Below are 144,179 nucleotides of genomic sequence, written 5' to 3'. Positions count from 1 at the left end.
AAAGGCCAACTGCTGGGCAAGGTCAGGTGACAGAAGTAGGCAAAGGTAGCAGTCTCTGGATATCTTTAGCAACAACTCCAGAGTATCTTTGGGCTTTCAGATGCCAGTGGCCTGCCCTATCCATTTCAGGACAAGTCAGCTACCAGACAGTATTAGCCCCTTCCCAGAACCCCAGTGGGCAATGACTATGATACACCTGGGCCTAACTGACCGGCATTCCCCTAAGAATGCCCAGTCACCACTTGGCAAGTTATATTCCCAGATTCAGGATGCACTCAGCCAGTGGACAGCATGATGTAGATTTATAACACCTACTTCAAAAATCTACAGAGATCCACAATCAATAGAGAGATTCCACTCCAGTGGGAGGAAGGAGAAGCTGGAGAGAAATTCCAAAGAGCTAGTGAAGACTAGAAATTTCCAAAGAGCTTCGAAAGGCAGCAAGAAGAGAGGATAGGATAGTGCCTGTTAACTTTAAAGAAGGTACTTCTCTCTTCCTCGTGGTGACACTGGCACTCATTCCATCCTTGGTCTTCTGCTCCACCATCCATCCCTGTTCAGCTCTCCCATTTTTCTGGTCTTCATGACCTATCAGGGAAAGTAAAGGAGGATTCATACGCTGGAAAAATGTTCAAGTAGAGGACCCCCGAGGCCCTTCTAGCTCTCAGACTCTCTAGTCTATACATATTTTCATAATCTTCTCTTGTGTCTCTATACAGACTTTTTCTCTTAGGATCCTTTCCCACTACATAGAAGCTTCAGATTGCTTTCATTGTTCCACTCCCCTGCTCAAAGCCAGCAAGTGTCCTCCCAGCCTGCCTCTACCCTGCTGACTGCAAGTCTGCACACCTTAGACAGCCTTTCATGACCCTTACAACTGTGGCCTAAACCTTCCTCTTCTGCCTTACTGTTCCCTTGCCTGGAAACACTACCACCTTCTGAATTATGCCCATCTTTTGACAACCAGTCCAAGGGACTTCTGTCTAATTACTCCAATGCATGGGAGTATTTCCATTTCAGTTTTCTGAAGTCCTGTGGAATGTAAAGAGGCTCCATACGCTCAGTTTTCCATGCCTTGCTGGAGCCATGGGTTAACTCTATATGTAGGCCACATAGTAGCTCTTAAATGTCTTGGAACTTGAAGGGGACACCTGTAGTGAGAAGAGAACTGAGATAGAGTCAGAGGCCCAAGCCTAAGGGACCACTTGGCTATTTGACAGCTCTGTGGCCTCGCAACACAGTGTGGGAAAGGGTGGGTACACGACTCAGTAAGACATGCCAGAAACCTGGGATTTCAGATTATTTTAACTATATATCCAATATTGTAACTTTGTGTTTGGAAACACAAATTATTTCTGTAACAACAATTGTAGAAGGTAGGGTTTAACCAAATCTCAGCTGCTGAGTGCCTTCAGAAATAGACTCCATTTTTAAAGTATTCTTGATTCTATTTTATTTTAAAGATTTCATTTATTTATTTACTTAAAGAGCTTGTGAGCAGGGGGAGGGGCAGAGGAAAAGAGGGAGAGAGAGAGAGAAGCAGACTCCCCGCCGAGCTGAGAGACCAATGTAGGGCTTGATCTCACGACCCTGAGATCATGACCTGAGCTGAAATCAAGAGTTGGATGCTTAACCAACTGAGCCACTCAGGCACCCCTAAAGTATTCATGATTCTTAATCAAAAGTGAAAGGCTTGCCCCCCGCTTAAGGGATGGGGTAGATCAGAATTTCTGGGAAACATGAGATTTTTGTGGTTATTAATAAAGTTAAGAGGTTAAGAATCCTGGCAACTTACTCTATCTTAAACACTATTTTACATAATATGGAGAAAAAAATCCATTAACGATAGGGTTCTTCTGAAAGTTAAATGAGACAAGATCTATGAAAGTATTTGCAAACAGTGAAGTTCTGTTTCAACATAACATGTAAACAGATAGGAGAGGCTCTCATTATCTGAGGTTAATTAGTACCAGAAGAGGCTTAAACTGAATCCATTTAAAACAGGGACAAAGGTGGACATAGTAAATGGTGGGAAATTTGAAAATTTAAAGTAAAAATTGTGAAAAATATTATGAAGAAAACGTAATTACCTTCTACTTGATAAACTTTAGATTATCGTTATAGCCATGTGCTCCATCTTAGGACAAAGAATTAATGTTGGGGATTTGGGGCATAATTTATCTAATAAAACTGTATCATAGCACAATACAATTAATTTTACTTCATGTTTGGATTTCTCAACATGCCCACAGAGAGGATTAATTTTGCAAGAGCATTAAAAGATTTGTCAGTTCTCCAAGGACTGTTTTCTCCCTGGAAGGCCCATCATGTCATCACCTTTGTCAATGTTCTCTTCTTCAATAATTGACTGATAAAACCCTGCTAGATTTTAATTTGTCCAGAGCTTTCTACCTGATTGACTATACCTTCAATGTCAATTGAGATGATGTTATAAAATCCTGAATATTTTCTAACTGTGTAATTTGGCACTTTTTTTTTGCATTGTTTTCCCAGTGTATTTTCAACTAGTCATCAAAAACTATTAGACTACGGCACTGGTATTATGAGTGGAGGTAGATATTTGAATTAAAGAGGAATGTCTAAATGGGTCAGTTCACTTTGTGAATGGTCAGTTTATTTGTTTTTTTGTGTTATGATGACTTGCTTCCCTGCATAACCTTGTATCAACAAGGCTTTGGATGATGAAGTCTTAGGTTACAAGAACTCTGTCTCATATTTGTATTTCTGATAATACCTCTCACATCGCCTTACTGAAATAGGTGCTTGGTTACTTTTGACTGAATGTGTAGTTGATTAATCGGGTGAATAAATGAATGAAGGAACTGTAGGAAGAAACGAACATCCAGAAGCTCTAGGCCCATACTGCAAAATTTACATTTCAGTAAGAAAGCCACAAAGAATAGCTAATCTCAGTGAAATGGGATAAACACAACACCAGAGACAAAAAGGGATTGAGACTTAGACCCGATTTCTCCATCTATAAAACAGAGCCAGTTTGTTCAGGGTTCATGATGAAAATGTACATGTACTCACCAGGTCCGTCCCTTGGCAGAGCTATAAAATACTACTATTTTTAAAAAATAATAATTGTAATAAATACTGGCATTTGCCCTGTGTTGAGGAACCACTTTGTACCAGAGGCCTTCCATACATTGTTCAAGAGTCTCACATCAGGGAGTCTCAAGGGATCTATGGAGCTGTGGGATGAACATAGTTAGTCATCTCAAGACAAAATTTTACTTAAAGATTTGCAGAGAAGAATTCTATTTTGAGTAGAATACAAACGAGGCATACAGTTTATAACAAAACTTGCTTTCTGGGAAATTATACTTTTGCAGGAGGTCTCGGGGCTACATCTGTAGGAAGCACCCTACCACCCTCCCTTTAGGTGCCCCCCACTTCAGTGGAAAATTTTAGAAAGTCCTCTGTCCTGTCATGTCATCCTCTCAACAACTCTAGGACATGTGCATCGTTATTATTATTTTGCATATGAGAAACTGAGCTACGGAGAACTGTGAACAAAAGCTTGCAAACATCTTAGTGACAGAATCCTGCTTTTCCCTAAAGACATTGTCCCGTGGGCAAGGGATTTCTTCCTGTCCCTGTGACTTTGCCCCTTCTACTCTTTTCTTTCCCTTTGACTGCACCTCCTCTCCAGATGCCCAGTCTCTGCAATAGCTCCTTCCCTAGATTTCTAGAGGAAAACAATCTAAGGATTTGTCTTCACACTTCAGAGTTCTCAGGTGGTTATATAATTCAGAGTGGTTGCATTTCAGAATTAGAGTGCTGGGATAGGGTCATGCTCACCCAAGAGAACTGATTTACTTTTAGTGGAATTTCTCCATTCCCTTGGACTGGTTGGGACAATACAATGGGTGTCGGTGCCCTTTGCTCAAATGATGTTGAATGCACTATTTCAGGTGTATCAGGCCCCTTCTTTTTTTAGAAGGATGACCAAAAAGATACCCAACAAGTATGGTCACAGCCCACCTTCCCATCTTTCCAAGTGGAGGTGGTAAGTGGAAAGTGGAGACAGGTAAGGGGTTTCCTAGAGAGTGGAAGGCAACAAATCCTCAGACACTCTTCTAAGGACCAGAGTGAAAAACCATGAATGCGCACAGAGATGAAAAAGGAGGGATATCCTTAAATAGCTCTAGGGAAGGTCTTTGCCCTGAGTGGGAACTGAGATTCATTTCAGGAACTTGTGGTGGTCTGTTGTCACAGCATCCTAGCAAACTGGAAAAACAGTCCTGCTTCAACATCTCTGCAGCACAGAAAGTAGAACCATTATCTTAGGAAGTTGGTCTGTCTGTCACCAGAAGAGTCCATTGGCTCTTCTAAAATACAGGAATTTCTGGGTTGAAAACATCCTTAGAATCCCCAGGCTTGGCCCAGCAGTGCAGCTTGTGGATACACCACAACAGGACATAATATTCTTTCCTCCTAAGCTCCTATATAATTCTGGTTTGAATACGTCCATACTTGTGGTTTCTATTTCTGCCCTAGTTCTGCTTCCTAACCTTCAGAAAGTCTGGTTCTCACTCTTGAACCTTGTCTGTCTCTCTCTCCCCCACCCCTCCGCATACACACAGATATTATTTCTTTTAATAAGTTTTCTTCTTAGCTGACAGTTGAAAGACTGTAGAAACAAGGGGCCAGAGGTCTTTCCTGACCAGTTCATCAGGCCCTTTGAAGGGAAATAGGATAGAATTTAGTTATCTGGAGGTCTGTCAAAAACAAACATACAGGAGCCTAGCCTAAGGTGATTGGAAGAAGAATACATTACTGTTCGTAACAGGAACTGTGAGGGGAGGGCAGGTGGATAATAGCAAGCATTCATGTGGTTCTCACTGTACGACCTTCCCTCATACTGTAAAGAATCCTCCCACCAAGCCCACGCAATGGAGAACTGTTGATATTCCAACCATACAGATGAGTAAGTTGAGGCACAGAGAAATTACTCACTGAACACACAACTACTTAACGGTAGAGGCAGAATTTGAACCCGGCATTTCCGCTGCCAAGTGTACGTTCTTCACTGCCCTTCAGGGCTGCGTTTCTAGTTAACGGTGGGACTTTATGTACTCATCCAGCGTAGTCTGAACCCTCTAGTTTCTTTCATTATTCCTTTTCCCCTCCTTCTTTCTTTCTGTTTTTTTCTTTCTATCTCCTGATTTGCCCCCATATAAAACCAGTCCTTTCTTAAAGCCTCTGCTGTACCTACGGTGACATCGTTGTTCATCATCCACTCAGCAGATCAGAAGACACTTCCCCTGAAGACACCTGAAGATAGAAACAGAATTTGCTTATTTAAAGCACACACAGTAGGGGCGCCTGGGTGGCTCAGTTGGTGGAGCGTCGGCCTTCGACTCAAGTCATGATCTCAGGGTCCTGGGGTCGAGCCCGGTGTCACTCTGGTGTCAATCCCCGTGTCAGGCTCCCTGCTCAGCGGGGAGTCTGCTTCTCCCTCTCCCTCTGCCCTCCCCCCTGCTCATTTTCTCTCTCTCTCTCTCAAATAAATAAATAAATAAATAAATAAATAAATAAATAAATTCTTAAAAAGAAAGCGCAAACAGCAAACAGATCTTTCTTTTATGTGTCTTAGAAGGTTTTCTCCTGAAGTTTCGTGAAAACCTCCTTCCTTTGCTCTTACGGTCTAGGTGGCAGTGATACCCTTGAGATTTTTCTCTTTATCCATCTGCAACATTTGAGGGGCTTGAATCTAATCCATACAGGCTGGTTCCTGGCTGCACTCAATTCAGCAGAAACTCTGTGACGCACAAGTCGTCCATTAAACGGTAATCGTTTCTAGGGTAATTTTCTTATTTCTGTGGTATTTTGGGGGGGTTGTTTTTTTGGTTTTGGGGGTTTTTTTTGACTGTTGAGTTTCCCATCAAAGCAAAACCAGATTTATCTTTTCCATTCTAGCCCATTCTGTTCTTTAGAGGTGAAGGTCAGCTGTGAGGTGGGGCTGGAGAGTGTCAGTGGCGGGAAGGAGAGACCAGTGATGGCACCTTTGCCCTCGGTGCCTGACGACGCCGGGCGCGGAGCCAGTGCTTAGTAATTGCGAGCTAAATGAACGAAATAACGAATCCAGGAATCCTTTCTGCTATATTGACCATCTTCCTACTTGAAACTTACTCAGTTACCCTTTCGTTTAGTCAAGAATTGTTTTTCTGTGTCTGTGCCATCATTAAATTAGTAGAATCCTGACATGAGAATGGGTAGATGATGTAAGCCATACAGCGCCTTACACTTTAAGATATCATCTGACAGGGGTGCCTGGGTGGCTCAGTCGGTTAAGCGGCTGCCTTTGGCTCAAATCATGATCCCAGGGTCCTGGGATCGAGCCCCACGTCGGGCTCCTTGCTCAGTGGAGAGCCTACTTCTCCCTCTCCCTCTGCCTGCCTCTGCCTACTTGTGCTCTCTCTCTGTGTCAAATAAATAAATAAAACCTTTAAAAAAAAAAAAAGATATCATCTGACAAACTACTGAATCCCAACCCTGTCCCAAAATGATGCTAACTGATGCTATGCGAAGGTTTATATATTATTTTCTCCACTTTTATGAGTTCAAAATTTCCCATAACTTTTTTTAAAAAAATTTTTGAGAGAGAGAGAGCAGAAGCAGCGGAGTAGGGGCAGAGGGAGAGAAGAAAGAGAATCTTAAGCAGGTTCCACACTCACCACCCTGAGATCATGACCTGAGCCAAAATCATGAGTGGGACACTTAACTGACTGAGCCACCCAGGTGCCACCATAACTTTCATTTTTAATCTGCCTACAAGAAATGTTATATTTAAATCAAGACAATAGCAATTTTAAAGGGAGTGGTTAGTACAAAGGAGTCCACTCAAGTCTGCTAGGTGTAATTGCACAAAAAGCGATTTCTATTTCTTTCACCCATATTGGAGTACTGATTTAAAAGCAATTTAGTTAAAGGGAGATTCTGAAAACATTTTAGTTTAAAACTGGACGAGTTCTTTGACAATATTTGTTCTTTATCTTCCTTATAGAATGCAGTGTCTGGGCAACGATTTTGACACAAAGTGATCTATCAGTTTTAAGATGCTCAAGGAATCTATGTTGTAATGCTGCCATTTTCTGAGGATTTAAATGGTACCATATAAAATGGTACTGGTGAAACTATAAAATGGAAACTTTGAATATATATGATGATTCTGTGTATATGCATGTGTGTGGATATAAGTTAGACAAATATTTACAGCAAGAGATCTTTCCGCTTAAAAGAAATGAAAAAAGTGTTGGCTATAGCCATTAAAATTTCAAACATTGTCAGTTCAGAAATGTTGAAACAGCAGGTTCCTCTTTACCACCCTGTGATCAGACTTTTCTACTCTACACTTGTGTTCATTGAATAACAGCATGAGAATACCCTTCTCTATGTTAACATGTCCACTTCAAACTGGACAATGGCTTTTTATGGTAATATCCATCCTCTGTTTACTGGAATTTAAAAAAATAAGTAACTTACATAAAGACAAGAAATAAACTCAAGCTGGAACTACTTATTGTTTGTGATTTTAAGAATGCACTCTGGTGCATAAGAAGAAAGTGGGATCCAGAGTTTTTATTATGCATAAACTCTGGTGCATAAGAAGAAAGTGGGATCCAGGCTGCATAGATGAGGCTAGGACCAGTGACTCCTTATACACTGCTTGCTCCCATTGTACACGTTTCTGCAGGTCTCTGGTCTCTGATTTCCCCACTTTGTTTAATGTGTAGAGATCATTCATTTTAGAATTGAAACCCATCAATTTAGAAATTTAGAAATACAAAGATTGTTCATATATTTCCCTTTGGGGTTTTTCCTCAAATACGCAATATCTGAAGAAATTTGTCCAAACCCCTTGAGAAAAACTTATTCCTATTTGACATGTATCCTTTTTGTTGTTGTTGTCGTCGAGAAGTCTGGTCTGTGTTTGATAGCTTTCTGTTACCATATGAATTCCTTTAGTATTGTGGTTGAAGAAGTTTCTGGAATTCAGTTATGAGCAAGGAAACATGTATACCTACCTAGCTATGAAGACAGTGGCGTCAGAGGAGATGTGAACACATCTCTAAATTAAATGGCCGAGTCTTAGTCGAGTGAAAGCTTGCAGAGGTGCTGGTGAGACTGAGTGCTACTGCGTGTAGGACCGGGTCCCTAACGGAGATGCCCAGGAGGAGGCCACAGCCATGTTCAAGGACAAACAGCTTCGACTCTTCCGGAATCGGAGATTGTCAGAATTCTGGGCCAGGCAGAAGCAATGAGAGTAGCTAATTTTCAGACTTGGTGCATAGCGTATCTGATCTGAATTGGTTCAGTATGGTTTCTCCAGAAGAGTTTAAAAACTGAGTAAATATTAAGCTAATCTTACTGCATGAGCCAAACCCAATTAATTTTGGTCAGTGTAATCCTAACAAACTAAGATGATGCAAATGGAACATTTTGAGTTCCCCTGACCCACTTCAAATGAAAGTATATGTAATTCCAGCCAATGCATGACTAGTTGGGCATAGTCAGAATTATTTGTTTTAATGTTACTTTACTACATGTTAAGCATATGCCTGGCTGCCTTCGGCCAACCAGTCTGAAAGCTCTAATATCCTGAAGTAGATCATTCAACTGTTGGTCCTTGAGGGAGTACAACCTTTGATCACAAGTCCTTTGGCCATCCACTCTATGTTACCAGATCAAAAATAGGGACATTTATTTCATTTGGCATGGATTAGAGAATTAAATCAACACATCACCAAACACAAGCTCCAGAAGATGTGGCTCAGACAAGGATCCTAATGCAGTCCCAGAGAAACAATTTTTATGGCACATAAAGTTTTTATTATGCATAAACTCTAAATTTATTTTTAATTTTTTTTCAAGGCTGTCAGTGGGAGGACTGCTGGCCTATAGCAAATTGCAGATTGTAAAAATCTTTCCACAATGAGGCAACATCTTTTTCCACAGTGACTGTGGTCCAGGTTCTCACAGCAATGTTCTTACCACACTGGGTCATGGCCAGGTACCTTGGAAGTTAGACAAATACAGCTAGCTAAGGAAATCCTAAATGATAGTTGTGTCACAATGTCCTTGCCCATCTCCCTCCCAGACCCCAAACCACTGGCTTCCTTGCCACTGGGCCAGTACATCCTTCCCTCCTGCCCCACTTCTTCACACAATGGCCAGCATTCTGCACAGTTCTTGGCCCATGGTTTGGCCCAGGCTCACAGGGCCTTGGAATTCATCTAGCAGTGAGACTCTCATAACTCAAACTTCCTGTGCAGACTTCAAACACACACACACACACACACACACACACACACTGGGACCAGCTCTCATCGAGCAAGAAAACAACACAAAATACACAAACCGTCTCCTCAAACCTACCAGCAACATCCCAATAAATCCTCCCTTGTTGCCCTGGGTGGAAGAAAGACTTCTGGGATCCCTTCTTCTCTATTTGCAGGAGGGAGCATCCTCCAAACCCCAAAAATGTAGCCTAGATTCTTTGTAGGCTGTCTCTCTAGTGAGCTCCAGATAGTTTCTGAAATAAAAGGTCACTCTCTGAATATATTAAGATTCTCTTTTTTTAAGCACTCAGTTTTCATTCTTCCCAAATCTGTTTTCTGCAAAAGCTTCCACTCTGGGAGAGAGAATATATTGACACACAAGTAATTATAAGACTTCTATGCACCAGAAAAGGAATACATAGGACTCAGGTCTTTCCTAGCAAAGACTTTAAACAACTGCAATTAGATTTTCTGCTCAAGGGTGCAAGAGCTTCCTGGAGAAAGTGACGTTTGACTTTAACCCTAAAAGGACAGCTTCAGCCATGATAGCCTCAAGAGAATCTCCTCCTCTCCCCTATCACACTTGAGGAGAAACTGAGATTCATCTAGTAAGTACTTTGCAAAGCCAGTGCTTGAGTGACCAAGACTTGACTGTACCCATTCTTCTCCCTTCTTCCCTACATACCTTTTAGCACCAGTTTTGAATTCCTTAGGCAGAAGTTCTATTGAGTAGATCTAGTCCAGGCTTTAGGCAAGGGAGGCCAAATAGCAGTCTTCATTTTCCTTTGTCCAGTTCATGGCCTCTGTTCAAGATGTCTGGAATGACAAGTCAAGGGAAATGTTATGACTTCTCTTTGCCTCCCCTGCCCCCCACCTAAGGTCAAGGATTTCTTCATCTTGTTTTGGCTTGGCGGGGGGAGACAGTGTCTCACCAAAGACACTCAAAGATGTCTCCTCTGAACCTTTCTTGTGGCTATCATGAAATTCTTCCTCTTTCTCTAGAATTGAAACTCTTGATATTACAAAAAATCCTCTCTGGCAAAAGTAAACATGCTTTCTATTTATGGACTAAATGGCAGAAAAAGCCATTAGAACCCAAGAGCTCCTGAGAAAATTAAGATCCTTGGGTAGCAGGATCTCAAAACAACACAGTCTGAAGCAAACCACCATGAGTCATATTTTCCATCAATAAAAAGTTCTTAAAACTAGTGTGTACAGTAATTGGACAAAGATCTTACAACTCCAGACAATTAGAAGAGCACTGGCTCCCAGACCCTAAGGATAACTGTAATAAGAAGAATCCGTTCGAGCAAGTTTCTAAGAAGTGTGGTACCACGCACGGCTAGCAATTGGGTGGGGCCTAAGGCAACGCAGAGCAAGAGTGTGCCTTGCTTGCTCAGGACCAGAGGCCTCTCACAAGTCTTCTCAGGTAGGATGATTTGAGAAGACCAGATAAAAGCCCTTTATGCTTCTACCAGGATGGATAAAATTCCTGCCAGTAGATGTTCATTATTCGAGGGTTTTGGTTGTCCATTCTTTTTTTTTTTTTTTTTTTTTTAAGAAATGGAGATGCTCCTGGAAGAGGCAGTATGGCATTAAAAACCAATTGGAATGACCGATGAGCAACTTTCCTGGACAGTGAGAGAATGAATCAGAGGTTATAAATTCTGGTGGAAAGATTATTTTTGCACTGTGTCAGAAAGGGGCTCAACAGAGTTAAAACTGTGAGCACGTAAATCAGATCAAGAGGAATCCTGGATAGCCAAAATTTTAAGGCATAGTAACAGAAGCTCTAATGACACGATTTCTTCTTTTCCTCACATTACAATACCTAGGACTCAGCTCTCTTCCATCAAAGGCTGTAGGTAATTGCAAATTATTTTTTAAGATAGATAGGTAGATACAAAATTCTATGGTTTTATTTATTTATAGATATATAGATATATAGATATATAGATATCTATATCTATATATATATATATATATATATATATATCTCCACACACACATATATATGGTTCTCTCTCTCTATCTCTTTTCATGGCATGCAAGCCTGTTGTCTTCCCCTTTAAACAGGATATTTCCATCCTATTGCATCCTAGCCAATGGATAAGATAACCAACCAACCAGCTGTGCTGGAGGCACCTCAGGCTTTACAGACCTGCTAGTAACAGCTGCCCAGACTCCTGCTTTCATCGCCAGTCTCGCTCTTGGTTCTTGTTCCTACTTGCAACTTTCTTCCAGTTCTGCTCAGCCCTTGCTGGCCATGTGTCTACTTTTACCTTCCGGATTCTGAAAGTTGAGTTTTGTTTCTCGGTTACGTTTCAGACCTAGCTTGAGCTCAGCAGCTGACAATTTTGCTTCCTGAGCACTGGGTGAAATCCCCACATAACATAGTTTGGCTCCAGTGTTCCCCTGAGGGGTTTTGGGGGGGCAGGGTTTGAGGGGTCCAGACTGATGCCCTTCTGATGCTGTGGTCATTAGGTTCCCTGCAACGCATGCTCATGACAGTTTCTTCCCTTAGAGAAGCAGTGATAGAAATGTGGGTCCCCAGCTACTGTGAGTCGTGAGAAGCTTAGAGAATTTTATAGCAAAGAAGGGTATAGTAACATTTTAGTGGCATTTATTTGTCTTTTTTTTTTTTTTACCCTAATTAAAAAATAACATGTTACTATAGAAAATTTGGGGAAAAATACAAAAAAAAGATGATTTAAAATTATTAATAATTCTACTACATGACCATAATCCCTATTAACATTTTGGTTTATAATCTTCCAATATTATTCCTTATATATAGTATATGTTTCCGTAGCAAAATTAGAGTCACACCAGTTATTCTATTTTGTTTTTTACTTAATTTTACTTATTATATACAGTGAATATTGTCTTTAGTTAAATTATATTTTAAAAGTCTTCTAATAAAAAACTCTGTGAATTCAACACAATGGGAAGCTGGCTATGAAATATGTGACAGACATTAATAAATAAGTAGGTCAACTAGAGAGAGCTGTAAAGCACAATCTAAACATGACTTGGTGATCTAGACTTACTCCCTTTGAGACAGCATCACTTAAAAGAAGTGAGTTCCAACAGCTAAACCCAGACCACAAGACAGAGACAGATCTTCACTCTAGAGCACTGGACTTGGGGTCAAATATTCGAGCTGTAATTGAAATCAGTGGCAAGTTCTTCAAAAAAAATCCCTGGGCTTTTCTCCGACTGTGTACTAGTCTATGAAATGAAACTCTTCACCATTACAATGTGGGGTCATTGTAAGGATAAATGAGATAATGCTTTGTGAACTGGGAAGTGCTAAGTGATTGCAATGGTTCTTTGTTATTGAAAAATCAGGTTGGTTCAGAGTTCTGGCATTTCCTTTCTATGAAGTTCACCTCATTGCCTGAATGAGGTAGTAGTGAAAGGTTTCCAAGAAAATCTCTAGGAGGCTTCAATTTTCTTTCCTAATGTCAGCAGGGTGAATACTTCTGATTGTCTCCCTTTTAAGATCAGCAGAATGGACATTTCCTAGCCTTGCCTTCCTTCTTCAAAGTCACCTCTCTAAGAAAAACAAAAATCAAAACAAATAAACAAAAAGCTCACTAGTTGAAAAATCATATATGCTTCCACTGACTTAAGTCAGGATGTTAAATATAAAACTCTCTACCTGAAAGCTTAAAATAAAATTTTATTATAAGACAAATTTTAGAAAATGACCTAAAAATTCGTGCTCCCCCACCAGTAACATCAAACACTAGCCTCTTGATTGCCACGTATGTGTGCAGGGGGAGGGGAAGAATATAGAAACCCAGGAAATAAGCCATACTGAGAGACCTGTGACTCTCTGTTCTGCCCACAAGACTATAAAACAGATGTAAGTGGGATTTCATATTGTATCTCATAAACGAAAACAAATGCATTTATAGTGACCAATCACCTGTGATCTTATGTTCTCTGGTTCATGCATATTAATTTGCATCCTAATTCTCAACTAGATAAAGAGCCCAGTGAGGGCAGGATACACCTAGTACACTCTGTGGCCTCACTACTCTTGTCACAGCAGGAGGAGCTCATTAAGACCTACTAATCCAAAATATACCAAAAACTCTTCAAAGTCAACAATAAGGAAACAACCCAGTTAAAAAATGGGCAGAAGATTTGGACACCTCACCAAAAGGATATACAGATGGCAAAAAAAGCATATTAAAAGTTGTTCCACATCATATGTCATTAGGGAAATGCAAATTAAAACAGCATTGAGATACTTCTTCACACCTGTTAGAATGGCCCAAATCCAGAACACTGACAACAACAAATGCTGACGAGGATGTGGAGCAACAGGAACTCTCATTCATTGCTGGTGGGAATGCAAACTGGTACAGCCACTTTGGAAGACAGTTTGGCAGTTTCTTACAGCTAAACATACTCTTACCATATGATCTAGCACTTGCACACCTTGATATTTACCTAAGTGAATTGAAAAGATGGTCATGTGAAAAAAAAAAAAAGCACACAAATGTTTATAGTAGCTTTACTCATAATTGCCAAAACTTGGAATCAACCAAAATGTCCTTCAGTAGGTGAGTAGGTAAACAAACTGTGGTACATCCACACAATGGAACATTGTTCGGGTGTAAAAAGAAATGAGTTATCAACCCACAAAAGACCTGCAGGAAACTTAAATGCATTCAGCTAAGTGAAAGAAGCCTGTTTAAAAAGACTGCATACTGTATAATTCCAAGTATCTAACATTCTGGAAATGGTAAATCAAAAGAGACAGTAAAATCGGTTGTCAAGGCTCATCAGGGAGGGAAGGAGAGGGGTAAAACAGATGAAGCATGGAGATTTTAGGGCAGTAAAACTACTTGGTACAAGACTGTAGTGGTGGACACATGTCATCATACATTTGTCAAAAGCCATAGAGTGTAAAACACCAAGAGTGAACCCTAATGCAAATTATGGACTTTAGTTAATATAATGTACCAGTAGCCATTCATCAGCTGAAACAAATACACCACACTCCTGCATGTGAATAGGGAAAACTGAAGGGCAGAGCAGGGAAGATAACAGTGCACTCTGTACTTTCTTCTCAATTTTTCTATAAAGGCAAAACTGCTCCAAAAAAAAGTCTAGGGGCAACTGGGTAGCTCATTCGGTTAAGTGTCTGCCTTCGGCTCAGGTCATGATCTCAGGGTCCTATAATTGAGCCCCGCATAGAGCTCCCTGCTCTGCCAGGGGTCTGCTTGTCCCTCTCCCTCTGCGCCTCTCCCTGCTAGTGCTCTCCCTCTCTCAAATAAATAAAACCTTTTTAAAAAATTTAAAAATTAAGTTTATTAATTAATTTTTTAAAAAATCCTATTGATTGTTTGGTTCCCTGTAATGATGAGAAATGGATCCTCTGAGGGTCTAGCTACTTTTTCCTAACAGGAAATGCAACTGACAAGGAGAACTCTAAGAGCTTCCCACTGAGTATGAAGTACAAAGACAATATGGCGTATAAGTTTATGGGGTAGTCTGCCAGTTGAGCTCCTTTCTTCCTCAGAACCTTGATCTTTCCTAAAATAAAAGTGCTGGAAATTTCACATGCATCGGAAGCAGACTGGCTCCTCCCCACAGTCTCATGAGGGAAGTGCCCTTGTGGCCTTGAGCATAAACACAGACAGGGAAAGGCAGATTAAATGGATCCCTTGCTCTTCTCCTGGGAGTGTCTGACTTGTACAGAATCATGTGTAACTTCCCAGCCAGATGAAAAGGCCTTTCTACTAAGCCAAGGGCATTTTAATGTATTTGCCTTATTAATCTTTGAACTCTCGTTAAATGAGATGTGCATTAAATGGACCGGAGATTTGGGAGCCGAGAAAAGAATATTCTGGGTTGTATAGAGTTACCCCCTGGGAAAAAAAAAAAATAAAGGAGGTAGAGGGAGAAAAGAGATAGAGAGAGAGAGAGGATGTATGTGTGTGTGTGTGTGTGTTTGGGGGGGAGGGCAGGAAGAGAGAGAGAGATGCTATCTTTCCAAAATCTTAAAGCATGGGTGTTTAAATAGACCCACATGAAATATGAACACATGGGTGTTTAAGTAGACTTGAATTCTGAATTTACATGTGGGAGCATCGGGCTGCCTGCATGTACAGTAGGAGATATATTATGGGAAGAACTGAGGCATGATCCCATGCTCTACACGTTCTCTTATTTTTGCTCTATTGCTCACCCATCTTCCCCAAGCTAGTATATTTTCATAGTATTTTTCTCTGTGGTCACCGTAAGATTCTAATTAACTGGGAACCTCCTTCTCTCCTCTAAACCCTTTCTCAGAGCTCACATTTTCCATAAAAACTTTCCAAAGAAGGACAAATTCCTATTTGACTCATTGTGATATTTAAGGTATCCTGATAGTGTAACTAATTGGCATTAGGCATCTAAAGAAGAGTTAGAGATTCAGAACAAATAAGAATGTTAAAGCTAGAAGGAATTTAAAGGTCCTGGAGACTAGTTTCCTTTTTTTTTTTTTAAACATAGGAAGAAACTCAAACCTTGCAAAGTAGCTTCCTCGGTGTCACATAGCAGATCTCGGACTCAAACTCACGTTTCTCAGAATCCGTTTTCTCTCATCTTCATGGCAGTATCCTTCAAGCTGAAAGCAAATTTTGTCTCAATTTCTTTTTTTAGTTTTAAAAAAACATTAATTTAAATTACAAAGCACCATTTCTTTCTTTGTCCATTCATTTGTTCCAGAGATATGTTTGAAGGCACACTTGGTCCCAGCCCTGCCAGCCCTGGCAGTACGGGGAGGGGTGGGACAGATGGGACACTGCCTGGTCTATCACACAGCACTTTCAGCATAAAACGGGGGAGAGGTGGACAAAAACTTCAGCTTGGCTCAGATCCTGTCCTCAGGGATCCTCTGCTAGTATTGGTTAATGACTCGTCTGCTTTGAGCCCTTTAATGGCTTTTCATGTCTATAAGGCTTTTTTCAAAATGTATTTTCCAGGGCGCCTGGGTGGCTCAGTTAGTTGGGTGACTGCCTTCGGCTCCAGTCATGATGCTGGGGTCCTGGGATCGAGCCCCGCATCGGGCTCCCTGCTCAGCGGGGAGTCTGCTTCTCCCTCTCCCTCTGCTTGCTGCTCCCCCTGCTTGCTCTCTCTCTCTCTCTCTGTCAAATAAATAAGTAAAATCTTTAAAAACAAAACAAAACAAAATGTATTTTCCATAGAATAGCATTTAAGAGCCTCTGCCCTCCCTCTCTTTCCCACCTCCTATTTTCCCACCTATTCTTCTCCAGGCTTGCAACTTACGTACCAAGCTGCTTGCTCCTAAATATGATGGGTCTTTTCACTGACACCGCTTTGTTCATATTTCTCTCTGCTTAGAAAAGCCTCTTTCCCAGTCTGTGTGGGACATACCTACTCATTAGTATTTGGTTCACCTCAGAAAGACTCATTGCTCTAAAAGACTTTCCTAAACTTCCCTCCGCCCCCCATATTCCTTCCTTCAGTCCCATTTTTGCCTTGTGCAGATTTTGTAATGGTCACTGGAGCACATCATTGTACTGCTAGGGCTATAAATCTGTCTCCTTTAAAGCAGGCCCTTTGCCTTATTTATCTCTGTATCCTCAGAGCCTACGGTATGCACATAGTAGATGCTTAATCACAGCGATCTCAAAGAGCTCCCATTTGTTGATCATCTGTATATGCCTCGTTTGCAGGTGTTCCTTAGCCGTCTGTGTCTACACGTACATCTATGCATATAGATGAGTGTATGTGTGCACAGGTGTATATGTGTAATATGTGTGTGGCAGGTGTTATTATTCCCTTACAGATAAGGAAGCTATTGTAGCTTGGGGAGGTTATGTAAGTTGCCTAAGGACATAAAGCAAGAAAGTGACAGAGCTAGAATTTGAACCCATGTGTGGGGTTCTTCAAAGAGAAGAGGAAGAATGGAGGTCAGATAGAAAGAAGAAATATAGAATTTCAAATGAATGGATAGAAATACTCTACCTGAGCCAGAGGAGTTAAATCGCCCCATCAAAAGATGCACAGTGTATCTTGCAAAAGAAGATGGCCAGACTGGGGGGTATCTCTCTTGGAGGCCCAACTGGCGGTACCATCTTTTGGGAAAACCCAAAGCAAACATGCCACTGCCCCAGGACCATCTGTACAATTCCACTGCCAGAAATAAAGTAGACAGGAAGAGAAAGGAGACCTTAAAACCACAGTCCTTCCTCGGGAACTGACTGTCACTCTCTCTCAACACATAAAAAATAAAAATCTGTATAGCAACCTAGAACTACTAAAGTCATTCCTTATCCCTAAAAAAAAAACCAGCTTGCCCTAGACCTTGTAAACAGCCTACTTAAATTATTCTGGTTTGAGTTCGCCGTGTGTTTCCTGGGGGACTCGGGCTGCTACGGAGAGGAACATGGAATTCCCAAGAGAAGAAATCTAAATGGACAACAACAACGACAACAGAAACCCAAACCATATGGATATGCAAATGCACATTAAAACAACAATGGGATGAGTTTGATAGTACCCAGTTTAACAAGAATCTGGAGAGGAGTCAGCAACTCTTGTTGAGAGCATTGTTTGGTACTCTTTCTTTGAAGGGCCATTTGGCAATACACAGTGAAGTTGAAGCTTTTGCTCCCCTCTGTCCTAGAAATCCCACCTCCACCTCCGTGCTCTAGGGAAATTCTTCCACAGGCGCACGGGAAGACATGCACAAAATGGTCAGAGAAGTATCGTTTGTTATAAGTTGAAAATGGAAATTACCTGAAGTGTCTACCCATTGGTGAATAACTGAAGAAGCGATAGGATATCTACGCTGTGAAATTCTATATGACCGTTGAATGAATTAGAGCTACAACATGTATATTGGAGCATCAATATGGATAAGCCTCAAAATTATACATTTTAGGGGCAAAAAGCAAGTTGCAGATTCATAGAAACAGTTTGATACTATTTATGTAAATTTTTTTAAAGATTTTATTTATTTATTTATTTATTTATTTATTTATTTATTTATTTGAGAGACAGAAAGAGAGAAAAAGCATGAGCAGGGAGAGGGGCAGAGGGAGAAGCAGGCTCCCCCCTGAGCAGGGAGCCCAATTTGGGGCTCCATTCCAGGACCTGAGGATCATGACTTGAGCCGAAGGCAGCCACTTAACTGACGAGCCTCCCAGGCGCCCCTATGTAAATTTTTAAAACACAGGAAAAAACATTCTCCTTCACTGAGTACATCTGCGGGTAATTAGCACATTATAACATGGACAGAATTAATACTCACCAACCTCAACATAGCAGTTACCTCTGAGGAGTGGATAAAAAAGTATAATATTTATTTCTTAAAAATCTGAAACAAACATTGCAAAATGTTAGTATTTGTTAATTTCGGGTGATAAGTACCTAGAGTTTTGCTACATTAATATCTGTTATGCTCAGTTTGTTTGAAATTTTCTAAGTAGAAGTATGTTTTTAAAAAATCTAATACATGAACCCAATCCTCTAGGAAATCACATCTAGACATCTGTGTTAATAGCTGCAAAATGAAGAGGAGGGTGTGTCGTGAATGCATGATAGAGGAGTTCAGGGGTGCTACTGGTATCCCACACTCACTGAATAGGAATGGTAGAAACTGGATGATCTGCCTAAACGCACATCCTATTGAAGAACACGTTGAGGCCCCCAGAGGTGATGGACTATTAGTTAAGGACAGAGCAGGGACCTGGGTCATGTTAAATTATACAAGGAAGCCATTAGCCTGAGTTGGCTGTCATAACGTGGCTGCCTACGTAAGCAAACCAAGATCTAGGCCTATGAGTGCCCCAAAGTTCTGAAATGGAAACCTAAGGAAAAGCAGTCCTCAGCAGTCCATCAATAATTTTCTCACTTAGCTTCTGCACTTTCTCTGTATGAGTCTGTCCATGAGCTGCTGGCTGGTGGAGAGCTCCTAACCACTTCCAGTTCGCTACTGTTCAATTCAAGTCAACTTTTGCTTAAATAGAACCTTAAAATTTAGCTCAGTTTAGCTCTTAACAGTCCTATGACTCCTACTTCATTGTTCTTCTATCATATCATGTCCCTTCTCAAAATCAAAAACAGGGAAACAAAAACACTTTGTGCTTGCCTGGTGAAAGCACCTGGTGTTTTCCTCTTGTCCCCTATGAATGTTATCATTTCTTGTTTATTAATTACTTTGTAATATTTATAGCAGAAAATGGGAAGGAATAAATTGAAATAAAGTCATCATCCTGTTATCTGAAGGGGGAATAAGATAAATCATTTTGTAGAAAGGATTTCTAAACTGAACAACAAATCCCAACCCCAAAATCACCTTACCTTTTGCATTTCTTCCTAGCTGACTCTGGAGGGAAAATGGTTTGTAAAGCAGTTGGGCCACTAAAAGTCATTTTTAAAAAATCTATCTATCCATATATACACATATTTTTATTGAAGTATAATTGACACACAATGTTACATTAGTTAAAGGTGTGTGGCATAGTGATTTGACAAGTCTCTGCATTATCCTATGCTCACTGTGTTTATAGCTACCATCTGTCACCATACAATGCTATTACAATACCATTGACTATATTTGGGTCACTAAAAGTCATTTTCTGAGAGTTCTATCACTGGTTTAATTTCACACACAAAAATTAAGGGTGCTGATGCAGACCGAGGGTCACAGTTTCTCCCCACCACACACCTGGCTACACCTGATCGCCCCAGCTTCCGGCAACAATCATGACCAGCTCCCTTCCTCCTCCCACGTCTGCTCTGTAGTCTCCTCTCCCTGCATGTTCTTACTGGCAGGTGTTGGGTTTTGCCCCACCCCCTTCTGTGTCCATAATTTCATCAGTTTCACAAAATGGGGTTGTGTCCCAAAATGTAAGCGGAATAGGAGTGCCCTAGGCCAACTCTTGGTGGTCACTGCTTCATAAGAGAGTGACCTGGAAGGCCAACTAGAAAGGCTTCACATCCCTGCCATGGGAGGAGACGCATGCTGTGAGTCATGCTAGGTCCTGGGAGAAAGGCAAGAAGAGGTGGGGCCCTCTAGGTGAGAAGGCAGTGTCCAAAGGGGAGTGTCAAACTCTGACGGCATCAGGACTAATGACACATGGACAGTTGGCCAGAGATGGACAGGGCAGGGCTGTGAGTCTAGAAGATCCATCCATTTTGAAGCAGGACAACAGCCCATGGTTGGAATATCGGGGATGAGTGTAGTCTCTCACAGAATTAAAGAATGAAAAGTTCATCATGGCTTGGATACACATACACAACATGACAAAACTCAAGAAAGAAAACAGAGTGAGTGCAACTCAGGAAGCCAAGGCAGCTGTATAAACTGGGACTTGGTTTGTACTGAGAGGTAGATTGCAGAGTGATGGCTGTGCGGTGCCCAGGCTCGTCCCTGGCTCATGGACTCTGGGCTCACAGAAGTCAGGCTATTTCCGGACTCCACCCATGAAGAGGCGGAGCCAACTGCTTGCCTGGGTCAGGAATTGTTCAGCCACTGTGTAGGGCTGAGCATCCAGGTAAAGATTCTTGGGGCTGTAGCAGCTCAAGAGGCTAGGGAGGGCAAGTGCTGACCATTACGATGTTTCCAAGCACAGGAGATTGAAAAATAAATCTATTCTCAGTGGAGATATGCCTGTTCTAGATAAATATAACAATGACCTTAGATGACCTTACACTGTAAAAGGTACATAAGACAGTCTGCTTCCCTGGTAATTTTGAGTTGGATCTATGAAATTACCATTTTTGCATGTTAAAAAATAGTCATATATCTGTTATTTCATATGATTCAACCTTAGCCAATGTCCTGCAAGTCTTGCACAATGTGAACTGTTTCAGTGGGAAACATGGTAACCATTGCAGTCATCAGTAAGTGAACTTTCCCAGCTGACTCACTTCCTCCATTATAAAATGGAGATAGTGATCCACACTGCTGAGCCTTAAGCAGAGTTGCTTTAAAACATAATAATGATAATAATCATCAATCACTGAAAGAGAACACGAGATCAAGTTACCATCATGTTACTATTATACATTGAATATTCTAACACTTATGGGTGTCATCATAATTAATATTAGTGTAATGAGGCAAGGCATCAAAACCATGTCACTTCACCCCTTTTCCCAGAAGGTCACTACCTGAGTATCCAGGTATCCTCCCTCCCAGGGTCAGGCCAAACATTTTGGGACAGAGGTTATTCAGAAGCAGACTGTATCCCTAGGGTATACTGGGTGTCTTGTGTCTAGATGTGCTGGGGAGCCTTATCTCACCTTTCTGAATCACAAGGATATAGGTATCAAAGGGGGAAAAGGTGAGATCTGAAAAGAAACCACTCAAGCTTACCAGCCTGAAAGAATCTCCCTTCCAAGCAAAATGAAACTCGTTTGTCTTCTCTGTTCTCTACCTAAGCATCCTTAGGTCTTCCTGAAAGCCTTAGACCTGTGGCTGTGTGGGGGTTGTTCTTTCCATTGGCATTACCCATGAAAGCTCCCAAGCCCAGCAGAGGAAGAAGAGCAGGCAGGACAATGTGTCCACAGATGACCCCTTCCCTGCCCATTGCCTTTTCCACTTTCCACACGGAGCCCAACAGCTGCATTAGGGGCTGCTATAAACTTTCAGTTAAATGGCAGCTCAGTTAGGGGCGGGTGCTTGGGTGGTTCAGTTGGTTAAGCATCCAACTCTTGATTTTGGCTCAGGTCATGATCTCAGGGTCGTTAGATCAAGTCCTGCGTAGGGCCTCATGCTCAGCAAGGAGTCTGCTTGAGATCCTCTCCCTCTGCCCCTCCCCACACTCACGTGCTCTCTCTCTCAAATAAATAAATAAAATAAATCTTAATAATCTATAATAAATAAATACATGGCAGCTTAGTTGTAATGACGACAAAGTTGCAGTTGTCCCAAATGCGGATGGAACATGTGAGCATTTCCTTTGGTCTGCCAGAAACAACAGGGTTTTCATGTGTAGAATTTACTGGAATCCCAGCAGGCAGTGACCAGCACTTGCTGGGCAGCCGTTCTCCCATCCTCCCATTCTCCCATCCCTGAGTCACTGCCACACACAAGAGCAGGGAACTGGCCCAGCCTGGGTAGAAGAGGTGGAGGTTCAGGCAAGAAGAGCAGGAAGACATTTAGATGAAGAGGAAGGCTAGGTAATGCAGCACCTACCTCACCACTGCCCCATGCACACAGACTTGTACTCATCCATATGTCCCCCCCATGCACACAGACTCGTGCTCATCCATATGCTTGTCATCCATGCTCAGTGCCGGGTGATTAAAGGCATCCCAAGATTCAAACAAATAAGCAGTGAAATGGACTGGGATGAATGTGGAACAAAGAGAATCTCTAACCTGTGTCCCCAGGACCTATAAAGAAAATCCAGATTTCCCAGAGTAGCCCAACCTCCCTTCCCTATACTCTGTCCCCGCTCTCCTAGTTTAGCACTTTTCCCTCTCCAGCCACAGTCCCATTCCTTCCTTCTGACCTTTATTTTTGCCATTCCTCCCAACCTTCTAGAAAATACGTAGCCTCTCTCTCCAAATCTGTTCCTGAATTCATGCCATGAAGATTTATTGAGTATTGAGCAGCCATCGATCGCATGCCAGGCATCATGCTGGGCTCTGGGAAAACAGCAGTGTGCAAAAGAGGCAGGAGCCCTGCCCCCACCACTTCTTGCCTTAGCGACATTTCCTGTCTTTACTGCGACGTCATCTATTTCTTAACTCACAGCAAAATGTCTCATACCATTTATTTAACGGTTAATGCTCTGCTTTATTTTTTCTTATTCTCTTGTATTGTTAGTTAACATTGTATAGATATCTACATGTTCTCACTAAAGGAATTCTATAAGATCCATGAGGATGAACACCTCATTTAAATTTTTCTCTCTGCTTAAAATGTATTTTGGGGAGCATAGTGAAAATGGAGACGGGTAACAAGATAACTAGACTGGAGGTCTCATCATTCCTTATTTTACTATTTAAGACCTACCCAGAGTTTCTCAACCTCCACACTATTGACGTATCATATGGACATATAGATAATTCTTTGTTGAGGGCGTTTTTCCTAAGTATTATCACAGGATGGTTAGCAGCATCCCTGGCCTCTATCTATTAGATGCCAGAAGCACCCCTGTCCCAGTTGTGACAACCAAAAATGCCTCCAAATATTGCCAGATGTCCCCAGTGGGTGGGGATAAGGAGATGGGGATAAAACTGAACTCCTGGAACCAAATCTCTGAAGTGTCTTGTTTTCTTATTGTTATGTCATTAAATTCACACATGTGTATGATGTTGACATTAAAAAGATACATATTTTAAAAATAAATAAATAAAATAAAAAGATACATATTTAACTTCATGTGGGACCTAGTTTCCCAAAGCACTAAAAAGTGTTTGAGTAAAAGCTCAGTGCACTAAAAGCCAGTCCCCAGGGCCTACAAGGGAGGAAGGCAGAGCCCAAAGGGTAGTATTTGCTCCCAATGTCTATTTTGTGTCCATAGAGAATTTTTCTAATATTTTAACAGCTCTAAGTGAGTAAAGCCCTCAAGACAATCTCCTGGGATAGTTGATGCCTGCTTATCTGACTAGGGCTAGCTGGAATTCATGGTCAAATTCCCAGGGTCCACATCCTTCTTGCAGTTCATAGTTCTGGATTCCCATCCCCATGTGAATCCAGTAGTGCAGCCTGCCCCCCATGCAAACATTGAGTAGACTGGGACCAAGAAGTCAGTGGAATTTCACCTTTCTCTTTTTTGTGGGTATGCCAGAGAAGCACAAAGTCTCAGATCAGGTTGGGGTTGAATAATCTGCCTCTGAATGTGTGTGGAATGTGCCTTAGGAATCCTTTTTTTTTTTTTTTTTTTTTGGGGGAAAAAAGGGGTGGAGCGGGGGGGGGGGGGCGGGGGGGTCTGTCAAAGGGAGAGGGAGACAGAGAATCCCAAGCAGACTCCCCGCTAAGTGCAGAGCAGAACATAGGCTCCATCTCACGACCCTAAGATCATGACCTGAGCCAAAATTAAGAGTCGGACGCTTAAGTGACTGAGCCACCCAGGTGCCCCAGGAATCATTCTTAAATAATCTAAAATTACAGAATATATCTATCCCTGGCATCATGACTTCCTTCTGGATTAAATAAAAGTAAGAATGAAGTAACAATTCACTTGGATCTAGAAATATATACAATCTTACAGGGAAGCTCCTGGGTTCATGAGGGAGCATGGATGGGGGCCTTGGTTCTTGTGAAGCCCACTTAACTGTAAGCTCCCTGAAGGCAGGGAGCCACAACATCCTGCCCCTCAAAGTACCTCCAGCCCTTAGCACAATAAACATCTACTGATTAAATAACTCAGAAAACATTTTCCCTTAATTTTTGACTCTACTTTGAGATGGGATTTAATAAAAATAAATTTACATTCTAATTTATAAATTGTAATACATTATATTTTATAATATATATTTACATTATGTAAAATGAATTTGTATAAGAAATGTAAATTAACTTATATTTAATTATATAATCGAATATAAAAGGAAAAAATCAACATTGAGCGTACTATCTATCAAGCACTCTACTAAGTTCTTACACATAATTCATCTCATTTAGTTGACATTTCTGTATTTGTTCCCTCCTAAGTCCTGAAGATACATAATAATAGCTACTATTTATGCCACAAAGGGTGATACAAAGAATTTAAAAAATCAGTGATTATTATTAAGCATCTATTCTTTAAACAACTCACTTTTTTTTATTCATTTGAAAGCCAAATGCTTATTGAATACATACTGTCTTTAAGCCCATTATTAAGACCTGGAGATATAAGGAAGAATAAGATATAGCCCCTGCCCTCCAGAAGCTGACAAGTCTAGTGTAAAAGGCAGAAACTGGGGTGGATAATGAGAATGCACTGTGGGAAGAGTATGAGTGTCCATGGGGCATTGTAGATGGACCAGAGCAACTAAGCAAGCCGGGTTCGGGAGAGAAGATGACAGGTTGCTGGCCAAAAAGGCAACCGAGTGAGTAGTTAAGATATAAAGGAAATTTGACAAGTAATGGGAAAGGGACTACGAGGGTGTGTGGGCCTCAGGCTGACGTGACTGTGGAAAATACAGGCACAGACTCAAAAAAAATCCATTCAGGAAATTGCAAAGAGTCTGGAACTTCTGGGGCATTAAGTGTCACTCAGGATATGATGAAAGGTGAGGATGAAGAGCAAGGAAAAACAGGCAAGGGTGGTATGTTTGCTAGTTCCCTTGCTGGTGGTGGGCGGGGGAGAACCAGGCCTGCCTGGGGGCAGAAAAGCAGGGGCAGCTGGGAAGGGGCACCTTTGGAAGGGATGGAGAGGACAAAGTAGGGTCAAGGATACATTTGACATCAGGGTCATTAACCTAGTCTGTGAAAGCCCATGAAATCACCTCTAGGAATCCATGAATCCCCCTGACTTCGAAGCATGTGTGTGTGTTTCTGAGGAAGGAGACCAGCACTTCAACAGATTCTCAAGATTTTCACTTATAAGCAGATTCTAGGACATGATTTTGCCTCCTATACAAAGCTTCTGATTCTCGTCATTAAACGGGACCTTCATTCTGACTAGCCACAGGTGTGTCTGCTGGTGGGCAGTGGTTAAGATTGGGCTAATGGCAGAAGGTTGATTTTAATTTGGCCGAGGAAAATAACCCTCTTCAGTAATGGTGCAGAGCCTAATAACTGAAGTTAGGATTAGTGAACTGAATAATTATTACTACTCTTGGCTCATTCCTTCTGTCTTTACAATGGGGATGCATGAGTTTCATCAGAGAAAAAAGTCCGATCACGTATGCCATTAACCTCACCTGCATCATCAGACCCATATTAGAAATGTTATTTGTGCTTTGTTTTCCATTGTTTTTCATACAGACACCCATTCTCAGTGGGAAATGATCATCTGCTTAATTTTGAATTTTTTCAGTGAGTTCTAGTCCATTAACTGAGTTAGTTGTACGGCCCAGTATATTAGCTCTAACTCTTATGATGTCCATTATGGCAGATACTGATGGACAGATAAGGGTAGTGAGGCATTTCAAAAGGAGCTTTTGGGAAGAAATATAAGGGTATAACTTTTAGCTAATCTGCTAATAATAATCTAATGAATCTGATTTCTGCTCTAAGAAGAAAGCCCACTTGTCTTTTCACTTCTGTTTTCCATGACAGTGTTTCTGTACCTAGTTACACTAATGAATGCCCAACTGTGATAACGCACCCAGATCAATAAACACACAGCTGTATAGAATCAGGTCATTCTAATGGAGATAGCCCACCCACTCTTGAGAAAGCACACTGCTGACTGAGTCTGTGTTCTGTAGTCTGTTCTGGGAGAGAGGGAAAGACAAAAGTCAAACAACTCTCCGATCTAACACGTTCATGATCAAGATGACACAGTGGTATGTCTCTTTTATCTGTCTTTAGTCAGAAATATATACATTCTAGGGAGTATAATTATATAAAAATGAAGGACTAGTAAACATGGACCTCCGGTTTTCTGCTAACTCTTCCATATGTAATCTCCTGTAGACTGGTTATACGTCACAGGAAGGAAATATGAGCCAGGACCAAGAGCCAAGGGATACCAATTTGTTATTCCTGGCCACATTATGTTGTGTGACCTTTGGCAGGGGATATGATGAAGATGGAAACACTTGTTTAGAAAGTAACTTTATGGTCATACCTTCTTGGCACCCAGTATCTACATTATATTGGACTCAGTCTTACCCTAAATGTTCGCTCAGGTTATTCCATATGCTTTCTCTGTTGACCTGCATTGGCAAAAATAGTGGGAAATGGCCATTGTCCAACCTGTTGTTTTCTGCACAAGATAGCAAATGTCTTATAAATCCTGAGTGTCTTACAAATCCCATGTCTTACAAATCCTGAGTGCAGAGAGAGAGAGTTTGTGTGCAATTTTCAATTTATTGGAGAATCATCTTTAATTTCCCACAACACGTAATGAATGACTCTACCTCCAGGTTAGGAGTATTGCAAAAATATTTTTTCGTAGAGTTGTTGTTAGAAAGCAGGAAATTTTTGTAATGCTGAGAATGGTGTATGTTTTTGTATATTATGTGTTTATGTATCTATATGTATATAGAGCTGCATGTATATGTATGTGTATACATCTACATATGTACTGTATACATATACATATATACACACACATATATATATATATATGACATATGTGTGTGTATAATTCTCCACTGCACCACACTATCTCCTTTAGAAGTTGTACTATAGCAATTTACTAAAATACCTTACTGACTCCATCTGAGAGCTGATCCAAAGAGAAAAGCTCTGATTCTCTTTTACCCCGTGCTTAAGGATCTCCTTGAGAGCAAATTAGAAACTTAGTTGCTTTACCTTTTTAGGCAGTAATAAGACCTTAGTGATCTTAGATAAAAGAGCATGAATTCTCAAGTATCATATTCCCTCTCTGCATATACAAAACAGAAAACCAAATGCATGTACCTGGCCAGGTGCCCCAAAATTACAACAAAATTCCTTTGGAATATGTGATCATTGGGCTGAACCGCAGTTTACCCTTGAATCTTCTAGAAAATTAGGACATCTTTAACCAATTAATTTTTTATATTACTATATATGTCATATTTTATTATTACACATTAATATAAATTAAAGTTTAGGGATGTTATGATAGAGACAGAATTTATAGTTACCAGATCTGGTTTGCAACCCACTTCTGCATGTTGGGAATATGGAAGACCCAACTCCCCTCTGAGCATGGTTTTGATGGTGGGATGAGCTAATGAAGAAGTACCTACTGTTAACAGCCTGAATTATGCCCGCCCCCCAAATTCATATGTTGAAGCCCAACCCGCCAATACCTAAGAATGTGACTGTTTGGAAATATGACCTTTAAAGGCATTTAAGGTAAAATGAGGTCATACAGGTGGGCCCTGATCCAATATGACTGATGTTCTTATAAGAAGAGATTAGGACACAGACACAAGCCAGAGGAAAACTGTGTGAAGACAAAGGCAGAAGACAGCCAACTACAAACCAAGCAGAGAGACCTCAGAAAGAGAACAAACCTGCGGACATTTGATCTCAGACTTCTAGCCTCGAGAACTGTGGAAAGATAATTTGCTGTTGTTGAAGCCAGCCCTTCTGTGGTATTTTGTTCTGGTAACCCTCACAAACTAAATATCAACTAAACTATAAAACTGTGACAGCTGGGTCATGAGTTTCCTACCTCTGAAAACAAATTGTTGTTGAGGGTTTTGCTTCTATATAAATATATACGTCTAAATTCCAATTATAACAATTCACATCTCTCCATTTTATTTTATTTTTTTTAATTTAATTTTATTGTTATGTTAGTCACCATACAGTACATCATTAGTTTTTGATGTAGTGTTCCATGATTCATTGTTTGCGTATAGCACCCAGTGCTCCATGCAGTACGTGCCCTCCTTAATACCCATCACCAGGCTAACCCATCCCCCCACCCCCCTCCCCTCTAAAACCCTCAGTTTGTTTCTCAGAGTCCATAGTCTCTCATGGTTCATCTCCCCCTCCGATTTCCCCCCCTTCATTTTTCTCTTCCTTCTCCTAATGTCCTCCATGCTATTCCTTATGTTCCACAAATAAGTGAAACCATATGATAATTGACTTTCTCTGTTTGACTTATTTCACTTAGCATAATCTCCTCCAGTCCCATCGATGTTGATGTAAAAGTTGGGTATTCATCCTTTCTGATGGCTGAGTAATATTCCATTGTATCTATGGACCACATCTTCTTTATCCATTCATCTGCTGAAGGGCATCTCGGCTCTTTCCACAGTTTGGCTATTGCGGACATTGCTGCTATGAACATTGGGGTGCATGTGCCCCTTCTTTTCACGACATCTGTGTCTTTGGGGTAAATACCCAGTAGTGCAATTGCTGGGTCATAGGGTAGCTCTATTTTTAGTTTTTTGAGGAACCTCCACACTGTTTTCCAAGGTGGCTATACCAACTTGCATTCCCACCAACAGTATAAGAGGGTTCCCCTTTCTCCACCACCTCTCCGACATTTGTTGTTTCTTGCCTTGTCAATTTTTGCCATTCTAACTGGTATAAGGTGTTATCTCAATGTGGTTTTGATTTGAATTTCCCTGATGGCTAATGATGATGAACATTTTTTCATGTGTCTGTTAGCCATCTGTATGTCTTCTTTGGAGAAGTGTCTGTTCATGTCTTCTGCCCATTTTTTGACTTGATTATTTGTTTTTGGGGTGTTGAGTTTGAGAAGTTCTTTATAGATCTTGGATGTCAGCCCTTTGTCTGTAGTGTCATTTGCAAATATCTTCTCCCATTCTGTGGGTTGCCTCTTTGTTTTGTTGACTGTTTCCTTTGCTGTGCAGAAGCTTTTTATCTTGATGAAGTCCCAAAAGTTCATTTTCCCTTTTGTTTCATTTGCCTTTGGAGATGTATCTTGAAAGAAGTTGCTGTGGCCAATGTTGAAGAGGTTACTGCCCATGCTCTCCTCTAGGATTTTGATGGATTCCTGTCTCACATTGAGGTCTTTCCTCTTCATTTTATTTCTTTAAAGATCTTATTTATTTATTTGAGAGAGAGAGCACAAGTTGAGGGGGAGAGACAGAGGGAGAGGGCAAAGCAGACTCCCCGCTGAGCGGGGAGCCCAACATGGGGCTCAATCCCAGGACCCTGAGATCATGACCTTGAGCTGAGGGCAGACACTTAACTGACTGAGCCACCCAGGTGCCCCCACATCTCTTCATTTTTTAAAAGCAGCTCTGGGGGCACCTGGGTGGCTCAGTCATTAAGCGTCTGCCTTCAGCTCAGGTCATGATCCCAGGGTCCTGGGATCGAGCCCTGCATCGGGCTCCCTGCTCCGCAGGAAGCCTGCTTCTCCCTCTCCCACTCCCCCTGCTGTGTTCCCTCTCTCGCTGTGTCTCTCTCTGTCAAATAAACAAAATCTTTAAAAAAATAAAATAAATAAAATAAAAGCAGCTCTGATCAGTCCCTCTGGCTTACAACAATTTTAGCTATTACTAAATTTTCTTTGGACTTCACAATAATGACGTTTAATTTAATTTAAACTTTTCAGTGATTAACTCCAGAATTCCGTCTAATTTGTCTAAATTATTTTTGTTTTATGTGTCTTGTATATTAAAGACAATGGAAATTGTGAACTTATAAAAATACCGTATAAATATCCAAAGTTGTGGTTGGTGAGAACTCTTGAGTTCTTGTCTGTTTATTGCATCAGGCTCTCTCTGTGTATTTGGAACCATTTATTTTTTTTAATTTGATGCACAAAGTCAATTTTACTGTGTGTCAGTTTAAAAAAATTTTAAGGTATACAACACTTACAATATATGATGTCGTTAAAGAATAAGTCACAAGGGGAAAAAATATTCACAGTCACTGATATTTGGAAATAAACCAACTTATGAATTTGACCCAAAAAAAAGGAACGTATAAAATATGGTTTGGAAAGATAGACGAAAGTGTCATCAATCTCGAGAATAGAAGATAGCCATGAACAAGGGGAGGAGGCAGAAGTCAGAATGGATCTGTATTAGTCGGATCTGTATTAGGGCTGTCATAACAAAATACCACAGGCTGGGTAGCTTCAATAACAGAAATCTCTTTTCTCACAGCTCTGGAGGCTGGAAGTTCACTCCCATAGTGCAGTCAGGGTTGGTTTCTGCTGAGTCTTCTCTTGCTGGCTAGCAGATGGCCACCTTCCCACTATGTCCTCATGCGGCCTTTCTCTGTGTGCGCATGCAAAGAGAGCTCTCTAGTATCTCTTCCTCTTCTTGAAAGGATTAACGTCCTCTCAGATTGAGCCCCCCACCCTTACAACCTCACTTCATCTTAAAACCTCCTTATAGGCCCTATCTCCAAATACAGTAAAATTTGGGGGGGTGGAGCACAAGTCAGCCCATAACATAATCTGTCTAGCAACCCCTCTCCCCCCACAAATTCATGTCCTTCTCCCAGGAATGCATTCACCCCATCATTCACCAAACAGCCCCAAAAGACTTAACCCACTCCAGCTTCATTTCCAAGTCAATTCTCACTACATGTCATCTGACTCAGATATGAGTGAAACTTAAGGTACAATTCACCCTGAGGCAAAATTCCTCTCCAGCTCTGACCCTGTGAAATCAAACCAGTTTATGCTTTCAAAATGTAGTGGATGGGCATAAGATAGATACTCTCATTCCAAAAGGAAGAAATCTGAAGAAGAAAGGGGTGACAGGTTGCAAGCAAATTCAAAACTTAGCAAGGCAAATTCCATTAGAACTTAAAGCCCAGGAATAATCCTCCTTGGCTCAATGCTTTGCCGTCTGGGCCCATGGTGGTGGCAGCTGGGGCAGGGGGCAGCATCATTTCCACAGCCCTGGATGGCATCCCCCCACCCCCATCTTTGCAGTGCCCTACCCCTGCAGCACTGAGAGGCGGTAGCCTTGGCCACAGAGAGAAGGTGGCCCCACCCTCTGAAACCAGGGAGGAGACAGCCCTGCCCCCGACAACCACCTGTACACTCCAGGCCTGTAGTAGGAATGGCGGCTCTGCTGATCTCCAAATCCTCATTGGTGTCATTCTTTCCTTTTCTTGAAGGATACAGACTGTTTGCAGCTAGATCACGCTACTGTCCTGTCCTATAGATTCCCAGAAGTCTGAAAGCTTTCCTTTGTTTCATCCTGTCTCCATCTCATTTTATTCAAACTGGCAGTGTTTCTTATCCTATCTCTATTCCTGGCTTCTGCTGAGGTGGCTGATTAAAATCATGGATAATCTCTTTATGGGAAAGTGTTTTCCAACCACACCTTCAGTGTTCTCTCTAGAACGTGCTTGCTCATTTTTTTTCTTTTTTTTTGTAACATGGATAGGCTGAGAATTTTCCAAATTTTCAAGTTCTGGTGGCATTGTGGCCTAAGAGTTTCTTCAGTTTATCTCTCTCCTTTCCATTTTACCATAAGCAGTAGAGACCAGGCAGCACTTTCAAACATTTGCTTAGAAATCCCCTCAGCTTAATATCTAATTTCATCACTCACCAGCTCTGCCTTGCACAGAACATGAGAACACCCGTCAACCAAATTCTTAGCCACATCATAACAAGAATCACCTTTCCTCCAGAGACCAATAACAAATTCTTCATTTCCACTGAGATCTCACCAGAATCACCATTAATGCTCATATTTCTACCCCATTCTGTTCATGATGATATATGTATTCCCTGAGACAATGGAAGCTTTCTCTCTGGCTCTTCTCTTTTCTTTCTGAACCTTCACCAGAACTGGTTTTAACATCCATATTTCTACCAACCATCCTTCAGGGCCATCTAGGCTTTCTCTAGCATGCTCTTCAAAGCCCTTCCAGGCTCTACCCATTACCCAGTTTCAAAGCCACATCCACATTTTTATGTATTTGTTACAGCAGCACCCCACTTCACTGCACCGAAATCTGTATTGGGTTGCTTGGAATGTGAACAAAATACCACAGACTGGCTTGTTTAAACAACACAAATTTATTTTCTCACAGTTCTCTAGGCTGTAGGTCCAAGATCAAAGTGCTATCAGGGTAGGTTTCTGGTAAGACTTCTCTTCCTGATTTGTAGACAGCTGCCTTCTTACCTTATCCCCTGACTTGTTCTTTTCTCTCTTCATGCACAGACAGAACTGTCTGGTATTTCTTTCTCTGCTTATAAAGATATCAGTCATATCATACCCCTTTATGACCTCATTCAACCTTAATTACCCCCTTAAAGGCTCTCTCTCAGAACACAGTCACACTAGATGTTAGGGTTTCAACATATGAATTCAGTCTATAATAGAACCTAAGGAATCCATTTAAGAGCTTTGGTTTGGTTTACAGAGAGACGAAGAATGAGGCAGAAGTGGGACTGGAATCCTCCAGGAATATTCTCGATCTATAGAGAACTTTAAGAAGTCATATCTTAACATTTAGCTTCAGGAAATGAATGTCCAGCTAACCTAGAAGAGATAAGTTTTTGTTTTCTTTTCAATACTCCTGAGTCTAGAGACCCTCCAACCACATTAGTCTTTCTAAATCAAGGATTCCTTGATGCTAAACAAAATCTCTCTCTTTTCATCTTCTACAATCACTGAGAATGATCTGCACATCATACATTCAACAGGAATTCATGTCATTTGCTTCACATAGTGGAGGATGACATAGAAAGGAAAGTTGAGTTTCCTACTCTAAAGAAATGTAAGGCAGTAGTTGAGGGAATAGGAATAATCACATGGATAAATTCATCCAAAGACCTCTGACATCAAATCACCCCTTTTACCTTAGTGGAACTGCATTAGATTGGAAGTCAGAAGACGGCTCTGGTCCCAGCTCGACCACTACTTAGTTATGTAGACATGGGGATGAATTTAACCTTTCTGTATTTCTGTTTCCTTATCTGTAAAATGATGGTGGTAGGAATAAGTGGTTGAACTAAAAAAATCTCTAAATGCCCTTCAGTTCTTTCTAATACTCCACAATTGTCTATTGAATAGATATGTATTAAATATATATATGTACAGATATATATTGTTATTGTTTATCATTTTTTGGTGCAATTGTAAATGGGATTTTTTTTTAATTCCTCTTTCTGCTATTTCATTATTTGTGTATAGAAATGCGACAGATTTCTGTGTAATGATTTTGTATTCTGTGACTTTACTGAATTCATTTATCACTTCTAGTAGTTTTTTTGGTGGAGTCTTTAGGGTCTTCTACATATAGTATCATGTCATCTGCAAACAAAGTTTTACTTCTTCCTTACCAATTTGGATGGCTTTATTTCTTTTTCTTGTCTGATTGATATGGCTGGCTGATTGCTATGGTGAGAGTGGACATCCTTGTTTTGTTTGTGATCTTAGTGGAAAAGCTCTCAGTTTTTTACCATTGTTAAAACTTCCCTGACATAGCCTTATGGGCTAAGTTGTCCAACACTTCATTTATTTTTTGTGTTTCATGTTACCATGGAAACTATATTTTACTAAAATGTTAATGCTGAATATAGCAAAAGAATTATTCCTGGGCCTTGAATATCATTCTTCTTTTATGATTTCTCCATATCATGTCTCTCTTTTCTCACAATGGAAGTTAGGCTGAGAATTTTGTAACCAAAAATAAGGTTGAATACGATAGCCCATAAAGACATGAGGAAACCAGTGGAAGACTCAGTAATGTTTTCAACCAGTCCAAAAATAAAAATTATTATTTCTAAAAGAAGGAAATTAACTGAATAATTGACAATACACCTTTCCCTTATTTTCTATGGAGGCAGTGTTTCATTTACAAGGAATTAGATGCTTTGCTGTATTTGGGGGAGGAATGAGACACAGTGTAATTTATGACCATGACAATGATCTTAATCTTTTTTCCCATTGACTCTGGTGTCAGACACAGCTCAAGTGGAGAGGCCTGTCATTTAGAGTATAACCTTTCAGAGTGATTGTGCATTCCTGCATGTCTAAGGTTAAACCTGTTTGACATGGTACCTGGGCCTATAATGTCTTGAAATTTGATTCCAAAAGTTTACATACTAAATAATACTATTTTTTAAGGTAGGGATTGTCTTTGTTTATAAATAGTAGTTCCTTAATAGAAAGATCTTCAGATGATGTCATTGCTATATATTGCCCTGCAATTTGAGAGGATCAGGTTCAAGTCTCAAATTCTCAGACACTGGGTAAGGAGAAGCTAAGAATGTGACAAAATGATAAGCATGGTCTCCTGTAAAAAGAATTCACCCATCTTACTTTTCAGCACCTTTTGTTGGTGGATTTTATCCCTTTAATCTGAGAATCAAAAAAGCCACCTTCCTCTCAAAAGACTGACCATGGAAAATGAAAAGGAAATCCTAAGTGTTTGAAAATGATAATTACCTGATACATAAATACTATTGAGTAATTCATTTTGAGGAGTAAATGTACATTTATTCTCTCTGCATAGGATACATGCAGGGCAGAACTGCATGAAATGGTAAAAGGATTCAAGGTTGAGTACTGAAAATCTTGGTGAAATGGATATTAGTCTTAAGCACAATATTTCAGAACACAAATTAGACAGTAGGAAAATAAAGTGTGACTGAGAAGGCAAGAGATTCAAGAACACTTTGCAAAACTTGACAGGAAAAGCTACCAATTTCTTATTTTTATCCTCATAAAGCAGAATTCCTCACAGGGGCTCCACATTCCTCAGGCTCAGACATGATTAAACACCATACCTTTTAAAATGTTTTACTATTCCAAGCTGAGGAATATATAAATAACCCCTTTCCAGCTACCACTCCTTAGCCTGGAATTTAAGCCAAGTGCCTTCTGGGCTTTAGTCTGCTCTGACCAGACTCCACATAAGAAAGACAGAAAATCTGCCTTGTGAGCAGCCTGGGAGTCTGGATGTAGGAGAAATGGAAGTGGACAGGAACAGCCTGTGGAGGTGGTGGGAGGAGCAGTCAGCAAAATGGAGCCCATGTTGTTTCTTGCCTTGGCGTATTTTAAGAAATAATGATGAAGTTGCAGCCATGTGCTGGTCTGAAGGAAGTCTGAACCAACTCAGATCTAGGACAAAAGTTCTAAAGTCCGGCCAAGTGACTGGTACTGATAGGGACACAGGGCTTTTCCGAGCAAGCAGATGTGAACATGTGTATGTGTTGGAGTTGCAGTGTGTCAGAATTCACACCTACATAATAAATATGCCACCCTCACTGTGATCTGTACAAAGAAGTTCATATGCCAGGGGGCCCTGATGCAGGCAGGGCCAGCTCTTGTCTTGCCTGATCCAGCCCTGACCTGCCTCTCTAATCTCTCTTCCCAGTACTACCCTGTACACCAGCCAAACTGAATACTCTTCTTGCCCCCAAAATGGCATCTTGATTCCTACTTCCATGCTTTTTCTCACACAATGAAGGCCCTGTGCCCTTTCCTCTCTCTCTCTCTCTTTCTCCCTCCCTCTCTCTTTCTCTCTGTGTCCTCTCTCTCCCATTAAACCCTGGTTCAAGTGTCAATTGCTTCCAAAACCATTTACCTGTAAATTGTGAACCACTATTTTTAAAACCATGGTCCTCAAACTACCTGCCTCAAAACAAAATGCCAGTTTCTGAGCCCCTGCTCCAGACTCAGAACAAGGCTTAGAGGTGGTGAAGCCAGGAGCCTGCTTTTCACGCAGCAGCCCAGGTCTTCTGTGCTCTGCACCATATGAGGATACAGTAAGAAGTCAGTGGTCTACAACCTGGAAGAAGGCCCTCACCAGAATCAGACCATCATCACCTCAGACTTCCAGCCTCCAGAACTGTGAGAAATACATTTCTGCTGTTACGCAGCCCAAACAGACTAAGACACATGCTCTATGAGCCAGTAATTCCATCTCCAGGAGTTCTTCCTATAGAAGCAAATTGCTTAAGACTATACATACAAAGACATCCATTGCATTGTCTATAATAACAAAGGACTGCAAGCAAATTAAATGTCCATAAATTGAAAACTAGTCGAATGCATAAATATACACATGTATACATGCTTGCATACGCACAGAACACTTATAGAAGCATATGCATGAAACTAAGGATAGCTATTGCCTCTGAGAAAAGAGACTAGAATGAAGCTGGGGTTGGGTGAAAGAATCACTTTTTCCTTTATATTGTTTGACATTGTGTGAATTTTTAGGTTGATTAATTGGTTGATTGATTTTTACCACATGTAACATTTTTTCAATAACAAAATTAAATTACAATTTTAAAACATACTAGAGCTTGCTCAGAACCTCTTATTTGTGGAAGGCTGAAAAATAGCTCCTCCACCAAAAAAAAAAAAAAAAAAAATCAGGTACTAATATCTGAGAGATTTAAAGAACTCAAAGACTGACTGCATTGATGCAGCCACAAGCCAAGAAAGGTTGGCAGCCACCAAAAGCTGGAAGAGGCGAGGCATATATTCTTCCTTAAAGCCTCCAGAGAGAGCATGGCCCCATGACACCTGGATTCTGCCCATTGAGACTGATTGTAGACCTCTGGCCTCAACTGTGAGAGAAGAAATTTCTATTGTTTTAAGCCACTAAGTTTGTGGCAATTGGTTATAGCAGCAACAAGAAATTAATATACCTCTTGATTAATTGAATGTGATGCAAATATTATTTAAGATCACTGATCTAGAAATTGAGAGGAGAATAGAGAGTGTGGCCAGGTCATGGGAACAGAGATGCCAGTCAGGTTATTTGTGGCAAAGGGGCCATAGTGAGGAATTGTGCTTGTGAAAATACAGAGGAGGAAAGAGTCCAAGAATCACCGTGAATAAATATTTGAAAGAATATTCCAAAGAAGGTCTGTAAGAGACACTGATAGGAGAGATGAGTTTTTTAACAAGTGGTACTGTATAGCCATTAAGAAAAAAATGAACTTTGACCCTTATATCATATCATAGACAAAAATCAATTCCAGATAGATTACAGATTTTAAAATGAAAGGTACAATAATAAAACTTTCAGAGGAAAACACCTTTGTGACCTTGCAGTAAGCAAAACTTTCTAAAGCAGGTCATAAAAAGGGATAATCATAAAATTAAAAAATGATAATCAAAAGACACCAAAGAGAGTGAAAAAGAAACTCACATAGTAGAAGATAGTCATAGTACACATGTCTGACAAATGGGTCATATGCTGCATATACAAAGAATTCCTATTAATAATAAATGAGCAAAAAAACTTGAGCAGACACTCCACAAGACAGATGTCTAAAGGGTCAAAAAAAAAAAAAAAAGAAAAGGTATTCATTTTCATTAGTTATTATGAAATGTAGATTTAAATCACAATGAGATAATATTACACAACCACAGAGTGGGTGAAATATAAGTAAGATGGGAATTTTTCAAGTATTTCTGAGGATGTGGAGAAACTATAACTTTCATATACTCCTGGTTAAAATATAAATAGGGAGAACCACTTTAGAAATTATTAAGATTTGCCAATACCTACTAAAGTTGAATATATGCATGATCTATGACCTAACATTCTGTTCCCCAAGCCCAATAAAACTTAATACATTTGGGGGCACCTGGGTGGTTCAGTCACTTAAGCATCTGCCTGGGTCCTGGGTGAGAGCCCTGCATGGGGCTCCCTGGTCAGCAGGGAGTCTGCTTGTCCCTCCCCCCAGCTTGTGCTCTCTCTCTCAAATAAATAAATAAAATCTTTAAAAGTAAATAAATAAACAAACTTAATACATATGTTCATCAGTAGACATATACTAGAATGTCCAAAGCAATTCTCTTCAGTATACTCCATTATAGTCCACTGGAAATTACCCAAACACTCATTAATAATAGAGTGGATAAATATGTTCTATCCACACAATGGGATACACTGTACACTAATGAGAATGAATTATCTACCACTAACCTACACAAATATCTATTTATTTTTATTTTATATATTCTGGCATTGTTTGATTTTTGGTTTTTGGTTTTACCACATGTATTACTTTTTCAACCACAAAAATAAATTTTAAAGATTGCGTTAGGGCTTGAGGGGCACCTGGGTGGCTCAGTCAGTTAAGCGTCCAACTCTTGATTTCAGCTCAGGTTGTGATCTCAGGATTGTGAGATTGAGCCCCACATCAGGCTCCGTGCTCAGCAGAGAGTCTGCTTGTCCCTCTCCCTCTGCTTCTCCCACCCCACTCATGCTCTCTCTCTCTCTCTAAAATAAGTAAATAAAATCTTAGAAAATAATAAAGTATAAAGAGATTGTGTTAGGGCTTGATTTTTCTCAGAAACATGAAAGAAGCTAGACATAGAAGAATATAATGTGTGATTCCGTTTACATTAAAGAGGGAAAAAAGCAAAAATCTATATGCTGTCAGAAGACTGGATTGTGGTTTCGCTAGAGGGGAGAGGTAGCTTGAGATAACATGATGGGGACTCTGAGGACTTACTCCTTTGTCAGGGTACTGAGTACATAAGTGTGTTCCATTTCTGAAAATTCAAGATGTACACTTATATGTGCAATTCTCTTATGTATTACATTAAAAATTTCTGGAAAACCCAGAGGTCTAATAAAAGACACAGATACATGCATGTAAAAATGTTGATATGTGGGGCATCTGGGTAGCTCAGTCGGTTCAGTGTCCAACTCTTGATTTTTGGTTCAGGTCATGATCTCTGGGTCCTAGGATCGAGGCCCGGGTCTGGCTCCATGCTCAGCAGGGAGTCTACTTGAGATTCTCTCTACATCTCCCTCTGCTCCTCCCCCTGCCCATGCTCTCTCTTTCTCTCAAATAAATAAATAAATCTTTAAAAAAAGAATGTTGATATGTGTCCCTACATACTACTGGTGCATAGAACACTGCTTTACAGAGGGTTTAGTAAGCTTAGTAAAAGCATTCTGAAGCTGAGCACTGAAATTCCTTGTGTCCCTTGTGCTGACTTGCCCTTTCTCATAATTTTATTTGAAGTCACACAAAGTTTGGCATTTAGGCATTTCAGCACATTTCTCTTCTCCCAGTGGAGGAAAAAAAGGAAATATCACATGAAGACTTCTATACCTCAGATGCAATTCTGCAAAATGTTCTTAATCATCCTATTTTCATCTTGAAGCCAGTCTTCTTGACTTAGCAGGCTTATTTTTAGATAGCTGTGCAGTTGATAGTTTAGAACAGCCTATCCACCCACCTCCTCCTCTTTCTCTGCCAGACCCTATTCGGTTGGGAATTTACATTTTCAACTGTCCCAGAAGAATTATGATAATGTTGGGAATGAACCCATGTGGAAAGGGCAACCATACAATTGGACAAAAACTCATGTTTGTAATGGAACATTCACAAACTAAAGTAATGACCATTTAGTTTAAAACTGGGGCTTCAAGAACCAGAAATGAGCTATGAAACATTCACATTCAGGTCCCAGGGTCATATTACAGTTCTAACCCATAAGACATATAGCCCTAAGTTAAATATCAGTTTTTAAAAATGAAGCACCTAACCATATACTCAGTGGCTCTCCAAGTGGGGTCCCCAGCCCAACAGCATCAGCATCCCCTGAGGACTTGGCAGAAATGCACATTTCCAGGCCTGCCCTAGAGGTACCGAATCGGAGGCTCTGGGAATAGGGTCCACAAACCTGTGTTTTCACAAGCCCCCCAGGTGATGATGATGCAGGTGCAAGTGTGAGAACCACTGGTATAAATGAGGATTCTTCCACAAAGAGTTCAAACATAACCATTGTACTGCATCATGCAAATGTATTTTTCACATATTTCAGTAAGTATGATAGAAAATTCATTAGCATTTTTTTTACTTTCCTGATAAGCCAGAAATAGTAAAGGAATATCTGGCAACACAATCTCTCTCTCTGCAGAGAGACACGGATGTGAGGGGGTATGTGTGTGCATCTGCATGCAGAAGCCTGACCTGTATTGGGCCAATGAGGCCACAGCTGTCTGCCTCTGGGCATGCTACTGTTGACTCTAACCTGCAATTATTTCATTTGCTTGGTTTGAATATTTCTTTAATTTTCCAAGCTCTGCCCACCACTTAGTGTGAGAACACCCAAACATAAGCCTCCAAGTCCTTCAGTACAGCTCAGTTAAATTTAAGGGAGCAGGTGAAAGTTGAAATTTTCTCTCGGGGAATTATGAATGCCAGAAAAAATCTCCCAGATAGGGTTTTGGAAATAACTTGACAGAATGCCATCGAAGCAAACCAACTTGAGCTAAAAGGACAGGATCTTTGGACTCAAGTTCCCATGGGAAGTCTCCATCGTTTAAGTTGGAAATGTTTCTTTAAGTTTAATAAATGTTCATTGAACATCCATCATATATAAGACCCTGTGGACATGTTCTACACAACATGAAGATCGCAGTCTTCTGATGGGGTGGCATATCCCCACCTCTCTCCAAATAGAATTCCTTCTAACAGGAGGGCTGTATGGCAAGTGACAGCCAACCTGAATTAGCTTAAGCAAGAAAAAAGGAAAGGAAAGGAGGGAGAGGAAAGCTTTGGGATTTTATTGGCGTATCCATCCAAACTTTGGAAAGAGCAAGTATGGAATATGCAGAGTCTAGAAGCAGTGACTCAAACACCATCTGGAAACTCCGTGTGCATCTCTTGTCTCTGCTTCTGTTTTTGTTACCCTCTCTCTGGTGCTCTCTCTGTCCCTCTCCTTCCCTCCCTCAGCTGCTCTCTCTCCTAACTGCTGTATTGAGATATCAGTCACATGGCATGAAAGTGACCCATTTAAAGTGTACGATTCAATGACTCTTAGTGTGTTCACAGAGTGGTACATCCATCTTCATAATACATTTTAGAATATGTTTATTATCTCAAAAAGAGACCTTGTACCTCTTAGCCATCACCCTCCTCCCAACCTCCCCATCACCCCCCAGCACTAAAAAACTATGAATCTACCTTCAGTCTCAATCGATGGGTCTTTTCTGGGTATTTCATATAAATGGATTCATACAATATGTGGTCCTTTGCGACTAACTTCTTTCACTTAGGATGTTGTCGAGGGTCACCTTTGTTATAGCCTGTATCCGAACTTCATTTCTTTTTATGGCTGAACAATATTCCATTTATGGAGACACCACACTTTACCCATTCATCAGTTGACAGACATTTGGGTTGTTTCCACTTTTTTGGCTGTTATGAATAATGCCAGCAGCATATGCTTAGCTGTTTTCTCCAGGTGGTGGGAATCTAGCCATCGCCAGCTCTGTGTTCAGTCCTAGTCCCTAATAACTTCACAATCAGAGAGGGGTAGAATCCTCCCTACATATTTTCAATTAAAAAAAAAAAAAGGAGGTGTGTGACTCCTACTCAGTACAACTCCCAACCAATTGAAAGCACCAGGAAGATGGAGGTATCTAACAAGATGGCCCCTAGTACCCAGGCCACTTGTCTAGAGCAGGTGAATGAAATGTTTCCTAAAAAACAAAAGGTAGTATAAACATGCATACTGTGGAACTTTAGTTGTGCAGCCTGTTCTCTCCTTTTGTCCTCTGTTGTCTAGTTTAGCTCTTTTCTACATCTTCCCTGAACCTAGGCATCTGAAGTCAGGCGATCTGACATCGTTAGTTGTGACACCATGAAGCTACCAGCTCTGCGGTCCTTCAGAAGCTCCTGGAGATCCTCAAGAACAAACCGACATAGGGTGGGCGCAGATTCCAAAGCAAGGAGACTGGGCAATATGAGAGGAATTCCCCCGTTCAGTCAACCATCGGATACTAATTACATACCTACTATGAGTCAGACGCCATACTCCGTAGCAGAGCAAAATGACTTGGGGACCACAGTGATCTTTCTCTAAGGCTTTCTTTTCTTTTTTTACTCTTGATTCTGCTCTTTTTAAGCTCAGGGTGGCCTGTGAGGATCCAGGCTTAGCACAGTGTGCCCCAGGGTTTCAGATTTGTAGATTTGTTTCACTGTCAGTGATCCAAGTTTGCCGTGCACCAAAATGCAACGAGCTCTTCAAGACTAGGCTTTGGACCAAGGAGAGAGAACAAAGAACTCTCAAGTCTGGAACAAATCCATGCTGAAAAACCACGAAAAGTTTACCAGACACTAGGGTTTTGGTTTTATTTTCTTTTTAGCAAAGATGAGGATTGAACCTAGTAAGGACGAATTCTAAGGATCATACCCTTGCATTATGTGGTCCTGACTCAATTCTCTTCAGATTTCTCCTTTCCCTTGGGGCTCTCTCACCAACACATTATATTATTGTCCTGAGAGGAGGTCCCCTTTAAACGTTTGGTTAAGCTCTGTTAAAACCCTTAACAAAACTGAGACAGGGCTAGAGTTGCCAAACCCTTTTGCGGAACAGTAAGAAAATAAGTATATGTAGCAGAAATATTGTCTGTGAGACTCATCAAAAGTGTTCTATAACTGGGGTGCCTGGATGGTTCAGTAGGTTAAGTGTCTCTTGATTTTGGCTCAGGTCATGATCTCAGGGTCGTGAGGTTGAGCCCCACATCGGGCTCCCCCCTGAGCGTGGAGACTGCTTAAGATTCTCTCTCCCTCTCCCTTTGTCCCTCCCTGCCCCAGCTCACATGTGTGTGTGCATGCACTCTCTCAAGAAAAAAAAAAAGTGTTCTATAACTTCCTATCTGTGGGACCCTGAAAAAGCCACTTACATTCTTTTAGCCTCTTTTTCCTCTTCTGGAAAATGAAATTAATAATGCCCATCTTGTAGATTTATACTGAGGGATAAATAAGATTTATTCTCTTGACAAATATATACTGAGTGCCTATTAGGTGTAAGACACTGATTTAGATAAACAGTGACATACACACTAACACAAATCATGCCCTGGTGGAACCTACATTCTAAGAAGGGAAGATAGATAATGAGCAAATCAATTAGTAGCAGGGTTGCAGACTGGGGCCTCAGAAGGAAACAGCCAGTAGCTGGTTCCTGTGACGAAGCTTAGTTCATTGCCAGGAGTGGAAACATGTAGTGTGTGGTCTGAATTTTCCATCTTGGCATTGTAATTGCCCTATATTATTCTCAAGCCATTTGTAAACTTTTATCATACATTAAAACTAGGTGGTATTTGTGCTTTCTGGGAAAAAGAGAAAAGCTGTTGCACACTCTGGGGTGCCTCAGGGTAGAGAGAAGACAGCAAGAAGTTGGTAGAAGGCAAGAGGAGTGGGGAGAAGTGCTTAGAGGTGAAGTCCAGTAAGAGATGATGAAGGTCAGAGTAGAGGACCGTGGGTGCATTTTTTGGCAAGTCTCAGACTTATCAAGAAAGGAGAAACGCACAAAGATGAGATTGTGTGGGATGGAGCCCCAGGTCACATTTGCTGAGCACTCAAGGGAAGCCCCCAAATCAGGAGAATTTGGGAACTTTATGAATGCCTATGTGACATTCCAGACACATAGCAAATGATAAATGTTCCTTCGCTTCATCCTTCTTTTTTTATTTCTATAATAAAATAATAGGGAAAAAATCAAAGATGTGAGAAACTGTTGACCCAACAAGGCATGTGTTATAGAGCTATGAGAGATAATTTTTCTACTAGGCAATATTGATGCAAGATGCTTATACATCTTTTCAAGGCTCCCAGATTCTGGCCTGTTGTCACATGACAGATCCTATCTTTCTTTTTGTTACAAAGAGTTGGTGCTCAAGTGGCCTTGGCTTCATTCCTATTGAGGCTTAAGAGAATTTTCACTGGACTTCAAGACCCCAGCTCAGTCCTGGTTGCTAGTTATAAATGCCTTTCTCACCCCACACACATAATTGAGAGACGTGTTACATTTGATAACATGCATGGTCTCCTCTCTAACTAGTCTTATTCCCTAAATACATGGTGACCTGACTATATGACCTCTACTCGAAGAATACTTCGATAGACAAACCATAGAGTTAATATGCCAAAAACACTATTACCAGGATGGTTGAAAGAGTGTAGTGATAATTATCTGTTCTTTCCTGGTGCCTCTCTTTTCTCTTCCTTCTGCATTTAGATGTTTCTCATCAAAGCAGCATGAGTTCATTTTTCCTCTCTTCTCCAGTATTTTTTTCTGACCCCTTTGCTTGAGAGTTACTTTTTACAGGTAAGCTTGGAGATGGAGTTTGGTTATAGCTACACAATTTCATCCGTTTAGCCTCATCGTGAGGCATGCTGGAAAGATGTTAAGGTTGGTTAACATTTTGTAGGCCAGTAAACACCTTGTGGGCACTTTACTTTATAGCTTTTTTCCAAGGCTGGTGTATGTCTGCAGTGAAAGAGTCAGCCCTTCCTTTAAGTGACGGAAGTAAGCCATTCTCAAGTGGAAGGAACACATATTTAAAGTTATGACAGCTGAACTTGGCTGAATCTTGTTCTACTTTGAGCTTGGCAGCCCACTCTCATATTTCTGCGTGGTCTGTAGATGAGATATCTCTTGTATTTTCCTTCATTGGGATCTTAAAAGCTAAAGAATGTAGTTTCCATTTGAGACTTTAATAACATATACAGTGGTTATGTCAACAGTTGGGCTTTGCCCAGCCTGGAAAACCAGCAAATAGAATGTATTTACAGCATGTTTGTGTTTCACTGTCATGACACTATGATGTGTGGGCAACAGCTTTCTTTATCCAGAGGTGGATTTACAGTCAGATCTTAACAGCACATTATTCTACTCTAAACTACCTATTCAATTGGTTTAGCATGGAAATCTAATTTTAATAGAAATTACATTTTTTAAAATATTTTGACTCATATTTTTGAAAATACAGCCTCATGGTGCCAATGATCTAGTTTAAAATCGCGTTACCACACTTCTTTGGCTCAAACCCATATCATGAGTCCTGGGGCAGTGTGGTGGCTGACACCAGTCTTTCCTTCCATCCATCACCTTGGGTTCAGCCATACTCACAAGTATGTTGTCACGACAGATCAGAAGGAAATTTTCTTAAAAGAAATGCACAGGTCTTCAGTGTTTGGAAACATCTCAAGAGAGCACTGCTTTTCAGACTTCAATTCATTTAATGAGTAATTATTAAACATATATTATATGCCAGATTCTGGGAATATATTTATAGCAGTAAATCAAAAGACACATCTTCTATAGTCATGAGGCATTCCAGTGCAGGAGAGTGGCATGTGGAGGGTAGAAGACCATAACCAGATGACTACATAATATGAGGTTGGCTAGTGGTAAGTGCCAAGAAAAAAAAGTTAATTTTCATAAGAATCCAACTTGTTGAAAAAGCAGATTCCTTGGTCCACCCACACTGAACTAGAGTATTATAAAGCTTTCATTGTACCCCAAGAAAGTGTGTCCAATGCCACTTAAAGTCCGTGGGGAAGTCTGATCTGCTGAGAGGACCCACTTTGCCCTCTACGGCTCTGGCAGGGTGACAGACAGATGGTGAATATTTGCCTTTGCCCTCCGCATGGCCACCGATGCCTAGTGAGCCATCATTGGTCAAACGTAACAGACTTGCTACCAGACCCAGGCAGCTGCAGCTTTGGCTGGGAGCGCACATGCCTCTCAGGTCTGCCGTGCTGTCGGCTCTCTGACCAGGATGCTGTAGGCAGGGGCACATTAAAGAGAAGAAAGCAAGTGTTAGAGAAAAGTATTTATTATTGGGGGAAGGGGTCAGTTCAGTTTTCTTCCTAATAATGACCCAGATGTCTCAGACATTAGACCTTTCCCACTCAAATGATGGGGTTTCCTAAAAAGAAGACTAAACAGCTCATTCCTTTATGAGAGCCTCAAATGGGAGGCATGCACACGCATGCGTGTGTGTTTGTGTGTGTGCATCGTGAGCCAGTGAGAGTCCACTACAGAGCCTCTTTAAGAAAGGGCAGCCTGTTGCCCTGGCAGGACCACTGGCCTCAGTGAAGGTATGTATGCTTTTGTAATTTACATATTTACAGATGAAAATGGTATCTGTAATTTCAGAGATGATCAGTCCAGGAGGGAACCTTAACCAGCATGCACCCAGTTTATAGGTGAGAAAAGCGAGGACTAGCAAAGTAAACAATGTCCCCAAAGGTTCATGGCAACGTGGGGGTCATGCCAGTCCAGTGTGTGGGTCCTGGTCCTAGTCTTGTTACCTGTTGAAAGCAAATTCTGCAACGTGACTCCCACAGGCTAACTCAATATCATCCTTTTCTTTAAGCCAAGTTAAATCTGCCTTCTGTTATCTTTCTGCAGTTAGCAACCTCCCATGAGGATTCCCTGCCCAGGTTTCCCCTCTACCGGTTTGTGAGCAGGGACTCACGTTATTCCCCTCTGTAAATTACCCCGGAGCTGGCTGTTTGCTTTGCCTTCATAGGAGTGCAAAAAGTTATTTACTGAGTGGGATATAGAAGTACACTTAAAGGCTTAAGATGCTAAGGCTAGGAATTTCAGCTCTCCCTAACTAGGACTGCAGGGAAGTATTTCCAAATTCAAAATCTCATGTCCTGAGCCCTGAATTAGAAAACCCTCTCTTGTTCACAAGGCCTTATTCAATCCTCACATCCTTAAATAGCACGTAACTCTCATGCCTGTAAACCCTCCACACCACCCACCATTCCCTACGCCACGTTCTCTTTCCTTTGGCCTCTCTTCTCTTTTTGTCCATTATTGCTTTTCACCTCCTATTTGGACTATTGTGTATCAGAGAGACTGAGAACACAGACTTGGCTGTCAGATAGATCGGAGTTCAAATCCTAAACTGCCACTGATCCATCATGTGCCCTTGCTATTAGCAACCTCCTTAAGTCTGTTTTCCTATCTGTGAAATGGGAAAATAATAATACCTGCCCCATCAGGGGTTTATAACAATCAGTGATGAAAAAGGAAAGCACCTAGCTTAAATCCTCACATGTAGTATGCATGGAAATAAACATTGGTTCTTATTTGTACTATTACTAACTAATGAATAGATGCCAGGTTGTTAGACATTTTTAAAAAAATGAGTCCCTTTGAATATTTGATTTAAAACCCTTGACATTGTCACCTCAAAAAATACACAAAAATTTCTCACATATAATTTCAGAGGCAGCCTTTCATCTCAGTTAGGGTGCCTAGTGTAGAGTGTACCTCTGCTTCCAAAAAGAATATATGATTAAAAAAAGAATATATGATTTTTAAGGGTTGAACTCATGTCTTCCAATTTTTCTATTTCCCATAACACCTATAATGATACCTTGTACTTGGCAAACACTCTAGAAACATTTGAAGATTTGTTGAGGCCAAATTTTCATCCTCCGCTGAATGTTGGAATTAGTCACTGAATATCTGGACTTCATTTTCTTTATTGACGGAGGGGAAAAATGAGTTTTACTTTCATACACTTAAGAGGACTCAATGTTAGCAGTGCTTTTGCCCAAAGCATGAGTTATCAATCCCAAATGGGACTCTCAGTTTCCAAAGTTCTGTGGCCAGTTCCAAAAAAGGACCTTCAGGCCCCTAAGCCAAATCACACTAGCTGGGAGGGGAGTGTGTTCTCAGCTAGCACCTGAAGCAAAAGTTCCTTACATCTGTGCTGACAACCAGATGTCATGGCGGCCTCGTGCAGCAGCTTACAGTAGATCGAGTTTGTGGCGTGTTAATTTACAGCAAGCCTAACTTTTGCTAAATAGGCTAGACATTGAGCCAAAAACTCAGTAAGAGCTCTGACAATAATTAACTCCTCTTGCCGAACACCTTTGTTAAGGTAGACACACTTAAGAACACATGTTCCTTTATCTAAGAGTTGATAAAAGGGATGTTTGTCAAGGTGCAAATGTAGTCATGTGACACAACCTATACTTTATGTGACTTCCTCCCTTTTCCCTTCCTTTCAGGATTTGGTTTCCCTTCCTCTCTGCTCACCTCCTCTTAATAGCTGTGGCCCGTTAAGGGGGAAGCAGATACTGACTGCAAAAAGCAAATCTTTGTTTGTTGTGGTATTGAAATCGGTTTCTGCCTTTCTTAAAGTCATCTCTTAATCATGCACTCTAACACTTAATAATACATATGAAAATGCAGTAATCATTGCTAAGGAAAATGAAAAGTGAAGTCTTTTCAGAATGAAACCTTAGACTTCACCCTTCTTGTTCCCTTTTCTTTTCCCAACACACGCATGACAGATTCTAGCTTTTCTCAGAGCCTCCATGTTCTTCAAACTAAACACCTCAGCTACCGTGTGCACACGGATGCAAAGCAGGCTTGTGAGCAAGCATTGACTTGACCTGTTGACTTGCTAAGAACATTAGGAGGGAAGATTGGAGCAATTGTGAGTAGATTTTTCTAATTCGGACACTCTGTTCTGCATGATCTTTTAGTTTAGGTGGAAGGAAGTACAAAGTCATGTTTCATGGGCTTCCATGGCAAGGGGGGAAATAACAAGCTAACACACACGTCTCATATTGATCTCAACATGCAGAAATGAGTAAAAGGCAAACTTCCCGTTCCCCATAGGGCATGCCTGTGCACATGCAACATCCCATACATGCATCCAGACACTTCACAACCTGAAAGAAAACATCTACATACACAGTATATATGAAAACATACTTTATCATAAGAAAATTCTTGAGGTTCCATATTTCATCTCTGCACTCCCACCAACAAGTGAATTCCCTGTATCCTCTCTCTTCTGCACTCCTGTCTTGAGCAGAAATCCGAGGAGAGCCTTGGGCTCTGGCTTTCTCTGTGAATGACACTAGCGCTTGGGCATTGCTCAGTTGCCCTGAGTCTTTCTTCCTGTGGCCCTGTGCACACCCTTCCTCCTTGAGGAATGCCTGCAAGAACACCACTGCTTTCTCCAGGTTCTCCTTTCCTCCAGACTTGTAGTGACTCCGGATGCCTGCTCTAGTCACTAGTGAGTTAAACTTTCAGCCTTCCTGCCCAACCCTACCCCTTAGTAATCTTACTAATATATAACTTATCTTTGGAGCCAGAGATAAAAAGACCCAATCAGTAAAACCTTGTGTTTAGAACAAAGCTTTGACTTAATAACTAGAACCAGGAGCAAGTTAGATGAAATGGGGAATTTGACTGAGGCCAAAGTCTGGAGCCCCTACTGGGGCAACATGGGTGGGTTTATGTGTAGGAAATCAGCCCTGCTCTGACTCCCATTAGGAGAGTTGGATTCTCCTGCATTCCTTGAATAGCTCCAGTAAGCAACCTGAAGCTTGGCCAGAAGCCAGCAGGACCTGGAACACCCAGCAAATCAAAATTCAATTTTTCCTGTTTCGCACTATCTCTAAGTTTCTAAATATGAACTTCCCTTCCTCCAAACCATGAGAATCAAATTTTCAAAGCAATAAAATCTTTAAGAGAGCAGTGTGAACAAAGCCACACCTAGCTTGGTTCTGTCCATCTTGGTACTGGGTGGCCTTCCCACCGGCTGTCCAGCTAGCACAGGGACACTGTGCAGTGGCCAGCCTGTTGTAGGTTTAGGTGCAGCAGCCCAGAGAATTTGGACTCAGGTACCCAGATCTCTGCTGCCTACCTGGGAGCTCAGATGACCAGACCAAATCACTACCAGGGCGTCGCTCTCTTTCCTGCCAGTTTCAAGGATTCCACAAATCAATGGGAGCTAGATTCACACAAGGAATATGTTTTCACTTTGGAAAAAATATATATTTTTATATTTGCTAACTGCCAACATCCAAAAAGCCTGATCATGAAAGCAAAAATATGATTTGAATGGAACTGATGAGGTACATGGTCATCAGATCTTAAATTCCCAAAACCATGTTGTCTTCTTTGATGTAGACTCTTCAGTTGGTCAGATGTTTAATACTTTAAGAGGCCATGACAGTTTTGTTTTTTAATATCCTCAGTGGTGGTACATCTTTACCTTTTGAGGATGGATTTTTTTTTTTTAAGAGAACAAAAAGTCATTTGGACTTAAATATGAAGACTATAGTTGGTTATCAAGTTGATTATCTATGGCAGGCAGCTAAATGGCCCATGGTAATCCCTGCCTCCTGGTTTTTGTTACACAGCAATAGATAACTGGTACAGATTTGTTAGGATTAAACAAGGATGTGTCCACTCAGTGAGAAGAATGTTTTTCTTCTGTACCTCAAAACTGACCCCTCTAAATTAATTCTCATCCTGTCTTAACAAGCATGTTATCTCTGAGAGCACCTATCCTCAGTGGTGCAGTTATGATGCCTCCCCTCCCCTGCCTGCCTGGGACCTTCCAAGTGGACTCATGGCCTTTTCACTGCTTATATATCTGTTTGACTGTGTATGTAGAGTATGGACCAGTGTAACATAGCTATCTCCCAGGCAGCTCTGAGCAGAAAGCTAGCCAGTAGGGTCCTTAAGGAATACCTCTTGGACCTATTCATCTCCTGTCTTCCTCACATAACCACCCTGTCCTGCTGTCATGGTGAGGACAGGGAAACAATGTCTAAGAACACCTTTTGGGACAAGGGTAGTTCCATCAAAGTAATAAGCAGATCAGTTCTGGGTGAATGATGGAGAATTGTATCCTGGTGATGCTAAGCAAATGCTCCCTCCCCACACCCATATTTAAGTGAACACCGCTACCTGACCCTACCCTTGTTATCTCCACTCCTTACAACCAAACTTTTCCCCAGTCAGCCTTCTTTGGAACTATATTAGAGACAGAAGGCCATTCCGGTGGCTCAACAGGAACATCTTCACATATTTAGCCTTGGTTCCCCTGCCTCTGGGAAGATGTTCTGAAGTTCATGGCACTCTTCAGTGGCTGGAATGAGGGGAAAATGAAAAGCAAGAGAGAGAAAGAAGGGAAAGTGATGGAGGAACAGAGATGAAATGAGGAGATGAAAGAAATGGGGGAGTAGGGAGCAGACAGCCACTCACTTGCCCTGACCCTGGAGCACCTTGGTTTCTCAAGGGTAGAGTTGAGTTGCTTCTTTTCCAAATAAAAGACTGGCAGACACATGCCTGGTTTGCTTGTCCCTCCATTTAATATTGCATATTGCATCATTCAGTCAAGAGAGTTGAAACTGCTCCGAAGTGTGGTCACAATAGATATTCATTTCTACTTTTGTCATCAAGCTCCTTTTAAAGGTAATGGCCTACTCTTCAGTGTCTCTGCGTTTTTTGAATAGGAAAAAAAATAAAGACTTTTAAAATGTGGAATCACTGTTCTCTCAACTCAAAAGAACACTGTTAAAAAAAAAATAATAACATACTGTAATTTCCATGGCAATCTACCACCCCTCCCCGCCCCCATCAGGAGGCCAATGCTAACTTCCTATCTTAGGTCCTGAATGTATATTGCTGATTTCCTAATGATAATATAAATGGTTAATGAGCTCAAGATTTTATGGGAATAAATTAGGTTTTGTGTCCCTTTTTCATGAGAGTTGGATAGCTATGGGGAAAAAGGTGCATAAAAATCTTTCAATGTAAATTTTCTCTTCCCTAATTTTAAGAACACTTGCTGTCCAACTTTTTCTACCTTTTCATACCACCAGCACGCTTCTTATCCAGAGCCTTCCTTTTACAGCCTGGCACCAGACACATGAAAAGCCTCTGCTAAGCTGCCTTGTAGCTGAAAGGACATCTGAGAGAACCACCAAGTTGTTCTCCCTGGGCTGACGGAGGCTGTTATCTAGAAGTCAAAAAAATCCCAAGGCACTCCTGAGACAGAAGGTTTTCCTTCTTCCTGACCCCAGGGAATGCATGGTGATTTCCACTGGGGATCAGAAAAGTGATGTGTGCCTGTTTCTCTCCTTGTGGCAATGACAAAATTTTCAATGGAGAAGAAGCTTTTCTGATTTCATCTTTCTCTTTCTTCATCACTCTTTGGAGTCAGTAATGCTATGTCTATAACAAGAAATCATGTATCTAGAATTTGTTTGGGATCTCTGACTTTGTGAAGAGGGGATAGATTTCGAGAATTCCAGTGTATGTATTGGAGGATCGTGAAGGTGTCTGCCTGGGGAGATACCTTTCAGCCTTCAGCCTTCCAGAAAGGAATAGTAGTAGCATTTTAGATATTAGCATCAGGTCTACCAAGAGATTTATTGGCAAAGATCTTCAAATCCTGTCACCATCCTACTCTTGACACCTTTGGCAGCACTTCCAATATGGCAGCACAGTCCAGATGATGCTTGCACAACCCCTTGCCATGGGTACCCAGGGGACACATACAAGTGTGAATTCTAAGGTATAATCCTCCCCCCATCAAGAAAGCATAATGTCGGTAAGTTAAGATGGTGTTTATAAAAGAAAGCCAACATCTGCTATCACTTATTGTTTTTTAAGTTACATATTTTACTTAAAAAATAAATAAATCATTTACACATGTCAGTATTTTCAAGTATGCCTAGTAGCCAGTTGCCTGCCACACATCCCAACAGATGATGGAAGATATCATAGTGAGTGTGTAGGCTCTCGGTGTCTGCCAGTCCTTTATTGTATAACTTGGTCAATTTGCTTACCCTCTGAATCTTGGTTTCTTTTGCAAAATGAAGATGATACTTCATAATTCATGAGGCCATTGAGGGATTGTAAAATGCACCATTACATGTAAACTTTTTGGCATAATATTAACTGTTAGGAAAGCTATAATATGAGTAGTTATGGCAAAAATTTTGAAAGTGTTCCATGTATGACTAAGAGTTCTAGAATATTGCCCACCCCGCCTATTTTTCTCTTTGACAGTATTCTTAGTCACCTAAGATCAAGCCCATTTGTCTAGCCCAGGGGTGGACACATTACAGCCCATGGGCCAAATTCAGCTTACCTGTTTTTGCAAATGAAGTGTATAAAACTCACTAGCTTACATACTATCTATAGCCGCTCTCTAGCTAGAGTAGCCAAGTTGAGTACTTAATGGCAAGAGACTGGCCCACAAAACCTAAAATGTTTACTTTCTGGTCCTTTACAAAAAAAATTTGCCAGCCATTGGTCCAACCTGCTGTAAGACACGAATGATATCCCCACTGAACATGTACAGCTTTTATGCAGGACTAACTACATAATTTGTGGAACCCACTGCAAAACAAAAATGCAGCACCCTTTGTTCCAAAATTATTGAGAATTTCAAGACATACTGAATGTCTTTAATGATATGCTTCAATGAACATTAAATCAGGTACCTCTTTAAATCAGGCACAGGGACTTTCTGAGTGTGGAGTCCTGTGCAGCTGTCGAGGTGACATACCAGGAAGTCAGCCATGCTTTTATGTTCTCTAGATGTCACTCCTTAGTATAAATTCCATTTTCATTTTCACTCCCAAAGGACTTGTGAAGCAAAATGTGGAACAAAAAAGGGAAGCATTACCGAAGTTATGCCACAAAATAATTCCATAAAATACCCATGCTATCCAAAGCAATATACAGATTCAATGCAATCCCTGTCAAAATAACAATGACGTTTTTCACAGAAATAGAACACACAGTCCTAAAATTTTTATGGAACCTAAAAAGACCCTGAATAGCCAAAGCAACTTTGAGAAAGAAGAACAAAGCTTGAGGCATCATGCGCTCTGATTTCAAACTGTATTACAAAGCTATAGTAATTAAAACAGTATGGTATTGGCATGAAAACAGACACATAGATCAATGAAACAGAATAGAGAGCCTAGAAATAAATCCACATATTTATAGTCAATTAACTTATGACAAGCCAAAAATATACAATGGAGAAGGACAGTCTTTTCAATCAGTATTGTTGGGAAACTTGGACAGCCCCATGCAAAAGAGTGAAACTGGACCACTATCTTACACCATACACAAAAATTAACTCAAAATGGATTAAAGACTTGAAGCTAAGACATGAAATCATAAAACCTCTAGAAAAAAAGACAGGTGATAAGTTTCTGGACACAGGTCTTGGCAATGATTTTTTTTTTTTTTTTTTTGAAACTGACACCAAAAGCAAAGCAACAAAAGCAAAAATAAATGAGACTACATCAGTCTGAAAAGCTTCTGCACAGCAAAGGAAACCATCAACAAAATGAAAAGGAACCTACTGAATGGGAGAAAATATTTGCAAATCATATGTATGTGACAAGAGGCCAATATCCAAAACACATAATGAACCCATACAACTCAACAGCAAAAAACAAACATTTTGATTTTAAAAATAGGCAGAGGATCTGAATAGACAGTTTTTCAGAGAATAAATACACATGGCCAACAGGTACATGAAGAGACGGTCAACATCACTAATCAGGGAAATGCACACCAAAACCACAATGAGATAGCACCTCACACCTGGAGGAATGGCTGTTATCAAAAGGACTAGAAATACCACATGTTGGCAAAGATGTGGAGAAAAGGGACCCCTTATGTGCTGTTGGTGGGAATGCAAACTGGTGCAGCCACTGTGGAAGACAGTATGGAGGTTCCTCAAAAAATTAAAAATAGAACTACCCTATTTTTGTGTATCTATCCAAAGTAAATGGAAACACTAATTTGAAAAGATATATGTACCTACATGTTCATTGTAGCTATACTGTTTGGGAGAGTTCTTAGCAATTTTATTTTATCTTATTTTATTTTATTAGCACTTTATATTTAATTCTGTTAGTCCTCAAAACGACTTATTGTTGTCACGATTTTACAAATGCAAAAACTGAAGCAAGAACAAAGAAGTTAGGTTACCCAAGGTTAGAGGTAATATAAGCCAAGGTTATCTGATTTCAGAGCCCTTGATCTTAACCACTCTGTTAGTGTAGGTAAGTTTATCAGATCCATTAGTGAAAAGAGAGGAGGAGAACAGGAAAGAAAATCAATTAATCAATCAATCAATCCAGGTAAATGAGGTTTGGAGTTATCTCTTAAAGGGATAACTATTCACATGAAATATCCTTCTTCACATGGCACAATGTTCTCCCTCTTTGTTCTTTGTAGTAAATTATTGTCTTGAATTTGCTCTAATTTTTAGTGTTATTCGACTAGCCATAATACTTAATCTATCAATATTGCTTAGCTGACTCAAGGAGAATTGTCATATTTGTTGTTTGGAGTCTGACAACTATTAATGCATTTTTCCTTGAACAAAAAAAGGTGTTTGGTATTTTCAACCATGTGAAACTAGAAAATATGTCCTAAGGGCCAGAATAGCAACTCTGGGCTTATGAGAGGCCAAAATTTAAGACCAAGTAAAAATACTGAAGTTGTCTTTTTCTCATCTTTTCTATAGAATATCACATCTCGTTCAGGTTACTAATTCACATCCTTTTAAAAATAAAAATAATAGAAACTTTATAGGTCTTTTGAAAGGTTTGTACTGTTAAAGCACTTAAACATTCCTGTCCCATCAAAGTCAGGACTTAAGAGAGCTTAGTGATTCCAGACCAGCTAGGAGATAATTTTGCTTCCTTTCTTTGCTGGTTATACTGATAAATGAGAAGCAAATCAGACCATCTTCCTCCTTTTTGTGTCACTTCTGCTACAGTAACATGGCAGGGGGGTGGAGGGCAGGTAAGTCACAGGAGAACTAAAAAGAAAGTAAGCCTGAGCAGACCTTCATTAGATCAACACCGCTTCTAGATTCAAGTTTTATTTCTGGGATAAGCAGGGATAACAAAGCCAGTGGCAGAGCAAAGAGCAGATTTTTCTTTGGGGCAATCCCTCTTAATCCCCTCTTCCCCACAAGCTTTGCAAGGCCAAGAACAGTTACAAGGTTATGTGTATATGAAGAGACAAGACCTATTCTCTCAGTCCTTCCTCTGTTTTGCTCATCTCTAGGCCCCTGCTCTCAGACTTTAGGTTATTTATTTTCCGCCCTGACCTTGAGGTCAGGGAATTTTATGTAAATTTATCAAAAGTCAGTCAAGCTTTCATATACTGATCTCTACAGTCCATCAGGACCCTACAGTTTCCACAGACAAATGACCTCCTTTCAGCTAATCAGACCCTTCTACCTTCTGAAGAAACTGGCCCTGAGATGCAGCAAGAGCTAGAGATCATGCAGGAGAATGACGTACCTGAGACCAGCAGTGTCCCAGCCCTGTGTGGCCAGGAAGGCATCCTGTGACACTCTCCCAGCTGCACGGGCTTGAGTGCATCTCTGTTCCTGGCTTCCTGGAGCCTGGCTCATTTCTCCTCTTTGTTCTCTAGCCTTCCTGTATATTTTGTGAGGTCCTTGAAATTCTTCTAGTCTGTAACTTTACTGTTTTCATTCAACAGAATTGGCTTCTGTAGGTTATCACCATATGCCTTGACTGATACAACAGGTCATCTAAGAAGCTGGACAGGAAAAGAAAGCCCAATAGCTTAGAAGAGGGTCACACCCTCTGAGGGAGTCGAGGACATCTGTGCTGGTTCAGCATCCCATCGAAGCTACCTGCTTCTCTGGCCACGAGAGAGTCCTGGGCTCCAGGTCCTATAGCAAACAGGCCTGTCCTGTCCCTCTGCCAGGCTCTCAGGCGTGGAGCTCAGGCCACTCAGGACCCAGCTATCCTTAACTAGAGATGAGAGAGAGGGAGGGTTTAAGATGGAAGAGACTTGTCCCATCACATCCTACTGAACTTGCACACACCTTCTTCCTCTCCTTTCCATCATGGTCACTACCACACATGAGAAGAATTCAGAATCAGAAAACATTATCAGTAGCTAAAACTCATCATTCATTTTCACCTTTTTTTCTTCAGGATAGGAACTTGCAGTGGCTATGAACAGGGTTTTGAAGATAGATGGCCTGTGTTCAAATTCCAGCTCCACTGTTCATCCGTGCTGCAATTCTCTTTAAACTCTCTGGACCTCTATTTCCTAACCAGTAAAATGAAGATAAAAATGGTCTCTACCTCATAAGGGTTGTGAGAGTTAGATCCATGTAAAGCATTCAGAACAGTGACTGGTACATATGTGCTCATTAAATGGTAGTAGTAATTGTTGTTATTGTTAGATTTTAATCTACACAGGGCTTGGTATCTAGCATTTTTCCCTGTGGGGTTGGGTTAAATCTCCCTGTTACATGAGAGGGAAAAGTATTAGGTGAGTCTTTTAACATGCGGAGGAAATGCATATTTCTAATGCCACACCAGGATTTAACTTTCCTCAGAAGCCCCAAGTAGAACGTGACCGACTGTTTTGGGAAGTGGTGTGGGTAATTATAACTCAGTCTCATTGGCAGGAAGAAGGGAGGTCTCTGTTTCAGTGGCCTCAGTAGGCTTTTCACATGGCCACCTGCGGCCTCTTTGTTCTGGCTACAGTGTAATCTGCCATTTTGGAACCAAATAGAAATCACTGACATCGTCAATACATAAAGACATAAGACATAGACAAAGACATAAAGTTCTTAACAGACTTTAGTGCATTTTGGTACAAGCAAGAGAGGTTTCAGTGATACATGATTTCTTTTTCTGTTCTTTTTTTTTGAGATATGTCATTTCTGAGAGTGAAGTGGACAATTCCTAGAATTGCTTGGGAACTGAAATCTGCTGAGTAATCACATGACCTCAGGCAGGAGAACTATTTTGACCACTGCAAAGAGAAGTGGTTTAGAGATCAAATTTTATTACAGAATGCAATGTAGACTACCTGGTGCTTTTTTGCTATTTGAACAATCCTATATCACATGATGACCCCACCACTCTGGGTCTGAGGCTTTCCTCTCTGGGAAATCTGGACCTGCGGTTATAGCCCTGTGGTCAGGGAAGCCTGTGACCCTGTGTGTGTCATGGGAAACATACACAGGTTTCCTGGCTGATTTTCCCTGTGAACAAAAGCAGAAATCCACCAAGAGGACAAGGAAGTTAGGTCCATGACCCACAGAAGGGAAGACTGAGCCTGAGATCTGTGTGTGTGAGCAGGTGACACTACGCAAGTGGAAAGAAGTGTCTGGCCAGGGAGGCCAGAGCCAAGGGTTTGAGTCTTGGCTTTAATCTTCACCAGTTGTATGACTTCAAGCAAATAGCTGAATATCTTTATTTTCCTCATCTGTAAAATGGGAATGAAAATAATAGTATCTATCTCACAAGGCTATTGTGTGAGTTAGTTAATATAGGTAAAGTGCCTAGAACAATGCCTAGCACACAGTAACTCTATACGATGTCAGCTATGATTATCAGTATTTGCTATTATTATTATGCTGAAATGCTTTGCTATGTGTAAAGAATATACAAACTGAAGGCATGGTCCTAGATTGATCCATGTATCAGTTTGTTAAGGTTACCATGACAAAGTGCCACAGACTGGGTGGCTTACATGACAGAATTTCTTTCCTTATAGTTCTGAAGGCTAGAAGTCTGAGATCATGGTGTTGGCAGTGTTGATGTCTTCTGAGCTCTCTCTTTTGGGTTTGTATATGGCTGTCCTCTCTGTGTGCTTTCACAGGGTCTTTCCTCTGTATCTGTGTCCTAATCTCTTCTTATAAGGACACCAGTAATACTGGATTGAGCCCACCCTCATGACCTCATTGAACCTCAATTACATCCTCAAAATGTCTGTATCTCCAAATAACGTCACATTCTGAGGTACTGGGGCTTGAGATGTCGACCTATACATTTTGGAAGGGAGACACAGTTCAGTCCATTATAACTGATTGTCAGTTGGGTTAAGCTGGAACTTTGTTCCCCTTATCTAAATGGTTCCTGTTTAGAATTGGTCAAAAGAGGTACTTGTACAGAAGAGAAGGAGTAGCCATTGCTCTCTGGAGGTCATGGTAGTTGGTAGAACTGACAGACAGATACGGAGATGCCAGTGAGGTCCAGCTTATCCTGGCTCTCCTCTGCCCCCTCCCCCAGCTCTTCTTCCAGATTGCTGACCCTACTGGCCAACAAGGGCTCCAAGCCATCACCACATATGAGGCTGAAGACCCCCCAGACTTCTCCCATCCCCTTCATGATTTCACTTCAGTGTTTGGACTTGCTTGGCTTCTAGTTTTGACTAGCTGGTGAATCCTCTGATCTTCTACTTCTGCTGGCCTCCCACAGTTGTGTAAAGTCTAGTTACAAAATAAATCTCTTATTCTGTAATACTCAGAGTAACTCCACTTGCATGATTGAACCCTGACTGAAATAGGAATAATAGTAATTACTATTATTAGTGTTATTATTATTGACATACTGTCACTGCACCAGAAAGGAGACTATGCCTCGCTCATAAGCATACAGTTGAAGTTCTAATTACCTCAAGCTTGAGCTCGTTCAGAATTCCTCTGAACTGGTCTTACCACTACCATCTTTCCTGGCTCCAATATGTCCCACAAAAGGCTGCCAGATAAAATGTCTTGAACCATATTTTTTTCAAGTAGGCTCCACGCCCAATGTGGGGCTTGAACTCACAACCCTGAGATTAAGAGTCGCATGCTGTACTGATTGAGCCAGCCAGGTGCCCCTTGAACCATATTTATGTCATCAAGTGACAGTCAAGTGAAGGCCCCCAGATGACATCTGAGTAGCAGGCCTAGGGAAAAACAGGTTCAGATTAAAGCCAAAGGAGGAGGGTTTCCAGAAGGAGGTCTCCAGGGGAAAAAAATAATGGAATAGATTCAAAGTATGGGAAATATTAAGAGGGTGGTTTACAATGCTATTGGGTCACTGGGATAAAAATAGTAATAGGGCATGGAAAATTAAGTAAATGTTTTTAAAAAGTAATTATTAATTCTAGGGTGTACAAAAAAATCATAGAAGAAAAAAATACTCAAATTACACTTCTGTACTCAAAGGTGGGGACCAGTTAGGCATAATCATGTAACATAAGTACACATAATGTTATGACTATTTAACATTTGGTCGTGAGGTAAGCATATGGGAGAATGAGAAAGGGAAGAATATAGCAAAGAAGGGGCCACAGGGGATCATGTTGAAGGGTTTGCCATGACAACCTATGTAGACAGCTCCTTAAAGAAGTCAGGCTCAATGGGGAGCTGAGAATGGAGCAGTAACCACAGGGCATATGGAGCCAGGGAAGAGTTCAAGGACATACAAGAACATGTTTGTATACTTTGGGACTGATCCAAGAGCGGGAGAGCTGAGAGCAGGGAGGAGGTAACAGAGAAGGATATTTGAGAGGAGAAAGGAGATGGATCCAGAGCCCAGATGGAGGATCTGGGTTTTTCTAGGAGCAGGGATATATCCTTCATTGTATCAGGTGGGAAGAAAAAGCCAGATCAAGATGCAGGACGGTTTGTATATCTAGGTCAAGGAGATGAGGACTTTTTTCCTTCCTTTTACTTCATCTCTGCCTTCACTTCCTTAGGTATGAAGTCCCAAAGCACTTTCCTAGAGCTGTCTCCTCTCCTTCCTAGAAGACGAATAGGTCTTCTACTTATTGCGGAAGTCAAAGAAGACTAGAGAAAGCTGGTCTGAGAGGACAAGATTTTAAATCAAGACTGAGATGAACAAACTTGTTGGAGTCACACAGCTAATTAGTGACAAAGCTAGGACTAGAATCCAACTGGCTCCTAGCCTAGTACTCTTTCACGACCAAATTACCATGTAATATTGAACAGATGGGAACGATTAAGGTTTAGGACCATTATAAAGACTAACATGACCCGAGTTACATGAAATAAGGAACCAAGTAGAAATACACTGGAGAGATTTAAGCCTCACTTAGCAGGAAGGAGTAATTTTACCCACTGTGAGCCCATGATTAGATTAGGGTGGATTGAACTGAATTGTAAACTTTTAGAAGGTACTGCCTTCATTGTCATCTAACCCAGCTGGGCTAGGAGAAGCCCTGGCTGCATGAAGTGGCACTTCAGGGAGAGGACTGAGATCCGTGTCAGCCCAGAATATTTATCAGCTTGAACCCAAATTAACTCTTTAAATTACACAGATATACTGGCCATCTTCACTCTCCTCCATTCAGAAGCACTAATTACATATGCTGAAAAGTAGAAAGTGCTTAAAAATCACAAGTATTGTTTCATCTCTATACCTGTGGGGGCCTTGGTAACTTCAACTAGAAGAGGCTCTTTCTCAAAATGTTCCTTCCTTAGACTTTTCCTTCATGCCCTTCATGAGGCTCTTGTTCTATTTGCAGCAAATGTCTTTCATTGTTCTGGATTTGAATTTTCAACCTATCTTGGACCGTCATGTTTATTTTGATTGACATTTGGTTATCTGTCATGCAAGTATTATTCTCCCCTTGACATTATTTAATATGATGGCTGTTGAATTATGAATGCTGGCATTGGTCAGGCAGGTCGCTCTTGCTATTACGTAACTTTGGGGAGGGAGGCAATTTTGTTAATGCCCACTTGGACAAGTCACCATCAGGTTATGCTAACTCATAGTCCCCTTTGTAATTAAAATCCTTCTGATTCGTTACTCAGTGTTTATAACCAATAGAGATTTCCAAATATTCAATCAAATGTTTACTTTTTCCCCTCAGGTTGAACCCCAATGCCCCCACCTCCAGTCCAGGGCTCTTTTATTTCCCCATGTTTAGGGCAGAGCTCCTGGACCAAGGGAAACATGTAAAAAGCTCATGAGTTGCCAGATGGCCCCAGGCACCAGAGGGAAAATACCCCAACTGCCAATATCCATTTCTATTAGATGAATATTCTTGCTAAATTCTCCTAATTTTCCCTCAGACTAGATAAACACAGTTGAATATCAGATCTCACTCTCACCTCACAGAGAGGCTCTGGATCATCTGGGGGCAAATAACACAATGGACGCCATGGCCCCACTCACCTCACCAGGAAGGGGGTGTAACTTTTGGTGGGGGAAGTGAAAGGATTCTAAATGCAGAAGCCTTCTCTGACCACCCTATCTAAAGAAAATACCCTCCTTTCCTTTCCCTGTTACCCTGTGTCACAGCATCCTGTGCATTTTCTTCATTGCACTTATCACAGCCATTGGGTTTCAATTTTCTTGTGTATTATCTTTCTCCTCCACTACAATAGAATATTCCTAAGGGCAGGAGCCAGATCTGTGTTGTTCCCTATTGAATCCCCAAGTGCCAGAAACAATGCCTGGCACCGAGTAGGTACTAGATAAATATTAATTGGATGGATGGATGGGTAAATGAACCTACCTGCTTTCTTCACCCACAGGGAACATAAGATTGGCCCCAATGAGCCACCTGTGTAAGAGGAATCCCAGCTCTGGTTAACTAGGGGAGTCTCTAGTGAGATGTAGCAGGGAAGATGCTAAGGTGCTGTTTAGGTCCCACTGAGATTTGAATTTGAAAGAAAAGTTATAAAAGCAGGCAGGGAGTTGGGGGAGAAACCAACACTAGCAGGAATAAAGAGAACTTTGTAACTAGAAAACCACCTTTTGTCGTATATCTGGAAAACTTGGAAAACTAAATAAGACAAAGGTGAGTTGGACAAAAGGGGGAATTAGATTAAGATTAGGGGGTATTAAACACATACAGAGGGATTAAATGGCTGACTTAAAGCAAAAAAAAAAGAAAAGAAAAGGTGGAAATACAAAGTAGATATAAGACATGTTAGGGTGGGTTGCACCTCATTTCTGTGCTCCTGGGGAGCATCTCCCATTGGTGTGAAGCAGGGAGAGGTGTCTGTAGGGTCCAATCTCCCACTCCCCGCCATGCACCATCCTGCCCACGCTAGTAGGTTCATGCTGTCAGGCTGCTGAACCAGCTGCAAAGGGCTGTTTCCCAGCCTGCCCATTTCATAGAAGATGCCAAGAATTAGACCTTTCTTCCTACCATCAGAAATATTGGCCTGGGTCTTATCCACTCAGGTCTTGATGATAAAGAGTTAAACTGAAAATCTCTCCCTACTGGGTCATTTCCGTCAGGGGGGGAAATGCTATAATTTTCTCATCTTAAAAATAATAATTTATTGACCTCACCTTCCCCTCCAGCTACATTTCCATCTACTCCCCATTTTTATTCTAGTTTTTTTTACAGCCAAACCAATTAAATGTTTTGTCTCTACTTGCCATTTTCCATTTCTCCCCACACCCACCTTGTCTCTTGAATCTACTCTCTCTGGCTTTTGTCTCAACCATCCCACTGAATCTGCTCTTTTCAGGGTCACCAGTAACCCTCAAGTTGTTAAGACCAGCGGTGACTTTCAGTCCTCAGTTTACTTTAGCCATCAGTAACATCTGACAGCGTGGGTTGCTCCATCCTCCTGGATACACTGTCCTCACTGGACTTCCAGGACACCACCCTGTCATGACCTACTGTCTGTTCACCAGTCACCGCTTCTCGGACACTCTTGCCAATCTCCTCAGCAACTTGTCCTTCCGGTTGTGGTGCTCCAGGACTCAGTCCTTTGTCCTGTCTTCATCTTGCTGCACTCACCAGCTTGGTGATCTCATCCAGCCTCGGGGCTTTCATGGCCGTTATTGTGCTGAGCGATTTCTATCTCCAGACTGGATTGCTCTCCTATACTCCAGACTAAGAGATCTACCTGCCTCGCCATACCTCAACTCAGATGTCCACAAATCCAGGTTTTCCCTCCCCTCTCTGCTTGTCCCAGTCTTTCCTGCATCAATGATGGCAACCACTTTTCCAAATGCTCAGGGTCAAAAACCTCAGTGTCATCCCTGATTGCCTTCTTTCTCTTATACCCCGTATCTAAACATCCAAAAATCCTTTAGGTTCTATTTTTCAAATATACCCAAATATAGAGCATTTTCCACTACCTCCTTGGTTACCATCCTGGTCCAAGCCACCAATATTTCTCACCTGGATTAGACTGAGAACATCCTAACGAACTGTCTTACATCTGTCCTTGCCCACCTAGAGTCTGTTCTCAACACAGCAGCTAGAGGAGTCCTTTTCAAAAGGAAGTCAGATGATGTTGCCCCTCTGCTCAAAACCTTCCTGTGGTCTCACATCTCACCTAGGATAAAAACCATGGTCCTCACAATAGCCTGCACAGCCTACACAATCTGTCCCCATTATCTGTCTACTCCTTTCTTACTTTTTTTTCTCATCATTCACTTCTCCAGCCACTCTGGTCTTCCTGTTTTTCCTCAGTCTTTCTCCCACAAGCATGCTCCCACAGCCTTCCCACCTCCTGTTCAGCTACCTTTGTGTTTTTCCCTTGGATCTCCACATGGCTTCCTTTCTCATCTCCTTCAGGGCTTTCCTCTTCTAAGTGAGGCCCTCCCTGAGCACTTTATTATACATCCCAACCATCTCCCCTTCTACCACTTCGCATTCCTCTTCCCTGCTCTATTTTTTCTCCACAGAGCCTATTACCATCTGTTTTTATTATTTTTTGTTGTATTGTCTGTCTTCCCACGTTATTGTGCAAGCTCCATTAGGACAGGAAGTTTCATCTTTTTTATTCTTTTTGCTTTATCCCCAGTGCTTAAAACAATGCCTAGCACATGGCAAGCAATCAGTCAATATTCACTGAATCAATGAGAAAGCCATTCTGCACCAATGTGTTAATGATTTCTAGTATCTTCATAGGAGCTGCCTAGACTCAACTCATTCCCACAAGCACAGTTGTCTAATCCAAAAAAGTAATTCTAATGGAGGGATGTCAGACACTCTATATCACATAGATTGAGATTGTAGCATCTGACACTCTATGGGAAGACACTTTGGGGTGGTTGGAGACTTGTGGTACCCCTCATATTACACTGAATTGTTGATCACTATATGAAAATGACCTAGAGGTGGTAGTAGGCCACATGTTCTGTGTGAGTCACACGAAAGATACAATTGTTGACTACATTGATGGATATGATTTAATGGATATTGTAGTCTTGTTGTTTTCTAATCTAGTCAGACCACACTAGGAGTACTGTGTTCACCTTTGGGAGTTATTTTTCAAGAGGAATATTGTTCAGAGAAAATCAGCCAGGCTAGTGAGGTATCTAACCATGGTATATGAAGAGCAATTGAAAGGACCATGGTGCTCAGTGATTACATTACATTTAAGGACAAAGTCTAAGAATATGGACACCTGTAACACCACTCACTCATCCTTTGTCCATGACAGATATTATTAATCAATCATGATTCTCTTTCCCACAGCATTTGCCCACCCTCTAGCTCTCCAGACAGCCATGATCCAATCCACTAGAGTTGGGAACTGAGACCAGACTTACTAGTTATTTGGCTATAAGGGAGGTATGATTTTCCCCCGGAAGTAGTTAAAGGCCTGTGGTATGAAATAACTGACTAAACAGGTCCCATCTACTTGTAGAGGGTAAAACCAGAACCAATGAGTAATAAAAAGCCAGGATAGAGAAGAAAAATCTAACGGTAACAAGTATCCAAAAGTGAGGTCTCAGAAGGTAGGGAGTCTGGAGGACTACCTGCCAAGGATTAGTGGAGGAAATCTCTTTGTTAGGTGGGAGATTGGAGTGGATTACCTCCACTTCATCCATCCCTAGAGTCCAGTGGATCTTTTCTACTTGGCTCTGTTAGGCAGAGCCAGAGAGGTGGGCTGGGAAAGAAAGTCTGCAAAGCAAAACCGTTCACCTTTAAATTGCAGTAATTTTACTGGGAAGGATAACAGAAAATCAGAACAAAGAAGACAGTGGGTTAAGCACAAAGAGATAAAGTGATTATTTCTAAGCTGAATAACAATAGCAACAAAAACTTTTTTTTAACTTTTGGACACTCTTTGACTGCCATTTATCTTTCCTGTTCCCACATACTTTAACCCCATCTTTTTGGTCAGAAGCCAATTAACTTCGTTAAAAACAGTCGCTGCCAGAAGCTTGGCTTACTGTGTTCCAAGACTTGGAAATTCCTTCCCTAATGACATAGTAGAAACTCTGTCGCCACAGTTAAGAGCAGGCTGGAGACAATTACTATATTTAAGTCATGCTTTGCAGGTTATCATACCCACATCTGCAAGCTATTCCCTGTGTAAAGCATTTGGGGTTATTTGCCACAGAAAACTCATTGGAAAGTGCCAACAACTGCATGAGGACCTATGACTGAGACTATTCGACGTGGCTCCAGAGGACAGACACATAACTTTCTTTTCAGCAACTCCACGCCCACCCCTGCTTCTTGGAGCCAGGCTCCTCTTATCGAGACAGGAAGTCTATACTTGGGGCGGAATGAAGGGGTGGTGAGGAGCAAATCCTCCAGCAGCCACCCACCGGCTGGCCTGTGAAAGGAAAAAGGCCAATCCAGAGGGTTGGTCAGCTTGAGTGCTACCCTCTCAAAAACCGCCCTGGCATTTATAAAAAGGAAGCAAAGGACAGGATGAGAGTTCTGTACACGATGGCACTTTCTAACAGAAATCAGAGAATGTGTCGGGTCCCATTGAGTAGCGAGCTGCTGCTGGCATCTGTGGCCTTGAGCAAGTGAAAAACTGCTCTGAGCCTCAGTTTCTTCACCCATCAAATGGGATAACAGTGCCCAAACTTACTGCCCTGGGGGTACTAGGAAGATTAAAGCAAGTAATAAATGAGAAAGCACTTTGAAAAATGTTCTAAGCATTACCCAGTGTCAGAATTATTATTATGAGCATTCTTTTGAGCCTGCGGTGGTAATCACCTGTAAGATTTCATACAGTGATGATTATCCTAAAACCAAGATGAAATAAAGGCCAGTTTCACCGTAATGCTGTCTTACATGGGATCCTTTGATTGAGTCCATCCTTTCTGAGTTCATTCCTTTCTGAGTTTATCCAGAATGCGCAGCCTTGAGTTGAGCCCCTGAGCTCTTGAATCATCACCTAAAAATTGAGGGTCATTCATCGTTTGAAGGAGTGTCCAATCATATGAGATATGTGCTCATTACAGATCTTAGACAAAAATCACATTCTGTCTGCTGACCAATGGGACATCCACTTTGACCTGCACCCCACCGGCCCCTTTGTCTCATCCTCCCTTCTCCCTCCCCAGTGAGTTAGACTTAATGGGATCTACCCATGTTCTGTCACTGCTATCGAACACATGTGTTCACCCAATATACAGATACCTGTATTTTTTTGTGGACTGATTATTCTGGTAGGTTTTTTTTTTTCTTTTAATCTAAATCCTTTACATCTCCATTTACTCCCAACTGTCTGAATTTTAATTTTACTCCAAGACAGACAAAAACAAGAAGAAAGTAGACTTCTTAAAAACTATTTAATAAGTATTTAGAAAAATGAGAAATTGGGGGCTGGCATATAGGGAAGGGAAAGGGAGCAAGAAGGTGGGATTGTACTCCTGTTAGTTAAGATGAGGTTTGTAGAACCACTTAGCATGCTGTTGGTGTCACCGATTACCTTTGTAAGTGCTGCTTAAACCTGTGGTTGGGCAACTGTTCTTAGAGATTTTCTAAGACTTCCCAGTCAGATTAATGAACTGGTCTAGGTGTGATCTGTAATAATGCTCATAAGATAGAAGGGTGCCTGGGTGGCTCAGTTGGTTAAGCGTCTGCCTTCAGCTCAGGTCGTGATCCTGGGGTCCTGGGATGGAGCCCCGTATCGGGCTTCCTGCTCAGCAGAGAGTCTGCTTCTCCCTCTGCTTCTGCTGCTCCCCCTACTCATGCTCGCTCTCTCTCTCTCTCAAAGAAATAAAATCTTAAAAAAAAAAAAGATACTTGCAATATCTGTTAATCATCAGCCTCTTTAAATGTTACGGTCACTATAGTCATGGAATTCTAAGAAACACCAAATACACATGAACACGTTTTCTAAACTAGTTTAACAACTAACAGATGACAGAATGCAGGACCATTTTCTGTAACTTAAGCTAACTCTACCTCCACTCCATAGAACCAAATATAACTTCTAATTCTCCCCTGTGCTGCCCTGAGTATAGCATAAGAACATATATATGCTAACATAGCTTATTACAATAACTCAGAAGAGAGAAAGATGAATTAGACCCAGGCAGTAGACAAACTTAGAACATCTAAGTGTCACTTTAAACCTGCTTGTTTTACTTCCTATTATAAATATGGTTAGCGTGCAATTTGATAGGACCATGTAAGGTTATTACAAATGTAGCTTTGTGCATTTAGACTGATTACTTTAAGTGCAAATAAATCACACAGCATCAATCCAGAAAGGACAAAACCTTAGCAGACAGAGAATGGGATGTATATATATTAGAGGACTAGGCCTCCAGCTATCACTTAATAGATATCCATAGTTCCTTTTCCATGTTCTTTGCCTAACCCTTCCGGTCCCTCATTCAGGATCTTAAAATTTATGGGAATCCTATAAATAGCTAGTCCCTAGCTCCACAGAGGTCCCTAAAGATTGTCATAGAGACACATAAACTATTTGCAATATTTAAAAAATCCTAATAGGGTGTCATCCATTTGTTGTGATAACTAAAATGTCAGTTTCTTTTATTTTGGTTATGATTAGCTTACGCTGATTAGATCTGAGTTGGACATGTCTTTTGTGGACAGTACATGTGAATCAAGCATTTCTCAGTAAATGCAGTTAGATAAATATGTGAAAAGATAGAGTCCACGTACATGGAAATGCAGTAACAAAGGTAAATAGCCTGAAAGCAGTCCTGGCTTGGTGGTGGAAATTGTGGACACCCCTCAAGTAGCAACTTCTTGGGAGTAAGTTGTGGAGCAGATAAGAAATAAGAATTATTTCCGGCTGATATGACCTCTTGGTATAAGGAATTCCCATTATCCTGATGAGGTTATGAATGTACTTCCTTAATTCTTTCTTATTCTCATCCAAGAGCAAACTCAGTGGTATTAACTATATGAATAAAATGATAATTTGCGCACACACACAAACACAGATGCACATACAGAAGCTGTAAATTTCAGAGGAAATCTAAAGAATGTGGAAATGAAAATGATCATATCTTGCCTGATATGAAACATGAGCCTTTGGAATGCTGTATATAGGACAGACTGGAAATCTTAGAAATAACCCATTACTGAAGTGATGATTCCTTAAGAACAGTTACCTTAAGAACATCTGTTAAGTTACACCTTATCAAATTGGAAGGACCCAGGATTTTCTTTGCAAAGGAAAAGATAGCAGGTCAAGGTACTTCAGGGAAAAGTAAGGGCAAATCGAGTAGTAAAGAGCAAATCAAGATACATTTATTGTTCAGACTTCCAACTGAGGCCCAAACAAGTTCACTTAATCAACAATGATATCCATCTCTGGTGTGGACAGCTTATCCTTATTTTATTCATTCATTTACTTACTCCCTTATTTACTCACTTATTTTTCTCTTTTTATATAATGGTCAGCAATTTTGAGCAGCATTCATATTCTAAAACCAGTAGTAGAACTATACAGGTGGGCACTGACCAAGAGCTTATAGTATAACAGAGAATCTGGTAAAATAAATATGGTTGAGCAACAAATACCTATTGATTACCTACTATGCACCAGATACTGTTCTAAGTGCTAGAACACAGCAGATCCAATCAGATGCCAGTTCTCCCTCTGGTGCAGCTTATCTTGTGCTGTGAAGATTGCTATGGAAAAGATATGCCCAGGGTAGTACAGAGGTAAGAGGGTGAGCGGACCAATCCAGGTTTCAAATCTGGTGATGGAGTAAACTGGAGTTTGTGACGTTCATTGCTCCTAAACCACAATAGCCACCCCAACATAAAGCCTCAACCTATCAAGAGACTTTTAGAAAAGTGAGAGACTTTTAGAAAAGCGAGTTTTGGTGAATACACTTTATGTGTTGTGAATTTCACAACATTCTTTGAAGTTATTGATAATGATAGGTCCAGGAATCACCGTTTACCACTGTTATCTCCACAGATATTATTTAATCCACCCAATCAAATGTGAGCTTTTCACAAGTCTTTAGAAAGCCAAGATATGAAAAGTCATTAATTCTCACCAGTCTTCCTGGAAGATAGAGTTAACTTCCATATAAGCTTAGTTTCCTATAAAATAAGGGATATTGAGAAGATGATTGCCATGATTAGTTCAAGGCTAGACACTTTGAGCTTTCCAAGGATGGCGCATAATCTAACATAATCTGTTTATGTGTCGAAAAATGTGTATGTACCTTTTTAATAAACATATACATGTAACTTAATTAAACGTGGCCTACGAGATACACATGCCATATCATTAGCAATGGTTGGCTCTGGAGTGTAGAAATAAGATTGGGTGTTGGAGAAGAGAGACATTCTGTGTGTGAATTCTTAAGTGATTACATAGTTCTATGTTACTCGTACTGTCTGTAAAACCTATAACGTGAATATGAAGGCATATTTTAACTCTGTAAAAATAATGCTAGCTAGTAGATAATTTATTTACCCAGACCACTAAATTTTGTTCTAATCACCTATTGGCCTATTTATTTTCAGCTGAATAACACGTGCTTATCTTTCATCATTTACCTGGAGATTTTCCTGATGAGAAAATACAGAAGCATTAGCAGGAGCTTTGGGAACTATGGGTTTTGTTAGGGGAAGTTAGGGGGAGTGGTAGGGGTAACGATAGGATCTCTCTCTCACCCACTCAAGTTCATTCTGCATTTTCTCATTTGAATAGTAATGTGCGAAGGAAGTCAGGGAAATATTTTAAAAAATTGAAATTGTAGAGCTAGAGGAGACTTCACAGGTAATTTTTTATCTCTAAGGAAAATGAGACCTAAAAATGTTAAGTGAATTACCCAGCGTCAGACATTCACTAAGCAATAGGGTGACATTGGAAGCCAGATCTTTTTTGTGTCATGCTATTTCTACTAAACTGCCCTGTCTTTTTAACTTGAACAGCTTTAAATTACAAACATAACTGCAGCGTCTTACAATTTGGACACCAAATCATGAGATGCTCTGTCCATAATCACTAAATTTTATGCCAGGTTCGCCAAAAATAGCTCCTTTAAAGTTTCTCTGGAGGTCCAGGTAACACTTCACCCTCAAATTCAAGCAATTCTCTTAATGGTTGGGCACTTGCAGCTGGTGGTCTTTCTGAAGAGCATACCAAAATGTCCCAATGTCTTTCAGTCCTACTCAACTGGAGGCTATCCAGGTCTGCACCTGGACACGTTCCTTGGATGATGAGTTCAATGTCCTCATCTCTTTTCCTTCTACCTTCTCTCCAAAACGTAGGGGGAGCAAATACAAAACTTTAATCCCATGGTCTTACAGAACAATTTTAGGTTACTTAGACCCCTAACCCAACTATTTCAGAGTTAAATTCTACAATTTCACTCCAAAAGTGAGACCTACAGGCAAAAACATGCATTCAATTAAATTCAGCAGTGACAACAGAAAGGGGACCAAATATTTTTATAGGAAAAGTTTGTTAGTTTGGGGAGTGGTGAAAGAGGTTAAGATTGCTCAAGATCATTTTCATTAGGCACAATTTGGGAAACAAATTTAATCATAAATTTGGTATTGCAAGGAACAGTGAAGATATACACAGTTTTCATCATGCGCCCTGGCTCAAGCACTGCATGCATTTTCCAATGTCATTTGTCAAAGCCCTTAAAGCTGATGCTGTTAACAACAGCAGAAGACCCTGTGAGTCACGGCCCAGGCCTGCAACAGAATGCCATCTAACAAGCTACGTTGACCTAATTGGATTGAAATTCAGAAGCTACTCATTGACCTCTGAAGTAAGGACATTGGTTGTCCTTCTGGAGTCGACCCTCATTTCACAAAGATATGAATTTGGACTAACTCCCATGCCCCTCATTTCTTCAAGTTCACTCAAGCAAAGACATTTTTTGAAATGGTCATGAACAATGCCCATTGAGCAGCATCCTGAGATCAGCTGGGCAACCCGGAGGGGCTCTTTTCTGAAGTCTTCTTCTGTGTCACTCATTCTTTCTCTCCAGCCAACCAAACATCAATCTCTCAAGCCCTATGGGGATCTTGGGGTTGATACTTAATAGTGTGTGGTGTTTGCCCCCTGCAGATGGTTGCAGGATGGAAGATAAGGATACAATTATTCCCAAAATGAATTATCTTTTAATACAAGGTAAAAACATTTAAACACTGAAGAAGGCTGCAAAAAAATGGCATATTGGGTTATGCCGTACTCCAAGAGGTATTTTATACTCAGAGTTTGTTTCTCAGTACCCGTAATGAGATGAGTACTATTCTCGGGGAAAAGGAAAAACTTGTCACTATCTAAAGCTTCATCTACTTAGAAAAGAATATAGTCTATACATAAGGAACTCATTTACAGTATAATTGTCAAAACTGTACATTTCTTTTCCTGTGTGATTCTAACAGTTTTGTAAATCTACATAAATGGTAAGATCTCCAAATTTCAGGTTAAGATACAGTTATGTGTAAAACACCTTTTTTTTCACATAGTATCATGTTGACAATAAGTGCTATACAAATTAGTCTATGTTATTCCTAGTTGGATTACATTTGCCTAAGAATTTTAAACAGGGATTTAAAATAATCTTAGACCAGAAGGGGTTGTTACCTTTATTAAACCATGGTTTTAGTAGAACCGGCTAAATCTGGATGCCCAATCCAGCACCTTCCTTCCAGCTTGGCTGAGATGTAATTGACAATACAGCACTATGTTAGTTTAAGGTGCACCAAATCGTGACCTGACTAAAAAAAAAAAGAAAAAAAGGTTTTTTTCCTCATGATGAGAACTCTTAGGATCTAATCTCCTCACATCCAGCAACTTTTATGACCTAGAAATGTCTGAGTGGATGTGATCAGACTATCTGTGTCCTGGTTATTATTTGGAAAACTGGGAACCTGTTGGATTCCCATTCCCAGAATTCAGAAGTACCCTTAATATCACTAAAAGTTGGTTACCCCAACATATGCACAGAGATGCAAGGTGTAAACTGTACCCAGCTTCCAGCATGTTCCTCCACGAGGCCAAGGGAATGGACACAATGGTGAGCAGCCAATAGAGCTCTTCTGTTCTTCCCAGGAACTCTGACTTTCCCTCTCAGTAGCTCAGCCAGCTTAGTCTCCACATTCTAGTTGTTACTTTTCAACTCTCCACAGGTACTAATTATTTTCATTTATGATCATGGTGAAGTGGTGAATCAAGTTCCTTTTTTTTTTTCTTTCTCAACATTTTGTAAGAAGTGGGTCAAGATGGAAAGTGTTGGAAGTTCTAGAATTCTGATTTTTATTTTATTCAGCAGTATATCAGGCACTTGCCTGTGAAAACATCACGGGGAGTGCCTGGGTGGCTCAGTCGGTTGAACGTCCAATTCTTGATTTTGGCTCAGGTCATGATCTCAGGGTTGTGAAATCAAGCCCCACTTAAGGCTCCATACTCAGTGAGTAGTCTTCTTTGGATTCTCTCTCTCTGTCTCTCTCTGCCCCTCCCCCATTCATGCCCTCTCTCCATCTCTCTCTAAAATAGATAAATAAAATCTTAAAAAAAAAAAAGAAAGAAAACTTATATCACTGACAGGTTTCCCTTGAGGCTTTCTGAGATTCCTGCCCCTTTGCTTGGCTTTGCTACCCTACATGGCTGGCATTCTGAGGTTGATACAAAGCCCCATCTACATAACAGCAATAGACGGGGAGGTAGTGTGAGTGAGCACGCGTTTATCCTCACGCATTCCTCTCTGATCATCTTCCCTTCAAAAGACAGTTGGATAAGAAGTTTCTAGATATGATTTAACAGAACCAAATATTTGGATTTTTTTAAATGAATACTAAAATTCTTACTCAATATGGTACCACAAGCCAAGATGACAGAAGGTGATGCGTATGATGACAACTCATCATGGAGACAAGTGAATGAAATTCCTTTTCACAAAAGAACATTCAAAATATGATCCATGTGCACTATCTAGAAACATCCTCATTAATTAAGGAGTGAAACTATATTTTTAACATAGTTACAGATCCATGCAGACGTTTAATCTCCAAAAATTTCAGTTGACTACACAGATGGATTTATAACAACCTCTAATGGGTGTAACTTAAGATGGAACAGATGATTCTACCAACGGATTAATCAACCTCTTCCAAACTGCAAATTAAAAAAGAAACAAATCAAACACTGCATTTTCCTTGCAGATGTTAAGCAAAACATATTCAGTCTTACTCCTATAATTACAGCATTAGGAGAGATTTACCAACATCAAAGTAAATAAAAACATACCAAATGAAAGCTGATGAAAAACTAACAAGAGAATGAATAATAATCTTTTTAAAATCTCACGGCCATAGACTCTCTTATTGATTTCAATCATATACTCCTTCCTTTCAAATGGAGAGACCTGAAGTTCAAATAAAAATACAGCTCTGGTGGAGACCTTGGATATGGTCTAACTACACAGTATCTGACTAAATTCATCTCCAGCATCTGCAGTTCATTTTTTTTAATCAAATGTTTTTGTTGTTGTCATTGTTGTTTTGGCCAACTTTCATTTGAGCATTTTTAGCACCAAGAAGAAAAAAAAAAGGACACATCAGTAGGGATGCCCCGAATCCAGGATATTCAAAACAAATGTTATAAATTGGCCTTCACAAGTGTTGTACTGAGTTCAAATAGCGAGTTTTCACAAGTGATTTCCTATCAGTGACACTCCTACAGGACCTCTTGGAAACAAATGAGGGTCAGAGAGGACTACTCTCCCAACAGATTTATTAGCCAATGTCCCACTCCTTCATCTCCCATAAGACTGCACTGCAAGAAGTCAGTCGTGATAGTTCTGCCCACAAACTGACGGAGGCTGGACATCCCTGGGGCTCAATCTCCAAACAGCAGCCGATCAGCACGCCTTCACAGCCCTGCTCAAGACTCTCAGTAGGATGGAATGATAGAGTGGCGGTAAATCAAAGCTATAACTACTTCAGCTCCCGCCAGTCTGTCTCCACTCAAAGTGTCCATTTAGCCGGGAAGCACAGCAAAATTTATAGCCAGGAGTTTTATAGTGTGGTGCTTTAACACTGCGAGGAACCCTATACTCATGCCTGAAACCCTTGAAGAAGGACAGACCCTCAATTTGTTTTAACCTATAGGCAAGTTCTGCCTAGGCTGCAGTAGGTCTGAAATTAATCAGTTTGATATTCACAAATCTCTTTAACTATTACTTTGCATTTTACTTCTGAAGATGCCACACGTTAAAAAAATGATTGTTGATAGCAACAATTCCATTTTTTATTCATTTCCTTTTTGCACAACGTATCTGTCAAGAATTTCAGATGATGAATGTTGTATGGGAAACACTTTTAGAATGTCAACATGGAATGTTTCTCTCTCTCTCCCTCTTTAATTTTCAGAGTGTTTTGTTGATGAGGCTGACTGATGAGGAGATCTATGAAAAAACTGTGTTCTCTTTATTCATACTCTCCGGAGTCCTGCCTTCGCACACTATAAAAAAACGGCAAGTGCTCCCCCAAACCCCAAACCCCCATAATATCATAACCCACTTCCCTGCTATATTTTTTCTCCCTAGCAATTAGCACGATTTGACACACTATATATAATACACAGGATATACATATTCCACTCATTTATTTTGCTATGGTCTGTCTTACTCAGTGGAATGTCAGCTGTATGAAGACTGGGATTTTTGTGTGTTTTGTTTACTGCTGTATCTTTGGCACTGAGAACAGGACCCAGCATTAGTAGGTGCTCAGGAAACACTTGCTGAATGACTACCTTGCCATCATCATAAGTTATTGATGTCAGGCAATGATTACTCTATTTCCTCTCTTTACTCTTAACAGGCTTCCATCCCGGACTCCCAGGGCCCTTTCCTAGAGCATCAAACCCAGCCTAGACCTTTGTTCATCATCCCCGCCCCCATCCCATCCATAAATCTCACCCAATCTAGTGCTGCTAGCTAATCTGATAAACTAAACCTACAGAATAATAGCAGTTGAATGTGTTAACCAGTCACATATAATAAACAATCATTTTGTGATTTAAAACCTAAACTTCAGGCTGTGACTGTTGTAGCTAATCAAATCCCAAGTGCCCTACCCCTGTCCTTACCCTATCCGCACCATTAAAACGATGGGGGGAGACAGGAAGGGGGAATCAATCAGAGGCTTCCAGTTCAGTCTGCAAGTGTTGCCAAGCTGACAGTAGGGCCAGTCATACATAGGGCATGGGCGGAGGGTGGTATTGCATTACCCAGGGGTCAGTACACTTTTCCTATAAAGGACCATAAAGTAACTTTGCTTTGAGGGATCTACTCCCTTCTGCTGTTGTAGTGTGAGCATAGCCGCACACAACAGAATCCTGGCTGTGTTCCAGTAACACGGTAGTCACAAAAACAGGCTGTGGGTCGGGTCTCATCCGTGGGCCGGGTCTCATCCGTGGGCCATAGTTTGCTGACCTCCACTCTAGAGCCAGGGGAAATGTGAAACAATCCCAAACCCTTCTGTCTAGGCTCTTCCAAATGAATATGGTTCTGTTGCTTGATCAATGCATTTAAATGTATCCAGTAATCAAATGTATCTGCATATCTAATGGTTATTTTTCTAAAATAACTGCTTGAAAATTGTCATTCCTTCTCTTTGTATGTGTTCACCCACCCACTGCCTGGCGCCTCCCCCATCTCCCACCCCACCCCCCGCCCCCATGGCAGCCCTGGAGGTGGTCTGCTCTGACCTCCGTAAGTGCTGTTAGGTGACAGCCTCCAGGGACAGTGCCTTCAGGATCTGCTAGCCTTACTCTGAGACCATGGTCTTCCTGGGCAGCCTCAGCCAATGACTGAGCACTGAGGGGACTAGGACCTGGTCACCCCCCCCACCCCCACAAGAGGACCCCTCTCACAGGCACTTCTGCTCTAGAGAGCCCCAATCCCGCTTTCTCCTCCCTTTCCTTCTCCAAGCGTCAGGGCCGCAGCACCATCCTGAGGTTTTTCCTGCCCAAGCTTGTTCCTTCTCCCTTTATCTTTCACAGACCTTACCCCCCAGCCCCCACATCAAACCACGATACTCCCAATTCCTCCCCCGTGTGCCTCCCATCCGCACCACACACCGCCCCCCATCCTATCGAACTTGAGATCCTCGACACATTCCTGTTACAAACCAAACCCCAATGTGGGTCAACAAATCTTGTGGTAGAAACGACAAAAGGAAATGTTTCCTGTTTTTTTCTCAGGGATGCCTTGATATGGTTTTAAATATTTACTCTTCCCAAACAGTTCTCAAATTATCATTAGGAAATCAGAGGAGTGATTGTAGCACCTGCTCGGATCATTTCATGCGTGCAGAGGGTCAGGGCCATGTTGAGAGGCAGCATTCCTGGGTACAGGACATGCCCAAGCAGCAGCTTCTGGCCAGAGACCCTGAGCGTCAGTGCTCCACTGAGACCCACAACGAGGACTGCCCAGGGCCTGGGAGAGGTGGGATACATAGGACCCAAACCAACTTAGATGAGAGACACCAGTTATAAGGAAATTCAGCTATGACCACTTTGGAGACCGTCTGGAAGCACAGGTGTCTGAGCGCTAGCTGCCTTGGATCCCCAACCCCAAAGGTTTTCAGTCTCCCAGAAAAAGCCAAGTCTCCCTTCTCTGCACCCTGCAGGCTGAGTGCCTTTCCTTAGAGGGGAGGTGCTCTACTCAGCCTCCAGAAGGGCCACAGAAAAGCCCATAGTGCGCGTAGTGACTCTGGCAGCTGGTCCCAGGGCATGATATTTAGCATATATTTACCTTCTTACAGTATGGTTGACTGTATGAAAACATGAGGAAATAGGACTAAGGACAGAAGAAAGAGGGGGAGCAGGAGGAGGAGAAAGAGATGAGAAGGAAACAAAGTCAGATACAAAACCAGTTAAAAGGTAAGACTTCTGTTCAAGGCACCTATAATGAATTAATCATTGCCGTTGATCATTACCTTCTGTTGGCTCCTGACCACCTGAGGCTTCAAAGAAAGCCAACAGTTCTTCTGCTAAGGCAGACTTTTTGTGGGCCCACAGCTCTGGGAATCCATGCTTGAGAAATACAGCCACGTCATTTAATCAGCCTGGGACTCTGTCTCCTTATCTCAATAGAAGTAGGGCTTGTATTCCTTGAACACTCTGGTCCCCATCACAGCTACCATTCTGTGATGAGGTAGGACCCAGAAAAGCAAGCCAATCCTCCAGGGTTTACCGACTCCTCTACCACCTTGCATTCCTTATAAACCTATGGGGGAGGCGAGTTTAGGGGCCAAGCCTGGAAATGGAACGTCTTCTTTCTTCCCACATACTACAAACTGAATGAGAGAGAGGCAGATTAGGGAAGGTAGAAAGGAAGGGATGGACTCGAGGAGGGTGGGTTATCTCCAGGGAATTTGTTCCTGGAGGGTCAGGCGGACAGTGGCAACCTTCCCTCACTGTGTCAGAGGGTTCAGGAAGAAGAATACGTTGCAGACGCAAGGGGATAGGGTCAATACTGGCTCTGTTGAGACTGAGCTACATGGAGGGCATATCAGCAGAGATTACAGGTAGATTTCTAGAGGCACTCTTTTTTCAAACAGGGGAATTTATGCCCCGGGAGGTTAAGTGAACCAGTCAGGGAGGAGTCAAGGCCCAGATGTGCTGATTCCTAGTCCAGTGCTCTTTCCACTACACCTCTGCCTTCGAGCTTTGTAGTAACAACAAGAGAGGGTCTCTCCCCCTCACCTGCTACGAAATTGCTCGTTAGTTTGTGTGGTTATTCATTTAAAGGTGTGGAGAGGATAAGCCTCTAGAAACTTCATGAGAAAGTCAAAAATCATTTTAGATTATAGGCACTTACACTAATTAATGTAGACTAACATTCAATAATTTGATAGATGGATTTGTTCCATTTTTAGTTCAAAGTATACAGAGCTAATTTACTCAGAAACTGTTTGGTTCCAATTTCTCAACATCTGAGTTTATCAAAAATATCCTCAGTGTGACTCACATGCCAATTTCAAGAAGGCGTGGTAATAAAAAATGTTGTTAGAGCTTTTCCCCAATATCCTCCCTTTCCCTGTCCCTAATTCAATTCCAAGTGTAAAACACACGCAGCTAGAAGCCCTCGTCCCAGAGAGAGGTCCCCACTTCTCAGGAAAGGACGTTGAGGGTGCCATCGGGCTTCACTTCATAGGAATTCATCGATCCTCAGATTTTCCTCATGGTAAAGTCAGAGACATCAAATGTCGTAAGAAAAGTCACATTTTCCAATGTTGTCCCAGGATGTCTCACACAGTAACCAGTAAACCTCTAAAACGGATTTCTCTCTGAACTCTTCAGAGAGCTCTGCCCGATGTATGAACTTTTAAAGTAGCCGCATAAGAGCTAAAGGCATCATCAAAGTGTGCTTTTTTTTTTTTTTTTTTTTCCAGTCCACATTTGCCAGGTTAAATAACAGCTGAAGCTGGAAGAGGTACACTTGCAAGGATTTCTCAACCTGCCTTGCAAAAGGCTAGATTTTCAGTACATCTGCCCTGTCCTTGTTTTGTTTGTTCATCATTTAAGTGTTCTTTCTGGGGAACTCTCTGGTGAAATAGAAGCATTTTGACCTTCAACAAGGATTAAAAACTTGAGGGAAAAAAATGAAACTTCCTCCAGTCCTTCGCTGAGAAGAGCTTGAAGAAGCTGCTAGAGGAGTTCACACTCAGAGTAAAAAGTTATTAGCAAATACTGAACATAATTTGCTGTATGTGAACCTCAGTAAAAAACAGACAGCCTACTATTTACACAGCTCCTTCCGTCCATGAACTCCAAACACGACCTCCCTCTTGCAGCAGGCAACCTTGGATTCACTGACTCACCCTGGCCGAGTCACGCTCTGTTGGCTTCCTCTGCGACATCCCCAAGCGAGTCCTGTCTCTTTCCACTTCTGACATTCCTGTTGGGACGCGGTCATCCCTCACCCACTGCCTTCTCCTTTTTCTTGTCCGAGGTTCACAGAGATGGCCAGCAGGTTGCAAGTTCACTCTGGCGGAACTGAAATTCAGTAAATTGCTTTGCAAGTGCTCTAGAGACCGTGTCTACACCTTCTATAGAGAATCCACTGAGTTCTCTCCAAGCTCCCTTTAAGGTCATTTCCCTTCAGTGTGACCAGTCGAAATCCCTACAGTCTGCATCGTGTCCCACTTGCCTTTTTTCTCCTATGTGAGACGGAGAGCAGCTGGTGCCCAATTTCATATATTCTCCCTTTGCACATTAGTCAATAGAAATAAATTCTGAATCCTTCAATTTCCCTTGCCAAGCTAAAAAACTTGGGTGTCTTTAATCCTTTTCCATAGTCTTACTTGATGCCATTTCCTAGCTTTGCTTTCCCTCCTCACTGGAATCGTGGAGCAGCCAACTGAATACAGTCTTGTCTGGAGGGTCTGACCGATATTGATATGGTAGAGATACCCTCCTGACTGCTTCATATATTTATGGTCCAGCCTTGGACTGGCCTTTCGAAAACCCACTTTTGGTTTTCTGACTGCTTAACTTTGATACCCAGTTCCTTTAACATATACAAAACCAACATTGCCTTTGTGGAGTTGATTTTCTCCTTGCTCTGTAGCGCCCCCCTAACCTGCCCCCATTCAGTTGGCTTCTTCCCAACAATCTGGCAAATTGGTTTTGAGATCTAATGCTACCTTTCCCTGGGGCTTTTCCCTCCTGGGAGGAAATGAGTCTGGCTATGGGGAAACTCTGCCCATAAAGTCCTCAGAATTGTCAGGCTTTTCTTTGTGTCATCGGTATCCGTTAGCTCCCAATATTGTCTGCTTCCCCACGCTTTGCTCAAGGGAATTTAGAGAAATACAGAAAACTTTAAAATCAAGACCAAGTTCTCAAACCTTAGGTATGGACATCTTTTAAGGGAAAATAATTCTTTTTATTTTTTTAAAGATTTTATTTATTTATTTGACATAGAGAGACACAGCGAGAGAGGGAACACAAGCAGGGGGAGTGGGAGAGGGAGAAGCAGGCTTCCCGCTGAGCAGGGAGCCCAATGCGGGGCTCGATCCCAGGACCCTGGGATCATGACCTGAGCCGAAGGCAGATGCTTAACGAACGACTGAGCCACCCAGGTGCCCCAAGGGAAAACAATTCTTAAGATAAATCTGTTAACCTCAATTATTTAACTGAAATGTTACTTAAATATCTACATGCCTAAATTCAGGTATAAACTCCTTATATCCATAGCTTTTAAACAACTATCAAATCAAAATAAAATTTTGAATTCAGCATAAATCAAAAATGCATAAAATTAAAATAAAGTACTTTAATGTAGGCAATGAGTTTGCATTGTTGGAATGAAATCCTCTTGCTCAGTGTGAAAAGGGTACCAATTGCCATGGCAAAGATTCTTTTAAGTTTCCTACACCTATATAGTATTATTTGTGATGTCAGGATTCCATTTGCCCAACATATTTTTCGACCCTGATTTCTACAAAGCCTTGTTTCTTCAGAACGTTGTGATGTCTTTTGACCTTCACTTGGCCAGAACCCATCAATTAGGGGTTCAACTTACCTCTCTTCTTCTCTGCCAGCTCTCTGGGTTACAGTGCTGCAATATGTCATTTCTATACTGTCCCATCAAATTATCAATGCATTAATTCACTTAAGAAATTAAAGTCTTACTTTATGAAAATGCCCTTTAGTTGTAAATTATTGACATAAAAATGAAGCTTTGTCGTTAAACGAAATGAAATAATTCAACACGAATTCAGTGTTAGACACGGGACATTGTTTATCAATTTGAAAGTAAAACAAACCATAAAGCTAAAGAAGTTTTCCAACATTGTAAAAGTTCCTTGAAATCCCTTTAGAGATCAAAAAGCCACCTGAGATGTACATTTGCAAATACAAAAATAAGTGGCTGAAATCTACAGACATAGATGCATCATGCAAAGAAACAAAAATGTGCTGCTTTTTTTTTGCCATTAAAATGAAAATATAAAATTTAAAGTTTTTCCTTAGGAATTCACAACCCAGGAGAGTATGACCAGAGACTTCAGAACAGAGAAACTTAGTTTGAAAAACAATGAAGATGTTGGAGAAAGGAGCCTACCTATGGAGATCATCTTAATCCCTCAACTTGCAAGGAGGAAACAGAGACCTGAAGAGGTTAAATTGTTGGTTAGGAACAGATCCAGATCTCTGGATTCCAACTTCATGCCCCTTTCTGCTACATCAGCATTTACCAAGCTGTTTTATATTTTGCGATGCCACCTCCCATCAATAATTTGCATACACAAAGCCAACTGACTCTCAAAAAAATTCTAATAAGCCAACACATCATATTTTTTACAATAAACTGCATAAAATATCTGCACTTCCTCCACTTAAGTTGCCATTAATTACTCTTACCAGTTTCAAAGATTGTCTGGAGCTTCTAAGTGTGTTCAGATCTCTACCATCCTAAAGGACTTCCTTATTCTTTCCCAAATTATTCCCTCCCCTCATTTCAAGTGCACCTTCTTGAAAAATGGAGTATAAATTTGATGTCTCCATTTGCTGCAGTAACCCATATATGTGGGCTTCTGTTTTCATTACTCCATTGAAATTGTCCCCTCCAAGGTCATGGCTGGACACCACCTAGTGGGCTCTGTATTACCCTATCTGGCTTTCCTGGAGGACATAAAACTCTTCCATGGCTTTGCTTTTTTTTTTTTTTTTTTAAGATTTTATTAATTAATTAATTTAGAGAGAGAGAGCATGCAAGCAGGGGGAGAGGCAATGGGAGAGGGAGAAAGAGAGTTTCAAGCAGACTCTGTGCTGAGTGCCGGAGCCCAATGTGGGGTTTGATCTCACGACTCTGAGATCATGACCTGAGCTGAAATCAAGAGTCAGACGCTTAATGGACTGAGCCACACAGACGCCCCTCTTCTATGGCTTTTCCAGTGTTTCTTTCTCTTTTGTCAGTCTGTTCTTCTGATTGCACTGTCTTTGTCTTCTCTGGTGTCTCCTCCCCACTTCATAAATATTGATGTTCCTTAGGATTCCATCATTGTCCTTGTTCTTTCCTTGCTGTACATCATCTCTCTGGCAATTTCATGTGGATCCATGTTTAATGATGGGCAAATATGTCCCTGCAACCCATCTCTTTTCTGGGGTCCAGGTACGTATTTCTGAGGAACTTGAACTTTAAAAGACAAGCCTAGGGGGCACCTGGGTGGCTCAGTCGTTAAGCGTCTGCCTTCGGCTCAGGTCATGATCCCAGGGTCCTGGGATCGAGCCCCGCATCGGGCTCCCTGCTCAGCGGGAAGCCTGCTTCTCCCTCTCCCACTCACCCTGCTTGTGTTTCCTCTCTCATTGTGTCTCTGTCAAATAAATAAATAAATAAATCTTTAAAAAAAAAAAAAAAGACAAGCCTAGGATTCAAAGCCTGCAAAAAGCAAGAGACATAGCAATAATATTTTCTACATGGAGAGAAAAAGAGGAAATGAAGAAGACAGAGTTTCAAAAAGAGAGTAGTCAGCTGGTTCAGATGCCATGGTAATGTCAAATGAGATAGGAATGGAAGTATTCCTTAGACGGCTAGTTGGAGGTCACTGGAACCTTGGCAAGGGCAATTTGGGATCCCAAATGCAGAATGAAGTGGGTTGATGAGTGAGTTAGAAGAGAAAAAATACTGACTGTGAATGTAGAAAAGTTATGGCAACTTAACTGTCGAAGCAAGGGGAGAGAGAACTAAGCAGGAGAAGAGCCACCTCTGCCGTTGACTAGCAAGGACGGAGGCGAGGGTGGTGGTGGCATGGTTCTAGCTGACTGGCAAAACAGCAAGTATTCAAGGGTCCCCACTAAATGCTGTATTTTTCCTCTTTGAAATAGGAAAATAAGAGGTCAGGTCATCTTCTGAGGTTCATAGAGAAAACAATAAGAGTTTTGAGGTGAGTTTAGATAAAAGGAGGACCTGACCAGGCTCTCACGTCTCCTGCAAGCTGTTGCTAGAGAGATTTTTCTAAAATATAGATCCGATCATGACACTTTCTGGCTCCCAAGTTTCACACAAGATAAAAACCTCCCCCACAGCATGTTGCCTAGAGCCCTCCGTAATATAGCTCCCACTCTCCCCTCAGCCTTGCCACCTCACCGTCACCTCTCCCACCTGGCTTCTAGTGCCAGCGCTTTCCAAACATGCCAGCCACCAGAGCTCTCTAGAATTCTCTTAACCTCATTTCCGCATCTAGAAAACCACCATCCGCCCTTCAAAACCAAGTTTAAGAATTTCTAATTGTTCCTAGATACATCTTACTTTCCTTAACCTGTTTTCCCTTTGCCCCAATTTCACCCCTAAATATTTGTTTTGTTTTGTTTTGTTTTTAAGATTTTATTTATTTAGTTGAGAGAGAGAGAGTGCGAGAGAGCACGAGTGCAGGGGTTGGGGAGGGGCAAAGGCAGAGGGAGAAGCAGACTCCCCTCTGAGCAGGGATCCCAATGCAGGGCTCAATCCCAGGACCCTGTGATCATGACCTGAGCTGAAGGCAGACGCTTAGCCCATTGAGCCACCCAGGTGCCCCACCCCTTATTTGTTTCTGCATTTATTTACTTTTACACTTCCACTCTTAGGTATCTCCGTATAGTGTCTCAAATCTCTTTGGGGCACTTCTTTCAATTATTTAATCAACTAGACAAGTTCGTTTATATTATATACAAAATATAATCTAAAATTTCAAGAAGCTCCCAGGGAAACGTCCACCATAACACGGTGTGACTTCCTGAAATAGAGGGCTGACTGAGCTACCCCTGGAGGAGGGAGAGGGAGGCAGATGAGAAGGGTAGAGGAGGCCCCTGCTGGGCTTCATATACATGTTTATAGGCATGGTACTGCCCTCTTAACAAAGGGGTTTCATGGTAAGTTCCATGAAGGCCTGGGTGGAGCCTTGTCCAATAGGGTGGCCCCAGTGTTGACTGTCACGGTGTTGTTAATATGTAAGGTTAAACAGTCCTTGTATTGAAGAAGTCATTCTTCTTACTTTCAGGAATTTATGGACTCCTGATGTAATCTGTTTCCATTAGAAAGATTACTCATTCTTTCCAATGTTTTGTCCCTTCCTAAAAGATGTGCTTATGACCCTTGAGAGAAAAAAAGTCTTTTCTGATGCCATTCTGAAAGTCAAGTCATTCCTGCTTCCCCACTGTCATCTGTGTCTTGCTCTGGTCTTCTCTTTCCTGAATCCTTGATTCAGGTTCCCTCTATCACTAAGGCCCAGCCAAGGGCCAATTCTTCTGTGCTCATCACCATAGATTCAGCTTCTTTCTTCCTTTATTTCTTTTTTATAAACTAATAATTTGTTAATATGCCTAACAAGATATATCTGTGACCATTTTGCAGGACTTTTTTTAATTAAAAGAAGAGGAATCAGGAGAAAAAAAGCCCTGCTTTCCCCTTTCAAGACACTTCTCGCATATCACTGTTTGGTGCTCAACCTAGCATGACTTCTACTTTATATATTTGGGTTGCGAAAGAGCAGAGTCACTGTTATCTGTCTAATTCGAAATCATGATTTTCCTCTGAACTATTCTAATCTAGGCTTTGCCAGCAGATGGGCTTACACCTAAAATAAGACTAGCTTCTCACCCACTGGTTTTCTGTTTAAATTCTTTTTTAAAAGAAGATGAAAGCCTAGGGGTTGAAATTTTCACTTTTTCTGTGATTACTTGTTGCAGAAGTTTCCAGACTTGAGATTTGCAGCTGCAAAATTATGCACCTGCAAAGGCTGCTGTACCCAGTCCCGCTGTCCATGTCCCGTGTTTGCATAGGGTCTGGTGGTCCCAGGCACCCTTTGCCTCTCTCAGCACACCTGCTGATGATGATTCTAGACACCATTTTTTTCTTCAGGTGGGAGTCATACTCCTGCAATAAAGGCCTCTTTTTCGGACCATCCATGTCTTTCAGGTTGTGTGTACATTCCCCTTTCCTCCTAAGACTAATTTTCAGCAATAAGGCAACTGTTTTTTATTAAAATTCCCTCCATATCAAATAAGAATACATTTGGAGTGCCAGTATTTCTTGGACTGAGGAGATGAGAGTCCAAGACTCATTTTAGAGTGATAGTAGACAGTCAGTAGGGACGGTGCATTCGGTCAACTGCTGAATTGTTGTTTGGTTTCCCTGATGCAGATATGCAACTTTGGGGTCCAACTGAATTTCGCAGAACAATAGAAAAAATGTTCAGAGCTGCCACCTTCTTAGCTCTTCCCCCAGGCAGCTCCTGGCCTTTATTCTAAATAAATGTTGATCAGATATTTTAACAGCACTGTTTAAAGAGGTGCCAAGTTATTAGTCTGTCCAGAGAACCCAGTGTCTTGGTTCCCTTCCTTGGTGGTAATGGATAGCTCAGAACTCATCACCTCCTAAAACTAGCTTGTGTTGCTTTTTCCCTAATGCGTTCCCTTATCGTTGCCAGCATGCAGACTCATCAGTCACTTCTTTGACAACATGTATCCTCCTAAGGTCTTCTCAAGTTGTCCCTCCTCTGACTTGGCATTTTAATTCTGAGAAAAATTTCACTGTAAATTCTCTCTTCCCAAACATGCTAAACAAAACTGAGCGGTGCACCATTTGGGGTCCCCCCATTTCACCTCCGCATTCAGAGAAGGGCCAATTTTCTCTGGGTGGAAATTTGTAAGCATATGGAATTCGTTACTAGAAGAGTTGGTTCAGGATGTTTCTGATCCTTAAGCCAGTTCCCTAACCATGACAAAACATTCCCCACAATCTCATTGTGACTCACTTTTATTTTTAAATAACCTCTGGTGTGGAGCTTTGTCAAGGCTTTTCAAAAGGTTAAAGAAATTATTCCACGTGCTTACTGACCCTCTCAGAGAATTTTAGTAGATTAAGCACATTCTCTCCTAACAGAAATCCCTGGCTATGTTTGCAAATATCCCATGACTGCCCTGTAATCCATGAACATGAATGTATCTAAATCTTCATGTGTGCTCATCATGATGTTCAGCCCTATGAGGGGATAGAAAGGATATGAAGACATAAAGGTATGAAGGCACAGTCTTTGGCATTAAACAGCTTACAGTGGAGTTAAAGAGGCTAAAAGAAATCACAGAATCACTGGTAAAAAAAACAAGACATGTAAGTGTGGTGGTATTATGAAAAGAGTTCAGAAAGTGAAGAAACAAGGTCTTACGAGGAAGGTGGAAGAATCTTTACAGAGGAGAGAGCCCTTGAGTTGGGTCTTGAAAGCTGAGTAGGCTTTATAGAGATGGGCAAAAGGGGGAAAGGTGTGACATGGGCTTCCAGGCATTTCAGAAACAAAAGAAGGGGGAACAGCATGAGCAGAGACTTAGAGGTAGGATCATCTACTTAGAGTGGAGGAAACACGTGAAGGAGCCTGATGAGTTGAGAGAAACCAAATTAAGAAAGGCCTGGAGCACCCGTCCATAAGAGTTAAAACCTGATACATTAGGTGAGAGTTATTAACTGACCATAGTTAAGAACTTAATAGTGCAGAGAAAAGAAGGTATTTGGCAGTGGGAAACAGAAACAGTTTATTGAGGGGCTATCAAAGCAAGCCAAAATTGAGAACTAAAAAAAATTTTTTTATATATCAGAAGAGTGTAAACATGAATAAAGATGGAAATGAAGGCACTCGAGGAGAAATGGAAGATGCAAGGAATGGAAATAATGGACATAAAGTTGTAAAGGAATTACTCCTGGTACCAAAATCTATGTTTGCTAGAGTTGTCATAGCAAAGTAGTACAAACCAAGGGGGGGCTTAAAATAGTGAATGTATTTTCTCACATCTCTGGTGGCTCAGAGTCCAAAAGTGCTGGCAGGGCCACACTCCCTCCCAAGGCTCTAACGAAGAATCCTTCCTTGCCTTTTCCAGCCTCTGGCGGCTGCTGCCTGCCTTGTGTTCCTTGGTTTGTGGCCACATCGCTCCAAACTCAGCCTCCATCCCAAGGGGACTTGCTGCCTGTTTGTCTGTGTCTATGTCCTCATCTAGGCCCACACTAATCTAGTATGACTTCCTCTTAATTCGTTACATCTGCAAAGACCCTATTTCCAAATAAGGTCCCCTGCTGAGGTTCTACATGGCATGAATTTGGGAGGAACACCATTCAACCAGTGCACAGAGGGAAATCCAGAAAGCGTGTAGAGGGCCTAGTCTTACAGGACCTCAAGGAGAGGAAGGTGTAGCAGGCAGGAAACTTCTCTCTACCTTGTCTTTGTGGCTGGGCCTAAAAATTAAGCTGATAACACCGGTTAACAGGAGAAAAGCACACAGATTATCTTTAATATTTGTACATGTACACAGGAGTCTTCCAGAAGAAAATAAAGATTCAAAGAAGCCATTAGGCCCAAAAGCTTACTGAACTATCAACTGTTGTTTTATTTAAATCATTTTCACCTCATCCAGAGGATCTGATAACTTGGGGCAGAGGAGAGGGAGGAGGAAAATCCTCTTCTTTGACATCACTGATGCTGTCCAGCTCTTTGACTGTGAGTGAGGAGATGAGGGAAGTAAAGTCCTTGCCCAAGAACATGTTTTGTTCAAGCAGAGGGTGGGTGAGAACCGAGCCCATTCACGTCAGGGGCAGTGACCTTCCCTCCCGCTATGCGAGAGCCAGGCTTGGTTTGGCATCTTCAGTCATCCTCAGTAAATGAGAACCATTTTCCACAGCTACTTTCCCAACATTTTGGGAACATTCAGGCAGCTGTTGTTGGTATTGTAAAGCCTCCCACAGCAGTAATGGACACCAGGTCTCCTGGTAGTGTTGAATAAATGCACTAGAATAGCTGGCTCACCCAAGTTTTCCTCATGATACATTTGAATATAAACTGTCTGGATCAGGTTGGCCCTACTGTTGGTTCCTGTTACTGAGACACAAGTGTAAAGCCACACCAAACAACTAGGTCTGTCTTGGATCCCCTTTGCCATCACAGTCTGTCAGACATCTTTCCAAGGACTCAAATTCAGTCACCCTGGAAGTTGTCAGAATCAAACGTAAAACCCCCATGAGTTGTGTTTTTTATTGCAGGTATGTTGCATATCAGTAAAAAGTTAGTGTTTATTTTTAATCTATGGATGAACTGTAAGCACTGAGGACAAATGGAAATCCACACGCCATTCAAGTGGAGCATCTAGATCTCTTGCACCACTTTGAGCAGACATTTAGTTCACCTTAAAAAAGATGCCACTTCCACTGCCTTTGGCCCCAGGTTTTTACGTTCAACTTTCCTGGTGTCTCTAGGGGGTTTTCTATGTAGTTATTTTTTATATTAATAGGCTTTGATAAAAATATTTCTTTTCCGTTAATTGAGTGAATCCAGGACCCAAAGGAAAACCAGCAGCAAAAGAAAAATGTACAGCTGATGTCGAGGTAAGTCCTAAAGATTTTGTATGGATGCATTTTGAGGGGGTGGGGAGGTGGTTCATTAATTCTGCCTTGAAGACAATATTGTTGTTGTTATTCGGTTCTTAAAAACTTGCCTATTCCATGGTTTATTCCAATTTACTAGGAGTGGAACTTGTGCCTAGAGGTTAGAGCAAGAGACCACCTGGACTTGAAATCCTCCTGTGCCACTTGCTAAGTCTGACCTTCAGCAAGCTAACCTTTTTGCACCTCTGTTTCCTTATCTGTAGATTCGGTGGTAACATCTAACTCATGGAATGTTGGCAAGGATTAAAGTAAATGAGATAATTTAGATAATTCATCTAGCACAGCCATGCTTGGTACATCAAATTCACTCAAACACTCTTAATTTCATTATCATCATTAACATATTTTTTCATTATTATTCTCTGAGCTTTTTCTCCTGCCTTTAACTTATCTTAAAAAACCTGTATTTGCCCCAAAGTAATTTTTATGGCAATCCCAGCATATAGTATGACTAGTAAATAATAGGGTATTAGTCAAAAAGCAAGTCCTTCATGTACCTTCATTTGGTGAGTAGAACATCACATTTATTCAATGGCTATTTATAGAATTTTTATTAGGTGCACAGCGATATCTCTGTATGTCCCAACTTAATATACCTTTTCCCCACTTTCAGCTCACTTCTTCTTAAAAGAATACCACATTATCTAAAGAACTACTTCTGAAGGCATAGTGTAATATTGATGTAGTAAGTATATGACTGTCACACTTGTTTGACCTCAAATGTCTTTCTCAGTGCGGGTTGGTGAGAATGGGCATCAAGAGCCTAGGAACCTGATATTAGTCACGTAACAAATAGACTACTCCTGTGATTGCAGGCAAGTCATTTCACCTCGCTGGACATTGATTTCTTGGATCATGAAAAGACAGTCTTCAAATAGCCTGATGATTTGTAATTGTTCCAGTGAACTGGACTCATGAGTGGATCTCATGATGTCTGTCATCCGTCCCTCTCTAGAAACATAAGCATACAAATACATAATTAACATTCAATTTTCAAAGGTCCCTGGCCCTCAATGAAGCCCACCTGGGAACCTCGGCGGTCCATGGGTCACAGGTGCAGCATCCCTGGGCTGGAACAAGGCTTTCTGTTCTCCTATTTTGAAATTTTAAACCACACCACTAACACAAGGCCTCTACTCAGAAATAACAGGATTGAAGTCTCTTCCTAGATAACATGTCATTCCCCACCTCCAGATAACTGATCTTCCACCACTTTCTCTAATGGCAGCTTTTGCCCAAATATGCTGATACGAATCCACTATCTTGGGGAAAACATTTGCAATCAGAACCCCTGGGCAGATCTTGAGTAATCACTTGACATTAATTCTTTGGAAGCTAATTAAGAGACTTGCCCTAAGCACCACAGCTTTCCAGTCATTACCATGAGGAAAAATTGTGCTCATATTCTTGGGCCTCAATCTTTCAATCCAACTATTTTCCCCAGAAGTATCTGGCACGTCTTCCTATGTGAAGACAAAAGCCGAGGGAAAAGGGAAAAGTCTTGCTGACCACCAACTATTTCAAAGTGGGATAGCAGAGGTAGTGGGTAAAGAACAGAAGGTGTCCAAGAGACCAGACAACAAAGCAGAATATTCATATTTTTAAAATGATGTTATTGCAGATGATCCTTTTTTCATGGACCAATCCAATGGACTTCAGAGATCAGAATGATCCAAACTCTCACACACCACACATGTTCTCTCTCTCTCACATCACACACACACACACACACACACACACACGATTGACAATACCTGGACTCAAGCCAAAACCCCGGGGTAAGAAAATAGCATAGGCAGAATTCTAAGATGGTCCCCAATGACACTTGCCCTTATATAATCTCCTCCCCTCAAGTGTGGGCAGAATCTGGATGTAATGATACATCACTTCCATGATTTTGTTACACTAATATGGCAAAAGGTATTTGGCAGATGTAATTAAGTTCCCAAATCAGTTGAGTTTAAGAGAGGGAGATTATCCAGGTGGGCGTGACCTGACCACGTAAGACCTTTAAATCGGGGTCTAGAGATCAAAGATAGAAATTTGAAGTGCCAGAAGGATTTGATGTAATTTGATTGCTGGCTTGAAGGCAGGGAATGTGGGTTGCTTATAGAACCTGAGAGCAGCCCCTAGCTGACAAGCAAAAAAAAAGGGGGGGGGGGCGATCTGAGTCCTATACATGCAAGGAACTGAGTTCTGCCAACAAGAATGAGTTTGGAGGTGGATTTTCCTCCAGAGTCTCCAGGTGAGAACCCAGTCCAGACAATGCCTTGATTTCAGTCTTGTGATACCCTGAGCAGAGAATCCAGTCATGCTATGAAGGAGTGCTGACCTACAGAACTCTGAGATAATTAATGGGTATTGTTTTAAGCTGCTAAACTTATTATTCATTACACAGCAACAGAAAACTAATGCAGGAAAAAAGTAGAAAGATGTTTGTATCTCTTAATAATTTATAATGATCAGGCACATGGAAAAGAAGATTTTTCTTCTACCTCTTAAAAGCAAAATTCATCCACCCTCAGGCTGTGCTCGATTTGCCTAAGCAATCAAATAGGGCTATTTTATACTCTCAACAAATATTTATTGAGTTTCAGGTGATATTTAGGAACTGCATATAGAGGTATGAGCAAAATTATTAGGATTTCAGTTTTTAATATTTTAAACCAGTGCAGACCATGAGAGAAGCAGAAGTGCAGGATTTCAGGTGACTTGGTTTAACACCCATGTCAATATCATAGTGTACATCTGCTTACACTTTAATACACATACATACATATAATTTATTTTTATAGTATTTTTTATAACTTATTGGCTATGTGTGTGTGTGTGTGTGTGTTTTAAAGAGTTTATTTTTTGACAGAGACACAGCGAGAGAGGGAACACAAGCAGGGGGAGTGGGAGAGGGAGAAGCAGGCCTCCCGCGGAGCAGGGAGCCTGATGTGGGGCTCGATCCCAGGACCCTGAGATCATGACCTGAGCCAAAGGCAGACACTTAACAACTGAGGCACCCAGGCGCCCCTATGTGTGTGTTTCATAACTTTCATTTGATTACATGCAGCATCTCACAAATAATAGGATTTTTAACGTGGTGCTCTACTACATCAGTTGAACAAACTTTCAATTTTATACTAAATCTTGAGGTTATTTGGGGGTAAATATGTTTATTCATGAAATATTTTTGAGCATGTACTATGTGTCAGACACTCTTAGGCCTTAAATATGTGAGGATTAAAAAGAAAAATTATGACTTGAGCTCATAGTCTGCAGAGACCAATACACAACAATCATACATATATTATTATTATACATATGTAAGTATACATTTATACAGATTTCACCTCCCATTCAAAAGTAGAGCATTCCTATGAAACTTTTAGTAAGCAGAAATGGCACAAAGTAGAGTATCCTCTGCTTTCTGAAAGTTTGCTCTTAAGCTACTCAGCTTTATGAAAGACCTACATTAGTACCTGTTTTCACTAACCAAAACAAATACAAAGAGGATTCTCAGTTTCAGGAAAAAAGCCTTTACCATGCTAATGTAGGTCTTCCGTAAAAGGGAAGTGGCATATGGCAAACTTTCTCAGAAAGCGGGGGATACCTGCCTATGTATATATGGACATATATATATATATATATACACACACACACACACATGACTGTAAGCTCCTTCTCTATAGGATTCTCTTTTTCTATTTAAGGACAAACTCTACGCCCTCTGGAATAGTGCTTTTGCATCGCAAATAACATTTAAAGACAATTACCAGAGTTTGGAGAGACGGGGGGCGGGGGGGGGCTGGGTGGGATGCATTACAGGAGACTCAAGGCTGAAATCCTAATTCTAGGGCTGTGGGGGCTCCCCAGGGTAGCAACGGCGACAGCCAATGGCAGCCGGTTTGCTGCCTGTGTTCTAGCCAATAGCTGACTTCCCCACCCGCTCCCTGCAGGCTGGCGATTGGAGGAACATTGTATCACGTGGTTGGATACCGAGACCATCTGCCAGAAAAAGCGCCGGCAGCTGGGGGTTGGGAATAGAGCTGTGGGGGTGGCAGGAACAGCATCAGAGCCGCTGCCTCTGAGGACCTTTTTAGTCGGGCCGCGAAGACAGGCCACAGACCGCCGAGACGGGACAGCCTCTCTAGGACCACCACAAGATGGGACCCCCTGCTCCTTGGCACGTATGCTATTCCTATTTACTCCCTACGTCTTTTTAGTTAAAAAGAATCATTTTCTTGTTTCATCTCAGATGTTTGGGGATTATTAGGTTTGTCCACTTTGCAGAGGAAAAGTGAGTGCACTTGGCCTACAGGGTGGAGAATGTGTGACCTTGTAAAAACCTTGACAACTGGGAGGGGGTCAGAGTTGGGAGTCCTGTGGTCTGCAGAGTTGGGTTGAGAAAAATTCACGTGTGAACGTCAGGAGGGAGCTAGAGATTGTTTTTTTACTGGAAAAAAAGAAAAAGAAAAAAAAAAGCAGTGGGACTATGGCACAGAGACTAACTTGCGGGATTTACCAAAGTTTGTGTCTCAGTATTACCAATTCAGTGAATGACCAAGGGGTCCGTTTTTTAGTTCATCAAAAACTTACTTTGATTGTGTCCAGATGTTATGGTAAGTTATTTTTCATAAATGGTTGCAACAGCCTTTAAGGGTGTTTCTCACCCTTTAGGTTTTTTTCTTTGGTAGAGGCAACTTGAAATTCACAAGAATTTTCTCATTCCCCAAATCATAAATCCAGAGTACCTAAAGTACAAAAACTTTAGCTGGTAACTAAAAAAGAAGTTAAATGACTTGGGTGAGATTAACTGCAAACTAAAGGAAAACTTTATTTATATATGGTTTTAAATTGTTCTACCTTTTTGTTCTCGGTATTCCTCCCAAGTGCTACCAATAACATTTACCATTCTTTTTGGCAACCCAGGTTTGAATCCTTTTTCAATGGTGATGGTTCCCTAACATGGTGGAAACTCCCTCCGAGTAGGGAAGCTAAATATACCAGCTACCCAATTCCCAAGCAGGGCAGGCAGCTAGGGCAGGGCAACATGATTTGGTATAAAATTTATAAAGTGCCATAAACATTAAAGAAAGCTTATATTTTGTTATGAAAGAGTTTGGAAGGCTCTTTCCTTAAATCGTTTCACGGCTGGCTCCCTCTTGTTATCTGAAACTTAGAGATGTCTTCCCAGACCACCCCACCCCACCAGGCCACCCTACACACCTGCAAAAAAAGTTGCTTCTGTCCATACTGTGCCGTAGTGTTAAAGGCGGGAGTTGATTCATCGGAAATTGTGGAATTGACTTCAGTGTGTTTCAAATGCGTCTTTGAAAACAAATGAAAAAATCATCAGAAGCTATTTTAAAATCCCATCCAATATAAACTGCCATAAACTTAATAGTTTTTGAAAAGAATACACATTTTTCTTTTTTTGAAAATGAGTATTGGGGGTATTTTTGGGATAATCCATTTTCTGGCTGAGTTTGTTGACCTACAGCTAAACCAGGGCAAGAGGCATCAGGTAGAGCCGTGTGAAGGGACCAGATTGCGAGCCTATTCTCAGCAGTCCTGAGGAGTTTGGACTTGATCCTGAGAACTGGGAATATTTGAAGGAGGTTGACCTGGTCTGATTGCTTTTAAGAAGATCTGGCTAGGGGCACCTGGGTGGCTCAGTCGGCTGAGCAACCATCTCTTGATTTCAGCTCAGGTCATCTTGGGGTCCTGGGATGGAGCCCTGCACTGGGCTCCACCCTCAGGGGGTAGTCTGCTTGAGGATTCTCTCTCTCCCTCTCCCCCTCCCCCTCCCCCCCCCCCTCCCCCTCCCTCTGCCCTTCCCCATGTTCTCTCTCACTGTCTCTCTCAAATAAATAAGTAAATCTTTTTTAAAAAGATGATGTGGCTACATCTGGGTAACATTAACAGTAGTATCTGATGAGGAAAGACTCTAAATTCTTGTATCTTTTTGTTTAACTTCTCTAGTTTTCCTGCAGTGATCATGCAGTGACGGGGAGAGGGGGAGGGAGAAAAGTTAAAACTAAGGGCCTCTCAAGTTTTCCCTGGGTTTTGTATTCATAGAAGTGATACCTGCTAGATAGCAATTTGTACCTTTTTGTACTTATTTCTTTATACACTTGCTCTGTCTTCAGTATGAAAGCTAAAGCTAATATTTCACTACAGAAAGATAGCTTTTTGCATTATTCCAATAATTATGAATATTGCACTTGGCTGCTGAAATATTCCTTCTAATAACCAGCATTAGTCAGATGGCCAGCTCAGTATTCTCAGTGTATGCAAGAGCCTGGTTAACTGCTATACCCGTGTATCTCCAAGTGTGTTTCTTTGGTCTACCAACAATACTTGCACCTGGGATGCTTGTGAAAAGTGCAAATTCCTGGGTCCCGAGACAGTCCTACTGAATTTGAATCACTAGGCTTGAAGCTCTAGGATCTGCATTTTAATGAGCCCTCTCTGTGACTGTTAAGCATACTAGTTAGGAACCACTGACTTGAGTTGATTCTTCCCTAATGAATCAGGTTGGGATCACCTTGGGATTGATTAAAAATATATCCGTGGATAACGCCTAACGATTCTGAATGTGTAGGTCTGACATGGGTTCAGGATCAATATTTTAAGTGCCCAGATGAATCCAATGAGAATCAGTGGCTTCACCTGTGCACTTGATAGCCTCATGAATGAGAGCTCAAAGAAACGACAGCATTTTCCACAGATTCCCTTTTGTCTCTGGACACAGTAACTGAGTGAACCAAAGGTTATCTTACCCCTGAATTATTCACCAGTACGGGGGGCTTTGGTGTGAATCTACAAAACTTCATTGTCTGAATTTCAATTGAATATTTCAGTGCATGTGCTAAACATTTAAGGTAGTGGTTGAGAAGCTAGAATAATTAGTTGACCAAGGTAGAGTTTTCAAAGATGGTCTGAAATGCATTTTAATATTCTTGAAGGCTACAACCTAAATGTAATCTTCACTTGACCAAACAAACAAACAAAAAAATACAAACACACACACCTTTTTTCCTAAATGATAGAAGTCAGTTACAACTAATAATGGACTGAAATACGATTTTTCTGATGTGGCATGGTCCTAGTTGAACTAATGGCATTTCAGAGGTAGGTAGAAGTAGCCCTCTTCACAATATTAAAAGGGAATGTCTGGCAAATTATTAGTGACCGGCATGAAAAATAGATGAAATCCTGGATGGCAGGTGAGAGCAAAAGCTTGAGAGACCCTATAAACTGTGGAGAGCTTGGTATCAGCTAAAAATAATTCTCTTAGAGACTAATAAATTTAACAATATGTTGTATTATGCTTAGCACGTCTGGTACTCAAAACCAAGAACCAAAGACAAACTGAAATTGGAGTCAGCTGTCCTACCTGGAAGAATCACCTGTGAGGTGACTGAACTGCTTTTTTATGAAATCGAGCACTGCGTTCGATGTAATCACTAGCCTTCAGCTCGGGACAATGCGGTAATCGCTGGGGGCGAGAAGGATTATCAGCTTTCAGGCTGCTAAAGAGTCAGGTGGCACCAACATTGTAAAGTGGCTCAATATTTGGACAATCGATTTTTTTCCTCTCTTCCCTCCGTCTTCAAATGTTAAAGGGCCAGAGAAAAGGGCAGAAAATGTATTGAAAGTTAAGAACAACAGAAAAGAACAAGAGCACAAGTCTGAGTTAGTTTTCTCAAGTCATTGTGATGAAGAAACCAAATTTTAGTTAGGGAAATCAGGATTTTAGAATCAGGTGGGCAAACTAAAATGCCCTTAACCTAACCTGCTTACTTTCTAGACCTAGAAACAAGTGATCTGCTGAAGTGAAAGCATCATTTGAAATAAATTTAGTACTTAATTCTTAAATACGTGTTCTTCTGGAGCTACTCCACTGATTATTTTCAGGGTTTCTTTGAGAGTCCATCTTTATAAAAGAATTCAACTGAGTTTTTTCCCCCAAAAAGTATGCTGTATACCTTAAACTGTGGTGTTTCCTTAAGGTGTTGTTATATCAGGAAGAAGCACAAAAATTAAAAGTGAGAAACTCCTAAATTGCGTAAAATTCTTAGAACACCTTCTAGGTACGAGGCACTGGGCCTAAAGGAACAGACAGGTCCAAGGAAGGGAAACAGACACCTAAATATTTAATAATTTTAACAAAAGATGGTGTTAAAGGTATGTAAATAATGTGAAAAGAATTAAAAGTAAAACATCCTGAAAGAACAGATATTAGTGTAATCTAGAAGATTTTATAGGCATATTTCCTTTTTTTGATTGATTTTTTTTTTTTTTTTTTTTTTTTTTTTTTTTTTTTAGGGAAAGAAAGCATGAGCAGGATGGGCAGAGGGAGAGGGAGAGAATCCCAACCAGACTCTGTGCTCGATCTCACGACCATGAGATCACCACCTGAGCTGAAATCAAGAGTCAGTTTTCAACTGACTGCACCACTCAGGGGCCCCCTTGTAGGCCTATTTCTAAAGCATGGTATTAGTAAATCATTCATTGCATTTATCCAAATCAAGAAGACAAAAATAGGTGCTTTGAATGGTGAAAAGTAGGAGAGAGAAATTGAGGGTGGAGGGAGTTTTCATTTGACAGACTAATTTCTAGATTGGATTTTGGGGGGGAATAAATATCTTGTGGTAGAAAGAATATATGAACAGCATAGCACCTGATGTGGGTCAGCAGAAATTCTGCTGGCTGCTGGAGAAACCGGGCTTATTAGCTCTATTCTTGAGTAGCTCACAGTCCTGAGAAAGACACAGGTAAATAGCAAACCATAATGTTTAACTGCTTTGAGAGCTAAAGCACAGGGGGCTGTTTTTTCTTGAATCTGTATTGGCTAGCAGAGAGAAATCTCCTTGGAGAATACAAAAAAAAAGAAAATGCAATCGTAATTAGGAACAGAAGCCCAATTCCTGGAAGTAGGAAACAGAAGAGAAGAGAAAACACATTCTTTTACCTACTCTGAGTTGCTGCAAATCTGGCAGGTGTGGATTTGCGTACAAGTAACCCCTTCAGGTAGACACAGGTCAGCACCTGCATCCGTAACACAGGTGGTTGGGCAGCATTTTTGAAAATTTAGCTACTAAATTACAGTCTCCTGTTCCTACCCCCATGTTAATATGGCCTTGTTTTCTCTTCTCTTTAAAGAGAACCAGGAATCTAAAACCATTCAACAGGCAGTGAAACCCAAATGAAGTTAATTCTCTGCTCCAGTGGTTCTCCCACTCTGAGCATGAGTTTGTTAAAGGCAAATTCCTGGGGGGCGCCTGGGTGGCTCAGTCGTTAAGCGTCTGCCTTCGGCTCGGGTCATGATCCCAGGGTCCTGGGATCGAGCCCCGCATCGGGCTCCCTGCTCTGCCAGGAGCCTGCTTCTCCCTCTCCCACTCCGCCTGCTGTGTTCCCTCTCTAGCTGTCTCTCTCTCTCTCAAATAAATAAAAAATAAAATCTTTAAAAAAAAAAAGGCAAATTCCTGGGACCATCCCACATCTATAGAACTAAATAGGAATGGGGCCCAGATGATCTGTATTTCCCCCCCCTTTTTTTTCAGGCACCCCAAAGAATTCTGGTAGAGGTAGCTTATAAACCTCACTTTGAGGAGCACTGCCTTAGATTATACAAACATGTACATACTAGTCAGATGCAGTCAGGTATTTTGATCCAAGAGTGATGATAAAATATATCAGTCATGTTTTTTAAATGACTGCAATATTATAGTTATATAATTAATATGGCCATTCATTCTTAAGCAGATTCAAATAGGAAATTATGTAAACAGTGCCATTCTCCCCTTCATCCTCTTCCCACCATGACATTCACCACTCTTAATTATTGAGTAAAGATCCTTCCAGACCTGTCTCTATACAATTACATAACTATAAATGTGATACAGCTAAATTTTACTTTGTTTTAATTTGACAGAAACTAGGTTTTTTTCCCCCCACTTAATGTGTAGAGAATTTCCAAGTTAGAATTAATAAGCACATTTCATTTTTTTGTCTGTTCTTGAATATTTTAGTATAGGTAGGACATAATTTGCTTAATATTTTCCAAAGGATCTACATTTAGGTTATCCCTCCCCCTTTTTTTGGCTACCACAGAAAGTGTCAGTGAAATAGCTTTATGTATGCTTTCTTATGTATACATGCAAGAATTTGTTAGGGATAGCCACCTGGAAGTAGAATTTATGAGTCAAAAGGTATGCACATTTCAAATATTACTTGTCTCAGACAGTAGACTTTTACCACCTGATAAAAACTAAATATTATCCTTTTTTAAAAACCATCCTGATGATGGAAATTATCTTATTTTAATCTGCATTTCCCTAATCTTGACTAGATATTGTTTTGAGATGTGTACTGGTTATCTGTTCTGTGAATTGACTACTCATGTCCTTTTCCACTTTTCTATTGATCTGTTTGTGTTTTTTCTTATTGATTTATAGACATTTAGAATAGTCTGGATGGTAAGTCTACAAAATAATGAGAAAGAGGAAAACCAGTAATCACATAATAATATGATTGGGGTTCTCAATATGAAATCACTTTCGTAAACAATATTTTATTTGGTCTGTTTCTTTTTATTTATATGCCTATTGTATAGAGCTGTTGTCTGTTTTCACCTAGTCAAATCTGACCATCATCATCTCTGTGAGGTCCATTGCACTTACTGTTCATATTGTTTCTGGATGTCTGTGGGGAGTGGTTGCTGGGATGAAGGAGAGAAAGCAGAGCAAAACTTGGTCAGGATTTTCAGCTGCAGCAACTTGGTGGTCAGTGGTACCGGTAACTGACACATAGGTTTGAGAAAAAACAGCATTGAGAGGGAAAGAGATTGTTGAGTTCTGTATGGGGCATATTGAATTTTAAATTCCAACCAAACTTCTTGGTTGTGATGACCAGCAGTAAGTAAGAAATGCGTCACTCACTAAACAAACAATCTCACTATGGGTGTCTGCTCCTCAAGGCTGACCTGTTCTAGTTTCTGTGTGGGTCTGTGTTCTTTGCTTATGAGGTTGGAGCCTGGCCATCAGCTCAGAGAACATGATGTCAAGTTCCTAGAACCAGACTGAGTAGATCTTCACTAGGTGAACTCGTTCTCAGAGTCCTGTGCTATCATTGATTGACAATATTGCATATGTTTTTAATCCTTTTGGGCAAAAATTCTTCCCAAGCTCAGTTTGCTTTCTAAGGTAGTGTGCATGTTCATGGGGTCTTTGTCAGCTGCTGCTATGGTGCACTGTGGCCAGGGCCAGTAAGGGCAGAAGGGTGTCCTCCTATTCAGATGGTTGAGAAATAGATCTCGGATTCAGGTGTGGCTTTATGAGCAAGTGAATATGTGGCTAAAGGGCTGTATTACTCATTTCGATGAGTGAATAAACCTAGTAGATGATATAGAAGGGATTGATTGTAAAAGTCAATAAAATAACTGGGTGAAATCATGCTAAAAGGAGATATGACTCTGCTCCAAGGGGTCTCCAACTTGAAACGATCAATAAAGTGAGAAATTCTTGAGAAGGCAATATAGTTTTTTTAGGTGTCCTTTGTTGGGAGTATAGTTCTGAAACACTTGTTCATATTGTTTTGGTTACCTTTATGTTATTACCAGATGAAAATAAATGCTATGGGATTGTTAAAAAGAAAAAAAATTATTCCCAAGCTCTTTGCAGGGTTACTACCTGTTTGTCCTAATTCACACAATTTCCAACAACTAGATAAACAGCCAGCAATTTTCCTGCTTCAGGGCTTTCTACATTTTATGAATGTGGACAATTTATAGCTGTTTATAAGATATATTATTAACCTCTCTTATTGAATTATCAGCTTGATAGCTGCACTCGCTTTCCCATAACCTTGCAGATTTTACATTGAGACACTGAAGCTCAGAGAGAATGTCTTTACCAGAATTACACAGCTGGTACGTAAAAGCACCAGGATTGAAACAAAATCGACCTGGTGCAGGAGGGAGTGGTGTCCATGGAGAATACTGTTGAAGCCTAAAGCTGAGGAAAGGGGTCTTAGCTGGAAAAATATAGTTTTGGGAAACACTATGCACTTGGAAGTTCTGGAGTTGACTTGTGATTTGTGCAGTTGCAAAGGGCCCACACTTGCCTTCGTGCTCTGCTCTTGCTGTCTTGAATAACTGTTGAGCAAAGAACCCTGCATTCTCAGGATATGCTAGGCCTCACACATTATGTAGTTAGCTAGCCCCGAGTAGATGAGCTCGCTAAAAGATGTGAATAAACTAGGAATAACAGTAGGGCAAGGGACAGAGTCAGACAAACCCGACCTGGAAGTGTTGGCAGAGGTAGAGTTGGCCATGAAGAGGACTGTGGAAGGATGATGAGAAAAGTAGGAAGGAAGCCACTGGGGAGGTATGTGCTGGAGGAGGGGAGAGGAGTTCCCAGAGTGAAGGCCAGATCTGCAGCGTCACCAGTTGTAAAAGGCTCCAGGCAGCTGAAAACCCAAATGAGAACTTGTCTTTTGAGGGGTCAGAAAGTGGGAAATGGTACTGCAGAGGCCAGATGGAGCCCAAGGGTGAGGAGGAGATCAAGAAGTGGAGCTGGTGTGTAGAGCAGATTCAAGGAAGCCATGACAGGGAAGGTGCAGTTTGAAGGAGATGTGGTGTCAGTGGAGAGAAATCAGACAATGGCTGTGCATGGGGGAAGAAGGGAGGAGGGGTCAGTAGTAGAAAGGAATTTAAGATTGAAGAGAACTTAGTCAGAAGTCATATATGAAAGGATGAGACTGATGGTGGGCCCACAGTTGGAGAAGTCAGCCATATACAGACGAAAGGAAGGAAGGCGGGATGGGTGCAGATGGACAAGACAAGGAGGAAGGTAGGGAACTGGAGGGGCTCCTGCTAGATGATCTCTGTTCTTTCCAGTGATAGGGTAGCAAGGTTCCGAGTGCGGAAATAGAAGAAGGGATGAAGGTCCCTTCCAATTGGAAAGGGAGCCACTCAGGCATGAGTCACAGAAAAGTCAGGCTTTAGGGCCACTGGCCCCTTCAAGTTCATGTCAGACAACATCTAGCATTTTCTTCAGTGGCTGTTTTGAATTCGAAGATAAAAGTCATTTTCACATTCCTGTTCAATCGTTGCTAGTTCAGGATTAGTTAGAAAGTAGCCTTTGTCCAGATTGTTTTTCCTGGAGTCTGGATCTGAAAAGTACCAGAAAGGTAAGACAGAAAGAACTAGATTCTCTGCTTACAGAGTGAGGATTCTAGGAAATCTTGATATTTCAGATGCTCTGATTACACTAATCTTTGAGCATATGTTATTTCTATGCAAGCCCACTAGGCTCTAGGCATTTACATATGCACAGTGTCATTTATTCCTTACAGGACTTGTTTATCATCCTAATTATACAGAAGAAACTGAAAGTCTAAGAATGAAGCAAGTGGCTCAGGGTCACGACTCTTACCAGAGTCCGGATTTAAGTCAAGCCTGACACTTCTGTGACCAGTGCTCCTCCCCGACCACATGTATTAAAAGGAATTCCTATCTTAGAGTAATTTTGCACACATGGTCCCACCTGATCTTCATATACAACCCCAAAAGGTAGTTGTTGTTACCCCATGTTGCAGATAAGGAAACTGTGGTTCAAGGTAACTTGGCCAAAGTTAGCCATTTAGTAAATGAATTCAGCCTCCTGAACTTAATTAAAGCCAAGGTCCTTTGCGGAACATAAGTTGAGGGCAGCACTCATCCAAATGAAGCATGCCAGGTTTGCCACAGCCCCTGAAATCATGACGATGATGCTCTTTGAGGAGGCACAGCCTGGAGGCAGCTTCCTGAAAGGGGAGACGTGCGTAAGTGAATGGGAATTAAGGATTTCTCCAAAGGAGGTAAGTATGGAATTTAAAAAGAACTGGGGTTGGGGAAAAATGACAGTTGTTACCTGTGAATAGTCACTCAAGGTGGTACGATGCCCTTGGGTGCCCAGAAAGGACAAGGGGAAAGTCAGCAAAGCTGCCCTTTGGTTTCAGGGATTGGGTTGAAGTCAGTGCAGGGAGACATTTTCACCCTGAAAGTAAATGGAGCTCAAAGAGCCAGAGGAAAAAAGACTGTGATCCCCTAAGTTGGATCCCTACCTTGGTTTGGGTTGAAAATTGAGTGAGTCTTAGAAGTCAAGTCTAGAGAAAGAACCAGGCTCCGGAGGGAAGGAAAATAGGGAGGTCTTGGACAAAAACAAAGAAACAAAAACAGTTAGTAGTTGAAATGGTGCTAAACTATAGCTTAACAAATGTCTTTGTAGCTTGGATGCCCTGAAGTGTTCTATCATAATTTGATGTGACGTGCTCCAACTTATTAAACAGTATCTTGGACGGGAATGCAGCGGCATAAAATGGAGGAAGTCAGTGACTCCCCAAAAGTGCCGTCTCCTTTAAGGAGAATTTCTTTTTAGTTTGGATGAGTGGTGATAGCTGCAGAAAGTTACCAGAATATTCAGCAGAAGTGCCCAGGAAAGAACCTTCTCCATGCAGCTGCCTCCCTGGCACCTTTTTTGCTTCATCAGGATCTGTCCCCACCCCCACCCTTACCCGTCTACTTGAGGCCAGAGGTGCCTGGCTCCTCCCACCAATCCACACTGACCTGCTTGTCCTTGTCCTAGCTCTGGAAGCTTGCTGAATCAATGCCACAGGTTTCTCATGAGATTTGGTAATTTAAAAGTGAGAAATTTCTCAGATTGTCATAACACAGATTGAATCACAACTATGAACTCAGTCTTAATAGAGCAAGAGAAGATGTCTAGGTTTATATATGTAACTGTGTGCAAATATGTGTGTATATAGACACGTATATTCACATACACACACACAGTGCCATCAGCAGCTTATTTGAAATTGATTTCCCAAAGGAGTAATGAAAATTGGAAGCTTCATCAAAACAAGATGACATGAGTAGTTGCATGTTGCCAAAACCATTAAAATGAATGAGATAGTTATGCTCCTGGCACGGGGCCACCTTGCTTAGGCTGCAGTGCTATCAAAGCCCTGCTGGTTAATCAGCAGCCCTCCGAGGACAGCTGTTATTTGGTCGGTGAATACATTCTATTTGGCATGTGTCCTCACGTTGTTGAATACTCGAACTGTCTTGTTTAGCAAAGCAGACGAGGAGGATTATATTCCTAGGACTTGACCAAAGACATAACTGACGAACATCATTTTTCTTAACCTTATTCACAGCATTTAACCCACTGTTTTTTGCAGTCACATAATTTTTTTTTTAAAAAGTGTTTGAGATTTTTAAATGTTCAGAGTGGTACACCACTTGGGAAAACCATGTGTCAGTTCCTTAAAAACTTGAATGTACACCAACCATGCTAACTCAGCCATTCTTCTCCTACGTGTTTATCCAAGAGAAATCAAAGTGTATGTCCATACAAAAACTCACACAAGACTGTTTATAGCAGCTTTATCTATGATTATAAACACCTCAAAGACCCATATTTCCATTCACAGGTGAATGGATAAGCATATTGTGGTATATTCATGCAATGGAACACCACTTGGCAGTAAAAAGAATGAGCTATTGATACAGTGCAATAACATATAGGAATCTCAACATCATTACATGGATGGAAAGAAGCCAGACAAAAGTGATCACAAGTGACAAAGCTAATCATTTGTGTGGGAGCACAAGGAAACAATTGATTAACTTAGTTGTGGTGCTGATTTCACAGGTGGACATGCATAGCAAAACTTAGCAAGTTATGTATTGTGAGAGAGGTGCTGTTTATTGCATTTTAAGTATAGCTCAATAGATGTATAAAAAAACAAAACTGGAGAGCGTATGGAAGAATGCAAAGGAGACAAGGTTGGCCAAGATACCCCAACTCTACCTGAGTTGATTAAGGAGATACTACATGGTTAACTGACATAATAGATTTTGAAAAAAATCACGAAGTGTGTTTATTTTGCGTAAGTTACAGGTCTCTCGACCAACTTTACCTCTTCCTCTCACCTCCTGCTCCTAGCCCCTCTTATTGGTTAAAAGGAATTATTAAACTGGGGGAATTTTGTTCATTGTTAGGGATTTCAGCTTCTGATATTTTTTCTTCATCTTCCTTTAGTTTGGGAATTCTGATACTATGGGGGTAAAAAAATTTAAGAGGAAAATTTGAAGATGAAATTGAAAGAGGATAATTAACAGAGCAGGGAGTAGTAGGTAAAAATTAGTGCTTGGAATGGGAAGTTCAATTTGGAAAGAAGAAAGGACACTATTATTACTATATTTACTACTACTATTATTACTATGGAAATGGGACCAAAGGAATAGGAAAAGGGTTGGGGGAACTGTCAGGGAATTGGAGCACCACTTACCAGACGATCTTCTCTGGGTTGTTAGTGGAAAGTCTTGAGATTAAGATGGGGATTTGATGGAACAACTAGGGTTTGAGGAGAATAGAGAGTTTGGGAATAGTTGTACAGGAAGTCAGTAGACACTTGATAAGAGGCAGGAAATTAAAAAAAAAAAAAAGTTTTGCTAAATAGCAAATGTATGTAACTGTGTGCAAATATGTGTGTATATAGACATGAGTTTTTGTAGAGCCTACCCCGCCTGCTTTTGTGAATCTTTCAATAATATTAGTGGTATTCAGCTAAAGGTATAATCAGCCTTCGTTTTCTATGGTGAAAAATTTATTATATTTAGAATTAGCCAGCTGGACTGACATGATCCCAATTTTGTTGGCTACATAGGAAGCGTCCTAGTCAGGAGCCAGTGGAACACATGCCTTCTTCTCTCCGTCAGGCCCGTTCAGAGTGTTGACCTTGGCCATGTCAGTGTCCTAGAACCCCTTGACAGGCTGCATGACTGGGTGCTCCTTAGCCTGGAGAGCCACAGTGAACACAAGTGTACTGCCTTCTGTCTCTGTGGCCACTCTAGGGTCGAGGGGAATCTCTGGTCTTAGTAATCGAGCTTGTTTCTCCCCGGAGCGTTCTTTCAGGGATCTTTGGGCAGCAGTGCCTTGGCCTGCCAGAAGGTGGGTGACATGTGGACTTCTGTTGTGGTGTTGCTGCGGACCCCTTCCAGTGCTGCCTTCTGGGCCTTCAAAGCCTTTGCTTTGGCTTCGGCTTTGGGAGGAGCAGGGGCATTGCACGGCCAGCCTTCCATGTTTGCTTTCAGCACCATCTCCATGGCAGGGCTGAGTGTTCATTTTTAGAGAGGGGAAAATGTGTTCTCATCTTTGAAAAATATTTTGAAATCCGCTGCCAGGCAGGTAAACCATTACACTGAAAATAACTGGTTACATTTTTTAAAACTGTTCACAAATTATCAAATACCTTTTGTAAGTGTATTGTGTCTCTCAAACATGAACTTGACTGCATGTGTTAGCAGAGGACTTTTACAACTAATTATAAATAAAGCTATTGTATTCATGTTCGCTAACATTTACTGCCTGCTTACAGTAAATGTTACGCACTTAGTAAAGGGCAGACACTGCTTTAGGCACTTCTGAATATATTAACTTATTTAATGCTCGTAACCATACAATTACATGCTTTACAAAGGAGAAAACTGCAAGAGAAAGGTTGGACATCTGCTGAATGACAAAGCTAAGATTCAGCAGTCTGGCTTCCAGGCCAGTATCTAGCCTCTACGGTATAGTGCCTGCCATATTATGTCACATCACAATTACATCAGACAAGCAGGGCTCCTGGGAGTAAGTTCCTGCTATCAGTAATACGCACCTCCAGTCCAGTGCATCAGCTGAAATTGAAACTTCATTAACCACGGTTTTCTTTTCCCTAAGCAGGCCTGATACAGGTTAGCAGCTTTTAGGGTGGTGGGGAAGAGAAGTCTAACCTTCTTCCCCCTTCCCAAACTTGCCCCTTATTCTGCCTCCCCTATCTTGCTAGCTAGCTGTGGTTTCTGACCCATGCCTTCCAAGGGCCAAAAGAGGGGAGAAGAGCTAAAGTGGCAAGAAACGTCTTGCCTAACTAGCGACGGGTTAAAGACTGACCGTCTCTCAAAGGCACATTTGTGGTTTTGTGCAGCCCTCCCTCACTACCAGATTTCCCACTTGGAGTTCCCTGGAGTAATGCCAGTCCAACTGGTCATTGAGCTCCTCCTTCCTCACTTTCTGGATATCTGACAGTTTACTCCTGTTGGGTTCTTTGACCCATCAAGGTAGTTCTCTTAAATCTTGTGATGACCCCACACAAACGTGCTCTCCTATTGAACTCTATCTGATCCATGAGAAACAGCCCACCATCATTTGCCCTGACCAACTCCAATGGTCCAGGCTACCAATACACCACCCCCTCCTTTGCTCAGCCCCCCCCCTTTACATTTCCCACAGGAAGGCAGGAGCACCAGTCCCTTTAGAACTGTCAACTGGTGAGGACATATTTTATTAGGCTCCTTAATCCCTATGTCTGGATTTAAGATGTAGGAGAAAGTAGCTCCCACCCATCCCATTATATTTGGGGGGAAGGAGTCACGGCACATTCCCAGTTGTCTCCTAGAAATCCTGTGATCTTCAACCCCAACTAGTTTGTTTTTCAATGAGCATTAAGAGTTGAGAACCTAGCTCTCAGCTCCCTTACATTAAAGAGAAAATGCTGCTGTCAGTGACTTCCAGGCCTGGGATTTCGACTTTTGGCTGTAACAAGAACAACAAGAAGCCCTATGTGTCATTGTCTCAGCAGATGGCACCAGCTAGTCCAAGCAACAGTACCCCGAACAGCAGCAGTGGGAGCAATGGAAATGACCAGTTGAGCAAAACCAACCTCTATATCCGGGGACTGCAACCTGGCACTACTGACCAGGATCTTGTCAAATTGTGCCAGTCATATGGCAAGATTGTCTTCACTAAGGCCATCCTGGACAAGAGCACAAACAAATGCAAAGGCTATGGCTTTGTGGACTTCGCCAGTCCTTCAGCCGCACAGAAAGCTGTCACGGCACTGAAAGCCAGTGGTGTGCAGCCTCAGATGGCAAAGCAACAGGAACAGGATCCCACGGATTTATACATATCACACCTTCCACTCTGCATGGATGAGCAAGAACTAGAGGGCATGCTGAAGCCTTTTGGCCAGGTTATCTCCACTCGAATCCTCCGAGACACCAGTGGGACCAGCAGAGGGGTTGGCTTTGCAAGGATGGAGTCCACAGAGAAGTGTGAAGCCATCATCACCCACTTTAATGGAAAATATATTAAGACACCTGCTGGTGTCCCAGCCCCATCTGATCCCTTGCTTTGCAGATTTGCTGATGGTGGTCCAAAGAAATGACAGAACCAAGGGAAATACATGCAAAATGGGTGGGCCTGGCCAAGGAATGGAGATATGGGTGGTATGGCCTTGACCTATGACCCCACCACAGCTCTTCAGAATGGGTTTTACCCGGCTCCTTATAACGTCACCCCCAACAGGATGCTTGCTCAGTCTGCCCTCTCCCCGTACCTTCCATCTCCTGTGTCTTCCTATCAGAGAGTAACTCAGACATCTCCTCTACAAGCACCTAACCCGTCGTGGATGCACCACCAGTCATACCTCATGCAGCCTTCAGGTTCCGTTCTGCCGCCAGGGATGGATCACCCCATTTCTCTGCAGCCTGCCTCCATGATGGGACCTCTTACCCAGCAACTGGGGCACCTCTCGCTCAGCAGCACGGGCACGTACGTGCCGGCGGCCGCCCCGGTGCCAGGAGCTTACATCGCCCGGTACACCCCCGTGCCTTCCGCCGGTGTTGCAGCCGAGGAGAGCGGCGGCCAGCAGACTCAGGTGCCGGTGGAGGCGCCCTCAGACCACGGGCTCTACTCCTTCCAGTTCAACAAGTAGCAGCGTGGTCTGGAAGCCAACCCGCATCGTGTCTGAGATGCGCCTGGACGCCTGAATCATCGGAGAGGCTGATGCTCCCGAACTCCAGAGGGCTGACGGGATACAGACCCGCCGAGGGCCCTGCTAAGGACTAACACTTGGGCAGTGCTTTTCACAGGCCTGGGCCTGGAGAAAAGAAATCTCTGCACTCCTGCCCTCTGCTTCTTCCTCCATTCCTGGGGGCGGGGCCTGGGGGAACCGTCACTTTTTGTGTGTGCTGCATTCAAGGAGATCAAAAGAACTTTTTTTTCTTTCTTTTGCAAAGAAAGTTTTATATTTTGTTTTTAACTGCAATATACTCTTTCCATATCCCCAAAAAAAAAAAAAAAAAAGAGTTGAGAACCTAGATTTTCAATAAGAAAGTTCAGTAAGGTTCCTGGGTATAAGATTACTATACAAAACTCAATAGTGTTCCAACATAGTGTCAATAACCAAATAAAAGGTAAGAAAAACTCATTAATGAAAGCAATAAAACTTAAAAGATACTCATAAAAAAATCTAACTTAATCTATATAAGATATAGAGAAAGTTAAAATACTATTGAAGAATGTAGAGTTATGGAGAATCTAGAAGGAAATGGAGAATTATGCCATATTTGTAGATGGAAAAGCACAATGTCATAAAGTCAATTCCTCCAGAATTGTCTGTCAATTCAATAACATTCCAATAAAAAAAAAACTAGTAAAATGTCTGTCATTTGACAGTGAGTACAGAATACACAAGATGAAAGTAAGGAATACCAAATAATTCTGAAGGAAAAAAAAAAGGCTTGATCGGCAAGATTTTAAGACTTACTTTAAAGTTATGGTAAAGTAAAAGTGACATATTTGTGTAGAAATAGACAAACTAAGGAACAGCTCAGAGAATCAAAAATAGACCCAAGCATATATGAAAACTTGTTATAAAATGTGGCATTAAAAGTCTGTTGGAAAAGGATAAATCATTAAATAAACGGGAACAAGTGGATAAAAATAGATTCTAGCCTCAAAACAGTAACAGACGTAACTTCTGTGAAGATTAAAACTTGCATTTAAAGCAAAACTTTGGGAACAAAATACCAAACTATCATGATACTGGGGAAAGTGGAAATATATAAGATACAAAAAACCCAGAAAAAAAAGATGGGAAACTGTGACTATGTTAAAATGCAAAATATCTATCCCACAAAAGATCCCATAACCAATGAGAGCAAGCTATAAAGGGACAAAAGATACTTGCATGCATATTATAAGCAAAGGCTTATATCCAGATGACACAAACTACCACATCATTAAGAAAAAAATAGAAAAATACCAACAAAAATGTGAACATTATGAGGAAGAGAAAATCTGAGTGGCCAATTAGCCTATAAAAAGAAGTTCAATTTCAGTTTTTGAAGTGATGGAAAGTGATATAGATTCTGTTCTTTACCCCTCATGCAGGAAATAATTAAAAAGTCTTATAATACTGAGTACTGGAGAAGAAGAAGAAAAATCAGAGCTGCTACTCACTGCTAGTGGGAGTACAGAATGATAGAAGAGCAGATTCATTTGTCTGTCATGTTTGCCTTAAAAAACAAAGGGAAGTAAGACAGAGTGTTGATATTTATGCAGTCTGAGTGGTGAATATATGAATTTTAATACTATCTAAATTTTAAATTCCTTGTTAACTTTTTATTTTGAAGTAGTTTGAGACATGCAAACATTGTTAAGATTGCATAAAGAATTTCTGTATACCCTTTATCCACTTCCACAGAGGTTAGCGTCTTACATAATCACAGTGCAGTGATCAAAATCAGGCAATGATCATTGCTACCCCACTGTTATCTGATCTATAGACCTTATTCAAATATGTCTAAATTTTTTAATTTAAAAAATTTATGATTCCATGGCTTGTGTCATTTTAAATATGTACTGAGCATTAAATTTATAGGATGGCTCAGCCAAGTTATCAGCAAGGAGAAAAAGTATTTCTGGACATACAGTTCACCTGTGTAGATGTACTAAAGTAATGGAAAATGTTTTTTCCTGAACACATGCAGGAGAGAGAAATGCAACAAACAATATTTTATGAGAAAAGTCTTAGATAATACACTTACATTTTTCTTATGAAAATTTAACCTACACAAAAGTAAAACTTTTTTTTTAATATTTTATTTATTTATTTGAGAGAGAGGATGAGAGGAGAGAGAGAGCACATGAGAGGGGGGAGGGTCAGAGGGAGAAGCAGACCCCCTGCCGAGCAGGGAGCCCGATGCGGGACTCGATCCCGGGACTCCAGGATCATGACCTGAGCCGAAGGCAGTCGCTTAACCAACTGAGCCACCCAGGCGCCCCAAAAGTAAAACATTTTTAAAGTAAAAATGGAACTTTAAAAATACATGCTTAGGGTGCCTGGGTGGCTCAGTCGGTTAAGCATCTGACTCTTGATCTCAGCTCAGGTCATGATCTCAGGGTCATGAGATCAAGCCCCATGTCAGGGCTCTGCACACACTGTGGAGTCAGCTTGAGTTTCTCTCTCCCTTTGCCCCTCCGCGCCCCCCCCCACACTCGCATGTGCTCTCTCTCTCTCAAAAAAAATTAAAAAATATATATTTGTGCTTAGCTTATGAATGTACACAAGTGAGGCTTGAACAGTGGTTTTCAAAAATAGCTACTTGATGCACTCTCTCGCTCCCTCAACAAATAATTGACTATCCCTCCCTTCTCTCAGCCATTTTCTGAAAAGTTTTCACTATTGATACAAAGTTGTTGAGGCTCTTAAGAGAGCAACTGGGGTTTGGAATTTTCCTTCTTTATAGGCTTTTACATTGGGATTAAAGAACTTTCCATCTCACATGGTTTAAGTGCCTGGAGACTAGATGGGGGATTAGATGCTTTTTGAAAAACACTTCAAGGCCTCTGACTCTGTGGTCAGAGCCGCGGCTCAGCATCGGTGAAGCATACCCACATCTCTCTCCTGCGGGAACTCAATGTCAAGATACAGTAGGTGCTCCCAGGAAGACCAAAGCGGTGTTGTGCAGGTTTGCCACATCAGAATCTTCTGGATTGTGTGAATAAGCCAAATCCCTGGGCTCTACCTTAGAATTGCCAGAGAAGGAGCCTTTGAATCTGCATTTTTTACAAGTGTCTCAGTTGAGCCTTAGAAGCAGGAAAATGGGGAAATAGGAAAGGAGGCCACATCTGGCAGGTTTGCTGGCACCTGACTTGAGCTGATGAGGCAACTTTACATGTTGTGTTTAAACCAGTGTTGTGATATTGACGGAGCCCTTGAGGGTTGGGGACTGGGATGCCTGTCTGTGCAAGGAGGCTAAATAGTGGGAAGAGGTGGAGGAGAGGGCTGTGAAGGCCATACAATCACCCTCCTCATCCAGGTGGCCCCATTCCATTCTAGATTCATTGCTTTTGGGCTCCCTGCAATATTGCACCCCCATTTCCAGGCCTTAAGCTACCCATCTTGCTGAACCCCCTGGGATAGTGGGGAAGACAAGAAAAAGAGGTGCTTAGCTGAGCGTGCTGTGTGTGCCAGAGTCACAACTGCTCTGTGTTCTGTAGCTCTTTAGAAAGGTGGTGGTAAAGGATCTTTCTTGTAACACCCAAGGCCAGTTACTAGCCTTTGGGGACCACAATTTGTGCCGGAAAGATGCCATAAGTTGGGAAAATTGCTCACATCATGGGCCTTCAAATCTCAGGGGGAAAAATAGCAAAGAGAGGGGGGTGGGAAACAACAACACAAAGACAGACAGGCTGAGAGGCTGTTAATTTATCAATCTGCAAATCTGGGGCCTGGCCAAACTTGGTAGCTGTCAAATCAAGTATGCACCCAAATTAAAAAGCTTTATCCGTCTAGTAATGATTCACCGGAGGGCCATTCTAGGAGTTCAACTTATAAAAATTCATGGAGGAAAGAAGTATAAAAGGGTCCAAGCAGGCATTTGATGCTACAGTTGGGGAAAAAAAGTCAATGTATCTAATTATTTTTCACATGGCTCTTATTTACAATATGCATCATAAAGTAAGTTATTTTAGTAATTGAGCACGTTTTACAACTATTGTTAAAACTGGGGAGGGGCGCCTGGGTGGCTCAGTTGGTTAAGCGACTGCCTTCAGCTCAGGTCATGATCCCAGGGTCCTGGGATCGAGCCCCGCATCGGGCTCCCTGCTCGGCGGGAAGCCTGCTTCTCCCTCTCCCACTCCCCCTGCTTGTGTTCCCTCTCACACTGTCTCTCTCTCTCTCTTTCCCTGTCAATTAAATAAATAAAGTCTTTAAAAAAAAAAAAAAAAAAACTGGGGAAAATAAAATTGGGAATATAATAATTACCAGATTAGGACAGATACCAGGCTAATCATGCTAATCACGATATGTTTGCTGTCTCATTCAGGATTCAGAACAACCCCTTGAGATGTTAACTATTATCATGCCCATTTTACAGATCAGAAAACTGGTGCCTGGAGATGTTCATTTGCTTCCCCAGGTAAACTGCTTTGCAAAGTCCATAGAGTCAACCACTATGCTTTTCATCAAATCTACCTATTGCTAAATTTTCTGGACCAGTATCCCACTTCCTTAAGGTGCTTTCTCCATTTCTGTGTCTTGTACTGATATTCTGCCCCCCTCTGCACTCAGGCTTATCCTGACATTCACTATTTGGGACAGTCCTAACTCCGTAGCCACTAACATTGCTATTTTGGTGCTTCTGTATTATGTCACCACCTTGAGTGGACCCCAAGGTCCCTAAGGCTGAGGTTATGTCCTCTGAGCTCATCCTCTTCTTTCCTGAGTCCTTCGTGGTAGCAGATACCCCTTAGACACTTCTTAAATACATGTCCTATCAGTGGTGAGCATAGTACTTAAGTTGTTGTAGATGAAAGGATGAAAAAAATTACTGCAGACATTCAAGAACCAACTGAATTATTTTGAAATTAAAGTATGTTCTCAGGATACTTTTCAACCTCAACAGCTTATGATTCAAGATTACTAAAGTGAATGAAAAAGCAGCTACAATTTTATGGCCCTTACATAAAGGAATATACATTTTGTAAATCATTTGCTTGTCAGTCTCTGCTTAGTCAAGCTTGGTTTGGCAGCACTTACTGGCCATTTCTATTTGCTCTGTGGAGAAGCAACAATTTGAAAAAGGAAGATTGATTGAGCTGCAGTATCCTCACATATAACTATTTATCATCACTAATTACGCTTCTGACTGTGTAAGTATTTCAGAGTAATTTATAGGAACAAAATTCATTATTCATAAAAGCCAGTGACAGATGTCCAGGATGGAGGGTTACAGCCAGCAGGTCTCACTAATCAGCATTTCCCTTCCTCAGCCTGCTGCTCAGTTTATGCCATGTCTTCATGATCTTCGATAAGCATGATTCGCAGGAAGTCTTTGAGAGAGCTATCTGGAGGCAGTCTTCAAAGAATCGCTGACAGCCCTCTACCATTCAGCCCTTTCAAGTTTAAAATAAAAGATCAAACGTAAATTTTGTCTTACTTTAGTTGGAAGAATTTCCTCCAAAACACTTTCAATGAAATGGGTAAAATTCCTTCAATGAATTACCAATGTGGGCAACCACACTTCTTGTATCATTGATGAGGTAGACCGTGAACAAATCTCCTTTAAGAGATGCTGTTTATTTTTTTTAAGTTTTTATTTTAATTCCATTTAGTTAACTCAGTGTTTTATTAGTTTCAGGTATATAATATAGTGATGCAATAATTCTATACCTCACTGGGTGCTCATCACTACAGGTACGCTCCTTAATCCCCATCATCTACTTCACCCATCCTCCCACCACCTTCTGGTACTCATCAGTTCTCTATAGTTAAGAGTCTTTTTCTTGGTTTGTCTCCTGCTCTATTTTCCCCTTTGCTCATTTGTTTCTTAGGTTACACATATGAGTGAAATCATATGATATATGTCTTTTTCTGACTGACTTCTTTTGCTTAGCATTATACTTTCTTGCTCCATCCATGTCATTGCAAATAGCAAGATTTCATTCTTTTTTATGGCTGAATAGCATTCGATTGTGTATATAAACCACATCTTCTTTATCCATTCATCAGTTGATGGACAAGAGTTGCTGTTTAATCATTCTTAAAGTGATTGTTTCTTACTGTATCTTATATACTAAAAAATAATCTTCCCTAGAATGCTAAAGATTTTTTTTAAAGATTTTATTTATTTTTTGAGAGAGAAAGAGAGCACAAACGGGGAGTAACAGAGGGAGAGGGAGAAGCAGGCTCTCTGCTGAGCAGGAAGCCTGAAACGGGGCTCAATCCCAGGACCCGACCTGAGCCAAAGGCAGACGCTTAACCAACTGAGCCACCCACGCACCCCTAAAGCAGATGGTTTTTAAATAGATTATAAACCAGTCTGTTGCCGTTCACATCCCAACTCCCTGAAATTTACTTTGGTTTTCAAGTTTTCAAGTTTTAAAAAGTGATGGCTTTCATGCTGTGTTGCCATTGTGTATGTTCAGTTCGCCACTTAATCCATCATTTTAGTCTGTACTAAATTAAATCAACTCATTAGTCACTACTAATGAAGAAAAATGTCACAGGTTTGACCCACTAGAAAGTGTGTTTGTGTGTGTATGTGATATTTTTTCAAGAATCTTGAATTTATTGAAATGTATTTAAAGAAGCACAAAATACATGAAGCACAAAATACATGAATTTAATTTTGTTAGAATAGTACGCATGAAAATATATCTCCCTGCTACAGGCAAGAATCATACCATTTTTTAAACTTGAGAATGGCCTGTGGAAATTAGTGCAAGGACAGCTAATCCCAGAGAAAATACCTCTGTAGGAGCACTAGCTAGGTCAGTGTTTCCTTAAGTACTCACTGCCAAATGTCGGTTTAATGGCAAATAATAAATTAGTCTTGCATGTTGAAGGTCTCTGTATATTTCTTTATTTCATGGCCTTTCCCAGCTCTATATGGTCTGGACTCAAGAATAGAAGCACAAGTAGTAGATGTCTTTTGAATCCACTCCTGCTGAAAATAGGATTTTCTTTTTATTTTTCCCCCTATGTATCCTTAGAAAAAAGGTATTGGGTAATAAAATGCTGAGAGAGTTAGCTCAGCTAAGCTCTGTGGGTATAAGCTCAATCAACAAATTTTACCATGATGTTCATCATATTATGTAAAGAGTGTTATAAAACAGATAAAACATTTGGTGCACGCATAGCCAGAGGAATGTTTAAAAGAAAAGCAAAGCTGGCGGCATCACAATTCCAGATTTCCAGCTCTACTACAAAGCTGTCATCATCAAGACAGTATGGTACTGGCACAAAAACAGACACATAGATCCACGGAACAGAATAGAGAGCCCAGAAATGGACCCTCAACTCTATGGTCAACTAATCTTTGACAAAGCAGGAAAGAATGTCCAATGGAAAAAAGACAGTCTCTTCAACAAATGGTGTTGGGAAAATTGGACAGCCACATGCAGAAGAATGAAACTGGACCATTTCCTTACACCACACACAAAAATAGACTCCAAATGGTTGAAAGACCTCAATGTGAGACAGGAGTCCATCAAAATCCTAAAGGAGAACACAGGCAGCAACCTCTTCGACCTCAGCCGCAGCAACTTCTTCCTAGAAACATCGCCAAAGGCAAGGGAAGCAAGGGCAAAAATGAACTATTGGGACTTCATCAAGATAAAAAGCTTTTGCAAAGCAAAGGAAACAGTCAACAAAACCAAAAGACAACTGACAGAATGGGAGAAGATATTTGCAAATGACATATCAGATAAAGGGCTAGTATCCAAAATCTATAAAGAACTCATCAAACTCAACACCAAAAGAACAAAGAATCCAATCAAGAAATGGGCAGAAGACATGAACAGACATTTTTCCAAAGAAGACATCCAAATGGCCAACAGACACATGAAAAAGTGTTCAATATCGCTCGGCATCAGGGAAATCCAAATCAAAACCTCAATGAGATACCACCTCACACCAGTCAGAATGGCTACAATTAACAAGTCAGGAAATGACAGATGTTGGCGGGGATGCGGAGAAAGGGGAACCCTCCTACACTGTTGGTGGGAATGCAAGCTGGTGCAGCCACTCTGGAAAATAGTATGGAGGTTCCTCAAAAAGTTGAAAATAGAGCTACCATATGATCCAGCAATTGCACTCCTGGGTATTTACCCCAAAGATACAAAAGTAGGGACCCGAAAGGGTACGTGCACCCCGATGTTTATAGCAGCAATGTCCACAATAGCCAAACTGTGGAAAGAGCCAAGATGTCCATCCACAGATGAATGGATAAAGAAGAGGTGGTATATATATACAATGGAATATTATGCAGCCATCAAAAGGAATAAATCTTGCCATTTGCAACGACGTGGATGGAACTGGAGGGTATTATGCTGAGCGAAATAAGTCAAACAGAGAAAGACATGTATCATATGACCTCAGTGATATGAGGAATTCTTAATCTCAGGAAACAAACTGAGGGTTGCTGGAGTGGGGGGTGGGGTGGGAGGGATGGGGTGACTGGGTGATGGACACTGGGGAGGGTATGTGCTCTGGTAAGCGCTGTGAATTGTGCAAGACTGTTGAATCTCAGATCTGTACCTCTGAAAGAAAGAATGCAATATATGTTAAGAAAGAAAAAAGAAGAATGTAGCAGGAGGGGAAGAATGAAGGGGGGGAAATCGGAGGGGGAGAAGAACCATGAGAGACGATGGACTCTGAAAAACAAACTGAGGGTTCTAGAGGGGAGGGGGTTGGGAGGATGGGTTAGCCTGGTGATGGGTATTGAGGAGGGCACGTTCTGCATGGAGCACTGGGTGTTATGCACAAACAATGAATCATGGAACACTATATCTAAAACTAATGATGTAATGTATGGGGATTAACATAACAATAAAAAAATTTAAAAAAAAATAAAAATATGTAAATAAACAACATAGATGAACTTAACAAAAAAAAAAAAAAAAACATTTGGTGCACAAAGCAATAAGCCTTCTGGAGTTAAGCTGGGTCCTGCAAAATTCAAGATTGTAAATAATCTTTATATGAGGCTGTGCCTGAAAGAAGTGAGACCATAACAGTGTAGGATCTATGTCATAGTAAAGGAGCTGTAGATCTTTGGGTTGTGAGTCTTGGCTGCCAGGGGATACTTTGGGATGATCTAAAATGGCTCATTATCCTTGTCGACGCAAACTCTTTTGACAACGCTTTTTGGAATTCAGCTCCATGGTCAGAGTGAATCAGGGTCATTGTTTGAATTTTTACCCAAATGGTTAGCTGCCCTTGAAACATGCCCATGGGCCAGAGATTGCCAACTCAAAAACTCCAGAGCCAAGTAACTACAGTTGACCCTTGAACAACAGGGAGTTTAGGAGTGCCAACCCCTGCGCAGTTAAAAAACTGCCTATAACTTTTGATTCTACCAAAACTTAACTCTTAATAGCCTACTGTTGACCACAAGTCTTACAATAACCTCAATAGTCAATTAACACATATTTTGTATGTTATATATATGTACTATATGAATTATATGTAATATATAAATATTGCATTTATACAAGTATATAAATATATATTATGTATAAACATACATATAAATTATAAATACATATTAATTTAATACTTATATATAACATACATATAATACATATGTAATATATTCTTGCAGTTCAAACCCATGTTGTTCAAGGGTCAAGTGTAATTCCCGTGAGTGAGGTGGAACTTGGATAAACAATAGGGGGTGGTGAGGACTGTGGCACTTGGCAAGTTCAGACCCCATCTAAAGAGCAGCTACTGAGAAGGAATCTGGACCCAATGTTGTTAGACCTGACTTTACTAGAAAAGCCAGAAACCTAGGACTTTTATGTAAAAATATTCTGATTTTTCACATAATCAACTAATTCAAACATGTTAAAGCACTGTGGAGGGCAATGAGAAGACCTCTCTTGATAAGAACTGGCTTTTGGCCCATCTATTTTCAGGTTAAGGCTAGGTGGTGTGCAAATTATTAATTTTACATTCAGAATCAAGGTGGCAAAAGTCATAGGTGCATCAGTAGAAATCTGTCACCACTCCTGGGAAAGCACCTCTACCACCCTCAGAACATTCCAACCATGGGTCATACAGCACATGAATGGTGGTCCGCAGAAGAATATTTGCATGTTCTATTCCCCAAAACCTGTGAATGTGCTCTTATTTCAAAAAAGGGTCTTTTCAGATGTAATTTACGTAGGTACCCTAAGATGATTATTCTGGATTAACCAGGTGGGCCCCAAACCCAATGCCACGTGTCCTTTAAGAAGAGACACAGAGAATGTACGTAGAAAGAGAAGACCAGTAAAGATGGAAACCGAGATTGGAGTTAGGCAGGCGTTAGCCATGGGACACCTGAAGCCACTAGAAGCGGCAAGAGGCAATGGGCAGCATCTTCCCTGGGGCCCTCAGAGGAAGCCTGCTTCTGCTGACACCTTGATTTTGAACTTCTAACCTCCAGAACTCGGAGAATTACTTTCTGCTCTTTTAAGCCACCAAGTTTGTGGTAATTAGTTACAGCAGTCCTAGGAAACTAACACAGGTCAGTGACCCCATCTTTGTAAACAGGGCCTCAGACCATCACCTCTACCATCTCACATTTGAAGATAACCCTGTGACTGATTTACCAAGAATTTGTGCCAAAAATTCAACTCCTCCTTACATTGTAGTTGTCATGACCTCAAAACTAAGCTAAAATGCTCACATAACCCACAGAGGACATTAAACTTGAGAGAAAAATATTCAGGAGAACTGTGTTGATAACCATACACATTCGGGCCACCCGCTGTACATAGGAAGACAGTATAGCACTGAGTGTAATCACACATTCTGACTGGTAATTGTTCTTGAGTCCTTTGCTCTGAATTGAATGTGAGAACTATAACCAAGGCATCCTCATGGGTCCGAAGGCTGTGGAGGCCACGGTCATTTTGTAAATTTTAGATACTTAACCTAAATGAGAGTTTAAAAACCAAAGTCGACATAGCAAATTACGTAGGGGAAAAATCCATTTGGGTTATTCAACTCATTTATCACCCTTTCTTCAGTAAGCATGTTGAATTCTCTGTACTGTCCCCAATGTGGTTTCCCTTAAAGCCCCCTAGAGCAATTAGGCGTATTTAGCTTCTCCAGCATTTCTTTATATCCGGAAGTAAAAAGGGCAAGACTATCAGTCAGACAGGTACATGTGTCCTATCTTGGGAGTGCGTCTCTTCCTATATACCTTGATCTGTGATGTACTTTCTTATAAACCTTGTGGAACCAGAATCCACTTCTCCTTTAAATTTATATGGTTCTTTGTACCTTTTTTTAAGGCTTTATTTTTTTCATTCGACCTCTGTCATGCACTTACCTTTGTCAGGGGCCTATACCTCCTCTCAAGGAGCTTACCATCTAATCGGAGAGATAGGCATGGAACAACGAATCACAGAACCCAGAGGGTGAGAGTCAGAATAGAGATGTGTACACAGTGCTAGGGAAGCAGAGAAGAAAGTGACCTGCTGACCTGGAGATAGTGTCTTAGAGGAGTAGTCCCTGGAGCCATGTCTTGAAAGCATCTTTAAATGTGAGGCAGGTCAAGGTAGGTACTGAGGTACAGAGACATGGTGATGGGGGCTGGGGAGCATATGGTGTGGTCAGGAACTGGTCAAGATGGTTTGAGTTAGAGGCAGGTGCAGGGGGCGGGAAGGAGTAGCGAGTGGTTGTCTCCCTCTGCTTCCTTCTCTTGCATCCCGTTTCTGACCGGGAGGCCTTCATTATCCCCTGCCTGGACCTCCACATGAACCTGACCAAGCCTCAAGTCTTACTCTCCACAGTGCCACCAGAGTGAGCTCTATAAAACGATAGATCGTATGACGGCAATTGAAAACCCGCTGGTCCATTTCTAGTGCCCCCAGGACCAAGGCCCAGTATGACCTGGCCCTGCTTACCCCTGTAGGCTTGTATATGTCTTCAGGACTGCTGTAATGAAATACCACAGCCTGGATGGCTTAAACAGCAGAAGTCTATTTTCTTAGAGTTAGGGAGGCTGAAAGTCCAAGATCAAGGTGTCCTCAAGGTGTGCTTCTTCTGAGGCCTGCAGGGAAGGATCTCTTCCAGGCCTCTCTCCTTGGCTTGTACATGGCTGCCTTCTCCCTGGGTCCTAATCCCTCCTTAGAGGAGTAACAGTCATGTTGGATTAGGGCTTACCCTAATGATCTCATTTTAACTTAATTACCTCTTCAAAGACCATAACTCTAAGTACAGTTATATTCTGAAGTACTGAGGATTGGGACTTCAGTCCATAAATTTTTAGGTGGGTATAATTTGGCCCATAGCAGAGCTCATCTCCTATCATTGTCCACACTGCATACCATGTGTTAGGTCTTTGGGATTTTTTTTCTCTGCCTGGAATGCCCTTACCACATTTTTTTTGAGAGGCAGGGGAGTGTAATGGTTAACAGCATTGATTCCGGAACAAAAATCCGGTTTGAGATCCTGGCTCTGCCATTCCATTGTGTGACTTTGAACTTATCATTTAACTTACCTAATCTCAGTTTTCTCATTTGTACAGGGGACCCATATCTCCTACCAAAAATTATAAAGATAAAATTAGTCAATATGTGCAGAGCACTTAGAACAGTGCCCAGGACGTGGTAAATGCTGTCGAAGAGTTATCTATTACAAGTATTGTGCCCTGGTGAACTCCTATTCATCATGAAGGCATGGGTCAAGCATCACCTCTTCTGAGAAGCCTTCTCTGATCTCACACCTTGTTTTATGTTCCCACAGAAACATGATACCAATTAATATGTATATATTTGAGTATTATACTCACATATATTCTGTGACTCCATAAGGACAGAGACCTCCCTTCTTAGGGCTCAAAAGCCCAGTCTCTAGAGTCAGACAGCCTGGGCCCACACCCAGCACCACAAATTACTAGCCCTATGCTTTCAGCAGTTTTATCTAAGCATTGTATTCCTCGGTTTCCTCATCTGTAGAATGGACATAATAATAATGGCTACCGCATTGGGGTATTATGCAGATGACATTATATCAGACATGTAAAGTGTATATCTGCTACAGAGTTAGGACTAAGGATGATCTATTATCTATTTTTATAAGCTTTGCACACCCAGCATCTCGTACTCTACATCTAGCACTTAAAAGGTGAACAATAATGTTTAGTTTGAATGTGATTGAAAAGACTTGAATAGAATTGAAACAGACTGAAGCTCAATTGCTTAGGCCTAGAAGTGGTCCAAGAAAAAAAAATGAGGGCCTGAACCAAGGCAACAGAAGCAGGATGGAGAGAGAGAAGAAAGCAGTAGTGTGAAGTTGAATGTAGTGAGTGGAGAGAGAGAATGAAAGAAGGGGAAGAGTCACAGTGACTCCAGTGACTTGGTGGGCAGTAATGTCATTGCCCAACACAGGAAACATGGGAGGGCAAAGATAAAAAAGTCAGTTTCAGTTGTCTTGAGTTTGCGGTCCAATGAGATGGCAAAGTATAGATGTCTGCTGGGGATAAATGTATATGCAAAGCGAGACCATGCTCTTATAGAATTGTTGTGGAGTCAGGAAGATTATGTTTGGGTGAAGACACAAGGACAGGAAGCACAGTGAAGCCCATGGCTTTTGGCTCTTTCCGTCATACCTGTTGGTCTCCTCTCCATTGTGAGTCTAGAACCTCTTCATACTCAGGGTCAGGGATCCTCTACCACACATTAGCCCGCACAGATGTAAAAAATCTCATCTTCCTTCCTATCTACACCTATTTCTCCTCCGCATCCATGCCTCCTAGAGTTGAATCCCTGCCAAAATACCAACCTGGGAAACCCGCAAGACACATGGCCTAAAATTGCCTAGTAGGATAATTGCCTTATGTGGGCAGTACATTGGAAGAATTAAAGTTTCTTTCTTTGGTGTCCTTTATCTGGTCTCTTTTTAAGAAACACAAGCTAAAATCTGTCATCTGGCTCCAGGGAAACCATGTGAACAAAGGACTTTACAATGGGAAGAGTAGAGAAGTGACCAAAAACACATGATATAACAGAATATAACCTTGAAATGAAATTCCATGGATGAAAGCTGAGTAGGAAATCTACAAGCAGAGTCAGGGTGTTATTTGTTGTTGTTGTTTTTAACCTCCTGTTCATAACCTGTTCCAATCTGAGCCCACCTCACTGACAGGCTTTTCACCCAGGACACACCTCCCCAGGGCTGCTCATCACGAGAGGCAAGGGGAAGTTGACAAAGGCTGAGATCACCCCAGCATCTTTTCTTTCCAATGTCTTTTTTAAAATCAATATCCTATTATTGTTAACATTCAATACATACTTATCAGAAAACACAGCAAAAAAATACTATAAAATTTCTTAATATCCATAATCCCACACCCCCAGAGGTAACCAGTGTTAGCACAGTGGTGTATAGGTTTTGTTTTACTTAGGGATGTAGACTGAGATACACACTACAGATCTAGATCTGGATGAGAGATGGTATCTATAGATGTGTTCATCACTTAGGTTTACAAGTACAGATAGAGCTATGTTTCTAGATAGAGAAATCTGTCTGTTGGCAGGGTTCCCACACAGAGCTGCAAAGGTTGTTCAGGATGGTGGCGCTTGATTAGATGGAGGGACATGTTTTGATTCATAATCTGCCTTTTTCCTTCAAATTAAGACATAACCTTGTTTAATCCAAAATCCTTTTCTTCCTAAGGGTTGTTCTCTGTTGGTGCCATTCCAGCTCTGCTCTTCACAGCTATGGTGCTTCTTCAGCTGTAGCCTCTCCTGTGAACCCAGCTTTTCTGTGGGTAACCGCATCCAGGGAGTCCTCACATTTTCCTACCACAGAGAACTGGCTGCTCATGTTATGTCTTGGTTGAAATGACTAGGCCTGCTAATTTCAAGTCCATATATTGAACCAGCAGCTACAGCTTCCCTTTATGCTCTGAGACTTAGGCATGATCCTTGATCATATTTCCCAATAGCCAAGATTCTTTCCAAAAATGGCGGCTGGATGGGGTCTTTGATGACAAAAATAATAAATTGAACACTGTTGTCTTGAAAGCTAAGGGCATTGTAACCCTTGAAACTACTCTTAAGTAGACATTGTCATTATCCTCAGCTTACAGATGAGTAAACCAAGATCTAAAGAAGTATCTAAAGTTTGAGTCAACTCTAAGATTGCCTGGTGATTAGCCTGAATTGTGCTACCTGGTTCTGTCTATGAGAGTTTCTCCTGAGGGATTTAGCAACCACCCAAGACAAGTATTCTAAGTACCGAACTCCTCTGTCCCAAGGTTTCAGTTCTTTCTGGCTGAGAAAGCTATATCAGCAGATAGGCAGGAGGATGTCAGTCAAGAGAGGTAGGTCCACCGCTGAGCAATCATGTGTCCATCCTAAAACCTGGTGGCATGGATCTAGTAAACACAGAATTATACCCTCTCCTCTGGATGCTCATGGTTTAAAATTTGACTTAGATTGAGAATATTTTGAACTGTATAAAAGAGTGTAAAGCTGTATCTTATGGCTAGGGTAATCATCTTTAGAGTGCTGAATGCCAAGCTTGGCAGCAGCCTGGCCAATGCTTTCCCTGAAAACTAGTTCCACTTGGAGCACTGTTTCCCCACAGACCATTCTTCTAGGGAAGACTTAGTGATGACAGTGAAAAACATCTGACCAGACCTATTTATGAATACAATTTACTTTTGTCAAAATTGATGGATTTGGTGTGGTAGGGCTTCCTATATGTAGAGATAGTTTTCTCTTGTTGAGGATCTTCTGAAGTTCCATTTTTATTCACTTCCTTGAGCTTCTCTCCCCCTTTCCTATCAGCCTACTGTTGACAGACTTGAAATTGTTCCTGATTGTCCTGTGTGTAGGGAAATGTGGACCTTGTTCTCTTAAATCCCAGTTAGATAACGACTAACAGGAAATTTTAAAAATTGTCAAGTAGAAATCTTGGGTAGGTTCACAATGGAGAATCCAAAATAGAAAATGGAATAGAGTATTCAAGAACTTCACACATTTGTATCTCATCATAGACTTTCTCATGTCCCAACATTTGATAATAATGAGTACTTGGAGGAGATCCTAGATGCAGCTGTGAGATCCACTTATAAGAAGAGATGTTGGGACATCGTTCCCTAAGCAGTGGTCTTAGAGAAGTTGTGGAAACATAGATTCTAGCTGACACATGGAACCTCATTTCTCCCCACGTTATAATCCTTTGGAACCTCTTACAGCATTATAGAGGGATAAACTTTGTTCGAGGAGGGACAGCTCTTTACTGCTGTTGAACATAAGAGGTGTGGGGTTGTAGATACTTCATAAAAAGGAGTCCTTTAGTTTTAGGGTTGTCCTATATGATGGCCTTGATTTTCCCTGTGAAAAAAAGGGGGACAGAAGAGATGGGGAGGATAGCTTGAGAAGAGTGGTGAAAATCTGGCCCCTGTGGAGAATGAGAGAGGGATCAGAGAAATTTTTTTAAAGGACACAGAGGACCCCAAAGACTAAGTGAGTTTGGAGATTCTTGAATGTATAGGGAACAGCAATGGGCAGCTGAGTGACAGATAAAAATAGTAGACAGCAGATAATTTTGTTGATCCAAGTTTCTTTATGTGCAGCTTTGGCCTATTTGCGTAAAAGTTGGGGGGTTCAGGATGGCTGGGAGGGTAGGTCTGGATGTGGAAAGGGTGGGTTCCTTGAGGACAGGGACAAAATTCCCTAAAGCTTCTAGACTCTGCCTTCAGGAAAGGGCCCTGTACTTACTAAATGCCAGTAACCCCAGATTAGAAAATTGACTCCCCAACTTAAAAAAACCTACCTCTAACCAGCTAAACATTGAGAGGCATCAAGTACTTAGTATTCCCATGAGCACAGGCCCATCCAAGCACCCTCAGTGTTCACATGCTTTTTGGCCTGCAGATTAACATATCATGTATTTTTTTTAACGAGGGCAAATACTTGAATGATCTCATAAAAAAAATAGATAAAATCCCAGCTGGGAGTTATTTACTATATTGTAGGATAACATGTTCTGAATGCTGGAGATTTCAAGTCCAGAAATGAGTAGTAGTATGGTTTTGGTCCCATGCTACTGAGTGTTCTTAGCCAGTTTCTGAAATCATTAAAGGGTTGGGAATACTTCAATTCAGTGAAGGGACATCATGACAAAAAGGCAAAATTCTTGTAAACACTGGAGGGACAGGCCTGGGCTGGGCCAGGCTAGGCCATCTTTCCTTTTGATGAGCTCTATGTTTAGAACTAGAGAAATCAGAGTCATAGGATAGGGATGAGCCCTGAAGCAGTGTATCAAGATCTGTGGTTTGACAATACATATTTTTTGGTGACCATGTGAGGATTAAATTAACATATTTAAAGTTCAAAAGGGAATAGAAATTCATTACTAGAATGGGAGAGGTCATTTTTTTCCTGGATGACTCCCAAACAGAAAATTGAGAACAGGATTCATTGCAGGAAGAACCCAAAGGGATTGTTTTTTTTCTTCAAAGAAGCCAGCAGATGTTTTCATTCTTTTTAGAGCCAACTCTCGGTTAATCAGCACTCAGATTTTTAAGTTTTTCAGTTACTGAGTTTTGCTTTTCTTTTTCATGTCATCAGACCTGAAATGAGCCTCTCCTAGTCCATATTTGAGACGTGTACTCTTTGTTAGAATATCTACTACCAGTGGGATAGAGCAAAAAGCCAGGTAATAATAATGTTTATTTTCCAATTTATCAGCATTTTGCTTTCCTTTACTCTCTCCATTTTCCCTCCTTAGTATTAGACTCTTCATGCCAGCATGTGGGTGGGTCCTGAGAGCTCCGTCACCCTCCCAGTCCTTTCCCCAAGACTTCCAGCCTTCACACACACCTCACAGCCACTCCCCCCCTTCACATGTTGTTACACAGGACAGTTAGAAATTGAGGGGTAGGTTGCAGAATTTTCAAATGCTGAGTAACACTGTTATAAATAACCCTTGGAGGCTTTGTTCACTGAAATACTTTTTTAACCATTTTTTTTTTTAATGTAGCATTGAAGATGGCATTGCCATTGATTTATAGTACTAGACCAAAAGAGCTCCAAGATCATGGGTTCTTGGGACAGACATATCTTGTCACCCATACCTCCCGTTGCAAGAGAGAAGGAAGGAATGCATCGAGTACTGGGCCAAGCCCTTTTACATCTTTATTTCATTTATTTTTCTCAAATTAATGCTGGCCTGTCACTATCTCCATTATTACAGATGAAGAAATCAAAGTTTTGAGAGATTAATTAACTAGCCAGAATCCCAGAATTGGGAAGTACAATCAGCCACCATTCAAATTCACATTGATCTGACGTCAAAGTTCTGTTTGTACCAAACCTTTACCTCCTAATTCAAGAGAGGACATATAATGACTTTAAATACAATTCATCCTAAGTTATTTGCAGGTGTGTTAGCCTTTTTTCAGTGACTACGGATTTTAGGGGTCATCCCTGAGCCTATTTAGGGGTCCTGGCCAGTGATCTCAGTGGTATCAAGTCAAAAGGAAATCTGGAATAAATACAAAAGAGTGAAATGTGTACAAGTGTGTTTGACTGTCTGAGCCATGTGGATATTATGCTATATCCAAGAGTGGAAGAGCACTGGTGGTGTTGATGGCTAGAGCATAGATAATTAGGAGCAGAGTATATGTGACTGAGCACAGGATCACAGATGTTTAGGGTAACAACTATAATGATGTCATGAAAAGTTAGAGATGGAAGGGATCTTAAAAACCAGCTAGTCGATCCTATTATTAGGGCCAGTGAGGAAACTGGAGGCCAGATGTGTTGTGACTTGTGATGTCTATCAAAATACGTTCTGAATAATTACGAGTTCAGTTGAGTGAGGAAGTCAAAGACAAAAGTGGTTAGATGAACTGCCCACAACTACAAAGCTAATTAAGCCTATTCATCCTGGTCTAGAACTCCTTGTAATCTTATGCATTTATTCCTTCATTTGCCTGTTAACTTGTTAAAGATACCAGTTGTTCAGTCCTTACCCTGCATCAGAAACTCTGATAAAGAGCTTTTTAAAAAATTACCTCATTTAATCATTACCACAACTCTTTGAAGCAGGCAACATTTTATTATAATTTTACACTGGAGGAATTCAGTTCCTTTTTTTTTTTTTTTTTTTTTTTTTACAATGGAAGGTTTTTTTTATTAAATTTTATTTTATTTTATTATGTTAGTCACCATATAATACATCATTAGTTTTTGATGTAGTGATCCATGATTCATTGTTTTCATATAACACCCACTGCTCCATGCAGAATGTGCCCTCCTTAATACCCATCATCGGGCTAACCCATCCCCCCCTCCAAAACCCTCAGTTTGTTTTTCAGAGTTCATAGTCTCTTATGGTTCGTCTCCCCCTCCGATATCCCCCCCCCTTCATTTTTCCCTTCCTTCTCCTAATGTCCTCCATGCTATTCCTTATGTTCCACAAATAAGTGAAGCCATATGATAAGTGACTTTCTCTGTTTGACTTATTTCACTTAGCATAATCTCCTCCAGTCCCATCCATGTTGATGTAAAAGTTGAGTATTCATCCTTTCTGATGGCTGAGTAATATTCCATTGTATATATGGACCACATCTTCTTTATCCATTCATCCATTGAAGGGCATCTCTGCTCTTTCCACAGTTTGGCTATTGTGGACATTGCTGCTATGAACATTGGGGTGCATATGGCCCTTCTTTTCACTACATCTGTGTCTTTGGGGTAAATACCCAGTAGTGCAATTGCTGGGTCATAGGGTAGCTCTATTTTTAGTTTTTTGAGGAACCTCCACACTGTTTTCCAAAGTGGCTGTACCAACTTGCATCCCCACCAACAGTGTAAGAGGGTTCCCCTTTCTCCACAACCTTTCCAGCATTTGTTGTTTCTTGCCTTGTCAATTTTTGCCATTCTAACTGGTATAAGGTGGTATCTCAGTGTGGTTTTGATTTGAATTTCCCTGATGGCTAATGATGATGAACATTTTTTCATGTGTCAGCCATTTGTATGTCTTCTTCAGAGAAGTGTCTGTTCATGTCTTCTGCCCATTTTTTGACTTGATTTTTTGTTTTTGGGGTGTTGAGTTTGAGAAGTTCTTTATAGATCTTGGAAATCAGCGCTTTGTCTGTAGTGTCATTTGCAAATATCTTCTCCCATTCCGTGGGTTGCCTCTTTGTTTTATTAACTGTTTCCTTTGCTGCGCAGAAGCTTTTTATTTCTTAAAGAGATTAAGTAACTTGCCCCAGATCAAACCAGATGACAGAGTTAGGGGCAAAGCCAGGTGCATTGACCCTATTCAGAGCTCTTAACTCTTAGAATATTCCAGAAAGAGATGAAGGGTGAGCTGCTATTACACAATGTTTTTCCAGAATAATTGAGACCTAATGGTGTCAGTGATCTCCTCCAGATCCACAGAAAGTGAGAAAGCCAAAACTAGATTCAGGGTCTCACAGTCCTCCTCTCAGTGTCCTTTCTTTACTCCTTGGGCTAGAGGGACACACTTTTTATATCAAGACCTTAAAGGTATAACTCAAGTATAGTACCTTTCTACTGACTACCTCTGCTTTCACCCCTTACACTACTTGAAATCACATCAATCCATTCAGTAAGGCCCTCCAGAAGATCCAGCCTCACACCACAATGGTGAAAAATAAATCTTACTGAAGGCTTTGAGGAGAACTCATCACAGCTATCAGTAAACATTTTTTTCTTCCTTGAAAGCTTTCTCTTGTCCTCTAGCTGCTGATTCTACTTTCTTTCTCATTCTTCACATCATCTCTACAAATCCCTTCCAGAAGAGCAGTTCAGCTCTAGCCCTCTGCCCTCATACCCAGCGTGGCAACATGAAGGCCTAGTAATGAGGGAAATGGTGCTAAGCCTGTCTCTTGAGAGGCTTGGTTCCTGCCACACAGAAGCGGTAGCTGGTGGAATCCACAGTTGCTACAACAAAACCTTCCACACGTCATCCCCTTTCTACCTCTCTTCCCTCTTCGTGTTTTCCTCAGGGGCTAGGGAAGGAGGTTTAAGAAAATGATTCTGGATGAAGAATGTATACAGACTCCCTTTCTCCACCTGACACTGCTCCTACACACACACACACACACACACACACACACACACACACCCCCTACCTGACACTGCTCCTACACACACACACACACACACACACACACACACACACACACACACCCTACCTGACACTGCTCCTACACACACACACACACACCCTACCTGATGCTGCTCCTACACACACACACACGCACACACACCCTACACACCTACACCCCTTTCTTTATCTCCAGGAATATCTAGTCTTCAGAGAAATGTAAAAGAATTTCTCCACCTAAACATTTTTTTGGAAGTTAGCTGAGCACAAATAAATAAAACTAACTTTTAACTAATTTTTTAAGTTAAAAACTAGGGAACAAGACAAAAAAACATTTGTGCCAAAATGGAAAACTCCTTTCTAGATAACTCCTGGAACAAAAAGGAAATCAAATCAGAAACTGGAGAATGCCTAAGAAATGCTGATGATAAAACACTACATAGCAGAATCTGTGGAGTAGAGCTAAAGCAATGCTGAAAGGAAATTTTGTATTTATGTTAATAACAAGGAATTAAGTACTTGATTCAAAAAATTAGAAAATGAACTACAAAGGAAACCCAAGAACAGAGTAAAAAAAAAAAATTATAAAACCAAAACTAGAATAAAACCAATAAATCAATTCAAGAATAGAGACTCAGTGAAATGGGCCTTTGCTAATCTTAAGAAGAACAAAATAAAGCAAAAATACACTCAACAGAAAAAAGAATGGGAAAATAATCACAATGGCAAAAGAAATACAAACAATGATAAACTGAGCTCTAGACAAGTAAAATCAAAAATCTGGATGAAATGTGTGATTTTCCAGAACTGACTCCATAAGAAAGAGGGGGAAAAAAAAAACAACATACATATGAATTTCCAAAGACTAAAGGAGAAACCTGTCAGAGAGCCATTTTCTAAAATCTGTTGACTTGTATGAAAATTTTTCTTTCTGTTCTGTTGAGTTTAAATAACATTCGAGTTAAGTGTTCCACAGTGGTTGGATAAAATTCAACTAGGAAACGTAATGTAGGCCTGATGACTTTTAGGGAGGAATTCTATGATAAAATGCCATCACAAGTAAGTGGGGAGAAATGGAGACTATTTGAGTAATGGCATCAGGACAACTTGGAAAAAAATCCGTGCCTTGTTACATCAAAATATATGAGAGATCAAAGATTAAAATATAAACAAATTATTAAAATATTAAAATAAAATATGGAAGAATGATTCTGTAATCTCAAAGTATGAAATATTTCCCTAAGTAGGACACAAAGCCCCTGAAACTATTTTTAAAAATTAAAAAATTAGAATATATAAAAGTCAAAATTTCCATATAAAAATACACCATAAACAAGATGAATAGAAAAACATTAAGTGTGTGAAAATATTTATAAGACGCATAAAAGACAAATGATTAATTTCCTCAGTACTTAAGTCCTAAAAATCAAGTTTTTAAAAATTAAAATGCACATTAGAAAACTATGCTAATCCAGCCCTAAATGAGAAACTCCAAGTAGCTCTTCAACACGTGAAGTGATTCTCAGTCTCATAAGAGGCATGCAGGTTTAGGTTAGCATGTGCTGGTTCCACCTATCAGATCAGCTTGGTAACACGTATGTTAGTGAGTGTTTGGGGAGCTGTGTGTTGGGCCATATATTTCTAAGTGGAAGTTGAGTGCAACTTCCTTGGGTGGCAATTCATTAGTAACCAGCAAAAATTTAAATGATCTTTTAACCCAGCAATCCACTTCTAGATTATATTCAAACTTGTGTAAAATTGGTATTAACAGTTGATTGTAATAGGAGTGGAATATCTTGAGAACAACCTAGATAGCCATCATTAGGGAAGTAGTTGGATAAAACATGGATTATCCAATTATAGAATACCATATAACATTAAAAAAGAATGAAACCTCTCTTTCTGTCCAAAGTATAACAGATAAGTTCTGAAATATTATGTGGGAAACAGAGTAGAATAGGATGTGTAACATACTACACTTTTGTAGGATTTTTTTAAGCCCACAAATAAAAAAACTAGCACATTGGAACAGCATGGCTCAAGGAGTGAAATCACAAAGCAACTTGATTTTGTGTCCCAATGACCCATTAAAATGTATTCAGTAGGGAAGGTCTCCCGCGTCTGGATGAAAATTCTGTTCCATGATTTTTCTGATCACTTGTGAATTATACAAAGTCTTGCATCACTTCAAATCACCAGCTCACGGTAAATAATTAAAATGGCCCATCCCGTGTCACAAAGCTGCCAACTCCTAGTTCCTGTTGTACCCCTTCTCCCAAGTGAGACTGGCTGTCTCCGGGTCAGTTGTGCTTCTCCTTATTCGTGTTGTTTCTAACCATTTCAGGTTGAGGTGACAGAGGTGTGGGGAACGTGAGAGTAAGAACTGGACTCTACTGCCTTTAAGATGGCTTTACACTCCCTAGATCTGACAGGTGTTTGAAACTAACCTTTTTACTCAGGGATAGTGTGAGCAACTTGTCCAGGTTACCTAGACCTTTCCAGTTTTAACATGCAAGTCCATGTCTCTGAAATTCCCTCAATCCAGGTCAGTTGGGATAGTGGGTCACTGTTGTGGCATCCCTCCTGGCAGTGGAGATATCTCACCTGCTTTCCTTTGATGTGTGTGGAGCAGTCTCCTTATACATTGCCTGCTCTTCCTCCTGGAAAACTTGCAGTCAGTCTACCTCTAGCTTCTAACTGCCAAGGTCTCTTGTCCACCTAGACAGATTACTGTGCATGAATTAACACACACGCACTGTCCCTCTCCATCCCCCCCACCCTCCCTGTGTCTGTGGTCCACGTGGATGCATGAGGATCACTCACACATTCTTTCTCTTGACAAACTCTGAGTTTGCAGACCCAAGTCACGTGACCTACTCTTGTATGGCTCCACCTTCAGTAGCCAGCCCATCTGTCCTTGCAGGGTCTTATCTGAGACTGAGACACTGCTATTGTTGTCAGTGTCTGTCAATGGGTAGGGCACAGGTCGAACTCCCAAAGTAGTTCCATGGAAGGTTCTCTCAAGGCCTGAGGTAGGTAGGAAATGGGATGCACTGCATTGCTCTCTCTGAAGACATTATCTTCACAATGACAGATAAAGCTCACTTTCCTGTTTTACCATCAGTCTACCATTTTATATCCTCAATGTGGGTATGAAATTTAAGGGTCATGAAACTGGATTCTCAGTATTTCCTTTGAAGATTTATATTTTGGCATGGCACTCAGTTTGGTATCTGGCAGTCTAATAGCTATCATCTTAGGGTCTTGGCTGAAAGTACCATTTTAACGTCCTAGTTCCATGCTTTCTTATGCATGGAATAGCCCTGGAAGGATAGTAAGAGGTAGTCATTGGCTTCAGGGTGAGGAAGTAGCTGGCAGAGAAGGAAAGGGAAGGAGACTTTTCACCACTTGCATGTCTATACCATTTGTAACACTTAAATGTATATACTCTGCATATATTACTTAGATGCAGGCCTCATTACTAAAATTGCCAAATTTTGAAATAATGCTAAATCAGTAATAATGAATGGAAGTGGTTCTATGCAGGATTGGATGAATCAGTAAAACAGAATGGAAAGTACTGGAACAAGCCTTTTATGCTCTCCGTGAACTTACTGTATCATGAAGGTGAACTTCAACTCAACAGGAAGGAATGGATTATTTGATAAATTGTGTCTCAGCAACAGGCCAACCAAGTTTTCCAGAAACAGAAAGTTTGGTCTCTCACTCATCCCTAAACCCAAATCAGTTTCAAATAGATTACAATTTTGAATGACAGAAATGAAATCATGATAGGAACAGTTGCAAATACAACTGAACAGTGTTATAATCTTGACATGGGAAAGGACATCAAGTATGATACAAGTAGAAAAGGAGAGGTTCGATGATTAACTACATAAAAATTAAAACTTTCAAAATTTCCTGACATATAAATAACAGCAGAAATTATACACACTGAGAGAAAGAATCTACAAGGCTAGGTAGCATAATGTCAACAGTAGTTTGGTTTTGTGGTAGTATTGCACAGGTGATTATAATTGTCCTCTTTTTCTTATTTCCTGGTTGTTGTTGTTTTGGAAATTAACATGCATTAATAATAACCGTATCTTAGCTTACATTTAAAATAATGTGTGGTACGTTGGGACAATGATAAGACTCCCTGTTGAAAGACCATTTTCCAGGAAAGCATAGACTAAATAATGTCTGTTGATGTGAAGAGGAAATGCTTTACAGCAGGTAGTTCATCCCAGGGGTCCTACTTGCAGAGTTGCAATTGATTCCTCGTCATGAAAAGGGCTGAAAATTGAATGCTTTGGTGCACTTATTCACTTTGAGCTGATGTTAACAGAACACCATCCACAGTGACATTTGAGACCGATTCTATTGGCGAACATGAAATGGGAAGCCTTGGTATAATAAGCAACACCCAACCGAATGCTGTCAGGAAGGGGGTTTATGTGCTCTAATTGATTTCTTTTCATGCCCAGGTTAAATTTTTCTAATTCCAGCTGTAGAGAAAAGGGCAAGGCAGATGTTTTTAGCCAGAAGTTTCAGAGAGAGAGAAATTATGGTGATTCTATTTCAAAAAGTCAACATTTTCAGTGATCAGAAGTTATAACAAATACTGTAATCCACAACAGAACAGCACCCTGTGTGATCAAGTGTACTACTACGGACCACAGAACAGATAGGAAGATATGACATTAGTAGTAGTGATAGTGACAGTCACCAAGTGCCTACCCTGTGCCAGGAACTGTGCTATATATGTGTATTATGTCACCTCTAGCGAGAAGTAGCTTCTTTAAAAATAAGCTGCTTTATGAATTATTTTCAAAAAGGTAATTTCATAAAAATTAAAATTTTCAAAACTTCTCCAGTTCATCACATTATCCTGACAATTATTGCTCTTCAGTACAAACATAAATAGCAATTAATAAAGGTTATAATACCTATTAAAATTTCCCTAAGGGGCACCGGGGTTGGTTAAGTGTCCAACTCTTGATTTCGGCTCAGGTCATAATCTCAGGATCGTGAGATCGAGCCCTGCGTTGGGCTTCATACTGGGCATTAAGATTCTCTCTCTCCCTCCGCCCTCCCCCACTCCCTCTCTAACAAACAAACAAAAAATTTCCCTAAGGAAGTTTTGAGATATAAGCAAAGATCTTTGGACTGTTTTTCCATAGTAAAAAAGAGTCAATAGCAGAGTCAAAGTCTTTGATTTTCACAAGAGGCCGAGAGATGACAGTGACAATGATGACAAAGGCCAGTACTTACTGGGCACTTACTGTATGTCAAGCACTATTCCGAGGGCTTTACATATGTGGATTGTTTTAATCTACCCAGCAACTCTATGAGGAGTTAGATGTAGTCCCTATATTTTTTTTAAGATTTTTTTTTTTTTTTTTTTTTTAAGTAATCTCTCACCCAACGTGGGGCTTGAAATCACAGCCCTGAGATCAGGAGTCACATGTTCCACTGACTTAGCCAGCCAGGTGCCCCAGATGTATTCCCTATTTTAAGGAAATGAAACTGAATCCTGAAGAAATTTTAAAACTTTTCCAAGATCACACAGGTAGTGACTCACAGTGCTGGTCATTGAACTCAGACAGTCTGGTTCTAGAGCTCTTACATAGCCCAATGTGCATTAGAGTCTGGCCTCCCTAGCCCGGATCCTTTTGAAGAGGGCTGCTGGGGCCACAGTATCAGACTGTAGAAATAGGTCTGCATCCTTTTACTAGCAATTATCTGAATGAATAACTGTAACAATTACTTGGGCAACATCAGCCCTGCACACTATTAGGGAATTAAACAAAAATGAGGGGGTTGCTAAGTGGCCAAGAGAATCACCTTGGGGTTTTCTTATGTGTTGCTACAGGACACCTGCCTAGAAGGGCCCAGTCCCTTGGATACTCCCTTCCTCCTGTAGAAAGCCAGATTTTCACTTTGTGTCATTGTTCTTCTCCCGTTCTTCTCCAGAAACACTGCTAAGCCCATGGAAAGTTGTGACTTTGCAAGTCAGACCTGGTTTCAAATGCTGCCCACCCCCAACTTAGGAGCTCTGAGACCTTGGGAAAGTCACTTAAGCTCCGTAAGTCTCAGTTTTCTCATCTTCAGAATGGGGATAATGCATACCTACTTCCCAGAGTTGTTGAGAGAGCCACATGAGATGCCGTGTCTGGTACAGCAACTGTACAATCGTAAGCACTCCGTGATTGTGAGCTGCTAGAGTTTTCATCACCTTCTTCATCAACATCTTCATCATAATTAGCTACCACCTGCTCTGCTGTCATCATTCTTCAGCATTAAAAGTGATTTTCAATGCGGCTGTCATCCTTGCTTTTAATTTTTCACTACGGACAATGAGATGTTGAGACACAAAACAAAGTATGCAGTTAGGCTATTGAATTTTCTATCTATAGCACCCTGTAAATTTGAACCAACAGAAAGGAAGGACAAGACAAGATGATAATGAGGAAAGCCCTTCCCACAGAGCATCTTTGTGGCCAAAGCTCTTGCAATAAATGCAAAGCACATAAGACGGAATGTCCCCTTATGTCACAGCTGAAAACTGTAACATAAATATTTTTGTCAGTTGGCTTTATTCTACAGATGTTTTTGAGGATTTGTTGTTGAAACAGCCAATCCACTCCTGAATGAAAAAACTTTTGGCAGTACTCAAAGTGTCAACTAATTAGATCCAAATTGCAGCTGAACATTTTGAAATGTATGCATCGCCCACGTGAATACTGAGTGAATTTATTATAAATAGAATTTCAATTGCTGTGAAAGAAGGACACTCAATGGCACGGAAGTAAACTAATTTGTGAGCGTTTATTAAACACCTTATTAAGATCTCCCCTTACAAGGGACAGTGTACAATGGAGTAAATGATGAGTATTCCAGCAGTGTGCTCAGGAAAGGCTCTGTGCACGGAAGTCAGAAAAACCACTAGAAGTTTGGTACTTAATGGACTGGATTCTAATTTCATTCCTTTACTAATTTTGTGAAGGTTAAAAAGTCACATATCCATATCGTGTTAACTGGGCCCCCATCCATTGGGCCAAATTCCCCCTGCAAACATTTTTACAACTGAATTTGAATGACTTGAGGTGATGCCAGTCGTACTCACTTGAGGTAATGATTCCTCCGAGCTCAGTGGGCAAGCTCACAACCACACATTTGTGTTACTGTCTGTTCTGAAGGTAATGAGTTAAATAGAGCCCTGACTTAGCCTTTGGTAATCTTGGTTTCTGCCTTTGGATAAGATGAACGTTCAGTGACCCATTTGCCCAAGTATATCACAATAAGTATTAGAGATGACAATTCTAGACTGATAGTTGATAAAAATAAAACAATTTAAGCAACCAAATGGAAAAATCTGTCTGCTCTTTATGTAAAGAAAAACTTCATAGCTTTTAGAACCATCCAGCAATGAACCTGCCTATTCTGTTACTGAACAAGTGTCCCATCGCTGGACCTTCTCCATACAGTGCCAGAAAACAATCAGCAAAAGATTAGAAGGAAGAGACTCTGGTATAGACTGGTAGATGTTTTAGTTTCCTTAAGCTGCTGTAACAAAGTACCACAAACTGAGTGGCTTAAAATAAGAGAATTTTATTGTCTCACAGTTCCACAAGTCAGAAATCAAGATGGCAGCAGGGCCATGCTCTCTCTGAAGGCTCCAGGGAAGAATCATATCTTGCCTCTTCATAGTTTATGGTACTTGTCAGAAATCCTAATCCTAATCCTTGCCTTGTAGCTGGGTCACCCAATCTCTGCTTCTGTCTTCATGTGGACTTCTTCCTTTTGCGTGTGACTGCAAATCATCCTCTCCTTATAAGGATATCAGTCATTGAGTTTAGAGCCCACCCTAATCCAGTATGACTCCGTTGATTACATCTACAAAGACCCAAATTCCATATAAGGTCACATTCACAGGTACAGAGGGTTAGGACTTCAACCAAGGGTTAGGGGTTTGGGGAGAGCCCACAGTTCGACCCACAATGCTAGGTATGACTAATTGGCTGATAGGAGGATCCTATCAACTGTGAGACTCTAGGAGTTGATAATTCCTTCCTACCAAAATGATGTATCTCCCTTAGTACTAAACAGAATAGTATTACTTTCTTGGTTTTTGTTTTTGTTTTGTTTTGTTTTTTATAGATGTCTTGCTGATTCTTTAAGTCTTTCTTTTTTAATTTTTTATTGTTATGTTAATCACCATACATTACATCATTAGTTTTAGATGTAGTGTTCCATGATTCATTGTTTGTGCATAACACCCAGTGCTCCATGCAGAACGTGCCCTCTTTAATACCCATCACCAGGCTAACCCATCCTCCCACGCCCCTCCCCTCTAGAACCCTCAGTTTGTTTTTCAGAGTCCATCGTCTCTCATGGTTCGTCTCTCCCTCCGATTTCCCCCCCTTCATTCTTCCCCTCCTGCTATCTTCTTTTTTTTTTTTTCTTAACATATATTGCATTATTTGTTTCAGAGGTACAGATCTGAGATTCAACAGTCTTGCACAATTGGGGAACCATAGAATGTTGCCTTGAGTCAGAGAACAAGTTGTTAATTACAGTGTCTTTTTAATTAACATTAAAGCTTATGGACCTCACTTTTGCTATGTATTCAGATATACAGATATACATTACCAGACTTGAGTTATATGTTGGATGTGGAATAGACTGAACTTTTAAGAATTTATTAGAGTTTTAATGATAGACCAGAGTGCAAACATTAGCCCTTTATTTGCCTTTAGAAAATGACAGACTGGTCTCACTGGTAAATCAGAAGACAGTTTCATGGCTTAGACCTGCTATCCTATGCAAATCTGTATGTATCTTGATGGATAAATGTGGTGTTTTGGATGCCTACACTTAAGTGATTTAGCATCACTCTTTTGTTTTGACAGGCAGTTTTTATATTTATCTACTATACTTTGCTCTAGGGTTTCTCAACCTCCGTCTACTGCCATTTTTTGCTTGATAGTTATTTACTGTGGGAGCTGTACTGTGCATTGTAATATGTTTAGCAGCATCCCTGGGCTTTCCCCACTAGATGCCAGTAACCCTGCCCTTCCCACACTTGCACCCTCCCAGTGTGACAGGCAAAAGTGTGTACAGACATTTCAAATCTCCCTGGAGGAGAGCGTGGTCAATACTGCACCCAGTTGGGAACCGTTGCTTTGCCAAATTTTTTTAAATGCTGAGTCATCGCTTCCGAATCTCTTTCCTCCATCTACCCAAACCTGTGACTCAATTTAAGATTGAGCCATGAACAGAAAGATAAGTTAAGGTTTGTTTAATTCTCATACTTTTGAGTCTCAGGATCCCTCTTAAAAATTATTGAGGAACTCCTTGAGCTTTTGTTTATGTTGAGTATAATTTATCAGTATTTACTACATGAGAAGAAAAAACATTTATGTATTCATTGAAAAACAATAAACTCATTACATGTTTATATAAATAGTATATTTTATGGATATTAACTATATTTTTCAAAAAAAATTAGAATAGCACTGTTACATTGTTCTATTTCTTTGTCATGTTGATCTGTGTTGTCTTGGTTGAAGTATATAAGGAAAATTCCACGCAGATACAGTGGAAAAAATGGAGGAATATTTTAATAGTCTTTTGAAGTCTTTCTGGATATTTTTCTTTCCTCTGTCCCCAAACTCACCAAGGAGTAGTTTCTTAAAGATGACTTTGTAATGTTTAAATTATTTTGTCTACCTTTCATTTTGAATGGGTCTTTTACCCATGCATCAAGTCATTTGGAAAATACTGGTTCTCTGAGTTATGTGGTTCTTCTATGAATTTGACACATTTTATTATCAATTTCATTGTTTTAACATAAAAAGTCAATGATTAATATAACCACCAATCTCAAAGGCAATATCTTTAAGTATAGGATGTTGTCAAGCTCACAGTGGTAGATAGGAGTTTTCTACAGTTCTAATTTCCACTTGAAAGCTTGAATTTTATCATTGGCAATAAATACTGCCAGTTGTGTCCCTTGAAGTGACAGACGCACTTCATTAATTTTTGGGAAAATGTCTGACAGATACTCAAGTATGAAAACAATAATGTGTCTGTCAGTCATTCCTTTAAATAAAAAAGTTTTCTGTGAAAATGGCTGTTTGGCTTGCAACCTATACAATTGGGCACTTTTCCTCAAAACAACCATCTTACTTCAGTATGCCACGAGAGAGTTTAACGTTCACTTCCTCTTTTGTCACACAGGATATATTTTAAAGTTAATAGTTGAGATTTAATAAGAGTAATCATTTTGTTTGTTTTATCAAAGACATTCTTAAGTGAACCTTTTTTCTCCCACTGTCAGTGCCTGGGGGTAAAGAAAGAAAATACCTGGTGCCACTGTCTTGGTTCTTGCTAAAGCACCAGCACGAATTATAACATTGGTATAAATATCAACACAGTGAAAAAGACCAATAATGTCTTAGAATTATTATAAAAATTTCTAGACCTTGGGGATCCCCAGAGACTAACTTAAAGAAATGCTGGTCTTTGAGGATCATTCCACAATACACTTAATTTGAATACTATAGAAAACATTTTCTGATAGACAAACATAATAGCTGATATACTTCTTCAAACTAGTATTAGTAGATCTCAAGAACTGCACATGGCATTCCAGGAATATTTTTTCCTCGGCCAGCAAAACTGTGGAAAACTATGGTTGTTCTGCTTTCAGCAATCTCAGAAGTTAGAAATGTTTCTAAACATTTTAGTTGCTCTTGATAGAGCTGACATTTGTGAACTTTCCTGTATCTCTTTTGAAATTACTTTCACATTTAGCCTAGATCCTCTCAAAGTAATGAATTTCAAGACCTTATGTGTCAGCACTACTTTCTGATTCTATTTTTTTCCCTTAAAAGATAGCTTCCAGTTCCAAGGAATTTGGAAAAGAAGCATGCATTCACTCAGTTTCCAACAAAGCTTTGCTCAGATTAGGCACTCAAATATTTGTCCACTATAAAATTTAATCGATTTATCCTGTATACTCTTGAAAGTTTTATGGTCTGGCAATATGCCCTTCATCCATCTAGACAGGAGAGCAATTTTTTTAGGCCCCTGGAATATTTGAAGGCAAAAGCAAGGCTCTCTATTGAAAACAGAGTGATTAAGATTAGTTTCTTCATATTGAAAAGTAAACCTGCTCCCAAAGTAAGCCTTTCCCCAAGGCTTGTCCCTGGCACAGCCATGACAGTCAAAACTCTGGCTGCCAGTCTTATCCACAGTTCTCCTATCAGACATCTGACTGATTCTGTCTAAGAAGACTGGTAAGACTTACACATAACTGCCCCTGGGGGTTCCCCCCAAAACCACATGGTCTGCCATTTGACAAGCCCCACCCTGTGTACTCAGGACGAAAAGGAAGATGGTATCCCACAAAAGAAATTAGTAAGAATTTCTAGAATGTTATTAAGTGAATTCTCAGTTAACAACTCTTTAGTAGGCTAGATAGAAGCAAGAATATAGAATAGTCCAAGAGGGATGCCTCCAAGGGGGAGAAATGGAACATACAAATTACCCATTGAATTTCACCATATTGAGGGGGTATTCTAGAGACCTCAATGGAGAGTTTTGGGTATAAGTTGTTGATAGGGAAGTAGAAACTATTCAGATATAAAAAAAAGGCAGTTAACTCCTAGAAAATTTAAAAGCTATGCAAGAAAAGAAATGTGCTCACACTGTGCCACTTGACTTAAGGAAGAACACCATTCACATGGCTATAATAGCATAAATACTGTGCATTGATTTAGCCAAAAATTGCTGAAGATTTATGTTGGGGGGAAATGAGTGGGAAAGTGCTTTTGTGTCCTTGAGTCTACAGGTGATAGTTATAAAAGAGCCAAATCCTAGTAGAGAAAATCACGTCTAAATCAAGATTTAGCTTTATGTTACTTAAAAAAAAAAAAGTTAAAACCAGAAAAGCCTGAAAAATGTTGAAAGTAGTAGAATTCAGGAATGGACAGGGTTAAGAGAAAGTAACTATTATTTTTCATTTTAAATCTTACAGAGTTATCAAAATTGCATACATATCTTACCTCAAATTATATTGATACTGAATCAAAGACGTTTCACTTCCTGTGTAGGTAGCTCTGACTGTATAGCAAGATTTGTGCCTAAGAGTATCACATCCCTGATTCTCCTTGACTTCCTCCCATCAAAATGTATCTGCAGTGTGTCCTATTTCCTTGAAATTCTGACTTTATATACTTAATTGAATTAAGAATTTGATCTAACTTCCTTTTCCAGCCCGATCTGCCTGCTATACCCCACATGGCAAATCTCTCTGGCCAGACTGATCTACTTCTGATCACTTGATTATATTATTCTGCCGAAGTTAAAATACCCCCACCCCTCCAAATCTTTGTCTGTCATGCTTCCAGTAATCACTCAAATCTTCATTCCTTGTAGAATCTACTCCTGATCACTTTAGTTGATAATGATTTGATCCTTCTTGTATACTATCTGGTTTCATTATTTTTTATTTTTTAATTACAAAATGCACCTTACATACAGAAAGTATGCATCATGTAGCTGTACAACTTAGAATAAAATAAGCATCCAACAACTCAGCTCCCAGTTTAAGAAATAGAACATTACTCTCCATGATTTCCTCTCCCCACCCCACACCACAGGGGAAGTTGCCAGGTCTGTTACTGGGTTACTCATTTTCTTGCTTTACAGCTTTATTATAACTAGATATATCCCTGTACGATGTTGTAGTTTTTTTGACTTGAACTTTATGTAAATGAGATCCTACTTTATGTATTTTTCTTAGATTTTCTTCTTTTGCTCATTGTCTTTGAGAATTAGCTATGTTTTATGAACTATGTAGCCATAGTTCATTCTTTGTCACCACTGAACAGTATTCAGTTGTCTCAGTGTACTATGAGTTATGTATAGTTTTTGTTGCTGATTAACAGAATAGGGTGTCAATAATTTTCAATAATAGCCAATGCTGCTATAAACCTAGCCCTGTCTTTTGGTGTATATATGTAAGACTTCTCTAGGGAAGTAGTTCTCACAGTGTGGTCCCTGAACCAGTAGCATCAGCAGCACAATTCCCCAGACCTACTTAATCAGAAACTAAAAGGGTGGGCCCAGGAATCTGCATTTTAACATGCCCACCAAGTGATTCTGACGCGCACTCAAAGTCAAGAACCACAGATCTAGTGTGATAATAGATGTGTTAGTTTCTCCTTGTAGTTCTGTTTACATTTAGGTGCTGTATTTTGAAGCTACATTACTGGGATATACGCAACCAGTATTCCAATGTTTCCTCATTTCCATACAGCTATTGAGAGGTCAACTAATTGTTCTTTTGTACTAAACCTGTCTTCTGCTCAAACTGTTATTTTTTTTAACTTTCACTGTCTCTCTACAATGTGTTTAAATGTAGATTTTCATTTAA

The 144,179-nt window shown here is 40.9% G+C and overlaps 2 protein-coding genes across 2 annotated transcripts; both read left to right on the top strand.

Moving 5' to 3' along the window:
* The first annotated feature begins 108,324 nt into the window (after nt 1-108,324).
* On the top strand, nt 108,325-109,021 carry LOC116632364 (RNA-binding motif, single-stranded-interacting protein 2-like). The gene has a single exon (XM_032404294.1). It carries the CDS (start codon nt 108,347-108,349, stop codon nt 109,019-109,021), a length of 675 nt encoding a protein of 224 aa, XP_032260185.1. The 5' UTR covers nt 108,325-108,346.
* LOC116632363 (RNA-binding motif, single-stranded-interacting protein 2-like) lies at nt 108,347-109,579 on the top strand. Its single transcript, XM_032404293.1, has one exon. The coding sequence runs from the start codon at nt 109,040-109,042 to the stop codon at nt 109,568-109,570; it is 531 nt and encodes a 176-aa protein (XP_032260184.1). The 5' UTR covers nt 108,347-109,039; the 3' UTR covers nt 109,571-109,579.
* Nucleotides 109,580-144,179: the final 34,600 nt, after the last annotated feature.

The sequence above is a fragment of the Phoca vitulina genome, unplaced genomic scaffold (genome assembly GCF_004348235.1).
Source record: "Phoca vitulina isolate PV1807 unplaced genomic scaffold, GSC_HSeal_1.0 scaffold6, whole genome shotgun sequence".
In the NCBI taxonomy this organism is placed as follows: Eukaryota; Metazoa; Chordata; class Mammalia; order Carnivora; family Phocidae; genus Phoca; species Phoca vitulina.
Note: the sequence above shows the minus strand (reverse complement) of the source record. Positions and strands in the feature narration are given on the sequence as shown.

Coding starts and splice junctions, on each gene's coding strand:
- LOC116632364 (XM_032404294.1), top strand. CDS start 108,347: ATGCTGCTGTCAGTGACTTCCAGGCCTGGGATTTCGACTTTTGGCTGT.
- LOC116632363 (XM_032404293.1), top strand. CDS start 109,040: ATGCAAAATGGGTGGGCCTGGCCAAGGAATGGAGATATGGGTGGTATG.